The 144,179-nt window shown below is 38.3% G+C and overlaps 1 protein-coding gene across 1 annotated transcript; it reads left to right on the top strand.

Annotated features, from left to right (window-relative positions):
• The first annotated feature begins 21,260 nt into the window (after window positions 1-21,260).
• HAPSTR1 (HUWE1 associated protein modifying stress responses) lies at window positions 21,261-63,615 on the top strand. Its single transcript, XM_020979267.2, has 4 exons — window positions 21,261-21,608; window positions 22,596-22,676; window positions 33,328-33,603; window positions 61,166-63,615. The coding sequence occupies exons 1-4, from the start codon at window positions 21,386-21,388 to the stop codon at window positions 61,408-61,410; spliced, it is 825 nt and encodes a 274-aa protein (XP_020834926.1). The 5' UTR covers window positions 21,261-21,385; the 3' UTR covers window positions 61,411-63,615.
• Window positions 63,616-144,179: the final 80,564 nt, after the last annotated feature.

Below are 144,179 nucleotides of genomic sequence, written 5' to 3' on the forward strand. Positions count from 1 at the left end.
CTAAAGACTTGCACATGGTTGAAACACCACAATAATAACACAACAACAAACCTGGAAAGAGAGCTCTAGTATTGAGCTATGTAATGTCATTCCTGCTGCTACTATGGTCAACACTTTCATCAGCAACACCTACCTTCTAGAGTTGGTGTGGTCAAACGAGATAATATTTATAAAGTTCTCTGCAAACCTTAAAGTACTATATAAATGTTAGTTATTATTATTATTATTATTAATGATAATAACCTTGAATTTCTAGTTCAAAGCTATAGTTCCCTGTATGCTTGCTTACGTTCTTTAATATAGAGGTTGATTGGGTAGTACGTTCAAAATAATTTGTAATCCTCTATTACAATGTCATTTCGGTACCCAAGCAGTGAAGTTACATAAAATATAGGTAACCCAGTGAAAGGGCAGCTAGGGGTGCAGTGGATGGAACACTGGGCCTGGAGTCGAAGACCTGAGTTCAAATGTGGCCTCAGATATTTACTAGCTGTGGGACCCTGGGCACTTTGGAATTGATTGTGAGACATTGGAGACACTGACAAAGGACTGTCCAGCATGGCATGCTCGCGTTAAAGAAGGTGTTATGTTCAATGAGTGAAGCAGAATTGCAATAGCTGAAAAGAAATGTGAGATGTGCAAATTTAGAGACATTTCCACATCAAATGTTCACGTGGATTTTTGTGCCCAATCTGTGATACAGCCTTCTGAGCTCATATTAGTTTAATTTGCCACAGTCTGACATGCTGTATCTTGACTCCAACATAGTGATGTCATTTTGGTCCTCTTTGAGAACAAAGGACAATAACCAACCAACTGACTGACCAACCCTGGGTAAGTCAATTAACCCTCTTTGCCTTGGTTTCCTCATCTGTAAAATGTATCTTTGCCAAGAAAACCCCAAATGAGGTCACAAAGAGTCAGACAGGACTGAACGACAAAGCCCAGTGAAAACAGATCTCATTCAATCCAGTGTATTTTTGAAGAGATTTTCATTAAATACATTTCTTACTCTATGCTGTAGGTATTGTGAAAAGAAAAAAAAGTTATATAGAAGAAATTCCATAAAGTCCTCTCAAAGTAGAGATGGAAGCCCTAGGCTTCAGATGGGAATTCATGATCTAGTTTCCATTAATGACAAAGTACACTCAAAGAAAAGGAAGAGAAATTCATTTCCAAAATGGTTAGAAAAGTGTGACAGTGGAAAGAGCACTTGTTTTGATTGATTTTTTTTTTGCTAGGCAATGGGGTTAAGTGACTTGCCCAAGGTCACGCAGCTAGTAAGTGTTATGTGTCTGAGGCCAAATTTGAACTCAGGTCCTCCTGAATCCAGGGCCGGTGCTCTATCCACTGCACCACCTAGCTGCCCTGGAAAAAGCACTTGTTTTACAGTCAGAAGATGTGGGTTCAAATCCTGGCTTTGCTACTTACTACCTGTGTGAATTTGAACAAATCACTTAATCTGAACTCTCCAGCCTTCAGTTTTGTCCAAGTCCTTATGTCATAGACAAAGCTTCTAGGATGGAGGAAGCACTGATGATACTGAAGATAGTAGCAGGTAATAGGAAACCCATATTTTTCTTTCCATCCATAATTTGAACTCTTCAGCAGCAATTCAAACCCAGGTCTTCTGTCTCTAAATCCTGTTTCCTTTTCACTGTACCATACTGCCTTCTAAAATTGGAGATAGGAGGAAGAAAGAAACAAATATTAAGTCCTCTTTCATTTTCTTTATCCCATTCAAATTTTATCAAGAAAGTCTGTTAATCTGAATCAATTGAAAAAGTGTATCACAATCTTCCCCTGATTTAAAATCTTTTAAGTAAAAAGTTCTGCATGTTGTTCTAATATTTTGAAAAAAGTGCTATGGGCACATAGGGTCAGATTATTCTTCTCACTCTCTTCTCCAGTAGAGGGCTCTTTTGCTCTGAACCCAGGCCTGCAGTACAACTGAGTTCAATCCTACTAGATTCTGGGATCTTCTCTAATGAGAAGACAGATTTAGTCTTTGGATCATTAAATTCTCACTCTGATGCCTTAAGGACAAATTATTTCAAGCTTAGGTTTAGTCTCTTGTCTAAAGTTTCCTCAAAATGGGGTTTTAAAAAGGCACTAAATGTAAAACATGAATCAGGTATGGGATAGATATTTATTTCCTATACACAAAAGAAATGCTAAATATAGAACACACACACAGGAGAGTTAAGAACCCCATAGTCCAAGCTGGAAGCAGTCTCTTTTTTTTTTTTTAATAAGTGCACTGAGTCATTGGTTCTTCTGGCTCTGACACACCCAAAAGCTGAATCACCATCCCCTTGGAGTCCCCAGAAGCTTACAGGGGGAACTGGAAACTTCAGGTGCATGCTTTTGTGATTGGCCCTTATAAGCAAATTCAATCTTGGCTACATTAATATGGAATGTTCTAGGCACAGAAAATTCAATAAAAAGTGAAGGGTGCCAAGCAGGATAAGGGGGCTTGCCTGAAGCAGAGACTGATGTATAAAAAAGGACTAGGTATAGAAGACTAGAGAGGTTTTCTGGACCAACATGAGTAAGGCCAAGGTCTTCCACTGTGTCCAGGGCCATTTCCTGTCGTCCTGATCTGTATCTTGCCACTGGACCCAGGTAGCACTAGAGGAGAGAGTGAGGCTAGTGACTTTGCACAGCTCTACCTCGCTTAAATCCAATTCACTTTCAAGTCATGACGTCACCTTCCCAATGTCCTGGTCCTCTTTGAGAATGAAAGACAAAAAAGCAATGAACAATTCATCACCAAGAGGATGGAATTTGCTGAACTACACCATGGGAGTCAAATGCTTTAACTACTTTTTTACCTTATACCTTGTCCTGACCTTCAGTCAGAAACTATAGAGTTTAGTGAATTCTTTTGCATTCTAGTCCTATCTTCTTCCTTTCTTCTTTAATCCATCAACCTGAACACTGTCCCAGGGTTTCTGAACTTGTCCAGCCCCTTAACTGAATAAAAATATCTATTTGAGTTTGCTTGCCTTGGTTGCAAATATTCCTAGATATAGCTACCTTGCTTGTGCCCCGTCCCCATTTCCCACTCCCTTTCATGGCAACAAAGATTCAAATACTCAAATACTTAGTACTCAGGGTACAATTCCCCATGTAGCTGTCACCATAGTAATGTCAGGGCAATGGATGTATGAACTTTCTTTAAGTAAATTGGTTCATGTGGTAGCCTGCCTAGAAGTTGGAATGCCTGATAATTCAAAGTCTCTTTGAAATGCTGGATAATTCCTATACCCTTTTGATCATACTGACCACACTGATTAGTTGGACCTTGGGTAGGTCATTTAAAACACTTTGATCTGTATTTCTCTACCTGTCTAAAAGGGATAATAATATCTGCTTTGCATACCTCAGAAGTTGTGAGGAGTAATAGCAAAAACTCACATTTACATACCATTTTATGCACAACAGCTCTTTAAGGTAGGTTATGTAAACACCCTTATCCCCATTTTACAGATGAGGGAACTGAGATTCTGAGAGGTTGAGTCCAAGGTATAGACAGCAAACGACAGAATCTGGGATCACTCCTGGGTCTTCTGACTACAAGCCCATGGATCTTTCTACTACTATGTTACCTTTATCAAATGATATGGGGAAGTACTTTTGTAAACTCTGAAGCATTATGCTAATATAACTGTAATAATGCTGGCAAACATTTATGTAGTGCTTCAAGGTTTGCAAAGATCTTTGCACATTTTTTAAAATTTGATTTGATTTTAATTTGATCCTCACAGTAAACTTCTGAGATTGGTACTATTTTTATCCCCATTTTACAGATTAGGAAATTGAGACTGAGAGATGGTTATTTCAATTTAAGTTTTTAAAATGTTCAGTTTTAAATTATCATTATTATTATTAAGGGGCTAAGAACTGAATATCAACTCAAAAACTATTCCTACAGTTGTTTTTTTCTCCCAGAATTATTTCTACGGTTGCCTCTATTTTTATTTGTCCACTCATAGTTCTACAGGGTGTGGTTGAGTCAGGTTCATTATCTATAGTACTCTCTCTAAGCTACAAGAAAAAAGGTGGCTTTGGGCCAAAGTTTGAAAACATCTGTATTATGAAAACCCAACCCAAACACTGGTGCATTGGCTCTTCTTTAGGATGAACATTTTAATTAATGTTTGATTAGATTACCTGTGGAGGAAGATCTATTTCATAATGAAGGAAAATGGCCCCAATTTTCCTTTTTGAATAATGTCAAAAGTATAATGTATGCAATTAGACGAGGAAGAAAGAAGGGTTAGTGGTTAGAGCAACATACTAAGAATAGGATTCCTGATTTCTATTCTTAGCCTGGCCACTAATTTATCATGTGGCACAAGCATGTCACCTGCACTCAGTTTCCTGCTTCTCACTTTTTTCTCTGTCATATCTGAAGACAACGTTTTTATAGCGAGAAAATAGGACTTTTTTTTTAAACTTTGAATACCCTTGATTAGCAGGTAGCAGGTCTGGGATTCAGGAGACAATCATGTCAATCTCCAGCTGGACCGATCTCCTTTTCACTTAGGCTTTATGGATGTCATTTTAATGTTTGCTATTCTTTGCCTCACAGACTTTGGAAAAAGGTTGTTAATTTTTAAAAATCCTTTAATTTCCTTACATGTTTGGTGTTCTATTACACTAAGAAATGTTAAAGTTGTTCTGATGACTTACTTATTTGAAAAAAAAAAGCAAAACCTGATTGTTTCTGTGCTTTAGTCATCAATCACAAATAATTTCAATTTGACAATACAGATCGCTTCCTTGTTTGTCCCAAAACAAAATCCATTTAAGGTACTGAAGCTTATTTTGCTTTGTCAACTTAATGAGATTGAGTTTTGTTTGTTTGTTTGTTTGTTTTTTGCCACTGAATTTTTCCCTCAAACATCACTAATTTCTTCAATATACAACCATGGTGAAATCTGCAGTCTTTTGATCAACTCTAAATTCCTTGCTATTGGTCCAAAGCTACTTTGTTGCCTATGAAGCTATACTTGCTGGGTCATAATTAATGTCCATCTATAGTGTTTATATCTACACATATACTTCATTCTTCTTATGTGGATAGCAATTCTTCATTTAATCCTGAATAGCTCACAAAATCATGAATGACTAGTATGCTGTCCAAAGCTCAGTGGTATTTTTTCTGCACTCAGAGAGCACTGTTTTCCTTTCAAAGGAGATCAAATAAAGGTCCTATTGTGAATTTTCAATTCACCAAGTGAACAAAGACATGCGGGGAATTTGTCACATGGCAAACATTACTACCTACTAAAAACTATGGAATTGCTCACTGTATTCTTAGGGGTCAGTGAATACAAAGACAAGCCATTTTGGGCAAAGACTGATGGGAATGCTGTCCAACAATTCAGGACAGTTTCTTCTCATCATTACATCATTGTGGTCTGTAGGTAACTCTGGATTCTCAAAGGCTATGACAATGGAACACATCCTCTGGTAGGTCTTACCAATCTGGAAAGGCTTGGGGTACCAGGCCCAGTGATGGATTATGAACTGAAGACCAGCATAGCTAGGGGAAAGGGATTTCATCACTAGGAGATTAGCCTCCACGTGATACATTATTTTTTCCAAAGCAATTTTTGAAGCTACCTACTAATGTGGGGAAATATTATCTTTCTCAGTGGGGAAATCATGGATATTTTAATGCTTAGTCAACTTCAATAGGTCCTTCACAGGTACCTTCATGCAGAAAAAGAATTGAACTTGTCATCAGAAGACCTGGATTTAAGTCCTAGTTCTGTCACTTATTAGCCCTGTGATCTTGACTAAGTCACTTCTTTCTTAGCCTGTTTTCTTATCTGTAAAATGGGAAGAAATAAAACAAGCACTTATTAAATACCTACTTTGAGTCTTTACAAATTGTGCTAAGCGCTTTACAAATATCTTATTCAATCCTCACAACAACCCTAGGAAGCAGATGTTGTTATTATTTCCATTTTATAGTTGAGGAAATTGAAGAAAACAGTGTTTAAGTGACTTGTGCAGGGTCACACAGTCGGTCTGAGGCTGGATTTGAATTCAGGTCTTCCTGACTCTAGACCCAGTATGTTTTCCATTGTGCTACTTAGCTGACCCTATGATGTAGATGATAAAGATAGCAAAACCTACTTCATCCTGGGAAATGAGGCTCAAACTACATAATGCATGTATTTTGTAACTTGAAAACACAATATGAATCTGAACCATTATTGTCACTCTCTGCTAATAATATCTACCTATTACCTTTTCTTTCTTTAATGAAGTTGGAATTTTGTACTTGTACAAATAGTTCTCTGATGAAATAATTGAAAAACTTATTTTTCTTACATCTTCATGTACCTAGAGTAGCAGCTCCTCCCTTGGTCACTTACCTTCTTTTTCAGTCTCTTCCTACTCAGTCCAGACTGAATTTATTTCAGTCTTTCTAGTTGAGAGCTGCTTAATGAGTGGTTTTTTTTTTAAGGAACATAGTTCAAATTCCAGCACAGTGAACTTCAGGGGACTGTCCAAATGCTTTTGTTTGTTGTCCTGGAATTCTTCTCTTAAAAAGTGAGATGGAGGAGAGAGAGTGTATGGCAGAGCAGATCACTCAGGAGTTAGGAAGACCTGAGCTTACGTCCTTCTATTGAGGCAGACTGGCTGTATGACCTCTAAGATATTAAATTGTAAAACAGTTAGCCAACTGCATGGTTAGAAAAGGAGTTTCTTTACTGGGAGTTCCTTGCACTAATAAGATCACTAACTGAAGAAAAGGAGTTAGGAAATGCTTTTGTTATAATGGGATGAGGCCAGGAAACCATTGTGTGTTAAGGTGTGCCTCAATTTGAGGAAAATTATTATATGCAAATACATATTTGTAAAGCCAGGAAAATTAGTGGCGATTAGTTGTATTACAAATACTCTTCATTTTATAAAAACAATTTATGTTAGAATTCCTTTAAATAACAAGTTCTCTTATTGCATTCAAAATGTAATTTGGTTTTCAGAACTGCATCTTTTAAGGAGTTACTGACTACAGAGCAAAATTGCTTTTTTGTCCAATTTTCCAGCATCAAGTGGAGGTGGTAGATATTATTAGACAACTAATACATATTCAAGTTGGGTAATATGGGTGCTTTGTGGATCTATACAAGTCTTTTTGTGGGGTGACAACAGAGGATGTGTCATGTTTGTGCTAACTATGGAGTTAACATTACTCGCAAAGTGTCAATTTGAAGATTGTTTCTAAGCTGTTCACAGTTAGGGTGCCCAACCTTTTGGAAGGAATATACATATTTTTCAATTTACCAGAACTTTGGTTTGCGGGGGGAGGGGAAATCCAACCATAGCGCTACTGTCAGTGATGAAAGGGGTACTATTGACAAACAAGTCCCTAGCAGATCAAGAAAGGGGGCCATTATTACAGTCTGCTCACCTTCCAGCTCAGAATCTTGAGAAGGCTCAGAGAGATAGGATTGGCTGTGGAGAGAGACAGAGAGCTGTAGATACCTATTAGGGTAAAGCTTTGGAATATCCAGTTGGATCCTGTTCAAATGGTTGGGGACCCGTGGATCAAGGGATGTATTTCTCATTTGCATTCTAGAATGAAAAAGGAAAATCCTTAAATATTCTGTACTTATGTTAGCTGAAAAGTGCTTAATTATACGTCACTCTCCTTCATACTTTCTATGCCTGCCAAAGTGACCTACCAGTTGTTTTCCTATATTCTCATTGCATTTCCTGCCTTCTAGCTTTTGTACAGGCTGTTCCCCATGCCTGGACTGCTGTGCCCACTTCTTGAAATCCCTGTCTCCGTTCAAGGCTGAGCCTTCTCAACCCCCAGCTGTTAGCATCCCCCTATCATGGTGTATTTATTTTGTATATATCTTATATTTACTTGTATATGAATAGGAGCTGCCTCACTTATAAATGTGAGACAGACTAGTACAAAGCAGACTTTTAATAAACACTTATTGATTGATTGATTGATTTAGGGATAAAGATACTAACTGTTAGGAAGTAACACTATAGGCACCTACTTTTTAGGCTGAATTAATCCAGGATCTGTGCTACATCTATTTTAATAAAAGAAAACAAAGCCTATAATCTGTGTGTCCCAAACATTTGACCTTTGTCGTGTTGGCTACTTGGATCATAGGAGCATAGATCTAGTCCAGAGGTGGAGGTGGATTTTAGGAGCCATTAACTCCAATCCCCTCATTTTATATGTCAGGAAAACTGAGACACAAAGAATTTAAGTCATTGGCCTAGGGTCACACAGCTAGTATTTGTCTGATACAGGATTTGAATGCATATCTTATAGTCTTTAAATCCAGTTCTCTCTATGCTAGGCTTTATGGTATTTATATGAAGTTTCTCAAATGGTTGAAATGCATTTAATTACAGAATAATAGTTTATACTCATTAGTGAATCTTTTTTTTACTTAGAGCATAGAACTGGGAGTCAGTGTCTCAAGGTTTATCATTAACACTATCACTGTAGTGGGTATTACTGAGCCTTTTTGCAGTAGAAGTAAATAATTTAATGTCAGTGAAAGATTCCCAGTCATAGAATATTAGAACTTGAAGGGACTTTAGGGATCATCTAGTTGAAACTCCTTATTTTACAAATAAGAAATCTGAAAGCTTAGAAGTAAAGTAACTTGACCAAGGTTATGCAATGAGTAGATAGTAGGCAAAACAAATGTGTGTCCAAACTTAGCCAGTCTGAGCAAATTATGGACACTCACTAGATTAGTCAGGAGAGGAAATAAAGCATGGTGTAACTAAGTACAAGGAATGCTGCATAGTTTAGGCAATTTAATTTTCAAACAATCGTTGACATTACCTGGTCAACCCCATATATTTTGTATGATTGAATAGACTTGGGAAATATGAGTCCTCCACACTTCTTTCTGGTAATGTGTATTTGCTAAAAAGACAGGAAAAGATTGACAGACAGGTTTCTTGTGATAATAATCAGATTGTGGAGCACCTCAGTGATGGAGTCCCAAAAATGTAATAAGCTAGATTCTAATATTGTCATTTCAGTATGCTGGATATAGAAATAAAATGAGAATTCTGTCTGTTCAGGCAGGGATACTCACCTGCTTATTCTATTTTAATGTCCAGCATTTCCAAGTAGAAAAGGTCTGCCTTGTTTTTAATGCTGTGGCAAGGGAAGGCTCTTTTTACAACATGAAATTCTCAGAAGAATGGAAAAACCCTTCAAATCAGTTGAATTCTGAGACTTGGAGAACTTAGTATAATGTGTCTTAGCATTCATGGTGACATTATCTGTCGTCATGCAGAAGCATTGTAAAGAGGGCCACCCCAGTGAAAACACAAAATATATAAAGGATTTTCAGGAACCCTAAATAGTCCAGATAACTTTATTTCCCTCTCAGGTGAGCCCATCTTTCCCTAGAGACTTACAGATTACTCCACACTTACAGTGCTACTTTTAAGTTTGAGGTTCCCCTAAATGAGAGCCTCATTTAGTGGGTCAGCAAGCATTTATTAAATGTTTACTAGATTCCAGGCACTGCACTAAGCACTGGGAATATGAAGAGAGGCAAAAACATTGTTGCTGTCCTTAAGGAGTTTCAGTGGAAGAGAAAGCACGCAAATAACTATGTACATACAATGTACATATGTACATGCTGTATATAGTGTAGATGGAAGATCATCTCAGAGGAAAGGCAGTAGTGGTAGTAGTAGTAGTACTAGTAATTGGAAAAGGTATTAGTAGTAATTGGAAAAAGCTTTTCGCAAAAAAAAAAAATCACATTTGAACAGAGTTGAGAAGGAATCGAGGAGACCAGATAAGGGAGGACATTCTACATATGGGAGACAGTCAGTGAAAGACATGAAGATGGGAGAAGGAGTAGAGGTATGAGGAACAGCAAGAAAAAATTCAGAATTACTTCCTAGTGATATGTTAGTCTGCATGAATCTTGGGATCACTGTAAGGGACCTAAGAGGCCACTTAGTCTAACCCTTTCACTGTATAGATGAAGAAGCTGAGACCCAGAGAAGTATTGTGATTCACCCAAGGGTACACAGATAGTAAATGTAAGAGCCCAGATTTCAACCCATTTTCTCCAACTCCAGATCTTCTACCCTACAATCCAAATCAGAACTCTAGGAGTACAAAACCATAGATTCCACTGCTCAGGAAAGATTATAGACAGGCTTACTAAAGTGTATTTGCATATGATTCACCTTCCAGATTGCAGTCATGATTAAACAGCAAACTTATATCCTATATGTTGCTGGAAAGCAAGTAGCAACTTGTAGTCAAAGTTATAGTGTATATTTACTGAGGGTGTAGCAAGTGAGGGTATGAGGACAGCACTTCCTTAAACAGAAGGAAACCATCACTTTTATGGAAATAGCTGCTGAATGAACAGTGAATGAAGACAAAAACTGGGGAGATATTATCATTGTGATAACTCAGAAACTGTTTATCCTCAGACTCAAAGTGTAATTTTCCAACTTTTCTTCCTTTATTTATTATCATAGGGCCAGATAAGGCTTAGGACTATAAGACCATAGATCTAGGGGTAAAAGGGAACCTTTTAGCTCATTCCCCACCTCCCTCATTTTTCATATGAAGAATCTGAGGTTCAGAAAGTTGGTCACCTATCTGCTCAAAGTAACACAAGTACTAAGTATTCACAGGATCATAAATTTAGAACTGGAAAGGGCATCAAAAGCTAGTTTATCCAACTCATTTTTTCCCTTTCTTATTCCTTTTCTCTCTCCTTCTTCCCTCCCTCCATCCTTTATTCCTTCTTTTCTTCCTCTCTTTCCTGCAGCAGATTTTTTTTATTTAAATTTTTTTATTTTTTCCATATGCTTTTGAGTTGAAAATTTTTCTCCCTTTTCCTCCCCCCCACCCTCTCCAAGACGGGTCACAATCTGATATAGGCTTTACATTTACATACCCATTAAACATATTTTCACATTAGTGAAGTTGTAAGTGAAAATTAAAACCAATACGAGGAACCATCAGAAAGAGGAAACAAAACTCAACAGAAGGTAAAAATAAGTGATAGCGATTCGACTTCCATAGTTCTTTCTTTGAATGTGAACAGCCTTATCCATCCCGAGGCCTCTGGAAATGTCTTAGATCCTCATAAGGCTGAGAAAGGTTCAGTTTAACAATCTTAGTCATTGCATAACGTGGCTGTTATTGTGTACAAAGTCCTCTTGGTTCTGCTCACTTCACTCAGCATCAGACCATATAAGTCTTTCCAGGTTTTTCTGAAGTTAGCCTGTTCATCATTTCTTACAGCACAATAGTATTCCATTACATTCATATACCACAACTTGCTCAGCCATTCCCCAATTGATGGACATCCTCTCAATTTCCAATTCTTTGCCACCACAAAAAGAGTGCAGCAGATTTTTAAAAAAAATTATTTTTTTAATCAAGAAAAATCCATTTTCTCTCTCTTCTACTTCTTACCCTCTGTGGGAAAAATAATTCTTGTAACAAATACATACAGTCAAGCAAGACAAAATCTCACATTGGCCATGTCCAAAAAAATAGATCTCAATCTATCACCTCTCTGTCAAGAGGCAGGTAGCATGCTTCATCACCAATCTTATAGAATCATCCAATGCTTTCATTTTTATAGATAAGGAAACTGAGGAAGATTAAATGACTTGCTCAAGATTATACTACTAATAAGTGTCCAAGGCAGGATGGGAACTCAGGTTCTTGGACATTTAGAACTAGAAATGACCTCAAAGGATATCTCATAGGTTTCTTTTTGGAATCCCTTTAGTAGCCTGGAGAAGCTTCTGAATAACGTTTTTAAATGTATACAATAACATTCATAGGAGTACAAGTGAAATCAAATATATTGTAATAAAAATGCAATTTTCCCCCTTATCTAATAACGATTTCTCATACCATTAAAAATATAGAATATCTAATGGTGTTTCAAGTGTTTTGAGAATGTAGAAGTAAGTATAGATATGTATTATAGGTCAAGCTGAGGGAAATTACTCGGTGTTGATGTATCTGGAATGCCTAATAGTTATAATTACTTTGTTTTCTGTCTAAATAATGACAATTCCAATGAAATGCTTCATAAAGAAGAATACTCAATCTTCTGTATTCAGTTTAGAGCTGAATATTTTAATTTGTACATGGTCTTTGTTGAGTTAAAGTACTACTCCTTCAATAATGTTTCTCTTGATGTTATCATTGACTTATCTCTTTTCCTAAGCCCTATTTTCAGTCAGTTACAATGTGTCTTTAATTCCACCTCCACAGCATTCCTGCATCAGTCCCTTCTCTTCACTCACTCTATATCCTAGATCACACCTATATTTACACGAACTATTGCCATGACCTCCTAATTGTTCTTTCTGCTTCTAGTTTTTACACTCTCCAATCCATCCTCCAAATTGCTGCCAAATTGATATTCCTGAAATGCAGATCTGACCAGGTCATCCCCCTTTATTTAGAAATCTTTAGTGGTTCCCTATTGCTTCTAGGATAAAATACAAACTCTCAATCTGATATTAAAGGCCTTTCATCATCTGGTTCCCATTTACCTTTTTATTCTTATTTCATATTATTCCCTTTTGCGTGCTTTTTTACTACAGCCCAGCTAAATTGCTAATTCTCCCTGATACATGACATCCCACAAATGTACCTCTTCTGTGTATCTCTACACAGGTGTGCCCCCCATACTTGGAATGTCCTCCTCACCTCTGCATTGTAATATCTTTAGCTTTTTTTTTTTTGGCTAGGCAATGGGGTTAAGTGACTTGCCCAGGGTCACACAGCTAGTAAATGTTATGTGTCTGAGTTCAGATTTGAACTCAGGTCCTCCTGAATCCAGAACCGGTGCTCTAGCCCGTGCGCCACCCAGCTACCCCTTTAGCTTTCTTCAAAGCACAGCTGGGTGCCACCTTCTCCATGTTAGCATCAATTAGTACCCTCTTCCTTTCTTCTGCCCTTATTTAGTACTTTTATTGCGTAGTTTAATTACATTGTATTTACTTATTGCTGTACAAGTTGTATCCTTCCATAATGTAAGCTCCTTCAGGGTAGACATTATTTCCCTTTGACTTTGTATCCTCAGCACCTAGGACAGTGCTTTGTACATTTTTTTTTGGGGGGGGGATCCAGACTTGTGGACTGGCGATGGGATTGGGAGCTCCCAGTGTGAAAACTCCTTCCATTGATTTAGATCAACAATTAAACATGGAAAGCTTTCTGAGGAACTGACAAATGATTTGCCATGGTAACACAGTATGAATCAAATGCAAAACCTGAACCCTGGCTTTCCTGACATCAAGGACAGTCCCTTGTCTCCTGACTCTCTGTTACATAATAGATCATTTAACACAGATTTGTTAAAAAATTCAATTCAACTCAACCCAATGCAACAAATATGTGTTAATTGTATATTATTTTCAAGGCAATGTGTTGATGATAGAGTAATATGAAAACAGAAATTAAATAATCTTGCCATCATTGTGTTCACATTAAACTGGGTGATATGACATTCACATTGATATTTAAATATAACAAATCAACAAATATTTAGTAAGGAACTACTATGTGACAGATACTATACTAGGGACTAGGATAGATATTAGAAGCTCTGACTAGAAAGGATTAGAGTAGACTTCATGGAAGAGGTGGTACCTGAGTTGTTGGTTCTACTTGTTGGTAGAATTCTGAGAGTTAGAGATGAATGAGGAGTACATTCCAAGCATAGGGGATAGATAGCCTGTACAAAAGCAAAGCAATTGGAGATAGAATGTTGAGCTCCAAGAATAGTTAGTAGGTTAGTTCATTCAATTCAATTCAATTCAACCAGCATTGACTAAATACCTATGTTCACAAAATTAAAAATAGACTTTTCCTTAAGGAAACATAGTCTGTTGAGGAAGGGAAAATAACAGTAGTAGCATTCACACAGATAAGCATTTATATGATCTTTTGACAATGATTTATAATTTGATAAATTGAGGAGGGTAAGGGCACTAAGAATTGGAAAGGTGTTATAGAGCCGGATTGTGGGAAGCCTCAGGTACCAGGTAGAGGATTTTGTATTCTATCCGGACAGCAATAGGGAGCCACTGGTGATTTATGAGGAGGGGAAATGATAAAGTCACATCTATGACTTAGGAAGATTATTTTGGCAGCTGGGTATAGAATGGATTTCTTTTTTTAATTAATTCATTTTGATTTATCAACAATCATTTCCATAAGCTTTTGAGTTTTAAATTTCTTCCCCCTCCCTCCTTACTTCCTTCCTCAAAATGGCACACAATCTGATATAGGCCATACATATACATTCCTATTAAACATATTTTCACATTAGTGATGTTGTAAGTAAGAATTAGAACCAATAGGAGGAGCCACCAGAAAGAGGAAACAAAACACAACAGAAGAGAAAAAAAGCAAATAGTATGCTTCGATCTGCATTCAAACTCCAGAGTTCTTTCTTTGGAGGTGGATAGCATTTTCCATCATGAGGCATTTGAAGATGTCTTAGATCATTGTATTGCTGAGAAGAGTTAAGTCAACATTAGTACCTAACTGATTATGTTATTCCCTTCTTGAGCCAAATCTGATGAGAGTGAGGTTCAAACAATGCTCATGTATGCCCCCCCCCACTTCTTTCCCTCTGCTGTAATAGGTTTTCGTGTCTTTTCCTGTAATGTAATTTACCCTTGTCTGTCTCCTCCTTTCCTTTTCTCTCAGTACATCTTCTTAGTTAGATCATATTAATTCACTTACTTGGATCCATTTAACCCACTTGATTAGATTTTTTTTAATCATTACATCAAAGTCAACTTATACCCATCCCCTTTATGTATACCCCTTTAACATGGTGTAATAACAATACAGTTCTCAAGGGTTACAAGTGTCATCTTCCCTTGTAGGGACGTAAACAGTTTGCCCTTGTTAATAACATGTTGTTTCTTTCTGTCTCATTTACCTTTTTATGTCTCTCTTCAGTCTTGTATTTGAAGATCAAATTTTCTGTTGAGCTCTGGTCTTTTTATCAGGAAGGTTTGGAAGTCCCCTATTTCCTTGAATATCCATCTCCTCCCCTGAAAGATCATGCTCATTTTCACTGGGTAGTTGATCCTTGGTTGTAAACCAAGCTCCTTTGCCTTATGGAATATCATATTCCATAGAATGGATTTCTTTTTCTTTTTTCTTTTTTTCTTTTTGCCTTTTTTGGTGAGACAATCAGGGTTAAGTGACTTGCCCAGGGTCAAACAGCTAGTAAGTGTCAAGTGTCTGAGGTCGGATTTGAACTTAGGTCCTCCTGACTCCAAGGCCAGAGCTCTATCCACTGTGCCACCTTGCTGCCCCTTATAGAATGGATTTCTAGCAAGAGAGACTGCAACTAGGGAAATCGATTAGAAGACTATTACCACAGGAGCAGAGGCAGCTAGGCCCTGTGGAAAGAGCAATGGAGTTGAAGTCAGGAAGCTTGAGTTCAAATACTACCTGTGGCACTTATTAGCTTTCTAATCATGGGCAAGTTACTTAAACCTCTACATGACAGTTTCCTCATCTGTAAAATGGGAATAAGACTTGTACCAACCTACCTCATAGAGAAGCATTATAAAAGGCAGGGGCTGTCTTTTACATTTCCTTTTATCCCTAGCACTTAGCATAGTGTAAGTACTTAATAAATGTTTATGGAAACACTGATTAATAGTTGAAGTGAGACCTGACTAATCTGGTAAGAGGGTCAAAACTAGGGTGCTGGACATCTGGGTGGAGAGAATGGTATGATGAGAGATATTGTGACAGCAGAATCAATAAGACTTGGGGCAGAATTGGGTATGGGACCATACAGAATACATATGGGTCTTTAGAAGAAAGAAGTTGGAAGGAAGAGAATTTTTAAAAAGAAAGATTCATGAGTAAAACTTTAGTCATATTTATGGAGAAGAGAATAAACTTTATTGTTGTCATTGTCTTTGGTGCAGCAAACTTTATCCTCAGGTTGTTGAAAATGGCTTGTTGCCATTTGAGATTTCCTAAAGAGTTTTCTTTAGGTGAAGTAGGGAATGGGGACTTAAATTACGATTCGTTCTTGCAGTAGACTCAGTCTGATGGGAAGAATCAGTGTGGGAGGATGTGTGAACACTCAACACTGTAGCATAAGTAGACTTTGTAAGCCTTTAGGCCACTGTTCCCAGAATGTCCTACATATTCAGGGAAACAACTTAATGTGCTGACCTCCAATGCTCAAATGAGTTATCTTTTTAAAAAATTACTTTAAAATTCCTTATTCATTTATATATTGTTTGTTTGTTTGTTGAGAAATAGCATGGCATAATGGATAGAGAGCTGGCCTCAATGCTAGGAAGACCTGGGTTTAAGTCTCATCTCTGCTACATACTGGCTGTGTGACCCTGGACAAGTAATTTGACCTCTCAGTGTTTTACTTATTACTCTAAGACCATAAATTACTCCCCATACCAATAAAATCACAGGTCCAGCATCTACCCTTTTTCATTTGTTACATTACTATTACATCCCAACAACAACTACCCAAGTCCAGACCCTTCTTTATAAGGGTATCCGACAGTACTTTTTTTTGTTTGTTTGTCCTTCACTTTCAAAGGAGGACCATTAATACCACAGGGTGATGTCTTGACTTGCTGTGGATTGGATTTAAGAGAGGCAGAGTTGCACAAAGTTGTCAGCCTTACTCTCTCTTCCAGAGTTGTTGTCCAGTGGCAAGACAAAAGTCAGGATGACTGGTAATGGCCCAGGATACAGTGGATGATGACCTTGGTGTCTTTGATGTCTGACCAAACTCTAAGCACTTCACAATGCCTGCTTCAGCCACCTTCTTGGTTGTTGGAACAAATTGTTCACATCTACTCATTCCACTGGGAAAAGTCTTCACATGCTTGGAGTAGATAGCCCCCTAATTCAGTGATAGGTTTGGGGTCTGACAGCATATGTATAAATGCATCATTCCTCCATAGAAAAGAGGTTTGTTTTACCATTGGTCTTCTGAAATCAAGACTGGACATTGCATATATTTTTATTTCTTTCTTTCTATTATAGATATAGAGCTGGAAGGAGTCTCAGGGGCCATTTGGTCAAACCATCTCATTTTACTGAGGCCTAGGAGGCTAAATGATTTGCACAGGTAGGTAGATCACACTTCCATCAGAGGTAGGATTTGAATCCAGGTCCTTTGACACCACAGCCATTGCTGTGATCTCCCTAATATAACCTTTAGTTTTTAAAAGATATGATGTTTCTTTAACATACAGTTGAGCATGATGAACCCTTGAATGGAGATATTAAAAACAGTATATGATTGTTAGGCAAGGGGTTTGGAATAGGACCTGGTGGCCTTCAGCTAGACCTGAAAGGCAGATCTGTGAAGAATCAGAGAAAGTCAGAGCTGTGAGGAACCTCAGAATTCATCTAGTCTGAACCCCTCAGTTCCACAGAAGTGAAAATTAGTTTAGATTACACATTAGTTGAATGACTTATTGAGGTGGCTTAGGTGGCAAGTGGAAGGACTGTTTCCAGTTCAGGTCTTCTGACTCTGTTTAGTGATCTTTCCACTGTACCACACTACTTATTAGTTAAAAAAAGGAGAATACAGGGAAAATAGAGAGCAGGGGAAGGAGAATGCTAGGGGATACATCCTACTCTAACCCCATTTAAGCACACATAGCTTATTCAAACATCTTGAGACAGAGCTTTCCAGATGAATGACTTATGATTGTTTCTTAGTGAGTAGAGATCCCATTGGGTCTTACCTTAAGCCCCCATCGAAGCTCTCTAAAAATGTACATGAGAACTAACATTTATATAGTGCTTTTTAAGATTTACAGAGCATTTTACATATATTATCTCACTTGATCCTCACAACCATCTTGAGGGGGGTCTTAATCTTAGAGTTCTTAGACCAAACATTTGAAATTTCCATTGCAACAATTACCATTAGAAGGAAAAAGAAACCATGAAAAGACAATAAAATCTTCCTATTACAATCAAAGAATTGCATCTCCCTTGAAAATAATCCCTGTACTTCTCTGGGCAGGTGATGAGGGAAGGGAGGGAAGAACCTGTTTACCTGGTAAAGGGAAGACTTATAGGGGGTCATAATAGCTGTATTTAATTTTCAGAGGGGCTATCTTAAGGAAGAATTTGACTTACTCTACTCAATCTACTCCTAATTCCCATCAGTCATATTTTCCTATCTACTTTCTCCTTCTTGGCTGCTTATAAATATATTCAGGCTTCTCTTATCCTTAAAAAAAATCTTCTTGTGACCCCACTATCCCCTTGCTATTGACCAGTATTCTTTCATTCACTATTAAATTCTTAGAAAGAGCAGCCTTCCTTTGCTATCTCTACCTTATTACCCCTTAATCCTTTATATTCTGGCCATTGATGGTCTCTATTATCCTGAAGTTATTCTTTCAAAAACCAGTATCTTAATTGCTAAATCCTATGCCTTTTCCCCAGGTATCCTCATTTTGAAATTTTCTAAGGCATTTGTTGACCATCCCCTTCTCCTGGATACTCTCTTATACCTTGGATTCTGTGATGGTTCTTTTATTTCCTCCTATATGTCTGACTGCTTCATCTCTATTTCCTTCATTCTAATCCAACCTACTAAGTGTGGGTGTTTCCTAAGGCTCTACCTAAATCTGCCTTCCTTCTCTCTTTATATTTTCTCCACTGATTCAGTGATCATTTCTGTACCAAATCTGTGTAACCAGTCCTAACCTGCTTCCCTGCCTCCCTGCCTCCAGTTTCAGTTGCTTCCTGGATAGCTTCACCTGATAGCAGCTCAGATTCAACATACCAATTAACATTCCCCAGTAGCCTAAACTCTAAAGGCTTGGAATTATTGTTATTCTTTTCTACTCCCCTACTTCATATCCACATCCCATTGATCAGTCACTGAATTCTCCTATGCTACCTTCTCATCATCTCATAGCCTTCCCCTTCTCTCCATTCATGCTAACATGAATCTAGTTCAGGTCCTCAGTTCTTACTTAGATTATTGTAATAACTTGGTAATTGATCTCTTTGCTTCTAATCTCTTCTCCTATCTGTCCTTCACACAAGGGCCAAAATATTCTTCCCAATGCACAGGGCGGACCCTATTACTTCTCTGCTCAAAAATCTTTAGTGGTCAGGGCTCGGTACTGAGATCTTGGGGATTTTGCAGCACCCCAAAAGTCCTAGTCCTCTTCAGTTCTATATTGTCTCTATAACAGGGGTTCTTAATCTGGGGTCCATGGACCTGGGGAGGGGTGTTTGTAAATTTGGACAGTAAAAATTACATAATAATTTTCACTAGTTCTTTTTTAATTCTATGTATTTTATTTTATGCACTTAAAAACAATCTGAGAAGAGTTCCATAAGCTTCACCTGATTCTGCCGAAGGGATTCATGACACAGAAAAAGGTAAAAATCCCTTCTTTAGAATAAAATACAAACTCTTCAGTCTTGCATTTAAGGTCTTCACATCTGGCTTCATCCTACCTTTCCAGCCTTATTTTACATAACTCCCTGTCACACACTCCATATTCCAGCCAAGCTATTCTCGACATGTCATTTCCTACCTCCATAAGCATTCTCACAGGCCATCCACACGCCTGGAATGCATTCCCTCATCTCCATCTTTCAGGTGGAAACCCTTTTCTTCAGAACAGTTCAGGCATCACCTCTTTGGTGAATCGTTTTCCCCTCTCCACTCCCTCCCTTCCCCCCAAATGTTTTCTCCTTTCTCAAATATTTGGAGAACCTGTTGTGTGGATCATTCCTTTGTATACATTTCATCCCTAAAGCAAGGCTCTTCAATTTTTAGTAATATTCTATGCTTCTTGCAGGCACCGACCGTGACGTTCTTTATCTTCATGTTCCCAATACCTAGCCATTGAATGCCATGGACATTAAACAATAAATATTGAATTAAGTTTTGCTTGGCCCTAAAGGGCAGGAATAGGATCAATGAATGGAACTTAGTGGGAACCAGACCTTTGCACAACAAAAAGAACTTTTAAAAACAATTACAGCTGTCGGTCAATTCCCTGTAGCTGACAGGCAGCGTGGGGTGCGTGATTAAGCAGGGATGCCCACAGAAGGGGTTGTCTTGCACCTGGGTGGGTCATCACATTACATAACCATTGAATTCCTTTCCAACTCTTAAAGATTCTGTGCTTCCATTAGTAGACATATTTAGTGATTCACTATCAGATGGCCAGGTCACCCAAGGATATTCACGCATGCACGTTCGTTTTGCTGGGGTCTACTGGGCTGTTGAGGGTGTTGCTCTTGTGTTAGTGTTGGGTAGAGGGAATAAACAATGATTTACAAAAAGGAGACGTGATGCAACCTGGGACCCATGGGTAGAGATCGGTTCGCGCCCTGGGAGCCAGTGATACGGGATAAAACCGGTCCTCCTCTAAAGGAGGTCCCAACCGGGCGCGGCTCCTGCACCGAAACACGTGACTCCTTGGCTCAAGCCCCACAGCTAAGGGTAAGAGACCGCTGCCAGTCTGCTTCGGGCAAAAGACAAACACGCATGCGCACCCAACACTTATAGCTTTTTTTCTTTTTTTCTTTTTGCGGATGCAACCACTCTTAGCCCCTCCTTCTGCTTCTTCACCCTCTTCCCCCCACTCCCTCCTGCGCTCTTCACCCTTTATGACATTCCCTCTTCACCACCCTCCTCCCCTCGCCCAAACTCATTACGTCACGACGGACACTCTTTTGCACCAATCATCTCTAGGGATCAGGTGGGCCGGGGCGCGGAATGAGGCGGGACCAGCCAATGGGGGCCTCGGAGCGGGTGGGACCCGGAGAAGGGGAGGGGGAGAGGTGGGCGGCACCTTCTCCTGTCAGCATGTGGGCGGGGGGAGGAAGGAGACGAGGGGAAGCGAAGCGGCCGTCGCCGCCGCCGCCGCGTTCCTCAGTTCTCAGTGTGGGCTCCGTGGCGCAGACAGGGACTGTGAGCGAGGGGCGTGGGGGAGCCGGCGGAGAGCGGCGGCGGCGGCTCTGAGGCGGCCGCAGCGCTATGGGGGGGCGGTAGGAGCGGGCCCTGCGGGCCGTGTGGGGAGTGAGGCAGCGGCAGTTGTAGTGCTCATCTCCCCGGCAGCGGCCCGAGCGCGGCGGCGGTTGGCGGGCAGTGGCCCGGCCCTCCGGCGGGCCAGGCTGGGGCTGAGGGGGTGGGGTGTGTGGTGAGCTCGGGGCCTGGGGGGTGGGGAGGTGAAGGAGGCCCCGGGGTGGAGGGGAGAGAGAACAGCCGGCCGCTGGGCCCCGCCGCCAGCTCGCCAGACGACGAGGACGACGAGGAGGAGGAGGAGGAAGAAGAAGCGGAGAGGAAGGAGGAGGATGGAGGATAAGAAGGAAGAAGGCGAATCCGAGATCCAGGAGCATGGGCCCGAGCATTGGTTCACTAAGTGGGAGCGGCAGTGCCTGGCCGAGGCCGAGCAGGAGGAGCAGCTGCCCCCGGAGCTGCAGGAGGAGGCGGCCGCCGCACAGCCCGAGCACAAGCAGCAGAAGCTGTGGCACCTCTTCCAGAACTCGGCCACCGCCGTGGCCCAGCTCTACAAAGGTGAGGGGCCGCGGGGGAGGGGGCGCCCCCCGGGACCCTAAAGACCTCCCTCTCTGCCCCCCCAAAAGAAGCAGATGGGAGACACAAAATGGCGGAAGGTGGTGCCTCGGCTCGGGGACCGGCCCCGGGGCCCGGACGGTGGGGCGCAGTCGCCCCCGGCTCCCCCCTCTGACCCCGGCCTCCCCGGGAGTAGGGGGAGGGGGAGCTCCCGGCGGGGGTGGAGGGGTGGGGGAGGGAGGTCGGTCGTCGGGTCTCCGCCCCGTTTTAGGTGGGGGCCCGAGGGGTGGGGCTGGGGTGGGGAAGCCCTGCCTTCCGGGGACGGGACCGGCGGGTCTCCCGGACCGAGAACTCCCCCCCTCCTTTCCCCAAAATGGCGAAGCTCGGACCTGGGCTGGGGGGGGTGGGGGAGGTGGGGAGGGGCCCTGGCCGCAGGGGGAGGTGCGGCGCTCCGCACCGCGATCCTGTCGGGGGGGTCCCTCCTGGGCTCCCCGGGGGCCGCCCGCCCTAGGTTGTTTGCTCTTCTTGGTGTGGTGTGAAAGGCTGCGGGGCTGTCCGGGTGGGTGTGGGCTGGGGCGGAGTAGGACGGTGGGCGCCAGGTTATCCCTAGCCGGCCCGGAAGCTCGGGTCCTCCTCCGCTTTGCCTGGGCAGACATCGCCACCGAGGCAGCTGCCAAATCTAGGAAAAGGGGAGGAGGCGGCGACGGTATCAACAAAATGGCGAAGGAAGGGCCGGCTCTATTGTGCCTGGGGATCCCGGAGCCGGGGCCGAGGGAGGGGCCGCTGCCCAGGGTCGAGCTCGGGCGTTTACTCTGTTGCGGCTTTGCGGCCTGTAGCGCTGGCCTGAGGGCTTGGGATAAGGAGGTCAGAGACTGGCTTTCCCACGGTCTGTAAGGCTCTAAAACCCCTGAACAAAATGGCGAAACCTAACATGGCCGTTCAGAGTGACTGACTCCAAAATCCTGTTTTTCTGTCTGTATGTCTCTTTAGATCGAGTGTGTCAACAGCAAGGACTTTCCCTCTGGGTTCCCTTCCAAAATGCAGCCACTGCCGTTACCAACCTCTACAAAGGTAAAGATGACTTGTACCTCTCTCCAGGGTAAAGGATTGTAGTCAGTGACAGTGCAGTGGATTTCCAAAGTTGGTGTCAGGAACCTTTTTGCCTTTTCCATGTGCAAGAGATTGTTTACAACTTCAAGAGTAATTGATTACATGACTAACTCTGAAGGCCTTACATCTCAAAATAATTTCTTAGAGTTCTAATTAAGTGTTATGAGGTATTGCACTCTAGAAGAGAAATACAGGAAGGAAAACAGTTCATTTTTTTTTCTTGCCCAATGGTCGTAATGGGAACAACACTTGTAGCCGTCTTATCTGAAAACATCAGATGATTGATTGCTTAGTTATATGCAAGTTTAGGTATTGCCATTTGGTAGTTCAGTGCCTTAAAAACAACTCAAGTATGAGCATATGGATAGTTAGTAGCAGATGCTAATATTCTCTAAGAAGTTGAATTTACTTACTCAGTCTACTTCATACCTCATAGCAGAGTTTTGGTAAGCAGTCTGTCCTTACCAGTCATTATAAACATATTTTGATGTTGTTGATTTTGCATGATGAACTTTTCTTTGATGACATCGAAGCCTATCCATTTATTACTATTTCTGAGCTTTGCATTTTAACCACACTGATTTTGAAAATAAGGAAGATGTGCTTTGGTTGAAAAGGTTTGCAAGCCAAGTGATTAGACATTTATGGATTCCAAAGAATGGTTCAGAAATCTGCTACTTGATGATTTAAAAGACTAGCTTACAGCAGTAATGGGGTTTCTTTGCATACATAACAATGTCTAGGTAGGTTGCTGTGCAAAAACAAGAGATAGAAGTTACCAGTGTGTTTTCTACATTGATTTCTTGTTTCCATAGTTTAGGATTACATGAATGTGTAGGTAACAGTAATATTCTTTAGGTAAAAACTTGTTATTGTCCCTTTGAATTACATATGTAGTTTCCTTTTCTATCACTAATTCTACAGGGTTGATGTGGATATGAATGTTTTTTAGGGAGGAAGGGTTTATTTTATCTGCTAGTGGTTGAGACAGGTGACAAATTTAATGAATTTCCATTTCTTAAGTGCCATATTTAACCTAACTATTGCTCAAACTTTGGTTTCCATTTGGCTATGTGGTAATTTGAAATAATATATATAAAGTGGTTAAGAATGGCTTTTATCTTTGAAGAAATTGGTAATGAATACACAATGTCACTGATTTGGAAAAAGACAGGCCAAAGTTTGTGCATGGTGTGAATTATAAGATATTTTAGAAGTGTAGTTGTATTACATAACTACATCTTCTAAAGTGAGGTGTATTGGTATTAAAAAGAAAAATAGCACTTCATGTTAATGCAGCTGAAATTCTAGAACATAAATATTGATGCAGAAATTGAGGCAAATTGAAATAATCCCTAAATTTGAATGTTGTTGAAGAAAAATCTATTTGAGTGGTCTCCCTACCTATAAAACATGGAAAAATGGCAAAGGAAGAAGTTATTTTTTTGGTTCAAAAGCATCAGTACTTTTTATTACTGTCAGTTCTGAAGTAGTGGAGTGAGATTTTCCTTTATAGATTTTGCTTGTGAATATGGTTAACTTTTGTCTTTATCAGTGTAAACATATCAGTGTAGATGATATTTATGAAATTTGCCTGTAGTGACCATCAGTTGTAATCCTTTTTTTAAACAGTTACAGTGTATGGCATTTTTTGAAAAAAATCTTTTTGAACAACTTTTAATAAAAGCAGTGATTTCCCCCACTTTTTAGAAATCTTATTCTTGAAATAGAAAAGATCATAGGATCATAGATTTAGGAATGGAAGCGATCCTCAAGGGCTAGTGCAACTTTCTCATTTTGCACTTGAGAAGACTTGAGGCCCAGAGGTTGTGACTTGGCTTATTGTCATTGTCATACTGGTGGTAAGTGGTAGAATCTGGATTTGAACTCAAGGCCTCTGACTTTAGATGCAGCATTCTTTCCACTGTACCACTTATCCCTAAAGTCATTATTTAAAATAGTAAAGAACTTAGGTTGTAGGTAAGGTGTTGCTTTCTGGTTTAGTATTTAGTATCAGTGGATTAAGAGCTGGAAAGAACCTTAGAGGTCATTTAATCAATGAGGAACCAAACCTACAGAGACAAAGTGATTTATCTGAGGTCACAAAGCACAGTTAGGATTTGAACCTAGGTGTTTGATTCTTAACCTGATGCTTTTTCCACCACACTATGCTTGTAGCATTATTAAATAGACAAATAGTCATATAAACAAATTATTTTAAATATTGAAGTATGTTTAGTCATTTTTCAGTTGTGTTGACTCATTGTGATCCCATTTGGGGTTTTCTTGACAAAGATACTGAAGTGTTTTGCCTTTTCCTTCTCCAGTTCTTTTTAACAGATAAGGAAACTGAGGCAAACAGGGTGACTTGCCCAGGGTCACACAGCTAGTAAGTGTCTCAGATCAGATCTGGACTCGTGAAGATGAGTCTTTTGACTCCGGGCCTGGTACTTTATATTCACCTGTGTTACCTAACTGTCCTGTATTGAAGTATAGATACCAAATAAAAGAAGTAACATACAATCTTTTAATGTAGTGGTTTTTAAACTTTCTGGTCTCAGGATCTCTTTATAATTCTCTTAAAGCTTTTGTGTATATGGATTATATCCATCTAAATACCATATTAGAAATTAAAACATCCTAATGTTATGAAAATAGTTTTGACTTTGAGGACTCCCTGAAAGGGTTTTTGGGAACTCCCAGGACTCCCGGACAACACTTAGAAAAACCACTGCTTTAATATTAAGAACTGTTAACCTGTATGATTACATTCAGTAAACTAAAAAGGTACATTTGGGGTACTTTGGGCACTCTCAGTGACTGTTGACTATTTTCTAAAATGAACTCAAGAACAGTCAAGATGGAGGTGAACGTGAGTGCCCCATTAAGGGGCCCAGTAAGCCTGTTGGTTGCAAATTCAACCAGCTGATTTGATAACAGTGATTGTGTAAGCAAAGGATTGGGAGCTCCTGCTCCAAGAACGTTCCATCTGCGTTTACCAATATCTCCTTTTAAAGGTGCAGGAAAATCCTGACTGCTGGCTTCTCCTAACTAAATTTAGTATCTATGAATAGTTATTGATATTTAAGTTCTCATTTTGTAACATTTAGAAAATAAGTTGTCAGGTTTTTGTGTGTTTGTGAATATAAGATCTAGGACATTGCTGGTCTTCAGTACCTAGAAGAAACTTAGAAATTAGTGTAGTTTGGTTCTGTCTCGTACAAGATAGGGTTTTTGTTGTTGTTGTGGTTGTTAGATATTAATGTGTCTGAATCTTGGTAATAGTTCCTTGTTGTCCCCTAATCTTCTTTGGTGACACATCTTTATCTTTCAAGTGTTGGTGTCATTTGGAATGTATTGCCTTTTTCTATCTTAAATCCTTTCCTACCTTTTGAGCCCACTTTATCAGTTGAGATAATGATTTTTGTCTCTGGCCAGGGTTCTCCCATCCATTACTACTCGGGTCACTCCCCAGCCTAAATTGCTGGAGAGCTTACCTGGTCATAAGTAGTCACCTAAGTGCTCTACTGAGTCTCCCCTCAACCTCGTTTCATAAAATTTTGGGGAAAATCAAAAGTAGGTAAAACAAAGTGCGGGGGAGGAGGGAGCTCTTTCAGTCCTTGGCCATGCTGTGGTTTTGGAGGTAGTTTGTTAGAGAGTTAACTCTGGTTTTGAAAGTGATTTTCGGAATGGGGTTATATGGCAAAGATAAATGACTTAAGTTGCTGGTCCTGATCCGGAGCAACGTTCTCCTTAAGTTTTATCCAATGTTGTTTTGATTCTTTTTATTTTTGAGGGGTTGTGTTTCCTAGTTTTCTGTTTCTAAAACTGGGTCTGATATTTTAGTGAATCTTGGCTACAGTTTAGTATTTTGAGAGAATTACCTCCTAGTGATAGTGTTGGATATACTGCTAGGTTTATGGGATCCTAGAATTTAGAGATGGCCAGAGACAGCATGGTATAGTGGAAACAACACTAGCTTCAGAGTCAGGAGAGTTGGGTTCAAGTCCAGCCTCTGACACAATTACTACCTTGGGCCTCAGTTTCCTTAATTGTAAAATAAGGGAGTTTGGACTAGGGTCTTTGAGGTCCCTTTTAGCCTCTGTATTTGTGATCCTAAGTGCCCAGGACCACATATTTTACATGTTTAGTAGAGCTAGGATTCAAACTCCAGTTCCTTTCACTTTCTGCTTCATCAAACTTCTTTTCCATTGTGCCCACAACTGTCTTTTTAGCATTTATCTAGCTCAAACTATTTGTGAATAGTGTTAGTGTAACACTGTAGTTATTATAGTCAAGTTAGTGCTTGCATCTTGGTTCAAGAGATTTTCTGTTTGACTAGGGTTTTAGGTGAAGAGTATTAATATTTTTATGCTCCATTTATAAACATTAGTTCTGTGTATGACCTCCTTATTCCACCCTCAAATAAACTGCTTTTTTCTGTCCTGCATCCTCTGTCCTCTTCATTTCTTTTTTCAAACCTTTTTTTTTTTCAAAGCTCTAAACCTTCCATTTGTAGAGAGATTAGAAGCATTTTTAGGGCTAGTGATTGGGAACCATTCTTGAGTACTGATTTTTTTTTCCTTCAAGTTATGTGTTTTTCGAGTTACTGTCTGTTTGGTGGCCTTCATATGGAGAAGCCAATTGAAGGACATTAAGATTCTGAAAGTCAGAGGGGAGAGTGCGCTGGACATTAAGACGTCAGGTCCTAATAATAATAATGGACATTGGATCTGGGAAACATTTTGAAGTCTAGATAGTTATTAAAATCTACCATCCCTCTTAAAAATAGCTTTCTAGAGCTAGATTAAGAAACCATTACCATTCATGTGATATTGCTAGTTAACTTATTTAACTTTAAAAAAGCTTTTAACACAGTATCATGAAAGTCTTAAGTAGACTTGTGTCTTCCTTAGATAATCTGTGCATAAATTTAGGGAAAAAGCCTCATCCATTCATTAATAATTTTGTGGAGTCAGTTTTTAATTGACTGAGCATGAGTTGTTATTGAGGCATTAGTGAAAGAAGTCAGTAGACCTAGATTCCAGTAATTGGCCTCTACTACTGACTGTTACGCCGTATAAAAGTCACTTGACTTTTGATTCTCATCTTGCGGTGTGTGTAAAATGAAAATTATATTTGACAAGGTATTTGTGTGGCTCCAAAAAGCTCTTTGTAACCAAACCATACATATTAAATGTAAGCTACTGTCGAAATAATTGAGAAACATTTTTTGCCCTCAATCAGATTTTCAAATGTTTGCTATTGTAACTTCACTTTTCATTGGAGCATTTAGCTGTTTACTTTGAATTTCTTCCATATTAATCAGAATCTAGATTTTTAACTCTTGTCATCTAAATTACTTTTGAAGTGATACCATTTGTTATGTTGTGGATTTTTTGGTATAATAGAATGTTAGAATTTTTAGGATCCTTAGTTTTGTTAGTATACTCTAGAAGTGCTAATTCAGCACTTGGATATTTCTAGAACTTCCAAGCAAGGTGGCAGATGTACTTTAATCTTTAATAGGCAGAAAAATCATACATGATATATATCTATAGCTATATCTGTAACGTACGCACATGTATATATGTATAAAATGTAATATACACACATGATATATAAATTCATGAATACAAATTTGAATATATGAAGAATATAAATTCATTTTGGAGGTGCTGGTGGTGGTGGTTTGGACTTCTAATTTAGTCTGTGCAGGAGCTTCCCTGTTCTGATGTATGTATCTGTATCTCTTTGTAATATGGCTTAGATTTGCCTAATGACACTGAAAGGGTTGACTTCTCCATGGTCACACAGCTATCTGTATAGGAGACTGGGCTTGAATCTAGAGTTTCCTGATTTCCTCAGCCTTCAATGCACTATTCCTAAGCATTTTGGGGTTTAAAAATAGATGTCTAATTATGTGATTTAACATGCTAGGTAGGATTTGAAAGCATTCATCATATTCTGTAGACATAGGTGATTGTTACCTTGAAGGAATTTAGTAAAGCCAGTTTTCCTTAGTTTTTATTTCTTTATGGTTATTTCATACTCGGAACAGCATAGATAGGAAACACTTGTAAAATCTTAAATTTCTGATTGAGATGAATCTGGAAAAGTTTTTTGTCCTTTGTGGACAGCTAGATTGCTAATTACAAGATTTTAATACTTAATGTTTTGCTGTGATTAATTTTATTTTGGCCTTGGGCTTTGGTTCTTTGCAGTCTTGGAAGATTGTCCTCTGATCAAACTAAAAAATTCTGAGAAGCTACAACTTTTAGCTTTAAATAGTATGTTGTTCTCAGATTTCAATGGAACATAAACACTGTTGTATTGAAATGTGGACTATAGCTGATCAGAAATTACTTTTATGAATCCATTTACTTTTTTTTTTTAAGGCAATTGGGGTTAAGTGTGACTTGCCCAGGGTCACACAGCTAGTAAGTGTCAAGTGTTTGGTCTGAGGTTGAATTTGAATTCAGGTCTTCCTGATTTCAGGCCAGTGCACTATCTACTGCGCCACCTAGCTGCCCCTCATTTACTTTTAATAAGAAAGATCTGATTATATGAAGATAAATGGTGCTGTTGGTGTTGTGCCAAACTTTCATCTTTATGACAGTTGGGTTTTAGCTTCAGGAAAGTAGCTTTGCATACCAGCAGTGGTATGGTAAGTGTTTAACAATCGGCTCTTTGGGGGAGAGATATACCTGTATTTAATCTGCATTGTTAACATTTTATTAATGACTCAAGTCTAGATAGTCAACAAAACAATGAATTAAGCCCTGATTTGTAGCATTTGTTCAATTCTGAGGTTTAAGTGCTCTGTATGAAAATGTAACAATAGTAGCCTCTTCTGGCAGGCTCCAGCACACTCTTAGATACTAATACTCCCCTGAAGCTCTGTGGTTATACTTAATTATTGGTGGGAGCCTATAGAATTGTCATAGATTTAGAGATTAAGAGTTACAATATGTTTATGGCATTCAACAATAGAGTAGGATTTAGCTGTTGAGGTTGATCCTTTAATCCCAGAGTTCAGTGGCTCTTTTTGAACCCTGAATTATCATCAAAACATCTGACCAAAAAAGTTTATTGAACTTGGAACTTAGAGACCAGGTTCAAATTCTGACATTTTAGGGAATGTCCTCCAAAGTCAGTTACATAACTACTCTGAGTCTTAGTTTCCTCTTCTGCAAAATGCTGGTAATAATTCTTAAACTATATATCTCACAGGGTTATTGTGAGAGAAGTTCTTGGTAAATCTTACTGTACAATATGAATGTGAGTTACTACTATTAATATTTTTCTTGTAGGTAGTTGAAATCTTGTACTAAGGAGACAGTGCATTTTAGTCCATCTAAAGTCACAAATAAGCATTACTATGCCATCTAAATGGATAGCATGAGAAAGAATATATTATTTTAAAACAGCATTAAAGTTAAGAATTTTAAAAGTTTTATTTCCCTCCTATGCATTAGACTTATTTGCTGCTTAGGGAAATGAGTGGAATTGGAGAATCTTTGAGACTAGACTGTCCTTGCACTATTGTGCATTGATTTAATGGTATACAGCTCAGTAGTTTAGTTATCCTAGAAATATAAAAGCATACACCTGAATATCTTAGACATAGCTGACTTTGTATGTTTTTGTATACTGTATTTCTGAAATTTTAATGTTCACAAAATATCGAGCCCTTTGTTTTCTAAAGTCTCTTTGCTTAGCTTCATGTTACAGGTGAGGATAGCAAGGGTTTAGAACAGATTTCTGAGCTCAAGTGACTGTCCTACATAATACGTGTTCTAGCAAGAGTTCAAAATTAATACATACCTACAACTAGTGGAACATTTTTAAAACCATGCTTTAAATCTGCAAATTGGACTATGATCTTTATTTTTTGAAAATTTTACTTTTTATGTATTACAATCAAAATAAAATTCCTTTGCCTAGAATTGGCAGTGTTATGTCTTTTTAACCACTGTCTTGGCTCTTCTCAGTTTTGGTTTACATGAAATTTTGCTTTTCTTTTTTGCTGTCTGTGTTCTGTAGGTGTATATTTTCTTGCCTGCTTCATCTCATACTTTGGACTGTCCAAGCCTGTCATATTTTTGTTCTTCATATCTTTGTTGCTAAAATTTGTGTTTCTCTGTCCTAACTTTTATTCCTGGAATGTTATAATCTGGCTAGAATCTTATCTCCATTCAGTTCCTTTTAAACTATATGCCTCCTAAACTATCTTTTGCCCTTACTCATTGAAGAATGCTTAGTGGGAGAGAGTGAAAAGTGAAGGGGGAGGGGGAGGAGAGAAAGAGTAGACTACTTTAGTTATGAACTTTGTAAGTTTTTTTTTTCAGTATAGGCTTGAGCATCTTGACTGCTCTCTGTCATTGGCTTTCCCTTTTCTCCTGTAGTATGCTAGAAACCAAACAAGAGATATGGGGTACAGTGAGGCACCTTAGGTTTGTATCATGATTTCACTTTCTTGTTTTTCATGGCTACTACCTCTTCCTCTAATCATAGGGCTGAAAGTAATTCCTTGTGTCAGCTATGGGAAAGTGTATACCTTGTGGCTTTTTTTGCTAATTGCTATAATTTAAGTCTTTTTTCTCTTATTCTTAGTGGAAGCATAATTGAGCATTATATTCATTTTATGATGTATCTTTAGTTGAAATTAACGTGTTTAAATTATTTTTTTTCTTTTTGGAAGGGGGACTTGTTTTAATGAGCTTGCAAGTGTACAGATAAAATCCTCCTTTTTAAAGTAAAATTTTGTTATGAGTTAACTCAATGAATAAAAACAAAGATTAAAATAATACAAGTGGAACTATTTACATTTGAAACTATATATACTATTTATCTCTCCTGATCTAGCTATGAACTTAGAAAATTTTTGCATGATATTCATGTTTGTTTTTCTAATTCTTTTTATGTTTTCATTACTTAGATTGATGCCCTTTGTGTTTTATATCACTTATTTCCATATACATACATATATATACATGTGTGTAAGTGTGTATATGTGAGATATATAGGCATCTCCTTTCTCTGCTCCCCCCCCAAAAAATGTGAACCCTACTTATAAAAAAAACTAACCCACATAATGACTTTGTCCTCATAGTGTATGGAGTAATTTTGCATTTTGTCCAATAAGGATCTGACATATTATAATGGGAGGAATTTTTTTATTGTTGTTATTGAGTGACATATGTCCCGGTTTCATTTTCCACATGCTGCCAAATTTCCATTTTTATTCGTTTGGGATCTGCTCTGATAATGGAATCATTTTCTACTATTTTTGAGACTACAGTTAGTCATTATCTTCTCCTTCCAAAGATATGCCTAGGTTAAAAAGACATTTGGGATTTGAAACTGTAGTGGAAGAATACGATCAATTAAGGAATTTTTTTTCTTTTTGTGAGAGAATTCTTTTCTTTACAAAAAGACCAGGAATAAGGGTTATGCTTTATTTGCAAATGATTAGAAACGTATCACCAATTTACTACTAAGACTTGGAAACAAACTACTATACCAAAGGGCTGTTAGATTAACAAGGATTATTTTGCTGAACCAGAGTAAAGTACAAAAGTGGACAACTGTGAAAAGTGAGGAGGTAGTGTGGCAAATTTTAGGACAAGGTTCTAGGTTAATGAGTCTATAAGCAGTAGAAGTGGTTTACTAGAGACTGGGCTGCTGACATAACTGCAGAGTACCTAGGATCCAAGACAGATGTAAAGTATTAGTTTCATCCTAAGTTTAATATTTTATAATCATCAAAAAAGATAATTTTTTCCTTTTTAAAAATGTACCTTAACAAGGCTTGCTGTGTTGAGTATGCTTTTTATTAGATCTGTTAAATTGCTCTATGGGAATGTCTCTCTGAAATTGCATTGTAAATTAACATGTGTTTATCAGAAGTTTTTAAAAAAAACTGAAGTGGGCACAGCTTTACTTTCTGAATCATTTCCAACAATTTCATTGGATTGGGAGGTTGGGTGGGAATTAAGTTTTTAAAACACAAGTATTATGGTTGAACCTGGTTTAAAAATTAAGAGAAAAAACTGAGATAAATTTCATAATAAGACGTTATCAGTGAAGAAACAGAACTGACTGGTTCAAGAAAAGACTTAATTTAAAATTTTTCTATAAAATTTTCTTTATATTTTATATTCTATTGCTTAAGGAGATATGATGCAGTATTTTAGTCAGTTTGGTAAAAGATAAAATGTGATCGAATTGTTTGTTAGGCAGTCTTTAAAAAAGAGGTGAGATATAAATCTAATTGCTTTTAGCATGAAACTCTAAAATTTAGAATTAGGTAAAGTGTCATCTATGATAGTTCCAAGTCAGTTTAACAATAGCTTTTTTTTTTTTGGTAAGACAATCAGAGTTCTGAGGCCAGATTTGAACTTAGGTCCTCCTGACTCCAAGGCCGGAGCTTTATCATTGCCCCACCTAGCTGCCCCTTAAAAATAACTTTTTAAAAGTTTAAATAACATTCATGCTTTATGTTGAAATCAGTCTGAGTTTCTTAGATCTGAGCCGTTTGTAAAACCTCTACTTTGGAACCTTATAAAAACATAATAACTGATAAATATATATATATTTTTTTTAACAGAAAGCGTGGATGCCCATCAACGAAGTTTTGATCTAGGAATTCAAATTGGCTACCAGCGTCGCAATAAGGATGTGTTAGCATGGGTTAAAAAACGCAGAAGAACTATTCGTAGAGAAGACTTGATCAGCTTCCTCTGTGGAAAAGTTCCTCCTCCACGAAACTCTAGAGCTCCCCCAAGACTAACTGTAGTATCCCCTAACCGAGCTACTTCAACAGAAACTAGCTCATCTGTAGAGACTGATTTGCAACCCTTCCGTGAAGCCATAGCTCTGCATGGTAAAGCTTTTTAAAAACATTTCTCTGCTAAAAATGATTATGACTTGTTTGGACTTCTTTTCATGCTCAGAGTTGAATTTTAGGCTGTTTGTCTTTTTTTTTTTAAATTACAGCTTAAGTGTATTGACATTTGTAGGTGTCATAGGAATATATAAATAGGATGTTAATCCAGAACTTAGGTAAACAGATTCTTAGATTGCCAATTAGATGTCCCAAATGCTGTTTTGTTCTAAATATTTTGTGCCAATTGTCTATTAGCCGGCAATGAAAATAGTATGCCTGAATTTGCAGTATTCTTAAAATTGATTGAATTTTCTTATCTCATGTGCTGCTTAATCTTTATTGCTAAAGATGTTTCTTAATTTTTTTTTAAGATGTAACATTTATAATTATCATGGCCTACCTAATTGCAGCTAAGTATAAGGATTCAGTGAAGCTCTAGCATGTAGATAATATTTTTCTTTTGGAAGTCCCTGTAAAAAGCATACTCATTTCTCTAATGGTTCTGTAGTGATGATGAGCTTGTGGCCAACCAGAGGTGGGAATAATGAATGAATTATTACTTTATTTACTCTGCCCTTAGTGCCTGTTAGTTGATACATCTGGAACATCTGGGGTCCTACAAGCTTACACATTTTCCTTTTCCCAGGGCTGGAATTAATATGAACCAAAGACAGTTTGGTATAACAGAATCAGGTTCAGGAATGCAGTTCGTTGAAAAGCATTTTCTTTTTTTTATAATTTATTTTAAATACTTGTAATAATATTTGTCAAGGCCTTTTGAGGTTTACATAGTACTTTCCCCACCTTAAACTCCAGTAGTGGAAGTATTATTATTCCTCATATGCAGATGAGGAAAAAGGTTCAGAAAAGTTAGGTGTCTTAGCAGTGTCACAATCCACACAAATAGTAAATAGCAGAGCTAAGATTTAAAGCTAAGTCTTCTGGTAGCACATGTTTGGTGTTCTATGTATGATCTTATAGATGGGGATAACCCTCTCTTTTAAGCTAGGTCACAGTCCATATTTAGTTGCCTGCATACTATTCTTGTCCATATCCTCCTACAAATCCTCAGTTGAGCAAAAATGTAGCTATTGTGGTGGGTCTTATTGCATGTTTTGGGTATCAGCCCAGAATTTGTGCTATTTATCTGTTGTCATTGGCACCCAGTATAAGACCAGCCCATTTCCTTTTTTTAAAAAAAGTTTTAATATTTTCTGTTTTCTTAACATCACCATGGGTCTGTCACATTTCCTTTTTCTGATCAATGTATTTTCTAGGGAATTTCACTTATGCCATCCTCACCCTATTTAAGTCTAGCCTGTTACCTCCATTGTTCTTCAAGTCATCTGTAATTTTGATTTTTTGGAGATTGTAGTCTTCCATCATTTCATAAGTATCACCAGGAGGATAATACTGTTGAAAGATGGGCTTATGCATCAGTCAGGAAGCATACTTGCTATGTGTCAGGCACTGTGCTAAAAGCAAAAACAGCCCTTGCCCTCAGTGTGAGCTAGCATTTTCCTGGAGGAAGAAAGTGTGTAAAATATATACAGAGTAGATAGAAGGTAATGAAGGTAAGGATGGGGAAGGGACTAGCAGCTGGGGAGGGAGGCACAGTGTATAGTGGAAAGGGAAAAATTTAGTCCAGATAATGGGCTTTGAACTGAATCTTGAAGGGAACCTAACAGATCGGGGTGAGGGAGCAGAGGATTGTTGACATGAGGGTGCAGCCAAGTTAAAGGCTGAGGGATAGAATGTCGTGTGAAGAACAGCATCGTAGAAGTGAGTAAAGCGAAAAGGCACCAGTCTAGATTGAAATAGTTAAACACTGCTTATTTTGCAATCCAGTCTATTTGCTTATTTTATTTAAATCTGGAACCATCTCTTTGTCCATTTAAAGTGATTAAGATTAGTCACTTTACATATACTGATGGACTAACTTAATGTACTGCTCATCCATCTGCATATTATAGTCTGGAAAAGGCATTTTTCATGCATTTTATTGCTCTTGCATGAATTGTTAGGCTGCTTTTTTAGGTGACAAGATTTCTCAGTGAGGATGCCTTTTAAGATTTGGGAGCTTTATACTTTCATCATGATGTCTTCTGAAAACAAAACCGTCCAGAGGAACTCACCTTCAAGAGGGGATTACTTTTCCATTTTCACTCTGGGCCGGTCTTTATCATTCAGAGGTGAAAACATCCTTGACAAGTGTGTTTAAACCTTGTCTTAAATACTGGCCTGATAACTGATAATCAGAACTTTATTAAGCAGAGTTGTTTCTGAGGTTGCAGAATGTATAAGTTGACTAAAAACTGGAGAGATAGGTATACTTCTCTTTCAACTTATTTCTTAAATAAGAAAAGGCAGTAATTTTGCTTGTGATACAGATGTAAGGCAGGCCTGACATTAGAAAACATCAGGACTAAAACATCAAACAAGTGACCGAGCATATAGAAAGGTGCAGTGTAGATAGGTTATCTACTCTTGTCATAGATATTATTTCTTGCACTTCAGTATTTTAAAAATGTGTCCTAACACCAAAACTTAAGTACAAAGAATTCTTACACATATTGTAGCTCAATAACTTGACAAATAGCTTGAAGTTTTAAGATAAATTGTAAAAACCCATGCCTTTTCAAGTATTATGTTCAAAATGTTATAAGAGTCTCAATTGTTCTGCAGTGTACTGGATAAGATCCTTTGCTTTGAAGACCTTTAATAAGAAGGAACTTATTCTGAGGAGTTTTTGGCATCTCCTGCCTAAGTCATGTCATTCTTCTTTATCAGAAATTGCTTAAACTAACCTAGAAACTTTAAAGTTTCAGTCATTGGCTTTTGTGGTTTATGGCATTCCTATTTCCTGGATAGTTGTAAGCATCCTGATTTTCCTTCTAGGATATTGTTAAATGTGTGATTAAAATAATAGATTTGAAACTTATTTTAGTCTAGCAGTTGAATGTCTATTTACTATGTGCAAAGCCCTCATTCCTTAGGTCTCTTAAGCTTTTTTTTTTCAGTGTAATCATAATACATTTACGTTCTCTTCAACTAGATTTCTTTCAGATCAGTGTTAAAATTATATAAACAGGTGCTGCTGTTTACTCATTATTTCAATTTCAGTGTCTGTTGTCTTAGATTGCTGTAGGATAATAGATCTATAGCTGAAAGGGACCTAAGAGGCCATCTAGTTCAACCTCTTCATTTTACAGATGAGGAAACTGATTTTGTGTCTTATTTATAAAGGTGATAGTTTTGATGAGAATTTTTAAATGTTTCTTGTCACATTTATGTTTGGGATTTGGACATTTTATTATAAGTGTCTGATTCATGCCAGTCATTGTTGTCAGTAATGGGACAAAAAAATGAAAGAATTTACCAGAGGACTTGAAATTTACCTTCCTCACCTCCTTTGAAATTGATTTGTTAAGCTCTGTAGAACAGCAGTTGACCTGAGCAATAGTCATTAAGCATTTATTAATTGCCTGCTTTGTGTCTGGAGTTTACATTCTAATGGATGGGAGGGGAGGGGTGTGTGTGTATGCATATGCACCGAATAAATATATTTTGGGAAGGAAGGGCAGTAGTAGCTGGCTGGATCAGCAAAGGCTTCTTTCAGAAGATGATATTTGGGCTAAAAAATTAAATTGGGTATTCCAAAAAGTTGAACTAAATCTCAGCATGGACTATAGCTAGTGCAAAGGAGAGCTAAATTACCTTTAATAGGATTTTACTGTTTTTTCTTCCCCTTGTTACAGGTGTAACAGTTTTGTCAGCTTCCTTATGGACAAAATGAAATCCCTTGAATAGAACCCATTTACATATTATTATGAATTTGTTAACTATAAAAGGTATTGTTGTTAGGGAAGACTTCAGGGTAATTGGGAAGTAATAATTACAGAATAACTTTTAGTGTTATTTATATATATGTTTATAGTAACTCAAACTAATAGCTGAGTGTTATCACTTGGATTTTGTTTGTTCCCCTTTAATGAGCCAGTTAATTTGTGAGTAGTGTATTGTATAAAAATGGTTTGGTTAAAATGATTTAAAATTTGTAGAGTCAATCCCATAAGTAGGCTAAACATTCTGCTTTAAATCCTGTTTGTGCTTCATTTGCCTAAGCCAAACTTTTTTCCAGTGTCTGACCTTTATTTCACTTTAGCTAATGTCTAAATTGATATGCATTCTAAAATTAGGTGGCTTGAAGGTAATGAGTTTGTAAATATTTCCAAGAGCTAAAGGATATAATGTTGATTTGTGCATTGGGATGGTTTCTGCAAACTAAAATCAGTCTGTAATCAAAATGTTTTAAGATTTATTTTGTTTTTTGGTTTTTTTTCCCTTTGTGTCTTGATAAGAATTAATCAAGCTTAATTTAAGCTCTTATGTTTTGAGGGACTGTACTGTAAAGTACTGTAAGGAACTGTCTTTACTCTCACCTTTTTCCCATTTTGAGAAGAAATAATAAAAAGTTTTCCTCTCATCTCTTTTCCCTACCCTATTGAATTAACAAGCATACTGCCAGCTGAAATTTCTTCAAGGTATAATGCTTTCAGAAGTGGGGTGGTGCTGTTATGAACCCTGAGTGGGTAATCTAGACTGAAGAGGGTAGATGGGAAGGGGGATTACCTGTCATCTGCCTCACCCAAACCAGTTATGGGTTCATCTCCAACACAACTTCAGCACTTCTTTAACAGTTATCATTCAACATTCTTACCCTCTTGTTACTGTCGTTCTCTGAAACCACCTAGGAAGGATGTGAGCGTGAGCAGGATGTCTGAGCAGTCAGGCAAAATTTTCCACTCCCCTTCAGGCCCTACAGCATATCTGGCAGATTGCCTTTTAGCTTGTCAATGAGTAAAATTCCTGCTTTTCTTTCTGCCTCCTTGCCTCTTGTTTCTTTTGGGTTTGATAGAGTAAATCATACCAGGTGAGCAAACATGGATGAGTGGTCATTTGCATTGTAGAGTTTGTTACATTTATTTCCCTGCCCAAATTCTCTATCCCTCTCTTCTAAATTATCTGTGAGATCACCACCATTTTTTTCTGTTGACTCAGGCTCACAATCTTGCTCTCATTCTTGACTCCTAATTCTCATTCCACATATCTGATCAATTACAGAATCTTGATATTTCTATCTCTTCATTTCTTGAATCTATCATCTTCTGTCCACTCATAAATAATGAGGGCCTCATTCAATCCCTTATCAATGATAGCCTAGATCTTCTAATTGGTTTCCTTGCATCAAATTTTTTCCCACTTAAATCCATTTTCCACACAACAGCCAAATTAATATTCCTAAAGAACAAGTCTTAGAATATCAGTCTCTACTCCAGTAACCCCTTTTAGCTCTAGTATCAAATATTAATTTGATCGTTATTTCACACTTTTAAAGTTTCTGTGGTGTGTTTAATAATGTTTGTAGTCATTAATACAGTAGTACATGTATACAATTTATAAATAAATATGTATCTTGGGTGCATGCTTAAAAAATGTACTGTTGGGGGACATGGTCAAAAAAAGTTTGGAGACCACTGGAATAGACAAAATAAAGAGCCAGTTTCCCACTCTTTCTCTACCCTAGAACTGCAGCTTTATCTCCTTTCTTTGGATTGTACTTCTAGTCTCAGTCAACAATACTACCAATTGAACTGGAGCTGTAGTAGCAGTCTTAATTCATGTAAGAAGGTGATGCAGTGAATAGAACAGGTCTGCACAGCCTGTGGCCCTCCAAAGGATTTCAGGCTTGGGTGGCCTACGAAAAATGTGGAGGAAAACATCTTTACATTTTTTTCAGGCTGCCTGAAATCCTTTGGCCTCTGGTGGGCCCCAGGTTGTACAGGCCTGGGATGATAGACCATTGAACTTGGAGTCAGGAAGTCCTGAGTTAATATCCTGCCTTACAGGAGTTATGTGGCCCTGGGCAAGTCATTTAACTTCTGCCTCAATTTCCTTATCTGTGAGGTGGGAATAATAGTAGCACCTACCTCTTAGATTTTTGTGGGGATCAAATGAGATTTGTAAATTGCTTTTGCGAATCTTAAAGCACAATGTAAATGCTCGCTGTCATCGTCATCGTCGTCATCATCATCATCATCATCATCATCATCATCATCATCATCAACCAAAGAGACACAGGATATTAGATGTAAGCATTGTCTTTCAATTGCTTATTTGCAAATCGTTTTCCCTCTTAAAATTAAACATCCTTTTCCTTGAAGCAAGGATGAATTGCTGGAGGAATAAAGGGAATAGGAGATCTAAATTCCAGTTCTCTGAATCTGCAGGTCTGGGTGAGTCATTTTCCTTTAGTAATTGGGGGTACACGTGTGAGGTGCGGGGGAGAAGAGTGTATTATAGTTTCAGGTTAAATAAACTGCTGTAGGTATTATTGGATCAGGAGCTAGATGTTTACGTGGTCATCATCACTGTTTCTTTTCCCCTCAACAAAGCAAGATTGTTTTGAGAGAGGGAAAAGAAGAGAATAATTGTGTAGTTATTTTTTCTAAAGTTTTTCTTTTCACACACAGGACTAATAATTCTGCAGTTTGATAGGGGCACTGCCAGTATAAAAGATAGTTTCACCAGAGCTTTTATATGAAAGTCTTTTCTGGACTAGGAAAATACGCAAGATTTTTTTATGGTAGAATAAAGCATAGCTGCTTATGATTATCCATTCTTGGATTATGTACGTTCATTATCCACATGTGTAGAGAGATCAGTCTACCACTTGGTTTGTCATTGGTAAACCCAAACACAGGCATATCCCTCTTCTCCTGGGTCAGGATTTCCAGCTGTCTTGAAGAGAATGGGAGTTGTGGTCCCTTTTGGTTATGACTTTCCTTTGTGATAAATATCCTTTCTCTGAGCACTAGGGTCATACGCTGATTACATTGTTTGTAAACTTGTACTTTGCAAAATGCCTTGCAACATAGTAGGTACTCAGTAATAAATATATCTCAAATTATTCAGATCAATGTTTCTTGTCACTGGTGTAGAAAATAGTGTAGATATTAGGCATCCAGTAAGCTTCCCTTCCATGTTATTTGTTTTTAGGTATAGTTTTGTAGTTTACTATAAAGTTTATCACCAGCCATTAGCTTTTGTAAAACATTAATGCATAATTATAGTAACAACTGAGAATCAGAAGGCTAGAAAAAAATTATTTGAGGTTGGATACCTCTTCCCCAGCCATCTTGGCTCGGTACAATGTATATGAATGCTTAAGAAATGTTTGAAGGTTATCTGCTTTCCAGAGAGGCAGAATGAGTTAAGGTAGAAGAGCCCACTTAGGCCTAAGGAAGACCTAGGTTCACCATCTGACTCATACTAACTGTTTAACCCTCTATATGTGTATTTATGGTGGCCAAGGTAATTCTTTGAAACCATTAATTTTAGAATAGTTGTTAATCTGCATCAATAGAAGGAGTTTCATCTCTGGGATTTCCTTGCACAAACAAAATCACAGCTCTAGACCAAAAAGTCTCTTTGTCTTTCTACTTTGCCTCCGCTCCCCCCAAGGTTTTCTACTGCACTAGTAGAGTTTAAAACTTTATTGATGCTTATTTTTAAAATTATTTTCATAATAGTCATCTTCAGAAATCTGTAAGAAGATTTCCATCTAAAATGGCCAAAGTGAGGAAAAATTCTTAGGCTTAAAAGGGTAAAATCTTCAGTTGGCAAAGGCTCCCAAAACTTAGTTCTATGTAACCTGTTCTGTGAGAATTCTTTAGTTTGAGATTTTACTATGATCAGGTATTAACATTCTTAGGTGGTACCAGAATTGGGTAGATTTAGTGTTTTTAGTGAAAAAGAGCTAATGTATCTGAAGTTTTTACTTAATGATTGGAACTCTTAGGTTTTTACCTCATGAAATATTTTCATAGAATAAATTTAGACTCCTCCCTATCATGTTGCCTCATTTAGCAAATAGTGGAATATAAGGTAATAAAACTGCCCTCTCAATTTAACAGTTAAACTGAGGCTTAGAGAGAAGAGATTTGACCAGAATACTGTTACTTCAGTGAGTCACATGAATCTGGTTCTGCCTCTTTTAAAATAAAATTTTTTTCTAAAACTTACATAGAGTGTGCATAATTAATGACTAGTTAATTGATTTTTTATATAAATGTGTGGGGTTTTTTTGCTTTTAAATGAATTTGTATTTTATTACATGTATGCATAAGTAATTTTTATTCAATTTGTTTGCTTTTTTATGTATTTATATTGGACTTTTGGGGATCCCTTAAATGTAATTTTGTAAATAGTCAAGACAGTGTCTGTGTTTCCCACATATACTATGTGTCCTGTGTACACTTTTAATTTTTTTTGGAAGCAGTAGGGGTTAGGTGACTTGCCCGGGGTCACACAGCTGGTAAGTGTTTGAGGCAGGATTTGAACTTGGGTCCTTCTGCCTCTAGGGCCAGTGTGCCATCCACTGTGCCATTTAGCTGCCCCAACACCTTCTCTTGAGAGAAGATGGAGGAACATAGTCTTGGGTAAAAGCTGTTAAGCTGTAAATCAAAAAATTGCCTACCAGGTTTGTAGTCCTTAAATCTTAAGTAGTTTTCTGGCAGTAGGAATGAGGGAAACTCCTGGTAATTCCGACCCATTCTAGAAACCAAAAATTATATTGTATTTATTCTTAAACTTGAGTCAGTCCTGAAGGACCTGTGAAATTCTAGTCTGTGGGGATGTCTGTGGTACGTAGAACTTAGTTACTTGCCCATAGTAATTTAGCTTTTATGAATTAACTAAAGCATATGCATTTTTGTAGTGTGTGTGTGTGTGTGTGTGTGTGTGTGTGTGTGTGTGTATATTTATAAAATTTCTAATGAACTCATTAAAATTGTGAAGACTGAATGATAAGTTCAGTGTAACTGAAAAATCTTCAAATGAATTTAGATTAAAAGGATTTTTCTTACAGTGTTCATTTTAAGTGAAAATATAGTTCTTATCAATGTTTGGAATTGCTCTATTTAACAGTACTTAAATATGGAATAGTTAATTACTTTGGATTAGAGCTGTTCTCTTATAACAGAAGCAGGTATATAGTTTTTAGGGATTTTTAAAATGTAAAAACATTGTTGAAGACCCCCTAATTTCTTTATTTCAGAATAGAATAATTCTACAGTTATTTTGTGGAATGCAAATTACAACGCAATATTTTTTGCCTCTTAGTAGGGTTAATTGGGAGTCAGATGATCAGTTAACCATAGTGAGCTTAGAAGTAGAAACCCAGACCACCTGGAATCTTGAGTTGTATGCAAAAAACTGTTTGCAGCTTTGAGATGGCACTGTCCACTCTGCATTGTTAGATTTTACATGTGGAAATCAAGCTGAACTACTACAGGGACAACTCAGTATGTTTTGTTACTAATGAACTTTTCAGTTGTCTCATTTGATTTTTTTCCCCTACTGAACCTATAAACTACATTTAAAATCAAACTTGAATTTTGCGAACTTGCATATCTGAATTCTGTGTTTTCATTTTCAGCAAGTGTTAATTTTGTTCCTGCTGTCCTGAGGTACTGTAGGAGATGCTTGGAGCTTACGATCAAGTGTGGTGTGGGAGATAAGACAGACATGTACTGCTCCAATATAAAGCGCTGTGTGATGAGAACATATAAATGGTACAAATAAACTACTGCTATAGGAATTCAGAGAGAGAGAGATTGCTTCTGTGTAGGGTAATCAGTTAATATTATAGAAAGAATGGCATTTGTACTTAGCAAATATCTTCCATGAAATTTTAGGGAAACCTTTTTTATTTCTTAGGGTTATTCTTTTTTAGTTAAGGTAATCTGAGAGCATTGAACTTTTTATTTTTCTGAATCTTTTAAAGCATTATGGAATTATGATTCCTTCATTAAAGTCTTCACTTCATTGCCTTATTGTGGAGGGGAGGTGACCTTGTCAAAGATTGTCAGTGGTGTGCAAGCTCTCCAGTAAGTTTCAATACTGTCCATTAAATTTTGGTGAGTTTGCTGTCTTTGACATTTGGGATTACTCATGCAAATGGAAACCATGAATCTCTTGAAGTAGCGAAGAAGCTGACATTCTGCAGTCTGGTTAGTAGTTGAAGATATATGCATGGTCAAGTCGTGTATTTCTGTTTTGATTTTATTTTTAATTAAATTTTTTTTCAGTTACCATGCATTTATTTTCTTTCTTCCAACTCTTAACCTCCTTGTAACAAATACGTGTAGACAAGCAAAATTTTTATATTGGCCATGTCAAAAAATGTAAGTCTTGTGGTGCATATTAAGTCCATCACCTGTCCTGTCAGGAGGTGCGGCAGTACTCTTCATCATTAGTCCTCTAGAATCATGGTTGATCCATTGCATTGATTGGAGTTCTTAAGACTTCTAAAATTATTTTCTTTTACAGTGTAAGTGTTAATTGTTCCATTTCTATTTACTTTGCATCAGTTCATATCCCTTCACAGGTTTCCGTAAAACTGTTCTTATAGCACAGTAGTATTCTGTCACATTTATGTGCCATAATTCATTGAGCCATTCCTCAATTAATTGGGCACACTTTTTGTTTCCAGTTCTTTGCCCCACTATAAAAGAACTGCTGTAAGTATTTCTGTACCTATAGGTCCTTCTCATTTTTCTTTAATATTGTTGGAGCTTAGGCACAATAGTGGTATTATTGAGTCAATGGTACATACAATTTAGTAGCTTTTTGGGACATAGTTCCAAATTGCTTTTCAGAATGACTGTGACTGATTCATAGATCCACCAGTGCATCAAATATACTTCTTTTTCCCCGTGTCTCCTCTGAAATTTAACCTTTTTTTGGGTCCACTTTGCTAATCTGATAAGTGAGAGGTAAGGCCTAAGAATTCCTTTAATTTGCTCTTCTTTGCTTATTAGTGATTTGTTCAAATGCAAAATCACTTGAAAGGGATATAATTTTATAACTGAAAAAGCAGTTTTGGAGGTAGGTTTGTATATTATATGCAGTACATTCCTTAGTAAGTAACACTAAGATCAGGTCGTGTCAGCTAATACCTTAACTGTAAATTTAGAGGAGAGCAGGGTTAATCAAAATCTGGATAGGAGCAAAAATTTGTACATAGGATAGAAAGAGCACAACAGGTTTTCAGGAAGAGGAAAAGGAACAGGAAAGGTGGAGAACTTAAGTATGAACTTTAATAATTTTACCTAGGGCTGCCCCTAATTATATACTTGGTCAACTCATTTATAACTTTTCTAGGTTGCTAGACTCTATTCGTAGAGGAGTCCTATCAGAGAGAGTTAATTTCTGTTCTCAAAGTATGATCTGTGATAGATTTAAGAGCAGTTTTAGGAGAGAATTTTTCAGAGGGACATTTGGATTTGCTGTTGAACTTTTAGTTCTTTAAAAGGAAAAACAAAGGTTCTCAGAATAATAGATTAAAGAACTTAAAAGAATTATAAGGAGTACATATTAAGGTTTCAGCTGCACTCTGAGCACCATCTGACTTGCAGTTGAAACCTTTCCATATGTATTATTTCTTCTCCCTTTTGAATGTGAGTTCCTTGAGAGCGGGAACTGTTTTTTTTTATTTGTATCCCAAGCATTTATTACAGTGTTTTGTACATAGTAAATGCTTAAATGCTTCATTCATTTTTGCAGGGTTATACCAAATGAGAGTATATATAATTGGAGAAAAATTACTTCTAACCAAGTATTTTAGTATTCCACTTTTACCAGCTGATCCTTGTATTGAGATAGAAGACTTTTCCATCCTGTGCCATTTTTGTCCTTTTTCATAATTCCTTCATAGAAGATGCATCTGATAAGTGAGAGATCTTTCTCTGAATACTGTTGCTGTTTACTTTTTTTCCATCATTTTTTTCTACACATGTGCTCAATGAGAATATGTATATGTGGTCAGAAGTCATTAGTTATGTATGGGAGTCTATGCCTATGCAAACTTTCCATTGCTCTTTGGGTTACTTATACTTTTGTTTCTTGCAAGATCATAATGATCCATGACTTAAGTCAAGTGGTATCACTATATAGTATCATAATTGAAAGTGCTACAATTTTTCTGTTTTTTTTTCCTCTTCAATTCTGGGTCTGCTTGCAACACCAGTCTGTCAGAGTTAATGCTGGCTTTGCAGTTGGGCCTTGGATTTGAGTCCTGACTACTTGAAGAACTCAGCTTTTCCTCTCTGTACCTCAGTATCTGTTTATGAAATGAAGGTATAGAGACTATAATAGCTTGTCCCTTCTATCTCTAGATCCTGTAATTCTAAGAGTTGCCTATCCAGGTACTTGTATAGTATAGGCAATATGAAGGTTTTTATCCACTTTATTTTTTCATAGTGGGTGGTTAGACTACTCTTGTTTTTCCATGGGTTCCACTGGGAAGGCTTTGTAGTGTTTACTAAATACCTCCTAACAATAGGACTTATTGGACAAGTGTGAAGGGTACTTTACAAGGCTAAGGTGAACACCTTATGTGACTATTAATCAAAGGTTCTTAGATGTAGAGCTGGAAGTGACCTGAGAGTCCAGTTATTCCAATCTTCTCATTTCTTCCTGTTTTATATCTTGCTTGAAGAACAGTCTTGAAAGCTATGTTGTATTGTCTTAACTTTAATGATTTTCAAAAAAAATCAACCAGTAATAATGGTGAGATTTTATATTTTCACACTTCTTGGTTTTATGACCTTAAAGATGTCTGCTGTAGAAAGCCATTTATGAAAGCATTCCTATCCTCGTTTCGTGTTTTAACCAAGCATGACCTTTTTGCATTTGCATGTGATTTTCATAGTTTTATTTTTGAAGAAAGACATGTTTCAGTGTTTACTATTTTCCTGGTCCTTTTTTTGAGGCGGGAGAATGGTGTTATTTGCACTATGATCTCTTCTGTAATTATGGAAATTCCCCCTTTTGACATGTCTTATTTTGAGCTGAGTCTGCCTTAGAAAATGTGTTGCCTGTAATCTGGATTTTTTCTCATTACATTCAGATCTAACAAGATACAAAGTTATATTTTGGAATAAAGTTTTGCTTATTTCATCTTTTTAGTGACATTTCCCCAGAGATCACATTGACTACTGAGGTGGTAGACTGCAATTATGGTGTTTCCACCCTCAATGCTAATGAAAATAGGTCAAGATAAAAATGACAGCAGATTTGTTTATTTCTCAGCTGTTGACATTTTATCTGCAAATGCTATAGGGATGATCTCTGACTAAGCTCTTTATAGTCTGATTTTCTTAAATGCTTTCTGCTCTTTTGTGAGAAATACTCTTCTCATAGTCTTCAGTACCATCATTATTGTACTCTGAACCAGTTAAAAAGGTCTTAATCTTTTTTGCCTGTGTTATAGACCCTTTTGGTAGTTTGGTGAAGCCTATGGCCCCTCAGAGTGATTTTTTTTTTTGAGTGAACAAAATAAAATACAAAGGATTACAAAGGAAACCAATTATATTGAAGTGCAGTTCTCAAAATTAAAAAAAAAATCATGGACCACAGATCAGGAACCTTTTGACAACCATGTCTCTTTTCTTGGCATGGAGTTTGTCTTGGTTAAAGCTGTTTCTGACCTCTTCTTGTGGCAACCACTTTGAATCTATTAAGTTATTTTCAAAATGATGATAGTTAATGTCTTATTTTGTCCGTTTCCAGTTTTTCAAAATTAACTAATTTTAACACTGCTTTAGAGCTGCTGTAATTGTACCCAGCATTTTTCCTCTTTATCTGTTTATACAACTTAATAATTACTTTAGCTCTTGTTATAAGTGGTTGGACTCAGTGCATATAGAAACTGATTCTCAAATGATTAATTTGTTCATCTTGACAATAATTTTTGTTATGTCCATTGCTTTTGGGTTCTCTTTGAAGAAAGCATTCATAATGAACAGGTGTGAGGCTTCTGAATAGGCCTTAGACTTCTTTCTTGCTGTTGAATCTTATTTTCCAATAATTTTCACTGTCTTCCTGGCAGCTTTGGAATTGAAGTCCCCAAGTGTCAAAATACATTGAGTTAGTCTGAAGGATCTTGTTAAATTTTACCACAAATTTTCTCTGCCTCTTCATTCCTTCCAATGGAATTTAGTGCATAAGCTATGATTATTTTCATAGACAATTTTTTCTTTATTTATAAATACTTGAACTGTTTTTGTTACTTTTGGACACATTCCCAAGTCTTGAAAATTCCTATCTATATTTACTTTTCTGAAGAGAATCAGTAAGTTTTTTCTTCAGGTTTCATTTATAATGAAAATTACAGTTTCTCTAGTTGTATGACAGTTCATTGATCCTGCCACAAAGATTATGAGTCTTAGTGTGCTCTCCAAACTCTGTCCCCTTCACTGTGAAAGTGGGAACGGGGATTGTACCTGGATGAAGGATATTTTGCATTTAACTTGGTCGCGGGGGAGGGGTTTGGAGTTTACAGGAGGAAGTGGTTGTCATGAGTCTTAAACTTCAGCCCTTGGTGACCTACCTTATGATTATGATCTTCTCTGTCCTTAATTGGGTGGTCTTTTAATAGTAGACGTGTTTTTTTAGACTATGCTTAAATCCTTTCCAGCTTGTTTTAACCTGCCATAGCATGCCGCTGTGCTGGCATAAATCTTAGATCTCAGTTCACCTCTGTGCCATAATGTGGAGTAGCATTTTTATACAAACTTGTCTTTTCTCAGACTCTTGTGCTGCTCTTGCTTTTAGCTGGCTATCAACTAATCCCACTATGCTTTTAGCTAAAGTACTAATAAGACTTAAGATATTACTCTGGTGGTATTTACATTTTATACTTTTAGAAAAGCTCCATATTCACAGAGAACCTGATAGACTTCCTTTATGGCATTCAGCTGCCTACATATAAGACGGTTGAATTATATATGGAGGAATTAACCAAGTTTAAATAATACTTGATAGTTTACAAAGTGCTTTCCTCTCAACCCCATGCAATACCCACTATATACATTGTCATCCTTGTTAGTAAGTGAGGAAACTGAGGCTTAGTGGTTAAATGACTTATTCTTTAATCTCTTGACTCCAAGTGGAGTACTTCTGCTATACCATGCTTCTTCTGTTGTTTTTAAATCAAATTCAAGCCTGTCTTATTTAGCATATATACTTCTTAGCAAAGGGAACACATTACAGATACTATCTCCATGGCACCTAATATTTTCTGCAGTCTTTTTTTTTTAACAGACAGATTCAAACTTTATTTAAAACTATATTTAAGTTTAAAGTTACTAAACAAATCACATGAATAGTCTGCATAGTCTTGATAGAAGTTAAAGAAGTGATATTTTTTCCTGGTTCATGTCTATTCATGTTTTTTTATCCTAGTAACTTGGAAGCCCTCTGGCTAGATCTGTCAAAACCTAAGTTTCAGGGAAGAGAAAGACCACTGGTCACCTCAGTTTCAGCACTTCATTAACTTATGACTCAGAAAGGATCTTGGCCTCCAAATATACCAGCTGTATCTTTAAATCTTTCAAGAAGATCCTTGCATTCTTTTGTTTTAGGTGCTTGAACTTCAGCTTGATATTGGAAACGAACCAAGTGTTCCTTGGAAGGGGTTGGAGCATATTAATGGAGAACACACTTTTCCAATAGTCTCTTTAGAACTTTGAAGAGCTCTCTAATAGTTTGTATATTTTTCTAGTTGGTGTTCAGAGATTTTTATAGAAGTCAATAAACCAAGTAATAATGTCACTAGAAGGCCCTAATGATAACATACATTAATGTCCTGGGACCTAAAAGGGACGATTTTCTAGGAAGTTTACAGAGTTTGACCATATAGTTCAATTAAGGACATACAGGAGGCCCATTGGCCAAATCCAGCCTGCCACTTGTAGTTGTTTTCGTATGGCCAGGGAGCTAAGAAGGGTTTTTATATTTTTAAATACAATAAAACCTTAAAAATGTCTTTAAAAAGTCACTCTTGGCTTGTGGTGTGATTGACTGTAGTTTGCTGACCTCTGATCTATAGTATTTTCTACAGTTGGTCAGCCTTCATCTGAAGACCTAGCTAGAGGGAAAACAGTACCTTCGGATGCAGTTCATTCTGCTTTTGAATAGCTCTACTTATTAGGAAGTGTTTCCTTATGCCAAGATCTAAATCTGCCTCTTTGGAACTTTAACCCACTTTTTTTTGCCCTAGCCCCTCTATTAGCACATTAGTACAGTAAGTTTATTTTGGGAAACAGAAATGAAGCCTAGTTTAGCTGGGATGGACAAAGTGGATGGGCAGAAAGCTGGAATGGATTGAGTGTAGAGAAGGGAAGAATTAAATTGGGGATGACGACTGAACAGAAGAGGCAGAATAGCACATTTTGAGTAGTAGAGATTGAGCATAGGAGGAAGTATGAGCTTTTTTCACTACCAGAGCCGAGTGATTTATTTGAGACTTGGAGACTTCTGTTTTAAGTCTAACCCTCTTGGAGTTTCTTATGAGTAAGTTGGATAAAAGTTGTGACACAGTGTCTATACTGTTGAGAAAATATTAACATGTGCTAGGTTCAGTGAAGACTGAACTAAATTTGTTGGTTAACACAGCTAGTAAAAACACCATACCTTTTTTCTACATGGTTTAGGAATTTGTTATTTACTTGAAAGGTGACATTTCTGTTATAGGATATAGTTTTGAATGGTATGTTTGAATATATGGGATCTTTAGGGTGGAGGAATGGAAAGCAAAGTTTGCAGAGTTTGTGGACCAAGAATATTTGAAACCCACAGGGAGATATTATTCTTTTGGTTAAATCCTGCTATGATTTCAGTAACCTCAGAAAACTGAAATATATTTGACCTTTCTCAGCCTGATTCTGGTTAAGAAACTAAATGCTGGTTTGGCTTCATTTTTGCAAAGAAGTAGTAAATTTCTTGATAAGTTATTTCCCTTATCACCAGCAGCTATGGATACAGTTTGATAAATTACATCATTTGCTTTCTGAAAAGACAACTATTTGTAATAAACAGACTTCAGCAAATAGTTGATTCAAACGTGTAGAATGTGGGAGTAACAGACTTAATTTTATTTTAAAAGATTACTGGTTATTGGTTTCCATGTATTAAAATTTAGTGGTTAACAGATTTTTAACATAGACATAACAAACTGCAGGAGAATTATTTAATGTCTCGTAACTTTGAAATAGGTCTTAGATTCTAAATAAGGATGTGATTTGTGATCTTAGTAGGCATTTCTGGTATATTGTTTACCTTTTAAGGAGTATTCCGTCTATTCTCAGGTAGAAGTGTGATTTAATGGAAATGTAGAAACAGCTATCATTACAAATTTAGCTTTCCCTGCCTTTAAGCTCTTTGATTTGTAATAAAAGTGCAATTGTAAATGCTTCATATCTAAAATTCACTTGTCAGAACAGCATAATGGTTCTCAATACAGTATTCAGAATTTCAGCTACATAACTGGTTTCTTGTTTGGGGAACCAAACAAGCAACAAGGACCTTCAGTAGAGTTCTTATTGTGGACTTAAGTTTTTCTTTTTTTAAAGGTATTTTTTTTTTATCTAAAACTTTGTTTTGAGCTCTGATTGCTGTAGCTTAGTGCTATACTAATTTATTCTTTGCAAAAATAATTTTTAGATGATAAAGATGTGGAGGAATGCTGAATTTGAAATAGAAGTACTTGATTTCAAATCTGATTTCTGACATTTTACTACATACCCATCTTTGAACTTGTCACTTACTGTTAGATCTCAGTCTCTATCTCTTCCACAAAGGGAGTGGTCTGGAGTTGATAACCTGTAAAACCTCTTCCACTGTAAAACAATGATCTTCTGATCCTACTTGGCAACCTTTTATTATAGCTTAGAGTTTTGGGTGACTTCTTGGTAGAATAATAAACTACACCATTTAAGTAGTATACATTTGACATTTTCCCAGTTACGTGGTTGGGTAAACTACGTGGTTGGATAAACTACTATAAAAAATTCTTGCTTTACTTCCTTTGTAAAATGGGGGGCTGCTTGACACATTAGTAAATTGATTTTAAAAATTCTTGCGTCAGGATAAATTGAGTAGGAGAATGCAGAATTTCTGGTAGCTTTAATATCAAGTTAGGATTCATGTTAAAATGGTAAGATGGGTGCCAGCTTCTTGTCTACTCCTATGGAAAGTTGATCTTTTTGATATCCTATGACAGTGCTGGACCCAAAGAAAGTGTGGTGGTGTCCTGATTTTGAAAGACTGATTCCAGGCAGCTGTGATGCTTGCCTAGCTGTTTTCTATGGCATTTGTGTCCATAGAGTAACGTTGACGGAAGACAATTGTTTACCTAAACTACTTAAGTAGATGCATCCATTTATTTGATCGTGTATCGAAAGTTGCGTAGAAGTATAGTTGGGGGGCAAAGGTTGGAATAAGAGTACGTGTGGGAGTAAGGAGAAATGTTGGGTCCAGTGTGAGGTCAGGAAATTTAAAGCAGGCTGGAGAGCAACATAGCTAACAGAAGGAAAAATACCTTAAAAGGGGGAGTCCTTGGAACTCAAGGCTTTTTTTTTTAACAGCTCAGTAAAACTTGAGCAGTTACTATTAGATATTTAAGTATCTATTTAGTATTTATGTTGTTTTTTCCCTCTCACTCCTTTGTTCCTCTTGTGTTTCCTTCGCCCCTGTCATTTAAAAAAAGTAGAAAAATAACAAATTCACATGGTTAAATGTATTGTCAAGTCTGTAAGCTAATAAAATTTTTTTCTAAAGTTTGTTTTACTACTGTTGCTAAGGAAAATTCATGTGTAACTAACTGGAATCGATCTATGGATACGTTATATCTCTGTATTTTTTTCAAAGTCCTGTGTACTTTTATTCCATTCTTTTCTTTCCTTCTCTATTGAAGAAAACTGTGGTTGCCTGCATGCTATTAAAATAATTGGTCCAATTATAAATAATCTTGGAACACTAGTGTTAATGAACTTTGAAATTTAAATTATAAGAAATTAATGTACCAAGACAACTTTAATTGCTTAAAATTGTATTACTTAAAAATTTTTTTTTATAAAGGCTTTTATGAAGGCTTGTATTTTTAAAATTGTCTTTTAAAAAACCAACCTTTAGGGTACAATCACTATTAAAGCCATCAAGGTGCATTAAAAGATGAAAAATTTAAATTTTCCTTTTCTCACTAAGTTTAAGTTATTTGAGTTCCTGTCTTAGGAAATAATAATTGTTTATATTTAAAGGGATAAAGTCTTTCAGTCTTTTTTTTCTGTTATTGTAAAGGTAAAAATGGGGTTAAAGTTGCTTATAAGTAGTCATGCACTTAGAACTGTAATGTACTGTTTAGTCCTTAAGAACCAATTTACACTCACAAACTGTCAGATTTGGAAGGGAGTTCAGAGGTCATCTAGTCCAGCCTGTACAACATAACAACAGTAAGTAGTCATATGGCTTCTGCTTGAAAACCTTCAGTGATAGGGGACACACTCCCTCTCTCCCTTCCTAGCCATTTTCACTTTTGAATAAGCTTTAATTCTTAAGCTTTTTCTTCAATCAAGCTTGAGTCTGACTTCCTTTGTTCCTAGCCCTGCCCTTTAAGACTAAATAGACAAATGAAATCCCTCTTCTACCCTACAATTCTTCAGATACTTATGGACTATTATCATGGTTCCAATGAAGTGTGTCTTCTTCAGGCTAAAACCACCTCTTTCAGTGAGTCCTCATAGTATAATCCCTTCACCTACTTTCTCTGGATACCGTCAAACTTTTTGCCTTTGCCAAAATGTAGCTAGAATGTGGTATTGAGGAGAAAAGCAAAGTGTCTAAGCATCTATTCTTTTCTCCTCTCTATTCTCCCAAATTGAGGCTGATAACATTTTTTGAGGTCTCATAGTCATTAGGAGAGTCAGTGTGCTGGAGTGGATATATAAAGAGAGCAAGCCTTGGAGGCAGGCAAGTCACTTCTCAGTGGTTCATGCAACTCTCCTAAGACAAGAGTTCTTAACCTTTTTATGTTATTGACTCTTTGGGTAGTCTGCAGCCTTTGGAACCCTTCTTAGAATAATATTTTTAAATGAATAAAAACAACCCCATAGGATTACAGTGGAAACAGTTTGAAATAAAGTAATCAGATATTAAAAATTTGTATGCTGTTTAAATTAATAATTAAATATAATATATAATATAAATATAAATAATTAAAAATATAAGCAAGCTAAAGTTAAATTTTGTATATTCAAGATACCAGTATGAAAAAGCTGTTTTTGCTTAGCTTAAATAAGCACATTAAACTGGGAATCTTTGACAAGGCGATGTGCATGTCAGGTTGGAAGCCCAATTGACATAATGTAGCTAATGTAATGTGACAATATCTGGTTTCTGGTGGTTTCAGAAGTCACAGATGCTGCTAATATTGTGGTTTGTTGCTTACACTTATAATGGAAGGAAATGCTAAATTTCAGTGGTAGTTTGTTGGAAATAAAATTGTATTTTTTTCCCCCATCCAAATTCGTGAAAGTTCTTGGACCCTTTGAAATCTACATGAACCCCAGCTTAATAACACTTTCTTTGACTGTAAGTTGAGAAGGTGCTGACCTGCGTTTGTAGAGTTTTTTTCTGAGAGTTCTCAGTACAAGTGAAATTAGAGATCCTGCCCCTATCAGTGGTCATTATGATCATAACTCTTCTAGCCCATGTGCCAAGAAACAACAATAATAATTCACTTGTAACACTCAACACTATGAGAAAAGAAAGGATTTAGTATTGAAATTATAAAAAAAAACCTTAAGAATTTTGGTCTACTTGCATAATTTGAAGTTTCTTGCTATGATGTATGTGTATCTTTGGTATCTGTATTTCACTAACAAAATATAGAATTAAAAATCAACATTTACTGGGGTGGGTTGGGGTGAGGCACAATAGAGTGGAGAGGAGACCAAGAACAGACTGGAGTGGAGAAGAATTTTTTAAAATACTGAGTTCTTTTGGCACATGTAAGATACTTTTTTTGTGGAAATTTTGTTTATGTAATTTCAGAAATTAAATACCTTGTTGAGGATGATTTTATGTCTGTTGGAATAGTATAAATATCAAAAGCAAGAAATTGTCATTGAAAATATTTGGTAGCTGTGCATTACAAGGATATTTTATGCATTGCCAAATACAATATAGTATATATGTTAATCACTTTACTGTTGTTCAAATTGTGGGATTTTAAAATTGTTGTTTTCTAGGGGTGGGATCTCTGAGACCTAGCAGAACAGTAGAGCAGCAAAAGTGACTGGCATGAATCCTGGCTTTGTGAAGCTCTATATGTTCTCATTATGGCTTGTATTTCTTCCCAGTGAGGGCTAATTTGTATAGTTCAATGCTTCTTAGGTGTTACAAGATTGCTGCAGAATTCCTGGCTGCCTCATTGAAATCAGTTGTCAGATTTGGCAAACAGAATAAAATTGGTAGTGGGATTCATTAGTTACTTCATTGACGTTGCCAAGTAATCAACCTTACATTTTAAGCTCTCCCTCAATATTCGCTTAAATTTTAGAGACAGAAAATGCATATTCTTAAGTTTAAATGTAATCTGATTCTGAAAAGGATCCCTTCTAGTACAGATATTTACGTGATTCTTTGAAGTACCAGAAGCATGAGTTTATTCTTGAAAATAAGTTCTGTTGATAGTAAATAAAATTTCTCTTAATTTATCTTTGACTGTTTAATCCTAGAGTATGTTAAATGGACCTACAAATTTGATTTTGTTTTCTTGTTAAATTAGTCTCCTAAGAATCAAAATTAGTTTTCAAAGCTATAATTGATAGCTTTATTTCTCATTTCTTCTCATCCCCTCCTGTCCCCCACTGCAGCTCCATAGTGAACATTGGCACTTCAAAACTGTCAACCTATATTGTATAAGCTGTTGTTCTGCCTAGTTTCTTTTAAATCTGTAATAGATTAATTTTTACTTCTGAATTATATTTGATTATTTCTCTCTTTGGTATGATTTCCCAAAACATCTTCTGTAGAATCTGACTCAGTGGTTTTAAAAATAAAATGTGGGCCATTAAAACCTTTTCATTTTTCTAGTTGACATACAAGAAAATTTATGTTCTCTTTATGGTAGAAGGAGGCAGGTAAACTTCACTGGAAAACAGGACATGAAGTTTCGTTACTTTGGTAGAATAAATGATGCCTGTTGAGGGTTGTATATGTAAATGTCACCAAATGATATATCTTTAATAACATGAGTTTTCTGTATAACAAAATAATGCATCCAACTTTCATATAATATAGTTGGGAAAAATCTTGATATTCAAATATCAAGTAGCTAATAATAATGTACCAAGTTAAGTAGGTCTTGAAAGGTTCATAGGCTCTATTAAAAGTTTAATTTTAATTGATGTTTATATTTTAAGAAATACTGTCATTCTAAATAACAGGAAATACATTATCTGCTAGTGTGATCATGATAGGAAGAGCTTAATGTTGCTGTAAGTATTCCATTGTAATATTCAAACTGCTGTTAGAACCAGGTATTGACACTAATAGATTTGAATGGTTTCCTCCGTAAGTCAAATAAAGGAACTGAAGTGATCAAAAATCAGATGAAATTTTGGAATATTGCATATATACCACTGGAGTATTACATAATATTTCCCAAACTGCACATGTGAATAGTTATTACATGGGAAACTTAAAATGCTAATTTTTTTTTAGCTTTATTAAATATAACATTATGTAGGCATCAAAAGTTTTGCTTGGCTGAAATTTTTTTCAGTATGATAGTATGCTTGATTTCTTATGTGTCACAAACTGCTTCTCTGTCCTCTCATTTGATTTGTCTTTGAGGGTATTCTGTGTATGCAAACCTACCTCCTTGGCAGTATGGGTTTCATCAGTATATTTTAAACATAAAAATGTGCTGTGGCCAAATTTGCATAGGAAGGAAGTTTTATAACATTATATAGAGCTAATTAAGGGCAGTTGGTGTTGTGTCTAGGTACAAATACTGCCCAAATTGCTCTCCTTTAGTTGTAAAGGGGGGTGGGAGGTGAGAGGAAGTTGGGACCTGGGCATGAGGTCTTTATTTTGTGATTAATAAGTCCAAAGTAACTGAATTCCCATACAGTGTGTATTCCAATATGTGATGTTCATGTTTATTTCTGAATATAGTTTACAAAATAACTTTGTGGCCCTGAACAAATCACTTAAACTGTCTGCGTCAGCTTTCTTCATTTAAAAATGAGTATGATAGTACCTACATTCTAGGGTTGTGAAGATGAAATATTTGTAACCAAATGGGATAAGATTTGTCAAGTCTTTTACAAACCTCGGAGTGCTATGAAAAATGCCTATTATTATACCATTATTATTTACTTGAAATTGAGTAACTTGTTTTGTGCAAAAAGTTAGGAAAGTTATTTCAGTTTGTTAATAAGCATATAAGTGCTCTTTTTTAGCTAGATTCTGGGGGTCAGGGGGTAGATATAAGATGTGAGACATGATTCTTTCCCTTGAGGAATGTAACATAGTTGGGGACAGCGGAGATCCTCAAACCAGTTAAGAAACAGTAATTAAATTCTGAACCATATGGTCCTTGACAGTTGGATAGGATTGCAGAGAAAGGGGAGGAGTTAAATCTGGGATAGAAGTTACCTGGAATTTCATCTGGGTCTTCAGGAGAAAAGCTGGTAGGATTTTAGGTGCAAGATAGGGAAGAAGAGTTATTTCAGGAAGGGAAATAGCTTAAAACATAAAACAAGGAGGTGGGGAATGAGGATGGTATATGTGTTGTGGGATGGGAGACAGTGGGAGGTTAGGTGTTTGTTGGACAGAAGTGGAATTAGATAAGGTTAGACATAGTGGGACCAGAGTATATGAAAGGCCTTGAAAGACCAAGCAAAATTTAGACATGGAGTAGGTAGTAGTAATAGTTTGTTATGACTGTTAGTTAGCAGTGCATCTTTATTCTTAAAATTTCCATCACCTTGGATTTCTTTCATTTTGTTTTCCTGGTTTTTTTTCTTTTTTTTTTAAGTTCAAAAGTCCTATCTATTTTGCACAGTTAAAATTATTCACATTAAATTGCTGAAGTTTAACAAAAACCTTCTCCACCTTCAGGAGGTAAGTAGTCACTTTCTGAAGACTTTCTTCAGGGCTGGCCACTTCTTCTCATGACCTTTCTTTTATAGGAACAACAAGAGATGAATAATGTTGATAGCATGCTGAAGTGTAAAAAATACTTGGGTTCAAGTGTGATGCTTACTAGTTGTGTGACCATGGGCAAGCCACTTATTAACCACTAAAAGCCTCAATTTCCGCATCTGAAAAATGAAGGGATGGGACTAGATGCTGTCTTGGGACCCTTCCAACTCTGCATTTGTGGACTTATGAGGAGTTTGTGTACTCTTTTCTCCCTGTTTATTCTATATACCCTTGCTCCATCAGCCTTCATTTAACAGCTTCACATTTTACTGATCGTGGCACCATGCTTTTATTCTGTCTTGAGCCTTGTTGCCATCTATTGATCTGTCCCACACTCTTGACTGATCTTCATCCCTGGTTTGTGCTTTTTATTTCCTTTTAAAAATGCTAGTTGAGGCCTTTTTCATTTGCTTTGATTTCTTTCCTATCCTGGCCATACTTTGCCACTCCCATGAACTTTGTGGTCCCACAGCTTAGACATATCACCTGAAGCTATTATGCACCAAGATCCTTGACTCTGAAGTGCCCTTCCAAATTTTCTGTCCTTCCTTTCTCATAGGAACTTACTTCTTCTCAACCTTTTACATTAAACTCTTGATCCTTCCTTCCCTGTTTTTCATGTTAGTCTCTACTGTTTTAGTTTTACTTCTCTCTTCAGTCTTGATCTTGTAGGTATTCATTTCAGCAATTCTCTGTCCTCTACTTTTCAGGACCCCCTGCCTCCCATATTCCTGAATTGCTAATGCTTATATCTTTCATTGATGCACATTTATTCTTTCCACAGCTTAGTAAAAAGAAAAAGCACTGGAATTCAATGAGAAGACTGAGTCCTGGTCCTGCTACTTTATAATTGTAACATTGGACACTTAACCTATCAGTTTTTTAATTTATAAAGGGGTTAGTTCTTTAAGGTCTCTTAACTGTATCAATTCCTACTGTCCCTACCGCTGTCCAGCTCCCTCATATTCCTTACTTCATATCTCAAAACCTATCTTCAAGTGTTCCTTTTCTATTCTAGAAGAATTGGGTAGCTGTCCTTGCCAAGGCTAACTAACCCCTTTTGTGCTCTATGTCCTCTTCTTCCTTCTGAGATCTTTTTTATCCATCATTCCCTCCTCTTTTTTAATGGTTCCCTCTCTACCAGAATCATTAAAAAATAAGTTTTGTCGTTACCTTCTTGTATTTACATCACTCACTTCTGGATTTGCCTTTTTTTTTTATCTTCCCTCTCTCCTATGCACCCTCCCATCTAACACTAAAAACAGACAAAACTAAGCCACCTAGCATTAAAAAAGACAGTTCATAAAACTTTTTGTACCCTGGGGGCAGCTAGGTGGCGCAGTAGATAGAACTCTGGCCTTGGAGTCAGGAGGACCTTAGTTCAAATGCTGCCTTAGACACTTGACACTTATTAGCTGTGTGACCCTGGACAAGTCAGTTAACCCTGACTACTTCACCAAAAAGCAAAAAATCAAACCAAAACAAAAAACTTTTTGTACCCTGTACCAATTCTTTCACCTGTAACTGTGCTTACTTAACTGTTGTAATTTATGTTCTTTTGTCTTGGGGATTTCATTCATTTCTGTGGCTTTAATTATCATCCCAGCCATGAATTCCCAAATCTACATAATAGCTAAAACCAAACAGTATACTGAGCTCCAGTCCTATATTTCTTACTGCCTTACCTCTACCAGGGTATTATATTGATACCCTTCAACTTAGCATGTTTTAAAACTGAACTCATTTCCCTCAGACTGCAAGTCTCCTTTTCCTCACAAAACTTCCCTGGTTGCATGACCATTCTGCATAATCACTCAGATGTAGAACCTTTGTGTTAGGGGCTGAAATTTTCCACTCACCCCATGCAAGTATTTGCCAGGTCCTGTAGAATCAACAAGATGCCCCACGGTATCTTTTGTATTTTTCTGTATTCACTCTCCTTATCCCAGTTTAGGCTTTTCTTTTGCCTTTAGTCTTTTCTTTATACAGTGTATCCTTCATGGCTGCCAGAAAAATATTTCTGTTATACAGATCTGACCATATCATTAGCCTGCTCAGAAGCCTTCCATTTGCTTATCTTAGAAAAGATAATATAAACACACTGTTTCTTTAGCTGACTATTCAAAGTACTCTGTAACCTGATTCCAGTATACTTTTTCAATTTTGTTCTGTATTATTTCTCTTAACACATATTCTGGTCAACCTAGAACAGTATGTGATCTCGAGCTCATTTTGTCCATTCCTACCTCAGTGATTATTTCCTATTTCCTCTAGCCACTCTCATTAAATCTTGTCCATCAAAGTTATTTTTATTCAGTGTCCAGCTCAAGTGCCACTTTTTCCATGAAACCTTCCTTGACCTTTCTGTTTATTCTTCCTCAAAACTGAAAATGATCTTTTCTCATTACTTTAATACTTTGTTTAGGTTATTGTCTTAGTTCCATTCTTCATCCCTAATTAGATTGTAAAATTCTCAATGGCTGTGTTGTTTTTTTCATTTTTTGTATCTTTTGCACCTATAGTAGTATCTTTGTACATAGTAGGTGCTTAATGAATATGCTGCATTTGAATGTGGCGTTTTCAATGAAATTTTTATGAATACAAAAATGTAAAACTATTTCTGAGCTTGTTGGTCTTTGAAATGTTGATTACCTAGGGTTGTATTATGACAAATTTAATTGACCATGAAAAGGGGGACCATAATTTCAGGTTAAAACGTAATTTAATATTTAAATCCACTGACTATGATGTTGTAATTTTCTGTAACAATTTTTCCTTGAATATAGACATGCATGTGATGCAGGTTTCCAAGTTTGGCCCAAGCATATTTTGAAGGCTTAAAGTTACGTTGGTTGCTCAGGAGTGAGGTCTGACTTCATGTAGAGAGCCCAGTAGACATAGTTCCCCAAACATGGCATTAGATGCCATAATCACATCTTTTTACCTTTTACATCGGAAAGTATAGTGGCAGGACTTTAGTCCTATTAACTGAATTTTCTAGAACTTTAAACCAAAATCCAGAAAGGCTTTTTAATCAAAGTCAGGGTGTGATTGTGGGGAAAAACCCAGTGAAGCCAGATTAGTTGGATGATGTTTTTTGTCTTAGGAGTCCCCACAGTTGTTGGGTTGGGCCTTAGAGGTGTGTTAAATCTAAAAATAGTCTGGGGAAGTGAAGATTTGGAATCAGCTAGCCCAGACCTGGTTAAAATGAGAATACATATCAAAAGAATTATGTGTTATGGCGTAATAGTAATACTACATATTCATGCCCTAAAATGAGTTTTTTTATAGGCCGGTACTGTCAACTCTTTCTCCATGGTTGACCCTTTTACAAAATGCAGGCAGCAATAATTGCTTTATAGTGTGATAGAATGCAAAATTTAAGTGCTATGTTTTATAACATTACTGTACAATTTTTAAAACTTTTTTTTTCTCTTCTTAGGTCTTAGTGGCGCAATGGCTAGTATAAGCGTTCGTTCAAGTACTCCAGGCTCTCCTACTCATGTAAGCAGTGGATCGAATGCTAGTCGAAGGAGAAATGGACTCCATGATGTGGATTTGAACACTTTCATATCAGAAGAAATGGCACTCCACTTGGACAATGGTGGAACTAGAAAGCGTACCTCAGCCCAATGTGGCGATGTCATTACAGACTCACCAACTCATAAACGCAACAGAATGATCTAAACTGCAAAATTTTCAAACCCACCATGCTGCTTGAAAGCCACTTGATCCTCAACATACTATTGAAAAGGAAACATGAGGCCATCTTCCCTTGTTCACTGTTTTAAGACAAGTGAATTCAATAATGATTGCCATAAAGGAAGTTTTAGGTATTACAGTAGATGCCTCTTGTAACTATGGCTTTCTTAAACTATAATCCTAGCAGAGGACATCAGATATTGTGTAGTAGTTAGCAAGATCATCATAGGCAAACATGTATCCGTTCCAAGGCTAAAAGTGACCTTACTTGTATTCTTAAAGGGAAAGGAAATATCAGATGTTTATTTGGTTATAGAATGCTTTTTTGTCCTTTATTTCCTGCTGTGTTGAGTATTTTGCTTCAACAGTATTTGCCAGTTGACTGAAATTGTCTAAAACATGACTTGGCATCTTTGTCAAATCTGCAGGCTTCCATTTTCGCAGCACTGTACCATGCACCTAGTTTCTATATAGTAACAGTGTGCAAGTTATAAATATTGGACTGTGCCCTTTTTAGTTTTAAAAGCAGTTGATAATTCTGGTGATTGTGTGATAATGTAAAGAGGTGCTATGATGGTCATGCAATTAATACTTAATATTGAATCAATACAAGGATCTTTATTGGATTCACTTTGTGTGTTTTAGTGCTCTAAAAGTAGCAATATTAAACTTTTCCCCAATTAACCTCATAGACTTTAAAATTTTCAGTTTTGAAATGATATAATGTACTTATTTACATGCCGGTACTGTCCTTGTGGTAAGTGTAAGCACTGCAGACTACATTCTGAGTGACCTAAATTTAGAGAGGTCGTAAAATTTGAGAATAGGCCTCCTTTTGGGTTCAGTATTAGTGAAGGGGTAGGTATCGTATGCAACTATATATCCAGTTTTGCATTTCTCACGAATGCCCATGTTTGTGGCAGGTGTTAACTTTGGGCTGGGTGGAGGGTAAAGGTATGTATTTTGCCTGCTAATGAACAAGATATGATCACTGTTTAAATAAAAAGGGGGGTGGGAGGGGAAACCAATTGGAATATCATTCTTAAAAAGATGGAATCTCATGCAGGTTCTATAATTGTTAGGTAGACCTAAACAAAAGTTCTTTCAAATAGACTCCTGGACAAATGTAAGACCTCTTATAGCTAAAATGTTGTGAAGCATGTTTTCTCTTCATCTTCTAATACCTTGAACAAATGTAGTGTTCATTAGATGAAGAACTTAATGTAAGCCTGCCAGTCACTGTAACTTACTAAATGGCATTCTTACATCACTTAGGACAAAGATAAGAGTGTTTCTTTGCCCATTATCAGTTATTTCCGTTTTTATGTCAAGACCATTCATTGCAAATCAGTGTAGGGATTTTCCAATAATTAATTATAGCACTTAGAGTTTGCAGTTTATTGAACCACTTTATAGTCTTGTGAAGACTTAAATAAAATTAGGCGCTAAAGGTGACCATAATACTCATTGGCCTGGTAGGATGTGAATGGAATTTTGAAAGTTTGGAATGAATTGAAATTCTGGACTCGTTTTTTGACCTTATTTTTCATACTTGAACTTGAAATGAAAATCCATTCTAAGACAAAAATTTAGGTATGATTTTAAAAAATCATCCATTTTTGCAGAGAACACACACACATACACCCACATACCCCTTCACCCCCTCTCTACAGGTACATACACGTTCTCTCTCACACAGCCTCTTGTAAGGAATACAGCCGTAGGTGGAATTATAGTGCTCTGTCATATTTAACCTGAAACGGAAAATGCCTATGTATTATGAACACTTTTCCCAGCCTTCCACTTAATAAGAATTCACCAAGAAATGCATCTAAGATCATCTTTGTTTTTCTATTGCTTGTAAATTGAATGCTGAAATTGAGGTGTGTTGATGTGATGCTAAGAGTGGATGGCACTCCTTTGCCTAAGGGAGCTTGAGGTAGTGGAACACATTGATTTAATCCATCCCTAATGTAATTTTGTTCTAGCTCCTCTTTTCCAAGTTGAAATAACAATTTTTTTTTGTTTTAAGTTGGTGCTCTGAACCTTAGTCCTAGTACCCTTTACACTAAATTGTCAAATTTTGATAAACTTGTGCCATTTTCTTTGGTAAGAGAAAGCAGGTCTTAATGTCTGCCAGATCACAATTTATAAGCCTGACAGGCTCCATTAAACTTTTTTAAACTTTAATATTGGCTACTTTTTTTCAATTTCATTTAATCTTAATGCTACTTGTCACATAAAGTACTTCCTTTCCCTTTTCCTACTCCCATGCCCCAGTCCTTATGTTTGCCACCCCTTTACAAAATTAACCTTGAAGATGCATGTGTTTCCCATGAGCAGAATGAGGAATGATTTCTTAAGAGGAAAAATAGGTCCAGCACTTAGGATTTTGAAGCCTTTCTTGTGCCAGTTAGAAAATGAATCATGGAAGATTGCCTTTGTGTGTGATATTTTGTGGTTTTTTTTGTTTGTTTTGTTTTGTTTTTGGAAAAATAGCTCTTAGAAGACATTTTTGGTCTTTTAAGAACAGTGTACATTGAACTTAAAACATAGTACAGTTTGGGAAACCAGAACTTCTTCTTAACCTTGCTTGATCCTTTGATCCTTTAACCTCCACAGCTAATCGGTTCTGTTTCCATGTAGGCAGACTTAACTTGGCATGAGTGGGTTCGATACATCTTATGCTGCAGTGACCTGAGCTTGGCTAAAGTATTAAAAACTTAAAAATCATAATGTCTAAAACATAAAACAATATTAATGGAAAACTCATTTGGCTGAATCTAAAGTCCTGCAGTTAAATTCTTAAATGTGGTTTACCCAACTGGAGTAGTATACACCTTAAATCATAATCCTAATAAATATAAAAAAAAAACCCACTGGGGCTTGTCTGTAGTTTTGTTTCGGGCCATCATACCTGGATCACTGATTAATATAAGTAAATGAAGTTAATTTCTAAAGGAAACCTGTTAAGTTTTGCCGGGCTAATAGAATTCATTGATTGAAGTTCTTGCTGATTTTTATGCCTAGATTTGTAGATTCAAGGTGTGTAATTTTGAATATCTAAAGGCCAAAGAGCTATGGAATTTTTGAGGTGCTATTTTCTTGGGAGAAGAAAAAGAGATAGGTAAGATTTAATTTGAGGATTTAATGAACTTCATAATGTGTTAAAAGTGAACATGCCATGAAGTGACTTAGATTTTTTTTGGGAAAAAATACTTTAGAAAATGAGAGGAAAGAAGAAGTGGTTGGAGGTTTGATACTTAACAGAGTTGAGGGGTCACTGTAAAAGGAGAAATAGGCAAAGCCTGTCCTGAGGATTAAAAATTATTGAACATCACTATGTATTGAAAGTGAAAATGCCATTTGGTATCTAAACAGCAGCATTAAGTTTGGGAAATTGTATTAACAGGTAGTTGACGTTTGGTATTTAATACAATCTTTTTAAAATAGTTAGATTTGAGATTAACAGGTTATCACTTTTCGTTGGCTTTTTTGTGGGGATAGTAATAATTTGCCCAAGGTCACATAGCTCCTTATTGGCAGATAGCACTAGAGTTGAGATTTTCTGATTTCCTGGTCTTTTTTCCTTTGCTAATGCTGTTTCAGGATGGGTTCCTTACCTAACCAGTTACATCCGGCACTTGCAACTTGTTCTCATTTCTGTTGCTACTCCTCCCAGATCCAATGGCAGTTTCTTATAGTCTATGGAAATTCCCCTAACTTTTTGGCAGTGGTAGGGATGATGAATTATTTTGCTAGATTTAAAGGAAATAGATTTCCTTTCAATAACAAGCTCCCCTAGTGCAGAGATGTTAAATGAATGCAGTCTGAACCAGATTAAAATGTAATTGAGATATGTTTAATGAAATAAAGATAAAATACAACATAATGTTAATTTGTGGTTTTCTAAGCCATATTATATGCCACTTGCAGGAAACTTTCCATATGAGTTTGACACCATTGCCCTAGTGTGTTTTTTTTTTTAAATTTTCACAATTTGAGGGACATATATAGTACTAGGTAATATACAATTGGATCCCAGTTGTGATATCAAATCAATTTATGCGCACTTGATAACATGTAACTTTGCATGCTTCACATTTTTGAGGGTATAGTATGACAGGGTCTTGGACAAAATCTTGGGTGTAGAAAGGCAGAGTTTGGCTTTGTCTTCTACTTTTGGTGCTTCCCTCTCTCCTGTACCCACTCCCCAAGAACATTCTGCTTAGATTTGTCCTTACCTTATGTTCTGCTTCTCTTCCTCTACCACCCCTTCATAAAATTAACTCTTTTTCATCCTATTAAAACTTAGTATGAAAATTTCTACTCATACATTTTATTTGGGTTTTAGACAAGATTAATTCATAGCAAGGTATCATTTACCACTTGGCTGTGAAGGGGGTATTTGCCTTAAAAGATAAATTTGTTAAAGCAAGAAGGGAGGTTATCTTGTACAATTTCCTCCTTTTCAGAAGTAACTCCATTGGCTAAAGCTAACAGTAATTCGATGACACAGCCAAGACTCCAAAGCCAAGACACTAGAACTAATGTTTCCTTTGTATTGGTCTGGTCTAATGCTTTCTATATCATACTGCTTTTGTTAATCCAAGTTGTTGGTCTGTGAGGGAAACCAGTGTTTTAATGCCCCTTGCTGACTTAGGACATAATACAGAGGAAAGAACACTGGCTTTGGAGTCAGAGGACCTGGGTTTGCAATCTGCCTGATGCTTAATACTTACCAGCTTTTGTACAAGTTTACCCAACATCCCTGGGCCTCAGTTTCTTCATTTGTAAAATGACATGGGTGGATTAGCCTATGAAATTCCCTTCTAGCAGTAAATCTGTGTTTCTATGATATTCCACATATCTTTGTCACTGTGCTTTCTGGAACAGGATGAACAGGTAAATTGGAGGTGGGTTGGAGTGGTGATGGTGGGGCGTTATCCAAAGAAAAACTTTCTCTGGTCTGGTAGGGGTCAGCCTTAGAACCCCTTCTGTGTCCCTTTCTTTAATACTTTTAGTGTTTCCTTATATGCTAAATGTATGCCTGCTAATTGGAAAACATCTGTAATTGGAGGCATTGTTTAAAGTTGCACTTTTTTAGGACTCTATCCTTTGTGAGAGTTTGTTGTAATAAATTAGTAAATGCACAGTACTGTAACTTAATAAATGTGGTTAATTTGGAAAATGAACTAGAACCTGAACTATTGGTTTCTCACAACTTAACTGATTTACAGCACTTTTAGTGGTAGTTTTAAGCATGATAAAGCTTATTCCATAACGTTTTTGAAACCTGAAGTGAGACTTTGAATTTTGAAAGTGTTAATATATTTATAAGGGATTATCAGTTCATGTGTTTTTTTCACCTGTTAGAAAAGTTCTTTACTAATGAACACTGACCAATTGCATGTAACTTGTTTTGTGATAAATTATTGACATTTATATTGACTCTAAGAAATTTTATCTTCTGAATTCTCCATCTGCATGGGATGAATTGTTAGTACAGATGCTACAATGACAGCCTGTTTTATTAGACTGGAAAAGTACCAACTTCTGGTGGGAGAGCATTACTGCTTAGTAATAATTTTTATTTTGGGTAAGGTGGTATTAGAATCATAGATGCAAAAACTCAGGTGACCCCCATCATCTAGTCCCATTTATTTATTTTTTTCTTGTCTTTTTTAAATTTATTTTTATTTTTATTTTTTTTAAGTTGGGCAGTGGGGTTAAGTGACTTGCCCAGGGTCACACAGCTAGTAAGTGTTATGTGTCTGAGGCCGGATTTGAACTCAGATCCTCCTGAATCCGGGCTGGTACTCTATCCACTGCTCCACCTAGCTGCCCCCCATTTTTTTTTTATAGATGAGAAAACTGAGGCCTTGAACATTTATTGATAAAGCTAGAGACTTCCCAGAGGCAGATAACCAGGGAAAGAGAAGGGCTTTAAGAAGGAAATCTTTTCAGGGTTGGGATGGGTCATTTGGTGTAAGATGAAAGGACTTGGAATATTCTGCTTCTCTTTTTGTATGTACTTAAAGTCACTTCGCTAATTTAGGCTAGGGCTCCTCCTCAACCTGTAAGGTAGAATTCTTTGAAGTCCCTGAGAGAGTTTGGAGAATTGTTTTGTGAGTGAAGTGTTGGAGAGAATCATAGATTATTGTGTGATTCCTTGGTGGATGTGGGGAAGGGGCTATTGGTCCAGTCCCTGTATAGAGATAGGTAAGTATCATGCATACAATGCTGGATTTTGAATCAGGAATACCTCTGTTCAAATCCTGCCTCATGTTTACTACTTGGGAGACCTTTGGACAAATCACTCTTAGCCTCAATATCCTTATCTGTAAAATGAAGGTACTATACCCGCCTCACAGAGTTGTGAGGATCAGATAGGTTAAGCTCTTTACAAATCTTAAACATCGTGGAAGGTTGGGCGGAAAATTGAAGCAAACTGGAGAGTGATGTGTGGACACAACCACCAAACATTTTGGAAGCTCTCAGGTAAAACCTGATCTAGAAGATATCACTTAACTACTTGATTGGGAACTTCTAGTTCAAGAACATAAAAATGTGTTCTGTACAATTGTCGCTTGTAAAATTATGCTTAATATAATGAGAGATATGGAGATGTGAGAGAAAAAAAGTTAACTTTATTCAAGTTTCTCAGAAACCTTGACATTTTCTCAACATGGTCACTTTCCCTTTTCTGGGTCTTTCCATGACTTTTCTTCATATTAGACTTGTATTTTCCTATCACCTAATTGTAGTACTATGTCTAGCCCTTTGCCAGGCCCATCTTAAGGTTAATTTTCAATCTTGCTTCCACTGTACTGGTTTGCTCTTCTAAGGGTTCACGGGAACAGCTGGAAGGAACCTTAGAGGAAAGGCAAAGTTGTGTGGAGTTAGAGGACCCTAGAACTCGGGTGCTGCAAAGTACTACTGTTGACTTTGAATATGATTCTTAGTGTCTTCATTTATTAAATAAGGGGATAGGACTAAGATCCCTTCCAGCTTTAAATCCTGTGATCCTACATGAATTTATCTAATCATTGAGATGGATCCTCCCAGCTTCTGGTATATATGGTTGCATCACTGGTATAGGTACCTGTAAATGAAGGGCCAGTAACACCAATAATGCACTGCACAGCATTGAACTGGCACCAGCCATTTACTAGGCATTGCTAGACATTGGTAGAAAAGCTGCTTGGAGTTGTTCCTCCCCAGAGGTAGGCCAGTAATATGGGCTTTCCAAATGAGCATCTTAATGGCTTTTTAGTCTTACTTTATTCTGTTTCTGATTCTTGAGATGCTAGAGATACCTGGCCATTTAGCCCTTCACTATTAGGATACTATTAGGCTGCTCTGTTTTGAGGTCATATTAAAATAATTTTAGGAAGTTTCAACATGGTTGAATGTGTTCCCTTTATGAGAGGAGTGTTGTAAGACTTTGCATTGCTTCTCCCTGACCTCTCTGCACCTCCCTTGGAGATTAAGAAGTCTAGCTGACTAATGATGAGCTATCAACTTTTAGAGTCATTGGAAGTGACGAGGCAGCTTGTGAATTTACTTTTTTAACCCATGGTTGATATCTCAGCTGGGACTGTTGTGTAGGCTGAGAATTACCCTCTCCGCCTTCTCCTCTCTACTCCCCCCCCCCAATTTTTTCTGCCAGTGGGACTTGCCTTCCTGCGTGTGAGGAGATTGATCATTTATAAAGATGATCATTGAGGCAAGGAAGTAGAAGGTAAAGGGGATAGACGCTGATATGACCATAATGCTCTTAACATTGAGGGCAACATTAATTTGTTCCAGTTTCTCCTAATTTTGAGTTACCAGTAACCAGCATTTTTTCAATGATTTCAGTTTTTAAAACAGGCCTTGTATTCCTCTCCCAATCCTTTGTATTGTGAGTCTTTAGTTCTTTGAAGATGAATTGTAGTGTAGTAGAAAGGCTAATGGAGTCAGAAGATTGAGGTTCAAATCCTGGCTCTATTTGCCACCTATGTGGCCTTAAGTTACATCTTGCCTGTGTTTCTCCACCTTTTATGTAAGAGCGGCTAGACGAAAAGATGTCTGAAGTTGTTTGGGGACACCACTGCCAGGGGCAGTAGCACATCAAATGATATGTTATAATGTCCATTGTTTGAAGTCCAAATAGACTCATAGAATATGTACCTGGAAGAACTTGTCCAAACTCCCTTAAAGCAGCTGAGCAAACTGAAGACCAGAAAGATTAAATTATTTACCTTGAAATGCACAAGTAGTGACTTAACTAAGTAAAATCCTATCAGTATTCTGCTCTAAAACTCTTTATTGGAGTCATTGCCAGGATGGGACTCAGGCCTACTGCTTACTCTAATTCTGTCATTAGAGATTTATTACTTTGAGCTAAGACATTAACTTCTATTAAAATGTTCTGGGTGTGTTAGGATCATAGGAACATAGATTTAGAGGTCATGGGACCATAGATCTGGCACTGGAAGCTACCAAGAGGTTAATCTAATCCAGCCTCCTGATTTTGTAGAAGAGGCCAAGAAGTGACTTGCTCATGGTCACATTCTGCTAAGTGAAAGAACTGTGATTTGAACTAAGGACGTCTTAGTCCAATGCTTTTTTCCCCCTCTATTAACTCATATTAACTCATTCCACTTAAGATGAAGACACTGATAACCCAGAGAAGTGAATGACCTGCCTATAAGTTACATGGGTAGTGAGTAATGCAGTAGAGATTTAATTCCAGCATTCTTTCTCCTGCATCATGCTGTGTTAAGACAGTAAAGTATTTTCAGTCAGTTTCAGATTCTTTCCGCCATGATAATGACCCAGGAGCCAAGTCCACTATCTAGGTAATCTCCCTGGGGAGCCAGGGGCTATTTGTCAAAAAGGCTTTATTGACTAACATCTCTGCTAATATGTTTGACTAAAGTATGGTTTTTGCCCTCAAGAGGTTTACAATCCTAGTTAGGGAGAGAAAGCAGAAATGCAGGGGAAGAGAATATGATATGAGGCCATATGTAATAAGAGACAAATTAAAGGTACAGAAAAACATGATAGCCCTTTCAATCCCAGTTCTGAGGAGAAAAGAGATTATTGGAAAGGGTAACGAGGGAAGAACTTGGTTGGGTCTGGTGGTTTGAGCTGGGTCTTGAAAGGTAGTGTTTTGAGAAAAGTTATAAAGATAGCCCACATTTACATAGTGCTTTGTGGGTTTACTAAGTGATTTTCCTAATAACTAACTTTATGTAGTGCCTACTATGTGCCCAGGCCCTGTGCTAAGCACTTTACAAATATCTTGTTTAATCCTCACAACAAAATTGAGGCAAATAGAGATACATTGAATTGCTTAGGGTTGCGTAGTATCTGAGGCAAAGACTCCCTACCTCCAAGGCCCACTTGGGAGCAACCTGGCATGGTATTCCATTTTACAGATATATTAGGAAATGGTCTCAAGGAGGTATGTAACTACTAAGGGTATATTAATAAAAATAATAATTTAAAAAGCACACTGTATTTGAAGTACCATGGCCCCAGATCCCTTGGAACTACAACTGTTAGAATGAAGCAGCAGGTGAAAAAGTGGTGATGAAAATGAGCAAACGTTCACTGGACATGGGAGACACCAGGAGCTAAGTACAGTAGATAGTTCAAATCTGCCCTCTGATGCTGATTATATGAACCTTGGTGAGTCACTTGACCTCTGTTTGCCTCAGTTTCCTCATTTATAAAATGGGGATGATGATAATAGTACGTACTTTCCAGAGTTGTTGGGTTCAAATGGGGTAATATTTGTAAGGTGCTTAGCACAGTGCTTGGCACATAGGTGTTTTTTTCTTTTCTTTCCATCTGTTATTTATAATTCTTGCCATATGACTAACTTGGTGATGTTTCCTAAGGCAGGGATTCTGATGCATCATTTTAGACCTGGGAATGGGGAGCGGTTTATTTCTATAACTGCTCACCTTGGTCACCGTCAGCCTGCTTTTTCTTTTTTAAATAAGGAGGAATGAGTTCAGGGTTAAGTCATGTTTATGATGGAGGGGTTGTAATGACACATATGTAGTGCTTTATGGTTGCAAAACTTATAAATGTCTCATTTTTTTTTCCCAACACCCCTGTAAGGTAGATACTACAAGAATGATTATCCCCATTTTACAAATAAGGAAATAGGTTTAAGTGACTTTACCCAGGAAGTGGTGGAACCCAGATCTTCTAATTCCAAACCTCTTCTTCATGACAGTTTTGGAAAGAGTGAGAATTGGCAGTAAGAAGGAATGTGATCTGGAACATTGCCTGGAGAAGTATTCACTATCTCCCTCCCTTGACACCTCTTCTTTGAAAGCTTCTGTGCTCTCTGTGTACCTGAGCTTGGAATCACCTCTTCTCGCCTGAAAAGAGTGTGCTTTGGGGTTGTTGGAGGAATCCTGAGACTGGCTGATTTGAGCTTGTTATCTCCAGGAAGTAGTTGGGGAGGGAGGGAAGGAAGAGAACAAGTATTTAATAAATGCCTACTGTGCGTCAGGCACCGTGCTAAGCATTTTACAGATGTCTCACGTTAACCTGTATCATGTGTGAACTACAGAGAGCTTGAGTTGGTGGGATTTTACTGTTGGGAAAAGTGAGGCATAGTAAGGACAAATTGACTCCTGCTACCACAGAATAGGATACCTGCTTGGTAAAGTTATTTAAGGTTAAAAAAGAAGCAATGACCTTCACATAGGACAATGTATTTTCAGTTACTTTTTTAGTAATTTCCTGTACTTGGCCACATTCTGGCCTGGTTGTGTGATGACTGGGTGGTCTTTGTGGTGGTAGCTAGGTGGCATTGTCCACTGACAGAATGCTGGGCTTGGAGTCTAGAAGACCTGAGTTCAAATTTGAACTCAGATACTACTTGTTTGACTCTGGGCAAGTCACTTAAGTACTGTTTATTTCAGTTTACTCATCTATAAAATGGGGATAATAGCGCTCTCAGTGTTGTTGTGAGGATCTAATGAGATAATAATTGTAAAGTGCTTAGCACAGTGCCTGGCACATAGTACTGTTGTCCTTCTGTCATTTCGGTCATGTCCAACTCTTCGTGACCCCAATTTAGGGTTTTCTTGGCAAAGATACTAGAGTAGTTTGCCATTTCCTTCTCCAGCTCATTTTACAGATGACAAAACTAGGACAGAGTTAAGGGACTTGCCGAGATTTACAATGTGTGAGGCCAAATTTGAGCTCAGGAAGATGAATCTTCCTGATTTAAAGCCTGGCACTCTACTATGCCACTTAGCTGCCCATAGTAAGCACTATATAAATGTTAGCTATTATATATTTTAAAATATTAATTATTGTGACTAATAATAGCTACATTTATGAAATGGTTGACTGGGGAGTTGGATTGTAGAACAAGTTTCTTCTTGGATCAAGCTTGTGACCTGTCATCTTATTAGCATTCATTCATTCATCAGGAATAATTGAAGTGCTTGCCATGTTAGTCCTTTAGAGGATACAAAAGGAAAGGTATTATGAAGGGTTTCTTGGTGGTGTTTTTAGTGTTGTGTGTAGTGGGGGGAGAAGGTGGGGGAGGGGTGGAGTTAAAGACTGAGAGTCCTTGATGCCAGACTCCTATATCTAGGAGCTGGGGAGCCACTCATTGTGACTCATTTCCTGTTTAGTATTCTGATGGGAAACCATGTGGTATTTGGAACATGAGGAAACCCAGATGGTGGCCAGGAGCCAGTTTCCTGAGCACACCCATCAGGACCTTAAAGATACAGCCTGCAGGGCAGTGATTCTCTTTGGTGTCCTGAAAGCACTGGGTCCTGGGGACAGATTGAAGGGAGGCTTTGGTATAACTTTCTTCTGTGTATGATGCAAGATGGGAAGGGGTAGAAGCTTTAGATTTTAACTCAAGTAATCTCTCCATTCTCCCCTTTTAAGATACTAGAACAGGGATGGGGGACTTGTAGCCTTGAGACCACATGTGGCCCTCCAGGTCTTCAAGTGCAGCCCTTCTGTGAAGTTTGGATTCAGTCAAAGGGCTGCACTTGAGGACCTGGGGGGGTCATATGTGGCCTCGAGGCCATAGGTTCCCTACCCTTGTACTAGAATGATAAGTTGCTCCCTTTTCTTCTAAATGCTTTTTTTGAAAAATTGTTTCAGTTAACAAGTATATTTTCTCTCCCTCTTCCCAGTTGGAGGAAAAGGAAAACAAATATGTATAGTCACATATAACTAATAAACATGTGAGCTCTTTTCTTAATAACCCCCCCCCCAAAAAAAAAGAAGCTCAGAGAACTTGTTTTGTTTCCAGGGCCTATTTGGTCAGTAGAATGTCCCTGGGACACCAAAGGATATACTCCTTGTGCTCACCATGCTGAGATACTAAAAGTTTTTGGAAGAACACAGTAGTTCTAGTAACCTATGGGTCTTGGTCTAGAGCTGTCTTATGGCCAAAGGTCTTCCTCCACAGCTGTTTGAGGCTAGAACCTAGGTCCTAGGGCCTGAAGGCAGCTTCTAGCTTTTTGGGGCGTCAGCCCAGGTCTTCATCTAGATCATAGGTTCCCATAATGGGAGATACCGCCCCCTGGGGGGCACTGGAATGCTTCAGGGGGGCGGTAATCTTGAGTGCATTTGGGGAGTGTTGAATAAAAATAAAGGGGTGGTGGAAGCGTAAGGAAAGAAAAAGATAACATTTTGAAAAACCATAAATGCTTCATTTGTTGTGTAACAGTTAAAGTTGTAGTGATTACATTTTCCAAATAAACACAAAATGCAAGTTATAATCCATCCATGGTCAAATCCACCAACAGGTTTTAACAAGCAAGTGTTGGCAGGTGAGCGAGTTGTGCGTTGTTGGGAAGTCCAGCATACATTGGCAGGAATATGAGCAGGTAATGACTTGTTCACAATATGATACTAGATGATTACATGATGTAATATTGCATCATCAAAATTTCAATACAGGAAAAAACCCCACAAATTTACAATAAATTGTTAAATTTGAGATATATCATTTAAAAAATTTATGTTTTTGAAATGATGCAAATTTCAAAAACTGTTAAAGGGTTAAAGTAGTTTTCCACGGGGTGCTGAATAATTTTTTTTGAAAGGAATGGTAGGCCAAATAAGTTTGGGGACCTGTGGTCTAGATAATGAGGAGGTTGGACCAGATGTTCCTTACCCTAACATTCTCTGGTTCGTTAGACCCCTGAAAAGACATGTTGCCAAGGGACTCTGGTGCCTGCCTGTGTCATCTTTCTACCTCAACTGAATTTGTTTCATGGATAGTGATTACTATTTACTGTTCTAGTAACTAGACTCTAGTTGTCAGTGGCTATCTTGATCTCATCTCATGGCCCAACTTCTTTCTTCCTGATTGCCTACCTTGTAGGACTGCTTAGATCCCATCTTGTGGATGCCAAGCTGTACACAACCTCTTGCTTCCTGCTTCTAGGGATCTCAAGACAGAAATCTCAGACTCTACTGAGATTTTCCTACCTACCTATCCAGCCCTTAGCCTAAATAGTGCCTGGCACAGTTGATTAAAAAAAATACTCTTTTACTAACTTTTCCCAAACTAGCCATTCTCCAGCTCTATAGGAGTGGGATGACCCTGTAGCAAGAGGGATTTGAGTAAATTAGAACTCAGTTTAGTTCAGCAAACATGAAATAACTTCCAGGTGTAAGGCTCCTTTAGATGCCAAAGATAAAAAAAAGATGAGCATTGATATAATTCCTGTTCTCAAGGAGCTTAGTATCTAATAGGGAATAAGGTAGAAATAAATTTCATTAAGTGTATGGAGGAGGTTGAAGAAGAAAAAAATTATGTTCTGGTAGACTGAGAGAGATTTCTTTTGGATCCCTTTCACCCACTAAAAGTAGCAAAAAAACAAGTTCAATGAGGGGCTGGGGAGAGGGCCATGGCTTAGGAGCAGAACTTCTTAAAGGCAGGATTTGGGGTCTAATGATCTTTGGCAGGTTTTTCCTTTCTAAACAGATTATTGCTGTGGTTACAGACTCCATTTTAGTATGCCCCACCTCCCTGCCCTGTGATATAGGAGCTCCCTTTGGTCAAACCAGTTTTAATCTCCTGATTAAACACCAGGAGAGCAGTTAATGGACTGTGTAAGATTGTAAAGGTAGGACTTGAGATAGTGGGAGGCAGTGTGGTGCTATGTGTGTTGGCTTTGGAGCCCAAGGAACTGAGTTCAAATCCCAGTTCTGCTCTATGTGCAGTCTTTGGCAAGTTACTTTACTTTTTTGGGTTTTGGCTTCTCATCTATAAGAGGAGGGGATTGAATTAGATGATTCCTAAGGTCCTCTGTGGTTCTCAGTATGTGATTCCCTTTGTGTAATGCTAACCAGAGTTTCTTCCATGCTTGGATTTATCATTTTCATCTCTTCTTTGATTGTATCAGTCAAAATCCTAACTTTTTCAGGAATGGTCCTGTTTGCCCCTGAAGGAATAGGTGCTAAAGAGATTATTAGTCTGTGCTGGTAAGGTTTCCACTGGGAGGGTGATAATCAATTAACTAGAGACATTAAAATTAATGATTTTAACATGTTTAAGGAGAGACTACTTGTCTGAGGCACTTTGCCACAAAGTAACTTAAGTCCTAGTCTCTGCTCTTAGGGATCTAGGGAATGTGTCAGCAAATCAAGTTCTTCAGGAATGGGGGAATCTTTCTGAAGACCTTGGAAAGTTACCATGTCTGTGGTAGCCTACTTATAAGACTAAACAACTTTAAGGATGATCTGGGTGGGAGCAAAAGCCATCACCATTGATGATGCCCTACTCTCTTTTTTTTCCTTCTCTCTCTCCATCACTTTAGGCTATCCCAGTATCCATCAAATTGGCATAATGGTGAGAAGAAATGCCACCACTGGAGGTGCTCTACCATCTTGCCTTCTCCCTTCACCCACGCTGTTTGTTCACAGAGCTTGTATGATGTGGGAGCTAACACCTCCCTGCATTCCTTCTGATGAGACAGAGAACTATCATTGGGCTTTAACGTCTGCTCTGCTATTGCCTTCTAGGATCCTCTTTGCCTTATTATCTGCCTTGCCTCATATGCCCTCCTCCACCCTTCCCACTGTCATCTTAACTACCTGTGTAACCTAAAAACCTATGAGCCATATCATCTACTCCACATTTAAAACCCTTATGACTTCTAGTGCTTTCCTTCTGCCCTGCAGCTGAATTTTCTTTTATGTGTTGTGTATCCAATAAGAATCTGAGTTCTGTATAAGCAGAGACTGTCTTAATTTTTTCTATTTGCACTCTCAGTGCATCTCACTCTTTTTTTTCCCCATTCATTCATTCGAGAATTAATTAAGGGCAGGGTGGGTGTCAAGAAGCTAAGTGACTTGCCCAAGATCACATAGCTAGTATGCAGCATAGGCTGGACACTGAACTTGGATATTTCTGATTCTAAGGCTGACCCTCTATCCCGTCTGCTTCTCTGCAGTATTGTCATCCCAATGAAAGGGATGATTAAGGTTCTCAAGAGGATTACTAAGTGTACATAAATGACTGTAATACAAGTTAGAAGGTAGTGAATATATAGGAGAAGTCAAAATGGAAAGGAAGATAGGGAGTAGAAAATTATTATTTCTTTGGCAAATGAGAAAGATGAGAATCGGGAGAGATCATGGTCACAGAGCAAGTAAGTGCAAGAGCCAGAATAGGAGCCTAATTCTTCTGATTCCAAATCTAGGCTGTTTCCAGCACTCCATATAGCCTTTATACTTTCTAGTTCCTTGTGGGATATTTTCCTGTGAAGAGATAGAGCCTGTTAGTTTCTAATTGGCCAGTCTATGGAAATTTGCTGTATGCTGGTAGATGGAGATATTCTCTGGTGTTGGCACTACTTCCACCCCTGGGTGAGATTCTGTAGAGATGGATGCTCAGAAGTTTGTTTTTTCCTCTTCACATTGAACAGTCAGTGGGGTGATAGGTGTTTCTGCTTCTTTAGTCTTTCCTCACCCAATTGCCCACCTTACTTTCAGAGAGTGTTTTCTTTTCCTTCTCCATTTTATAAGGAGGTAAGGTAGGGCAGAACAGGGCAAAGGGCTATACATAGGAACCTCACTGGTAGCTAGAATCTCTCTGGGTCTCACTTTCCTAATCTGAAAAATGAGGCGGGGGCGTGGTTTGCTCTTGATCAGGGGTTCTTAACCTGGAGTCCATGAACTTATTTTAAAAAAGTTTAAAACTATTTCAATATGATTAGTTTCCATAATATTACAATATTATGTATTTTATTTTATGCATTTGAAAACATTATTCTGAGAAGGGGTTTTATCCGGGTTTCAGCAGACTGCCAAAGGTTATCTATGACACATAAAAGGTTAAGAACTCTTGGTCTGTTTGACGTTCTCTGAGGTCCTTGCCAGCTCTAGGAGTCCTTTGCATAAGGAAAGAATTACTATGTCCTACTGCCATCTAGGGGTGATAGTAAAAAAGGGCCTGGCCTCCTGCTCAACCCCAGAGCCAGTGATAGAAGCCTGGAATGCCCCTGGGTTGTTTCTGTTTGTGACGGAGGAAAATGAATCCTAGCTGCACTTATCTGTGAGCTTATCATTCTTCTGCCCCCCACCCCCTCCCATGCCCAGCTAGCTACCCCTAGGAACCCGAGGAATAGACTTTAATTAGGGCTCCCAAGCCAAAATGTCCAGAAAGGGGTCTCCTTATTTTTTGTCAAAGATAAAATGAGAGGATTTCCATCTGAGCCAGTGGTGGTGTGGGTGGGTGGGCTGAGGAGGAATGCTTATTATCAAAATGAGAAGAGGGATTCATAGTTCAAAATAAAGAGATTTAAAAACCAATCCTATAAGTCTTTGGAATACCTGCACAAAGACTTTACACCCACTTATCTCCATGCATAGCCTCAAGTCTTCCCAGCCTAGAACTGTTGTCATTGGCTTGGACCCTTGATTAAACAGTCTGGGAGTGGGAGGGGCATGGCATGTGCCCAGGTCTCCATAGATAATTGAGAATTGACTCAGAACAATGTCTCTTGAGGAAGTACTGTGTGTAATAGTGATCTTAGAACATAGACTTCACAGAAGAAAACTGAACTAGTAGTCATTGAGACCTGAATTCTAATCTTATGGAGCCACTTGTTAGCTGTGTGGTCTTAGGGTCAACTTTTCTGAGTTTTAGTTTCCATTACTGTAAAATGGAAATAATAATTCCAGACCTACTTACTGTGAAGACCTGCCTATCTTACAGGTCATTCTAAGGATCAAATAAAGTATGTGTAAAAGAGCTTTGCAGGGCATGAAGCACTTTGCAAATCTGATCCAATGCAACTTTGATTAATTAGAATTCAACTAACCAGAATCTTTAATTAGCCAGAATTTTCATTCTGGTATTCATTTTTAAAAGAGGCAACTGTCAAGAAAATAAAATGATATCAGGAATTTAGGAGATAGGGTTAGGGAATGGACCTGGGATATAATTGGTAAAGGGAACTTCCAGGTGAGAGAACTCGATCTAACAATGCAGATCACACCTCAGAAATTTATAGTGCTAGACAAATAGAGGACTGAAATAAAGTGATTTGCTGAGGAACAGTCGTGTGTTGGAGACAAGACTTGAATCCAGGTTTCAGGGTTTTGAGGACAGCTCTTTATCCATTATGATTTGCTACCTGTCATCATGGGCAATAGTAATTCAATAAAATAACATCTGGGGATTTCCTATGGTTAGTCCACCTCTAGCTCGGCCTCTACAACTGCTTACAGTCCTAGACAATGAAAACTTAAGTTCAAGACAACAGTTGAGTCTCAGTCATCAGTGGTTTGCAGATGGTCATCAGCCCCTGTGTATCAAAGCCAGAAATGGGACTCAGGTGAATCAAACATTTATTAAGAACATTCTATGTGCCAGGCAATATGCTAAATGCTGAGAATACAAAAAAAGGCAAAAGACAGTCCCTGCCTTCAAAGAGCTCACAATTTAGTGGGAGAGACAACCAGCAAACAAATTTGTACAAATAAGCTAAGTACAGGGAAAACAGGAAATAATTAAAAGGAGAGAACGGCACCAGAATTAAGAGGGGTTGAGAAAAGCTTCTTGTAGAAGATGAGATTTTAGTTAGGACTTGCATGAAGTGAGGGAAGCCAAGAGGCAGAGATGAAGGAGAGCATCTCGGCGTGGTGAACAGCCAGAGAAAAAATCTGGAGCTGAGAGATATAGACAGTCTCATTCATGGGACAGAAAGGAGAACAGTAACACAGGACCAAAGAGTATGTGGCAAAGAATAAAGTATAAAAGACTGGATAAGTAGGGCTGGGGGGCCAAATTATGAAGGGCTTTGACTCAGACTTCAGGAAGTTTTCCAAAAAGTCTTGAAATGAAAAGGAGTTTCTAGTTAAGCCTAAGCTACAAACTAGAAAATTAAATTATCTAGAACCTCAATCCCCCAGGCATCCTAGCTATTTATGATTTTACAGAATTCTCACCCTTTAGAAACCAAATAAAACAGGCATTCCTGAGAGAAATTTTAGGCTATTAGTAAAAACAGACACTATCCAAAAATCTAATCTTCCTCCCCAATCAGATGGAGCATGTGTGTGGGGCATGATGGATGACAGACTGTACTTTGAAGAGAAATCACTCTATCCTGTTCTCCCTTCCCAGTTAAATCACCATCATCTTTGCCATCATTAAGGCATGTTCTGTGCCAGCTCAGGGATCATATTGGAATGGAAAGTCCCCAGTATTCCAATAGGAGAGGGAATTTCTACCTAGGATCACAGACTCTCAGGACCTCAGAGGTCATCTAGCCCAAATTGTATCTGATCAAAAATCCCTTCTATAATATATGTAACAGATAGCTGCTGCTTGAAGACCTCCAGTGATGAGGACCTTACTATGTCCCAAGGCAACCCTTTTGAGTTTGTTCTACTTAAGAAGTCTTTCCTTACATTGAACTTAAATCAGCCTCTCAGCCAATTTTACCCATTGCTCTTAGGTCAACTCTATTGGGATAAAGTAGAATAAATCTAGGCTTTCATATCATAGCCTTTCACATATTAGAAGATTACTGTCATGTTCCCTAAAGTCTTCCTTTCTCTTGGCTAAACAACCCTTTTCTTTTCAGCCAATCCTTGTATGGTGGCATGGCCTTTCACTGCCCTGGCAACCTATGTCTGCACATGCTTCAGTTTGTAAATATCCTTCCTAAAATGTGGTGCCCAGAACTGAACTACTCTAGAACTACTACTCCGGACATGAAGGATTGTTGTACTTCCCAGTCTCAGCTCTCTCTCTCTGTCTCTCTCAGTAGTCATAGTCCACATATTTCTCTAGGACTAAGTTTAACCATCTGCTTGGGAGTGCTCCCCTCTGTTTACAGCAGATGGTATTCCTGGCTTCCCACCTTGTGGAATAACAAAGGGCTACACGTACCAGTAGTCAGATGGATTCTAATCTGTTCACATGGACAGTGTGAATACACCCTCAAGAGTTTCCACAAGATGATATGATGGTATACTTACAGAATCCTAGAGAATCAAGTGAAAAACTATTTGAAATAATAAACAACTTTAGCAAAGTTGCAGGATATAAAATAAATCCACATAAGTCATTGGCATTTCTATATATTACTAACAAAGCCCAACAACAAGAGATACAAAGAGAAATTCCATTTAAAGTTACTGTAGACATTGTGAAATATTTGGGAGTCTATCTGCCAAGACAAACCCAGGAACTATATGAACACAATTATAAAACACTTTTCACCCAGATAAAGTCACATGTAAATAATCGGAAAAACATCAGTTGCTCATGCGTAGGCCGAGTTAATATAATAAAAATGACAATTGTGCCTAAATCAATTTACTTATTCAGTGCCTTACCAATCAAACTACCAAAAATATTTGATAGAGCTGGAAAAATAATAACCAAGTTCATCTGGAAGAACAAAAGGTCCAGAATATCAAGGGAATTAATGAAAAGAAATGCAAAGGAAGGTGGCCTAGCTGTACCAGATCTTAAATTGTATTATAAAGCAGCAATCATCAAAACTACTTGGTACTGGCTAAGAAATAGAGTGGTGGATCAGTGGAATAGGTTAGGAACACAAGACAGAGTGGTCAGTGACTATAGTAATCTGTTGTTTGATGAACTCAAAGACCCCAGCTTCTGGGATAAGAACTCACCATTTGACAAGAATTTCTGGGAAAACTGGAAAATAATATGGCAGAAACTAGGCATAGACCAACATCTTACACCATATACCAAGATAAAGTCAAAATGGGTACATGATATTAGATATTAGATATAATAAGCAAACTGGGAAAGCAAAGAATAGATTATCTGTCAAATTTATGGAGAACAGAAGAATTTATGACCAAATAAGAAATAGAGAACATTATGAAAGGTAAAATGGATAATTTTGATTACATTAAATTGAAAAGTTTTTGCATAAAAAAAGCCAATGTGATCAAGATTAGAAGGGAAGCAGAAAGCTGGAAAATAATTTTTAGAATCAGTGTCTCTGATAAAGGCCTCATTTCTAAAATATGTGGAGAACTAAGCTAAATTTATAAGAATACAAATCATTCTCCAATTGATAAATGGTCAAAGGATGTAAACAGGCAGTTTTCAGATGAAGAAATTAAAGCTATCTATAGCCATATGAAAAAAATGCTCTAAATCACTATTGATTAGAGAAATGCAAATCAAAACAACTCTGAGGTAGCTTATCACACCTATCATATTGGCTAACATGACAAAACAGGAAAAAGACAAATACTGGAGAAGATGTGGGAAAATTGGAACACTAATGCATTGTTGGTGGAGTTGTGAACTGATCCAATCATTCTGGAAAGCAATTTGGAACCATACCCAAAGGACTATAAAACTGTGCATACCCTTTGACTAAGCAATACCACTTCTAGGTCTGTATGCCAAAGGGAGCATAAAAATGGGAAAAGGACCCACATGTACAAAAATGTATAGCAGCTCTTTTTGTGGTGGCCAAGAATTGGAAATGGAGGGGATGCCCATCAACTGGGGAATGGCTGAACAAGTTGTGGCATATGAATGTAACAGAATACTATCATTCCATAGGAAATGAGCAGGCAGACTTCAGAAAAACCTGGAAAGACTTACATGAACTGGTGCTGAGTGAAGTGAGCAGAACCAGGAGAACATTGTGCACAGTAACAGCCACATTGTGCGATGACTAACTTTGATAGACTTACCTCTTCTTAGCGATGTGAGGATCTAAGACAACTCCAAAACACTCATGATGGAAAATCCTATCCACTTCCCGAAGAAGAACCGTCGAGTCTGAATGTAGATTGAAGCATACTATTTGCTCTATTTCTTTTTTTCTTCTTGTTGTTGTTCTTTTTCAGGGTTTCTCCCATTGGTTCTAATTCTTTCCTACGACATGATTAATGTGAAAATGTTGTTTGATATGAATGTATATGTAGAGCCTATATCAGATTACATGCCATCTTGGGGAGGGAGAAGGGGAAGGAGGGAGTAGGAGAAAATTTAAAACAAAAGCTTATGGAAATGAATGTTGAAAACTAAAAATAAATTAATTAAAAAGAAAGAGTAACTATAGATTGTAGGGAACAAAACTGAATCTAGTCTCTGTATCGGGAAGAGTAACAATGACCCTCAGTTGGGAGGAGGGGCACATAGCCAGCATCCTTACTATCTCGTCTTTTTCTTTGGAGGTACTATGTCCTGGGGCCTTGGCATTTTTTGATTCTACCATATAGCAGGGACATTCTTATTCCATTCGTTTCTAAAGAGGAGCCAAAGGAAAGCTACACAGAGGAGAGGCTATAATCATGCTATATGGGGGTGGGAGGAATATGTAACTACTGTGGGGCAACTGGCGCTGTGTCCTAGGGTGCGAATGTTGGATGGGGTGTGTTCTTCCTTACCATTGTCATATTCTGCTGGCCTGCAACACTTTTCTCCCACCCCACCTCCTTGGAAGAGTTCTGTTGCCATCATGACTCTCTGTCAGTGCTCACTCCTCAGCTACTGTGTCTGTATAACTGTTCTTGAAGGGGCCATATGACTGAATCATGCTGATAGACCATGTTTAGTGTCTGGGATCAATGGTAATGATGGCAGGTGCTTGCTGCTTCAGCAACAACCTTGGGGGCTTTTGTCCCTCTCTTTTCTTCTCAAAGGGATTTTCCCCAGGTCCTAGAATTCTTTGTTATATTCCTGGTTGAAGATTCTTTCTAAATTGATAGGTGGTGAGGTGAGGTATGTGTGCTGAGTAGACATGGTAAGGATACCTTCTGTTCCACTCCTTAGTGATGGGAACAACTTCTTCTGGTATACCTCCGACTAAATTCTATTAAAATGTGATGTCCCTTCCCACCTCCGATTTTTATTCTTCTTGTTCTATCATGTCTCTGTGGTTATGAATTTCTCTTACCCAGTTGTACCTTTTGGGGATATGCTACCCAGTTGCTTCCTTTAATCCTCAATCTTTATTCTCCTGTCCTGAACTTAGACCAGCATGAATAGTAAGGATTCACATTTCTAAAGGGCTTTAGGGTTTACAGAACACTTTTCTCAGGACAACTCTGTGTAGTTTGAACAATTATCATTTTCACTTTTATAGATGAGAAACTTGAGGCTCTGAAAGGTTAAATGACTAACCCAGGGGTTGCAAGGCTAGTTAATATCTGAGAAAAAATTTGAACCCAAGTCTCTAGACTCCAGGTGCATCAGTCTCCCTACTATCTTGCATTACCTTTCAAAGGAACCCAAAGTCTTCTCCTCACTCCCACCCTCAACTTCTAGGACTTTTCAGCTTAATACCTCTAGATGCTATGCTCATTTTGGGTACATGGGGATGCCTAGTATGGTCTACATTCTAAAAAATGTTGCTAAGGGAACTTATAACATTGTCTTTCAGATGAGGCAAGCTGCTTAGGTTGGAGTTAGGGACCGGTCATGGACTAAATTTCCTAATAATAGCAAGGGTTTCATCCTGGCATAAGGGTAGAGTTCTTGGAGTTACTCCATCAGAGACTATTTCAAGGAGGTATTTCTTTTCTTCAGGGATTCTTTGGGAAAGAGCAGAGAGTTTATTGAAAACAGCATTTTCCAAGCATGAGTCGTATCCTAGGAACTCCCTAGCAGGGCTGAGAATTAGCTAGTTACCTTTGGGCAGGCAGGCATCCAAGATGAGTATCATGAATCAAAGATTGGGCTAGGCGTGATTGGTTGGGTGAGAAGAAAGTCAGTTAGCCAATCAGAATGGAGGGCTGGGCTATAGATGGGGATTGCTCTGGCGAGGAGAAGGAGAGGCTGAGAAATAACCTGTATCAAATTGCTTGCCTTCTCAATGAGGGCGGGTGGGGAGAGAGGAAGGGAGAGAATTTGGAACTCAAAGTTATAAGAATGGATGTTAAAAATTGTTTTTGCATGCAACTGGGAAATAAGATAAATAGGCAATGGGGTATAGAAATCTATCTTCCCCTACAGAAAAGTAGAAGGGGAAGGGGATAAGAGAAGGGGGTGGGGGTGATAGAAGGGAGGGCAGATTAGGGGAAGGGATATTCAGAATGCATTCTGTCTTGGGGTGGGGGCAGGGACGAGATGGGGAGAAAATTGGGAACTCAAAATCTTGTGGAAGTAAATATTGAAAAATAAATAAAGTAATTCATTAAAAAAAATCTGTTTCCTTTCTTGTAAACCAAATTTATTTGAATGAAATTTAGGGGTGTAGTTAGCTGATCCTCAGCTCAATTAGACAGCAATGCAATCATGGAAGCAAAAAAATGGACCCCAAAGCACTTTTAGCTCATGGCATGCTCCTCCATCTCGTTTCAAACCCACTTCTGATTCTAAACTATGAAAATATTAACAACTAGGACACAAGTCCTAGAGGACAGAGCTAGGACTGTTTCATTGTGTTTGTGCAGCAAGGAACTCTTCATTGAGACACATCAGCCAAGATAGGGAGCAGGGTATGAAAGTGGGGCAATGAAAGTAGTGCAAATTAGACAGGAAAGCTACGGATGATACATTGTGTTTGGAACTAAAAAGTGGAGAGTCTAGTCAGTCAAGCAGCTGGGCATTATTCTCAGTGGAGATACTTATGATGGAGATACTGTCAAAAGTGCCTTGGAGGAAGAAGCTGCATTACTACCTCCCCTTTCTCCAGGTCTTCATGGCTTCTTCTGCCATTGTAACACTTCCTTTGCAGGCCTCCTCCCAACCCACAGCTTGACTTTGTTTTGTTTCATCAGTCAATCTATCTATCTATCTATCTATCTATCTATCTATCTATCTATCTATCTATCTATCTGTCTGTCTGTCTGTCTGTCTGTCTGTCTGTCTGTCTATCTACCATCTCTTTGTGTGTGGATCCCTTTGTGGCCAAATCACCTTTGCTCTCTGCTCTACCCCCAAGGACTTACCTCACCTTAGTTTCCTCTCTTCCCAAAGTGGAAAGAACTATAAATCCTAGAAAACTTTGTCTCTCCCTTTCCTCCTTCCTCCTACTTTCCCTCCTCTCCCCTACCTCCCTTGCCCTGGGTGGTTACACAGGTTTTCCCAAGTTTCTCTGAAATAATCCCTTTTGTAATTTCTTATAGATAATATCCCATTACACTTATATACCATAATTTGTTCAACCATTCACAAATTGTTGGGCAACCTCTTTATTTCCAGTTCTTTGCTACAGTAAAAGAGCTGCTATTAATATTTTTGTAGATATGAATTTTTTTCTTTCTTCTGGTATAGGCCTAGTAGTGCTATCTCTGGGTCAAAGGGTTTATACAGTTTAATGACTTTTGGGGCATAGTTACAAATAGCTTTCCAGAATGGCTGGACTGATTCATAGCTCCAACAAAAGTGCACCAGTGTGCATATTAAAAGGTTCATTTTAAAGGGATCCCCTCCTTCCATAATCTTATACCTAGGCAGATAGAAATGTTTTTTCATAGTCCAAGACCCAACAACTGCTAAGTTTGGCTTTTGACCCCATGAGCCGTATCGGGATAATAATATATAAAGGTACAAAGCCTTACCTGTAGGTTCCTGCAAACTCTGAGGACTTGTGTCCTAGTTGTTAGTATTTTCATAGGTTAGACTCAGAAGTGGGTCTGAAATGAGATGGAGGAGTATGTCATGAGCTAAAAGTGCTCTGGGGCCCATTTTTTTGCCTCCATGATTGTATTTCTGTCTAATTGAGCTGAGGATCAGCTAACTACACCCCTAAATTTCATTCAAATAAATTTGGCTTACAAAAATGGATATAGATTCCCTTTTTAAAATTAATTACTTTATTTTAGTTTTCAATATTCACTTCCACAAGATTTTGAGTTCCAAATTTTCTCCCCATCTAGTCCCTCCCCCACCCCAAGACAGAATGCATTCTGAATACCCCCTCCCCTAATCTGCCCTCCCTTCTATTACCCCAACCCCTTTCTCTTATCCCCTTCCCCTTCTACTTTCCTGTAGGGTAAGATAGATTTCTATACCCCATTGCCTATTTATCTTATTTCCCAGTTGCATGCAAAAACAATTTTTAACATTCATTCTTATAACTTTGAGTTCCAAATTCTCTCCCTTCCTCTCTCCCCACCCACCCTCATTGAAAAGGCAAGCAATTTGATATAGGTTATTCATGTTTAGTCATGCAAAACACTTCCGTAATAGTCATATTGAGAAAGACTAATTATATTTCCCTCCATCCTATCTCGCCTCCTCACCTCCATTTATTCTACTTTCTCCTTTGACCCTGTTCCTCCTCAAAATGTTTGCTTCTGATTATCCCTCTCCAATCTGACATCCCTTCTATCATTCTCCTTCTTTTATCCCCTTCCCCCCTATTTTACTGTAGGGTAGGATAGATTTCCATATCCAATTGAGTGTGTGTGTTATGCCTTCCTGAAGCCAAATCCAATGAGAGTAAGATTCACCTATTCCTTTCACCTTCCCACACTTCCCCTCCACTGTAAAAGTTTTTAGTTGTCTATTTTATGTGAGATAACTTACCCCATTCTACCTGTCCCTTTCTCCTTCTCCCAGTATAATCCTCTCTCACCACTTAATTTTATTTTTTAGATATCATCTCTTCATCTTCAACTTACCCTGTGACCTCTGTCTATGTATATATGTGTGTGTATATGTGTGTGTGTGTGTGTGTGTGTGTGTATACACATATTTATTTATTTTTATCCCCCCTTCAACTACTCTAAAACTGAGAAAGGTCTCATGAATTATAAATATCATGAGTTACAAATATCATCTTTTCATAGGAATATAAACAGTTCAAGTTTAATAAGTCCCTTATGATTTCTCTATTTTGTTTACCTTTTCATGCTTTTCTTGAGTCTTGTATTTGAGGGTCAAATTTTCTATTCAGCTCTGGTTTTTCACCAAGAATGCTTGAAAGTCCTCTATTTCATTGAATATCCATTTCCACCTGAAGGATTATACTCAGTTTTGCCAGGTAGATGATTCTTGGTTGTAATCCTACCACCTTTGACCTCCAGAATATCATATTCCAAGCCCTCTAATCCCTTTATATAGAAGTGGCTAAATCTTGTGTTATACTGATTGTGTTTCCACAATACTTGAATTGTTGCCTTCTGGATGTTTGCAATATTTTCACCTTGACCTGGGAACTCTGGAATTTGGCTATAATATTCCTAGGTGTTTTCCTTTGGGGATCTCTTTCAGGAGGGGCTTTTTGGATTCTTTCAATTTCTATTTTACCCTCTGATTCTAGAATACAAACGCAGTTTTCCTTGATAATTTCTTGAAAGATGATGTCTAGGTTTTTTTTTGATCATGGCTTTCAAGTAGTCCAATAATTTTTAAATTCTCTCTCCTGGATCTATTTTCCAGGTCAGAAGTTTTTCCAATGAGATTTTCACATTGTATTCTATTTTTTCATTCTTTTGGTTTTGTTTTATAATTTCTTGATTTCTCAGAGTCATTAGCTTCCATTTGCTCCACTCTTATTTTTAAGGAATTATTTTCTTCAGTGAGCTTTTGGACCTCCTTTTCAATTTGGTCAGTTCTGCTTTTTAAGGCATTCTCCTCTTTGGCTTTTTGGACCTCTTTTGCCATTTGGATTAGGCTATTTTTTAAGGTGTTATTTTCCTCAATATTTTTTTTTGGGTCTCCTGTAGCAAGCCATTGACTCATTTTTTAATGATTTCCCTGCATCACTCTCATTTCTCTTCCCAGTCTTTCCTCTACTTTTCTTACTTGCTTTTCAAAATCCTTTTTGAGTTCCTCCATGGCCTGAGACAATTCATATTTTTCTTGGAGGCTTTGGATGTAGGACCTTGGACTTTGTTGTTTTCTTCTGGTTGTATGTTTTGATCTTTGCCACCAAAGTAAGATTCTATACTCTGAGGTTTTTTCTGCTGCTTGCTCATGTTCCCAGCCAATTACTTGACTTTTTAACTCTTTGTTAAGGTAGGGCTCTTTATCCAGTGTGGAGGGTGTACTGTCCCAAGCCTCAGGGGTTTTGTGCAGCTGTTTTCAGAGATACTTCTAGGGACCTGTAAATTTTCAGTTCTTCCAAGGGGAAGATTGGGACCCAGATCTAAGTATGGGCAAAGCAAGAGAATCCTGCCTCAGTGCCAGCAAAGAGATCCTTGTAATCCCCTTCTGATCAGCTGCTTGATCCCCTCATTGTCTGTGAGTCAAGAGGTCTGGAAGCTGCTGCCACAACCACCCTGGGGCTGTGCCAGGGCTAGTGCTGGGCCATGCTCATTTCTCACCCAGGTTTAACAGACCTTTCCTACAGACCTTCTAAGTTGCCTTGGCATTTGTGGATTGAGAAGTCTGGAATCTGCCACAGCCACCCATAGTTCAGTCCCCTGAGGCCTGCCCCAGGTTCTCTGGGCCCTGTCTTTGCTGGTGTGGCCTATGCTGAACTGTGCTCCTCTCCCAGCCTGGTGCAACAGACCTTTTTCATCAACCATCCAGGTTGTCTTGGGCTGGAAATTTGTTTCACTTTGTCTTTTTGTGGGTTCTGCTGCTCTAGAATTTGTTTAGAATTATTTTTTACAGGTATTTGGAGGGGTTTGGGAGAGAGCTCAAGCAAGTCACTGCTTTTACTCTGCCATCTTGGTTCCACCTGAGAATGGATTGTTTTTAATTTTTAAAGCTGTGGTCACTGACTTGTATTATCACAAAAAAGCACCCATCTAGAAAGCATTTGCTGCTGAGTGGTGGGGAAAACTAGCTTTTGGGGCTACCAAACTCTATAAGATTTTTTTTGGAAGGGAACAAGCATTTTTTAAGAACTTAGTATGTATTAGGCACTGTGTTAAATGTTTTACAAATATCTGCAGATAACTCCCATCTTTTCATCCTGCATTGTCAGAAAACCCAAATGGAGGAGTAGATAGATGGGAAAGATACTTTTGTTCCCATATAGTTTTATTCTAACAATGAGTAGGGTTTCCTGACTTCCCACTCAATCTTCCCTATCTGCTCATGGAGAAATTTTTGGAATTACCATAGATGGGTCCCTGGCTATATACTTCCCCATGATACATTATCACTTTACTGAATTCCTCTGGTTAATTTGGGCATTGGAAATTGGGATGATTGGGCTTTTCCTTAGGGCTCACTGGCTGGCCTCCTGCAACTTTTCCACTCTAATCATAATAGAAGCCACCTTATCTAGCCTTGTGCCTCCAGGTAGAAGTCTCAGATGGAGAAAGCATCATATTTTGGGATAGGGAATCCATAAATTCATTCCTTATGAAAGGACAAATGTATGTTTCCCACATGTCTCTTTCTTCATCCTTCTCTCTAAGAAGTGATAATTGAGCACATTTCCTTTTCTTTTTAAAGTGGGCATTTCTAATATTTAATTAATAAGGCTAATGAGAGGACCCAATGAAGCCCAAATATGAACCTCCATTGTTGGAATCATGGCCATTTTATATGGGCTGCCAGCCTCCCTGAGGCTAGGTCAGTCTTGCTTCAATCCAACCTTGAAACTTGAGTTGCAAGGATTGAACAGGTGGCTGAAAAGAGGTTAAGCAATGGAGATCCTATCTTAAACAGTTGAGTCTCTAAGTGACCCAGTCAAGAGGTAGTGGTGGTAGTGGTGATGAGGCTGAAGTATTTTTGCTTAGAGGCATAGTAGGGAAGAATGTTCCCCAATTTCCAATGGGGACTTGGGGTTGGATGGAAAGGGGAAGGAAATTTAGGAAGAGGAGGAGAAGAAGAAGGGAACAAGTATTTATTATGTGTCTATAGTGTGCCAGATGCTGTGCTAATCACTTTTGGGGAAGGTGGGTTTAAAAGGTACTGATCATTGGGTAAATTAAATGGTAAGGAAAGGAAGTCAGAAGGAGCAGGGGGAAGAAAGATCGTGGTGTATTAGTAACTGCTGCTTTTTACATATTCTGTCCTCTCATCATACACTCCCTTATCCATATTCCTGTCAAGGTTAATGAATGTGATAAAGATGGCAATGGAGGAGAGCCTGAGGTTTTTAGTGAGGTATAGGGGCTGGCTTTTAACCTTTCATCTTTATTCTCTCCTTCTCTTGACCACTCTGCAGGAGAGGAGCGTATGGCTCTGAGATTCTAAGAGTAATAGCTAGGGCTGACTGTGTAATTACAAGGTGTAAGACCTGAGGGGGAGAAGGAGCATTTCTGTGTAGTCTGTGAACCGTAAGACCTTTGTGTTTATTCTGGAACCTGTGGTGGAAGGTGAACACACAAACAATGGATGCATATAGGGGTGAGCCCCTTGAGGCAATCGTTAGGGGCGTAACTGGAAGAATTGAGAGTGAATTCTACAAAAGCAGGGGAGGGCAAGGTTTCCTGGCCAGTCACCATGAGCATTCCACTCTTGGGCAGCAGAGGGCAGTGATGCCTCAGCTATCACTCCATCTGTCTTAGCTGTATGTGCTCTGTGCTGTTTATGAGAGAGAGAATAGGATGTCTCTAATCAATCTCTAGCAGTTTATAAATAATAATATTCCTTGCCATTTGTATGAAGAACTCATGTAGAAGCTGATAGAAGGTCAACAGGTCTCTCTGGCTGGTCCAGGTGACTAGGAGCCCTCTTCAGGGTCACCCAGGCACTCTCCCACGTATTGAGGGTAGCTGTTTCTCTGGCTCTGCACAAGGGGCTAAGATTGCCTTTGTACCAGACAAGTTGATGACAGGGCTCAATGAGAACTAGAGGCTTCTATAATTTTGAGATTTTGGTGTAGAGGATAGGACTATCCTAGCATCATTAAAGAGAATTTTTTAACCTCATGGATGACAAATCTGGAGGCCTTTGTTGGACTGGAGCCATCAGCCTACTTAAGTTGGGTAGGGGTTGGATTTGTGCTTGGGTGATAATTAAGTTCTGCTTCAAGCAGAGGTGAAGTTGTATTTTCTGCATAGGACACTCCCTCTGGAGCCCCTAATAATTCTCTTTAACACCTTCTTCCACCCCCAGCCCACCAAGAACTGCTAGTCTAATCTGTTTGATAAAGCTTTAGAACTTTATAAATAATGCTTTTTTTTATCATTTGTGTAGCGCTTTATACAAAACCAAAAGCAAACCCAGATGTGATTTGTTGGCATAGGGAGAGCCTGACAAGGAACACTTTTTATCATAAAGTCAGTATCTTCTTTGCAACTTAGAGTTTTAGAGAATTGCTTGGGTCACTAAGAAACTATATAACTTGCCTGAGAAAGTATGTATCACAGACAGGATTTGAGCCCAGATTTTCCTGACTTTGAGGCCAGCTCTCTAGCCACTATGGTATGCTCACTCTACTTATGAAAACATTTCCATTTCCATTTTTATATTATATCTTCAGAATTCTGTGAAGTAGGTAGAATAGGAAGTATTAATCCCATTTTATAGGTGGAAAAACTGAGATTCAGAAAGATTTAGTGACTTGCCTAAGCCCTTATAGTAACTTAATGGCTAATCCATGACTTACTAGCCTAGTGGTTTCCCCTTATAATAAAGTGGACTATTTCTGAGGTCTGCTGCTTACTCTTGATTCTCTGGTTGAGTAGGCTGGTATAACAATGGAGTAAGAAATGTTTCACTAGAGAAAGCAGATCAAGGAAGAGGAATAGAGTGTCAAATAATCCCAAGCATTTGATAATAACAACCTTCACATTAATACATATAATGTTTTACAGGATGTAAGGTGCTTTCATATATTTTATCTCATTTAATATTCACAACAACTTCATGAATTCATCAGGGTACATAATACCAGCTACATTTTAGAGATGAAGAAAGAGGCTTAGAGAGGTGAATGAATTGTCCAGGTCTTTAAAGTAATATTTTTTGGAACTAGGACTTTAATATACATCTTTTAACACCAAGTCTAGTATTCTTTCTTCTATAACTTACTATCTTAGATTTTAAAAATACTTGCATTTTTAGCCTTTTTGTTAGATATTTAGTGTGTCTGCAAATCAAGCTAAAATCTTTGTGTATTCTTGCTGTCTAGTGGGTTTTCCTTGGAGACTGACTAAATCAGTTTAAAGGTCTTAGGATGGGAGTCAAGTAAACTAAACAGTGTGGTTGAATTGGAGATGGCTTTCAGTGGAAAATGAAACAAGTTTTCTTTAATCTTCATTGACCTTATCCCTTGAAGAGGATAGTACATCCAAGACAAATTTTCTCCCTTAGATGGGTTGAAGTCCTGGCCTAAAACAGACATGAAATCCCAATTCCAAAGGCAGAGACAGGTTGGAGAACAATAATCTACCATAGAGAAGGGAGATAAAGCAATAAGGAGTAAGTTTGCCCTGTCCTGCCATTTTCTTACTTCTCCTTCTATAGTGATGCCATGAGGTGGCAAGAGGAGAATGAACTTTGTTCATCTAGAGAGGTTAGAACAACCTTCAGTGAATCAGAAATGTTGATCTGGAAACTGATATTAAAAATGTGATCATTGATCTTTGCCAGGAAGGAAATTAGGGCAGGAGTTAAGAGGCTTTGAAGGTAAGGAGCAGAGAAGGGGCTTCCTCTTTTCTGGATAGACTTAGTGCTGCTTACAGGATGCCTTTATCAACCAAGGAAATGCATGTGAGTCTCAGTCACTTTATGAAAGCAACCTAAACTTCTATTAAACTTCCCAGTAGCATTTAGTCTATAATTACCAGCGGGGGAGGTTCAATTATTCTCTTTAAATTTCTAACTCCATTTTTGTCCTTACCTTCAACCCTCCAATACTTTAATGGTTTAACAATGCAGCTGAGCTATGAGAGCTTGGTGCTATCCCTTTCATAGTGCTGACAGTTCATCTCTTTCAGACTGCCCTTTGCCCTGTCCAGGGTGCTGATAAATGTTACTCCCTTTCATTTCCTTCCCCCCCGCCCCCACATGCCACTTTGAATAGGTAGGATTTGTTTTCATTTGAGGTATAATCCCCCCATGCAAATAGGATATTTGATAGATTGCTTTGCTTATTTTTGAACTAGAATTTACCCAAAGTAATTATTGTATATTTGAATCCAGTGTATTAAATATATATATATCTTTCTTCTAAAAATTAAATTTTTATTAATGTCTCTTTTACAGCACATAATTTCCTCATATATTACTACCTAATCATTCTTCTCTTGCAACAAAGATTAAAACATTAAAGAGAAAAAATGCAATTCAATAAACTAACCAAAATTGTGACAGTATCAGACAGCAGACACAGTAGTCCATATCTGTACCCTCCCCACCTCTGCAGTGAAAGGAGGGACAATACATCCTCATTTTCAGGGGGAAAATATGTATATGTCATATTTATTGGGTATAATTTGCGAAGGGTAATTATTATCCATGTCAAAAGGTCCATGGTTTGGAAGGCTATTTCTGCTGGAAAATGTGAGAAGCAGCCCTATTAATAGTTCTGATAGATAACTCTAGTACTCCTGGAAGAAAATTAGAAGTCTTGATAACTGGTTTGGTGAAAATGTGGGCTGAAAGACTGTGCACAATCTTGTTAATATTGTCTCCTTCATAGCCCTATACTTCTAATGAGTTGTTCTTGCCATTGACGGGGACTCCTCTGGGAACTGAGAAGGCTGTGGATTATCAATTGATCTACAAATAGTAGAGATATGACTTGCTTTTGGTATACACACACACACACACACACAAGGGGGGAGAGAGAGAGAGAAAGAGAGAGAGAGAGAGAGAGAGAGAGAGAGAGAGAGAGAGAGAGAGAGAGAGAGAGAGAGAGAGAGAATGTCTGTTTTGAAAGCAAAGAGGTCTTGAGAGGAAACTGATAGTTACAGGTAAATTTTAATGAAGAAATTTGAAAACTTTGGGAAGACATGTTTGTTTCTGTTTGCACCTCTGACTACAGTAAGTACTGGGTAGGATTTCTGGCACTGGACCCTGTGACTAGTAGAGGATAAGAATAGCAATTGCTAGCTGTCCTTTCCCTATCTGGAAAACAAGTCTGAAAATTCCTTTTGATTTAATCAGTTTCAGTTTGCCCTTCTAGTGGCTGCCTTCTTGAGAAAATGACAATAAAATAGCAATTTGGTTAAACAAAGAAGCAAATCTAATAAACTCTCCCAGCTGCTTAATGCCCAGGGGCTGGAACCTACCAACTGAGAGTGGAAACTTTTCAGAACTGGGTATTGGATAAGAAGACCCTGGGATTTTGATAATAGACCCTAGTATGGCACGACATATAGTCGGTGTCTTTGCCTCCTCTTCTTTACCTCAGGGACAAAGCTCTCAGCAGGCAAGAGGTGACAGTATTTCTGAACTCTGATACTTGTGTTTTAATTGTCCAAGGAGGAAAGAATATGTGAAGGTACTTTTAAAATTCTTTCTACCAAAGGAAAACTTGTAACTTGTCAAAGGAACCTCAGGAACACAATGATGGAGTCAAAATCATAGTCACTTCCTCTCTGCTTCCTATAGGCTTCACATCCCATCTAGATTCCTACGTGGGCCATCTTATCGTTACCCTGCTGTTACCCCCCATTTCAACCCACATAGAATAGCATCTTTTGAACTGACTTCCAAAATCCATGCCCCGAGTTTCTGAGGGCAATTAATCTATTCACTTTTGCAATGCCTGCCTGGAGTTGAGCTAATTTTGATTAATGCATGGGTATAAATGCACTTAGTCCATTATATCTAGCCAGCCACAGAGAAGAATATGCTTCACATCCCATCTATTCATCCATCCACCCACCCATCCATCCATCCATCCATCCATCCATCCATCCATCCATCCCATCCCATCCATCTGGGCCAATTGGAATTTTTGATAGAATGAAATCAATGCTACCATTGTTTTTGGAAAGCATGTATTAATAAAGCTGCCCTTTGGATCAACTCACCATCCCTTTAACTGCCCAGATCAAATCTCCCTTCCTTGACCAGCACTCTCCTACATATGCTATTTTCTTTTAGCAGAAAGTCAACTTCATTAGGGCAGGGACTGTCTCATGTTTGTATTTATGCATGCTTTTCATCAATTAGTTAATTAATAAGATGATTTGTGCTGTTTGAGCAAAAGGACTATTGACTTGAGTTATTAACTCAGTGTCAATAGCATAAAAACAACAGTTGCACTTTTTTCAGTCCTCATCCTCTTTGACTTCTTTGAAGGATTTGAAACTGTTGATCACACTTTCCTCCTGGGGACTGTTTCCTCCAGTGGTTTCCATAATACTTTTCTCTAATGGTTCTTATTGTCCCTTTCTGATGATTCCTTCTCATTCTCCTTTGCTATTTCAGTTCCTATTTCTTACCAATGGGTGTCCCAATACTCTGTCTATAGCCTTCTTCTCTTCTTTCTTTATATTCTCTTTCTCTTGGTGATCTCATAAGATCTCCTGGGTTCAATTTAGCATCTCTATGCAAATGACTCCTAAATCTATATATCTAGCTTAATTTTTCTCATGAAATTCATTCTTATGCTGTTTACTGCCCACATCTCCAACCAGATATATCACAGACATTTGAAAGCTGAGCATATTCAAAACAGAATTCATTTTCTCTCAAATTTATACCTATGACAATTTCCTCCTATTTTTATCAGAGCACTCACAACTTTCCAGCTGTCCAGATTTGATCATTCAGAGTCTTCCTTGGCTCTTCCTTCTCCTTCACCTCTATAGTGAAGCATTTTCAATTGATTGCTTATCCATCTTATAATGCAAGACATTTCAATATATTAAGTGCTGAAAAAACTCTAAGCCAATACTCATCTGTTAACTGAACCTATATAATGTCCTTTAAAGTTTGGAATTTGACTTAAGGAAATTATGTTGAAAATGATGGTGATAATAATAGCTAGCATTTATATAGTGTGTTAAGATTTGCAAAGCTCTTTATAAATATTATTCCACTTCTATCCATATATTCAGACCATGGACCAACTTAATGACACCTTTGCTTTCTTCCTGTCCCCCTCCCTTTTTTTCTATTTGCTAATTGTGTAAAACTTAACCATGAGACCCCCTTGCCACAAACCCTTAAGGAGAAATGACTATAAGCAATGGCCATTTATACATGATTGGACCCCTTGACGCTGGGAATGTATAGTTAGGAATGACTGAAACCCATCTCAAAGCTGTGTGATGAGCCTGATTCTCCCCTCCTTTCCTTGTCTCTCTCCCCCCCAACCCCCTACCACTCCATTTATTAACAACTCAGCCAAATGTGGTGCTTGAAAATCCCAAAGTCTACATGTCTCTCTTCTGGGCCCTCTTCTCTTTTTCATCTCTATTATCTCACTATGCTGTAGTCACATAATCCAGTTAAACTGGCCCAATTGCTGTTCCTCAAACATAATACTGTCTCTCGACTCTGTGCTTTTGCATTGACTATGCCTCATTCTTGGAATGATCACCCTCTCATCTGTGCCTGCTGGCTTCCCTGCCTTCCTTCAAGACTCAGCTCAAATCTCACCTTGTCCAGGAGAGCTCTTCTGGTCTCCTCCTCACCTTCTCCCTAGCCCAACCCAGCCCAACTCAGCCCAGCCCAGTGCCTTCCATTTGATATTATCATCTATTTCTGGAGGAGAGAGTGGGGCTGATGACTTTGCACAGCTCTGCCTCACTTAAATCCAATTCATGTGGAAGTCAAGATATCACCCTCCTGATGTCATTGGTCGTCTTCGAAAACCAAGGATGAACAGCAAACAAACAAAAACACAACAAAATCTTCTATGTTCATTGGATCCATCTTGTGTGTTGTCTCCTGATTGGGCTGTGAGTTCCTTGAGAACAGGGACTATGCTTTTGCTTTTCTTTGTATCCTCATTCCTTTATTATAGTATCTGGTATACAGTAAGCACTTAATAAGTGTTTGTTGGCTGACTGAATAGAAGCCTGAGTCCTGACTAGATCAAGTCAGATGATTCTCTATCCCATTTTCCATAGAGGATATTACAATTCTATTTTTTCAAACCTCTTGCACTTCTCTTTTCCCCTCTCTCTTGCACTCTCCCAACTGAGGACCTTGCCTAATATTTAACTGAGGAAACAGAGGTCATTCATCTCTGGCTTTACTTTTCTTCCCTTCTCTTCATCTCAAAACCCTCAACATTATCTCTCACTCCCTTTTCTTTTACCTCAGTCTCTGATTCTGAGGTAGCCCTTCTCCTTGACAAGACCAAAAACTCCTTTCTATGTGCTCTTGATTTCATACCCTCTCGTCTTCTCCAATATATTGCCACCTCCATCATTCCCTCCTCTCATCTTCAATCTCCCTCTAGGTATGACTCTTTCCCTGCTTCCTATAGACATGTTCATGTCTTCCCCATCTTAAAACAAACAAATTCTTTACTTATGCCTACCATCCCTGTTAACTATCACCTATATCTTTTTTTTAGCTCAACTCCTAGTGACTATACTTTTTGCTCCAACTTCTCCTTTCACTCACTTCTCAACCCTTTGCTCTCTGGCTTCTGATTTCATTGCTCAACTGCAACTGATCTCTCACTTTCTTTTCTCTTCTCTTTCTCTTTCTCTTTCTCTTTCTCTTTCTCTTTCTCTTTCTCTTTCTCTTTCTCTTTCTCTTTCTCTTTCTCTTTCTCTTTCTCTTTCGCTTTCGCTTTCTCTTTCTCTTTCTCTCCCCCTCTCTCTTTCTGCCCCAATGATCTCTTACTTGCCAAATATGGTGGCCTTTTCTCAGGCCTCATCCTTCTTGGGTTCTCTGGAACTTTTGGCGCTATTGGTCAGCTTTTCTCGTGGATATATTCTCTTCTTGGTTTGTGTGTGTGTGTGTGTGTGTGTGTGTGTGTGACACTGATCTCCTGGTTCTTTTCTGACCAGTCTGACTGCTTTTTATCAGTTTCCTTTGCTGGTTTATCTTCCATATCATGCCTCCTAAGTGTGGGTGTGCCTCACTCATCTCTGTCCTGGATTCTCTTTTATTCTCTGTCTCTATACTGTCTTACATGGTGATTTCATCAGCTTTCATGGGTTTAATGATCATCTCTAAGCAGATGACTCCCAGATTGAAAGATCCAGTCTTAATCTGTCTTCTAAGGTCTAGTCCAACATCACCTACTGCTTGTTAGCCATTTTAAACCCAACATGCCCCAAACAGAACTCATTATTATTTTCCCCAAACCTGTGCATCTTCAGAACTTGCTTATTTATTTGTTTGTTTATATTTTAGAAATAGTCATCCTCCTTCTAGTCTCCCAGGTTTGAAACCTTAATGTTAACTTTGACTATACTGTCCCTCACCTAACGTATCTAATTAGTTGCCAAATCTTGCCGTTTCTACCACCATAATCCCTTTTATCCATTCCCTTCACAACCCACCATCTTACTCTGAATCCTCATTACCTTTCATCTGTACTATTGCAAAAGTCTCCTAAATGGCCTTTCTACCTGTTTCCTTACTTCAATCCATCCTCATAATAATTAACTGCTAATGGATTTTTTAAGTGTAGACTTGCCCTGCCACTTACCTACTCAATAAATTCCAGTGATTCCCTATTGTTTATAGGATAAAATATAAACTCTTCCATTTGGCTTTCCCTTACAAATAATGAAACTGAATCTCACATACATTAAGAGATCTATCTAAGATCACAGAGCTAGTAAGTGGCAGACTTGAGATCAAATATTAGTACTAGAAGGGACCACAGATACCTAATTTAACCTCTTCATTTTACATATGAGGAAGTAAAGGCCAAGTTTTGAAGCCAGGTCCTCCAATTTCAAATTCAATGTTGGTTCTACTATATAATACTAAAAGACTTGAAACAGTTAACCCTGTTATCCCACTTGTTTAAAAATTGGGAGGGGAGATAGGATTAATGTAGATTCTGAAAACTATAGACCAGCAAATTTGACATCTACCCCTAGAAAAATGATGTTACCTTATGTACCAGCATGGTACAAAGGATGATTGTGAGATATATAGTCAAGAAGATCCGGACGTGAGTCTCGTCTCTGATACACTAGCTATGTAAAATAAGGACAATAACACTATAGCATATCTTTAATAGGGCTATTGTAAGTCTTAAATGAGATAATGTATCATAAGTGCTATAAAATGTCAGCTGTTATTATATACTAGGCGATGCAACACATTAACAGAGTTTAAAAAAGTTGATTTATATAAAGTAACCTATTCTCACCCTTTGTTGCCTGGGGAAACCTCTTTCAAGAGAACTTTTTGCACAGTTGTCAATGTTTCTTCTCCTCCAACTTCAATCATTGTAGTTTATTTTGCATGTATCCTATAGCTACTTAACCACGAATGTTATATTCTCCCCAGTAGACTGCAACTTCCTTAAAGGAAAGATTGTCTCACTTTTTAAATTTGCGTTCCCAGTGCCTATCACAGTGTCTGGCACATAGGATCATACACAGATTTAGAGCTGGAAGGGACCTTAAAAGCCATGTAGTCCAACCTTCTAATTTTACAGATAAGGAAAATGAGACCTATTGAGGTTAAATGGCTTTTCCAAGGTCACACAGACAGTTAGTGTTAGGGGTGGAATTTGAATTTATAACCTCTGACTTCAGAGCTATTTCTCTTTCTGCTTTTTCCCTGATTCCTCAGGGAAAGCAGGACATGTGGAAATGAGACCCTAGGGCAAAGACGTTTTTGTTTTGAGAGAGAAAAAAGTAAGGCACCATGGAAGGGGACCCAAGGAATGCGGAAGGCAGGAAATAAAAGGAGACTAAGAGATAAATAGTCAAAGGATATGAGTAGACAGTTTTCAAATGAAGAAATGCAAGATACTAACAAATACACAAAAATATTCCAAATCACCAATAAGAAATTAAAATAAGAAATCAAAACATCACTGAGAGTCAATCTCACATCCTTTAGATTAGCAATGACAAAACGTGAAAATAAGAATTGTTTGGAGGGGTTGTGGGAGGACAGGCACATACTAATGCATTGTTGGTGGAGCTATATATTAGTACAACCATTTTGGAAAGCAATTTGGAATGATATTCAAAAAGACACTAAACAGCATTTCCTTCAACCCAGCAATATTACTACTAGGCATAAACTCCAAAGAAGTTAAAATCAGACTAAAAAGACCTACATGTACAGCAGCACTTTTTGCTTTAGTGAAAAATTGAGCACAAAGAAGGTGTTCATCAGTTAGAAAACGGATGAATTGATTGTGAGGTCAGAGCCAGGGAGGAGATTACCTGGGATGTAGATTGCTCAGGGGAGGAAGTGTAGCAGCTTATTTTTTGGGTGGTGGGGGTAGGAAATAGCTTTGTTTAATTTTTTTTCTTTTAAAGATGTTACATAGTACAACTATTTCATTTATGACATAGAACTAGTTTGCAATTAACTTTTAATTTTCTGTTTTGTGGATTATCTGGAGAGATCTGCCCCTTACCCTTCTTGTGGGGCAAATCCCTTCTCTTCTGATTCCCAGTTGATTCCAGAGCTAACTCCCCTTAGCCACTTTTGGAATACTGTCCCTTTCATGATACTGGGCCCACTTTCCTTGTTGTAGCTTACTATTAAGCTATTTACTCTTATTAACTAAGTGCCATGCTTATTTTTTTCCCTAGCTGCTAAAGAACAACAAATACTCTTAGTGCCTTCTGAATTTCAGAGCCCTGGGACAAAGTCTAAACTACCTCATCCTAGTTAAGGCTCTAAGACAAGAAACAAAACCATCTTAGTAAAAACTGGCAGGCAGCTATGTGGCTCAGTGGATAGAGCACTGGGCCTGGAGTCAGGAAGAACTGAATTCACATAAACTGTGTGACCCTGGTCAAGTCACTTAACTTCTGCCTTAATCCACTGGAGAAGGAAATGGCAAAACACTCTAATATCTTGCCAAGAAAATCCCATGAACAGTATTGACATGCTTTGGTCCATGGTGTCAAGAAGAGTTGGACACAGCTGAACAACAACAAGAGGCAGAGAGTGTGGGAATAACAGAGTTGTCTAGGACTCCAGAATTGGGAAATGCATTTATGTAATACACAGAGAAGCACTTGCCCTTGTGCTTCTAGGTTTGAAGAAGCCCTTTTTGACTGTGTTATTCTAGTAGCCCAACTGTTTTGACTACTTTCAACCTGGTAGGTTCATATTCATGTGCCTTGTCTCCCCTAACTTAACCTGGTGGTCTTCTACATCTTTTGTATCTCTTATGGTTACTAGCATGGTGATTGTCACCATGCTTTTCATACATTCTTGTTGGCAGGGGTGTTTTGGAGCCATCTCATACAACCTAATACCAGCTGAGCAGTGCTGATTGTTAAAATTCAGTGTGAACATTTATGTCTTGGAAATCAGCAAATACTGAAAATCAGGGCTTTAAAAATTTTTTTTGATTGTCTAGACTTAAGAAAATGATGGAGAAAATGTCAATAATTCAGATTAAACTTAATAAATATGTTCTACTTACTTTTTTTTTGGTAGTTGAGCTGAATGTTAAACATTTTCCAACATATCCCTGCTTACTAGGATTGGTTTTTGTTTCTCTTTCCCTCCTTCCTTTCTTCTCTTTTTTGGGCAAAGCCCAGGCTGTTGAGGAGCATATCAGTATACTGGAGAACAGTGCAAAGAGTGTGGAATTTGGAATAAAAAAACTTGGGTTAGAATCCTTGATTCTGACACTTATTACTATTACATATGTGACATTGAGAAAGTTACTTAACCTCTCTTGGCCATGTTTCTTTATCTGTGAAATGAGCAGCTTGCCACTAAAGTCCTTTCTGGCTCTAAATCTATGGTCCTATAAATTCTAGCCTTCTATTATGCTTTCCTATCAAGCTGCTAAATAATATCGGGGTAGGTTATGAAGAGAAGGTCTTAAAATAATTTTCCTCTTGAATTGAATTCAGACAAAATGTAAAGTGCCCTGATAACATAAGGTGTTACCCCTTTCATTGGCAGCAATGCTTGTGACTCCAACCCTCCTTGCCTCCAACCTGAGGCCGCTGGGTGGCAGAGTGGATAGAGGGTTGAGCCTTGAATCATGAAGTTGTTGTTCAGTTGTTTTTCAGTTGTGTCTGACTCTTTATGATCTTATAAGCAAAGATACTGGAGTGGTTTGCCATTTCCTTTTCCAGCTCATTTTACAGATGAGTTTCTTCTGGCAAACAGGGTTAAGTGACCTGCTCAGGGTCCCACAACTAGTAAATGTCTTAGGCCAGATTTGAACTCAGGAAGAAGAGTCTTCCTGAGTCCAGGCCTGGCACTCTATCCACTGCACCAACTAGCTGCCCTGAATATTAGGATTAGAATTAAGAAGACCTGAGTTCAAAACTGATTTAAGACAATAGCTATTTGATTCTGAGAAATCACTGAGCAAGTCACTTAACTTCCGTCTGCTTCAATTTCCTCAACTTTAAAATACCCCCACCTCCCAGGATTGTTGTGAGGATCAAATGATATAATATTTGTAAAGCATAGTGCCTGCCACATAGTAGATGCAGCTCTTATTGTTTTTCAACCTGTTCTCTCAATCATTAGTAGTTCATTCAATCAATAAACATTTATTAGGAACTTTGCATGTTCCAAGCACTATGCTATGCACTGGGGATACAAAGAAAGGCAGAAAACAGCTCCTGATCTCAAGAAATTAACTTTAAACAGGGGAGATGACATGCAAATATTTAGACACACACAGGAGATATACTGAGCATATGAAGGAAATCTGAAAGCTTCCTTTGGTTCTGTCTTGCTGTTGGTAGTACCTTTCAAGTTCTTTCTCCTTTATAAGAACAAATTGATTCAAGTGCTTGCCACTGACTAAGAGAATAGAGGGGCTCACCTCAACCTTTGGGCATCTCATGCCAATACATCAATAGAGTGAGCAGTCTGTCCCATTACAAGAAAGTTGGCTGATTTTCAAGATGGCCATCATCAGCTCATTTCAGTCTCTGAACACATAGGATATTATTCCCTGTGTTAAGTTACATATGTTATGGGTACACAAAGTTCTGCATGTTCTCAGTAGATAGATGGTCAGGAGTGATTGGCATGCACAATCTGTCTCCTGCAATGTTGACACAGGCTCAAGGGTAGCATTTACAAAGTGCTTTCAGCATTCCCATCCTTTCTTTGCTTGCACAGCTGGTGTTTACAAAAAGACTGGAGGCTTGGATTCACAGTCAGCCTGTAAACCTTCCACCATACAAAGACAACGTTTGGATCACTTGGGACTCTACTCTCCCACATGCCCCCTAGGACTTCATGCTATAATACTGATAAAAGGACATAAATAATATCCTAAGGAATATGCAAGAGAGGATGAACAGCTTTTCCTAGCTTTCTACTAGGGAAAGAAAGAGAGGGACTCCCTTTGACTGGTTTACTATCTTTTTCAAGTACACCCAATTCCTGCTCAGCAGTCATCCAAAAAAATCTATTCAACATCTAGTGATAAGTCAACAGGAAATCGTGATGAAAGAGTTGCATATGCTTCTAAATTGATGGAGTTCACATAGGGGGTTGTATTAGGCAAAACTCGCTTTCATACTCATTAGGACTATGCTCTTCATTGGTCAACTATCCTCCATTACAGATAAATGGATGAAAAGCATTTGTTATCTGCTTACTGTGTGCCAAGTACTGTACTAAGCACAGGGGGATAGAAATACAAAAGGGTGATAGTCCCTGTCCTCGAGGAGCTTACAGTCTATAAGGGAGTGGTGGTCAGAGAAAGGAGTTATGACCTAGGAAATCACAAAGATGGTTAGCGAAACAATAGGGCATTATAATACAATGCCCTTTCCAGAGGCAATGGTAGTGTTGTTTTGATTATAATTCTCAGAGCAAAAATTGGAAGGGGGTGGGGAACAAAGTAAGGGGATAAGAGAGTAGAAAATGGCTGATATGAAGATGAAGACTTATGGTTCCAGGGGGTGTGAAGCTTAGTGGCATAGCTTCTTCCAGGCAGGTTCTCCCAGGTTGGTCTGATCTGAAGGGTGGAGAAGTGGCAGTGGCAGTAGATTCTATAATTCAGATTATTCTCAGATTCATTCCTACATGTGTGGGATAAAATGGACTTCAAGGATGGGGATTATGGGTTGTCTATTTGATTCACAATTTTAGATTCTGTGCTAAACCTCAACTCTTCAAAAACTTATGCTTTTGTTGATGAATGGTCTCTCCCAAACTGATGAAAATTCTGACCTCATTTCATCTTGGTAGACAGTTTTCATGACTTTCTATTCCCTCTGTCCCCCTCTTTTCCCTCCCTCCTCCCCATTACCTGTTGGCCAACTTTATGGTGATGAACCTCTTCACTTTGCTAGGCTATACTTCAGCCATCACATCACCAAGCCAATATTTGAAGCTTTTCTAGCTTTGTAGGGCCTACCAAAGCCTTACTTACACTACCAGACCCTTTAAGAATCCAAGATTACTTCCATGCCACAATGGACCTTTTTCTGTTTGGGTCAAGGTTTTTATACTTCTTGTGAGATCTTAGAATTTGAGGCAGTTCTTAGTGAGGAAGAGAGTTTTGTTTGCAGAAGAAATATACTTTATAAATGTCCTTTATTTTATTTATGAGAAATGAGTTTTTCTGGGGTTGATTTAAACCCAGTATACCTTGGGACCTTCTTTTTTTTAATGCACACACAGGGTTTTCATAATGATGTTGAATTTAGTTCATTTGTCATTTTGAGCAGTGCTCCTAGATCGTATTCACTGCCAGCATTTGAGATGGTTACAGATAATATATTCTTTTATAAGAACACTTTTTTATTATTCAAATCTTTTTTCTAAATTTTATTTTATTTTATTGAATTTGCAACTCAAGTCACAAAGGACTGTGCTATTATGGTAGTTTCTCCCTCCTCCCCTCTCTAACATACATACAAACACACAGAGTTCTTGGCTTTATTGGGTAAATTTTTCAGTCTTGTCCTGCTCTTCATGACTCTATTGGAGGTTTTCTTGACAAATTTCCTAGCCATTTCCTTCTATAGTTCATTTTATAAATAAGGAAACTGAGGCAAACAGGGTTAAGTGACTTGATCAGGGAGAGATAGGTAGTAAGTGTCTGAGGACAGATGTGAACTCAGGTCTTTCTGATTCCAGGCCCAGGACTCTATCCACTGTGCCACCTAGCTGCCCTACGTGTTAGGTAAGAGATACCACTAAATGGTGTCCCTGAATCTCTGATCTCTTTGTGTGTCTCTTCTGACTCTCTGTCCCTCTCCTCATTTTATGACTATGAGTATGAGAAAGGAAGCAAGTGGCATAAAGGATCAAATTGCTCCCGTCTTTTAAAAAATTTCCTCACGTTTAAGATGAGGGCTTAGACTAGATGATCTCTAAGATTCCTTCTAGTTCTAAAACAAATGCTCTTATTTGATTTGAAGGAGCAGCCCTCTTGGTTGTAAAGAAAATAATCCTCACCACAAAAGGCAGTTTGCATGCAATGCTGACTAGAGTCATCTCAGCACAGAGTCAGGCAGTATTAAAGAGAAAGTGTGAAATCTACCTTGTTGAAATTGAGGGCAGGAGTCTCTGTGCAGCAATCTATGTTTCATGCTAGGTGTTTAATAAATGCCTGGGAAAGAGGATGAAATATAGAACAGGTCATAGAAGGAACTAGGAAAGGAGTAAAGTGTAATTCCTAGTCAGGAATTTCTAGCTGTTGATTTAGCATGTGGCATGAGTGATGTAGATTAGATCAGGGGTTTAAAAATGGTTTGTCATGGACCCTTTTGGCAGTCTTCTAAAGGAACCTTTCTCAGAATAATGTTTTTAAATGCATAAATTAAAACACGTAGAATTACAAATAAAACCAATTACATTGAAATTCTGTTATTAATGAATAACAAATTCCATGGATCATAGGTTAAGAAGCCCTAGATTAGATCAACCTCTCCAAGAGAAGGATACTTCCTAGGTGGGACTAAGCCAAAAACTCAGGCTTGTATCAGGATACTGTGCGTGGCAACAGGAGCCTGCACAAGCAACCCAAGTTTGAGGCACTTTAGGGGTCAATGTCTATTCAAAACCTTAGTTCCTAAGCCCTTACTGAGATATTGACCTTGACACTGTCTACCAGGGAACACAGTAATTTGAAGTAAAAAAAAACAACAACAACATTTAATCACACAGTGTAGCATATTAAGTAAAAAGATTTCCCCCAGGTATATAGACAGTATTCCTCAGGTTGCCATGCTACCAATGTGGCAAGGGACACAGGCAAGGAACTCTCATGACCAGAGAATATGCGTGAAAGGATACATGTGTAAGGATGACATATAGCCACAGAAAATGTATGACCAGACAGATATACACAGAACATGTATGGCTAAAGGACACAGATAATTAGAGCAACTTATACCTCCAAACTGCAGAACCACTATCTTTTGGTGATATCACTGTGCTATTTCCTCACAGATCCTTCTATTGGACTTCCCTCTGCTAAACTGATCTCTGTTGGAGTAGTGGAGATAGACATCTTCCTGTTGCCATCTATAGGTCTTCATCCGTGATGTGACTTCCTTGTTGAGTTACTATTGCACTCTACTGCCACAAGCTGGTTTTCAGCAGAGATTCAGCTTCTTAATAGGGGGAAGAGTCTGAAAATTCCTTTAGACTGTAGTCCCAGACACTCTCTTCAGCTCTTTTGGGATATAGATTCCAGCCACCCATGTCCACTTAGAAAGTGATAGAGGCCTGTAAGTGTTGGTCTGTCTTTTTGACCTTCTTTTGACCTATTGATATGGTCCCCAAATTTCTTTTTAATTCTCATCATAGCCCTGGGTTAGGAAACTTTATCTTTTCAAATTATCCTGGGGATCCCATTTGGGAAATCTTCAAAGAGTTACTGAGCTGAGCTGTGTTGAAGGTGTTCTTTACAACCCCCATCATACCTTGTTTCCACATAAATATATTTGAGATCAATACTGAAAAAGGCCACTTGGGGCTTGTTGAGCAGGGAATCTTTGCCTTGCTTTCCATTCACAACCAAAATGACTACACTCTCTACATATTCAAGGGCCATGGCAACAACACTCATTGTCAACCCGGGAAAATGGCTCTGAGTCAGCAGGTGGGAAAGTCAAATTCATTAAAAAATTGACCACATGTGAGGAATAGGATGACAGACTGGTATAATGTTAGAAGTAGAAGAGATCATCTCATCCCTCTCTCTCATTCAATAGATATAAATCCAATAAAACCTGATAATTCTTTGTCTAGGTGGCACTGTAGAAAGAATGCTGGGCTGGAAGTCAATGAATAAACATTTATTTAAGTGCCTACTATGTGCCAGGCACTGTGCTGAGTGCTGGGGATATAAAAAGAGGCAAAAAATAATCCCTGCCCTCAAGGATCTTACAGCTTAATGGGGAAGAAAACATGTAAACAAAGATATGCAAAACAAGCTATTTTAGACACTTATTAGCTATATGACCCTAGAGGCAAGTCACTTAACTTCTGTCTACTTCAGTTTCCTCACCTGTAAAATGGAATAATAATACCATCTACCTTCCAGAGTTGCTGTGAGCACAAAATGAGATAATATTTGTAAAACACTTTGCAAATATTAAAGCATTACACACATATGGTAGCTATTATTATTACCACTGTCATCATCACTAGTATTGACTCTGGACTTGCTTGTTCTGCCTAGTCAACCTCATCTATAAGTAAGAAGCTCTGAAGAGTGGGCAGGAGGCATAAAAAGGGCCAGGAAAGGCCTTTGGGTTTAGGTAAGTATTAATGGCGATTGAAAAAAGCCAGAGGGCCATCTCAGTGCCTTGCATTCTTGAGATCCAGGCCAAGAAAGGTGGGTAGGTTGGAGATTCAGGCCCCCCAGGAAGAAGATTCCTCTGCCTCCTATGGTCTTAATTATCATGACGAGCCTATCCAATTAAAATTGAGATTGGTCTATGGCTATTGGTAGTGGAATTAGAAAACTGCTAAGGAGGGTAAGAATTTTTGGTTTTGACTCCTGTGTGGACCAGTGATCTTTACATAGAGAAAACTGTCACTCTAGGTTTAACAGACTGGATATTCCCTCACAGAGGAATAAACTGGCCAGATGTGGTGTTGTACATCTGTAATCTTGCTACTGAGGAAACTGAAACTGGTAGATCACTGGAACTTAAGAGTTCTGAGTTGCAGTAGGGCTGAAACCAATTGGACATCCACAACATTGTGATAAGTCCTTAGGAGTAGAGGGCCATGAAGGTGCTCAAGTCAGGGATGAGAACTGTCCCAGGTAGAAATAGAGCAGGTCAAAACTTCTGTGCCAATCAGTAATGGTATTGAGCCCATCAGTGGCTACTACACTTCCAGTCTGAGTGAGTTAGGAAGACCCAGTCACAAAAGTCAAAACAAAATAAAAAAACCCCAAAGGCACAAACCATTAATCACTAAGGCAACCCAGAGGGAGTGTGGAGCAACCCATACAGTGGAAACTCACTCCTTCATCTGTAAACACATCTTAAAGAACACACCATGGTTGTCTTCCTTCTATTCTTTCTTCTCTTCCCTTTCCCACTTCTATGTCTTTTCATCAAGCTATCACCTCTATTCAGATGAATCCCAGATCTACATATCTAGACCTCATCTCTCTCCTGGGTTCCAGTCCTATATCACCAAATATCACCAATTCTCTGCTGAAAAATTTCCCCTGTGTGTCCTATAGGTATCTCAAACTCAACATGTCTAAAATAATCCATTATCTTTCCCTCTAGACCCACTTTTTCCTTTATTCTCTTTATTTCTGTGAAAGATATCATCATCCTTGCAATCACATAGATTCTCAACTGGGTATCATCCTTAATTTTGCTCTCACTCATGCTCCCTCTCACGCTCATTTGAATCTACCCCCACAAAAATCTCTTGCATTTGTTAGTTCCCTTCCTCTACTCACACAGTCATAGCCTTAGTTCAAGTTCTCATCCCTTCTCACCTGGACTATTGAAATTTTTTTTTGTTAATAGTATTTTATTTTTTTCCAATTACCCATAAAGATAGTTTAAAATATTCATTTTTAAATAGTATTTTAAATTCCAAATTTTTTTTCCCTCCCAGCCTTCCCTCCCTCCACCCCAAGACAGCAAGCAATCTGATATAGGTTATCCATGTGCAATCATGTTAAATGTATTTCCACATTAGTCATGTTGTGAAAGAAAAATCAGAACAAAAGGGAAAAACCATGAGGAAGAAAAAAAACAAAAAAAGTGAAAATAATAAGCTTCGATTTGCATTCAGACTCCATAGTTCTTTCTCTGGATGTGGGCAGCACTTTCCATCATGAGACCTTTGGACATGTCTTAGATCCTTGCATTGCTGAGGAGAGCTAAGTCTAATAAAGTTAGTCATTTCACAATGTGGCTGTTACTGTTACAACATTCTCCTGGTTCTGCTCACTTCCCTCAGCATCAGTTCATGTAAATCTTTCCAGGTTTTTCTGAAGTCTGCCTGCTCATCATTTCTTGTAGCACAGGAGTATTCCATTACATTCATATACCATAACTTGTTCAGCTATTCCCCAATTGATGGACATTCCCTCAATTTCCAATTCTTTGCCACCACAAAAAGAGCTGCTATAGATATTTTTGTACATGTAGGTCTTTTTCCTATTTTTGTGATCTCTTTGGGATACAGACCTAGAAGTGGTATTGCTGGATTACACTTTTGGCATAGTTCCAAATTACTCTTCAGAATAGTTGGATCAGTTCACAACTCCACCAACAATGCATTAATGTCCCAATTTTCCTGCATCTTTTCCTTTTATCATTTTCCTTTTCTGTCATATAAGTCAATCCAATAGGTGTGAGGTGGTACCTCAGAGTTATTTTAATTTTTGTTTCTCCAATCAATAGTGATTTAGAGCATTTTTTTCATATGGCTATAGATAGCTTTAATTTCTTCATCTGAAAATTGCTTGTTCATATCCTTTGACCATTTATCAATTTGGGAATGACTTGTTCTTACAAATTTGACTGGGTTCTCTATATATTTGAGGCATGAGGCCTTTATCAGAAACACTGGCTATAAAAATTGTTCCCCAGCTTTCTGCTTTCCTTCTAATCTTGGTTGCATTAGTTTTGTCTGTGTAAGACCTTTTTAATTTAATGTAATCAAAATTATCCATTTTGCATTTCATGATGTTCTCTATCTCTTGTTTAGTCATAAATTCTTCCCTTATCCATAGATCTGACAGATAAACTATTCCTTGCACTCCTAATTTGCTTATTGAATTACCCTTTATGTCTAAATCATGCAACCATTTTGACCTTATCTTAGTGTCCGGTGTGAAATGTTGATCTATGCCTAATTTTTGCCATACTATTTTCCTATTTGTTGAAATGTTTCCTAGTTGTTTTCCCTTCATCCAGTCACTTCACTCTCCAATCTGTCTTCTAGTTAGCCATCCAACTGATATTACTAAAGTACAGGTCTGACCACATCATCCCCTTGCTCAAGGCATTTCACTTGTTCCTAATTGTCTCTGGAGTACAAACTTCTCTGTATGGGTTTTAAAGCCCTTCAGAATGGTTCCAATTTAACTTTACTTCACTCACTTTACTGTCCAGCCAAAGTGGATCATTACCTTTGCAGAAGTTGTTGTCCCCCAGGTCTGGAGTGTACTCCTTTATTCTCCCTCTTGAAATCCCTAGTGTCTTCCAAGACTGACCATAACTTTCACTTAATGTAAGAGGCTTGTCTTGAGCTCCAAATTGTTAGCGCTCCCCCCATATCTCCAGTTACTTTGTATTTATTTATTTATTTATTTGTGTATGTTGTTTTCTCCCAGGAGAAAGTAAGCTCTTTGAAGGCGGGGACTATTTCAGTTTTTTTCCTCTATATATTCAGGACCTGGGATAGTTCATTGAATACCAGAAGCACTTAAATGCTTGTTGAATTGAAGTTACAAATACTCAAATTTAGGCTTAAGGAAAAACTTCCTAATGATGAGAGTTATCCAAATGTAGAATGGGCCACCAAAGAGGGCAGAAGGTTCCTCCTCATTGGTCATCTTTTTTTTTTTCAGCCCAAAACTCAGTTTATTGGAGATTTGCCATATTAGCCAGACTCTTAAGGAATCTAAGGATCTGTGGGCTATTGGCTAGATTGTGAAAATCAGAGCAGTGGCTAGATTATAAGAATCCCAGCATCTTGATGGAGGTGAGATGGACCTTATATACAGAAAGACTATGGGAGGGATCTAGGAGTGGCCAAGTAGTCTATGAGGTAATAGAACTCCAGGGGTGGCCAAGGGAGAATGGAGCCTAGATAGGATTAAGGGTGGGAAGTGGCCTGGGGACATAGGGAGGTCTAGGCTAGTTAAGAGTAACAGATTAGGCATAGCCACAAAGAAAAGGCAATTATAGCCTCAGGGGAATGCCAGAGATTTGGCCATTTGGGAAAGTCCAGGGTTTTTCCTTTTTGGGGTCTAGATCCCATCCTCATCAATCCCCCCCTCAAACAAATGGGACCCAAATTCTTTTGGAGTAAGGGGCAAAGATCTCGGCTTCTGAAACTGCTTCCTGATGGCAAGGGGCATAGAGCTGTCCTTGCCTTGAGGGGGTCCCAAAGAAGAGGTTAACTAGAACTGAGCACAGGCTGCATCCAGGGAACGATGGGGGACATTGGCTGGTACTTGCTGTTTGCTACCAACTGTAGGTGAATGGCCTATAGTCTTCCAGTCCCAGCTGGTGAGGAGGTTGGTATAGGCAGTTTTTCCCTGTGCAGGGAACTATATGATGAGGTCTAGAGGTTAGGGGTCCAGGAATCCCCAAATCATAACATGTGGGTCCTGCCCAAGTCTTCTTTTAGCCAAAGATAAAGTTTATTAGAACATCCATCATATTGGGCAGACTTTTAAGGAGTCTGAGCATTAGTGAACTATTGGCTAGATTATAAGAATCTAAACCGTGGCTACATTTTAAGAAACTAAGCAGTGGCTAGATTATAAAAATCCCAGTAGTGGCTAGATGTTAGGAGTCCCAGCCGTGGCAAGATTTTAAGAATCTAAGCCATTGGTCATCTTTTAGCAAGAGAAGAATGGTCACTTATAAAGTATGCGGTAGAGGAGGCTTTCATTCAGGTAAAGGTGGACCAAACGACCTCCAAGTTCCCTTCTAACTCTGGGAATCTGTGATTGTGCTATTTACCAGGCATATGTCCATGGAAAAGTCATTTAGTCTCTCTAAGCCTCAGGTTTCTCATCTGTTAAAAGGGGTTAATAATACCTGCCCTTTATTATTTACAGGGTTGTTGTGAGATCAAATGATATAATGCATGGGGAAAGCTCTTTGAAACTATGACCTTACACAAATGTCAGAGATTAATAAATTAAGATAAGATGGACAGTCTATAGTAATAGTAACACTAACACATGTATCATTTAAAGATTTTCAAAGTACTTTACATGAATTATCTCATTTGTACCTCACAATATCCCAGTAAGGTTGGTGTTATAGTTATTATTATCTCAGTTTTACAGATGAGGAAACTGTGACTAGGAAATGTTAAATTACCTGCCTAAAACCATATAGCTGCTAGTAAGTTCCAGAGGAGAGATTTGGACTGATCTGGGCTCTGGGTCTAGTATATAATTCACTATGTTACATTGCAACCCTCTATAGCAATATTTAACTTCGATATTGATTTAAATTGATAATACAATTTATGTAGTTTTTAAAGTTTTTTCAAATAGAAAGTTTTATTGATATTGTTTGCTTTTATGTTACCTCATTTATCAATAAATCCTTTCCCTCTTCCTCCTGGAAGGCCATCCACCATAACAAAGGAGTTAGATGAAACTAACCAACATATCTACTAAGAATGACATAAAATACAGTGTCCCATGTAGTCTCCTACCCCTGCAAAGAAGGGAGGGAGGAAGGGCCATTCTCATATGTCTTTTCTTGGTGCTAAGCTTTATTGGTATAATTTCACAGCATTCAATTTTAGGGCTTTTATTTTTGTTGTTTCCACTTAACATTTTTGTAGTCAATTATATATGTTGGTTTTCTGGTTCTGCTTAATACACTTTTTATAACAGTTCATATATGTCTTTCTAGGTTTCTCTGTATTCTTTATGTTCATCATTTCTTACAATGTAGCAATATTCCATTACATTTATGTACCACAGTTATTTTAGCCATTCCCCCATTGGTGGACAGCTACTTTATTTCCAGTTCTTTGCTACTATAGAAATTGCTCCTATAAATAGTTTGGTGTATATGGAACCTTTATATCTTTGGCTTCCTCAAGATATATATCTAGCAGTTGGATCTCTAGGTCAAAAGGTATAACAGGGGTGGAAAATATGCGGCCTTGAGGCCACATGTGGCCCTCTAGGTCTTCAAGTATGGCCCTTTGACTGAATCCAAACTTCACAGAACAAATCCCCTTAATAAAAGGATTTGTTTTGTAAAATTTGGACTCAGTCAGAAGGCCACACCCAAGGACCTAGAAGGCACATGTAGCCTCGAGGCTACAGATTTCCCACTCCTGGTATAGAATATATAGAACTTTCAGTTACTTTCTTAGCATAGTTCCAAATTACTTTCCAGGATGGCTGGGCCAATTCATAGGTTCACTAACAATGCAATCAGTGTGCCTGACTTTCCACAATCTAACATTGACTATTCTCAGCTTGCTGAGTTGTTTTGATTTGCATGTCTCTTATGATTAGTGGCTTGGAACAGTTTTTATGTATTTGTAATTCTTCTTTTGAGAAATGTATGTTCATATCCTTTGATTGCTTACCCATTGTGGAATAGATTTTGGTCTTATATGTTCGTGTTAGTTCCCTATGTAGCTTAGCTATCATTCCCTTAAAAGAGATAGTTATGTAAAGATTTTTTTTATTTGACGAATTTCCTTCTTATCCTTGTTGGGTTGATGTGTGTGTGTATGTGTGTGTGTGTGTGTGTGTGTGTGTGTGTGTGTGTGTATGCAAAAGCTTTTTAATTTTGTATAATCAAAATTATCTTTAAAAAAAATTTGTGATTACCTCTATTCCTTGTTTAGTTAGTTTTTCCCTTAGCCATAGATGTGAAGAGTATCTAATCTTATTTTAACTTTTTTATGGTATAACTTTTAATATTCAAGTTACATATTCATTTTTGAGCTTTTTGTGTTAGATGATGTAAGATATTGAATTAAATCTAATTTCTGTGAAGCCACTTTCAGTTTTCCCAGCAATTCTTGTCAAATGGGGAGTAATTCCCAAAGTAATTATTGTTCTTGGGTTTATTGAATACTGGGTTATTGATTTCAGTGTCTGCTTCTTCCTTTATCTAATCTGTTCTACTGATCTACTTCTCTATTTTTTAGCTACTGTCAAATGGCTTCAGTGATTACAGCTATATAGTATAATCTCAGGTCTGGAATTATTATTCCCCCTTCACACTTTACAGTTTTCAAAATGCTTTTCTCACAGAAGCTCTGTGAGGTAGGTAGTGCAAATATTATTGACCTTGCAGTATGGATGAGGATTCGACAGCCCAGAGAGCTGATGTTACTCAGCCAAAGTTACAGAGCTAATTAATGCTAGAGCCAAGTGTTTTATATGGGCAGCTAGGGGCACAGAGGATAAGCACTGGGCTTAGAATCAGGAAGACTCATCTTCCTGAGTTCAAATCTGGCATCAGACATTTACTAGTCACTTAACCATATTTACCTCAGTTCTTCATCTGTAAAATGGGCTAAAGAAGGAAGCAGCAAACCACCACTCCATTATCTCTGCCAAGAAAACCTCAGATGAGGTCATGAAGAATTGGACATGACTGAAATGATTCAGCAACAGCATCAAAAACTCTTATATTCAAGTCCAGTGTTCTTTCCTCTGAACCACAATGCTGTTAGTAAGATTTTATTTATTCTGGATATCTCTTGTTTAGAACGTTTTTCAGGCTATGAAAATTCTTTAAACCAATTTAAAGTTATAAGACATTTACTCCAGAGCAATTTGTAGTAACAATGGGGTCTACCCAAATGAGATCTATTAATATGAAGTCCATTTGTGCAATATTCAAGAAAGAGTAGAACAAAATACGTCCTGGAACTGTTGGTAGGGTTTCCCTGTGGCTCCCAAATCAGGTTGTTCTCATACTGAAAAAACAAACAAACAAAAAACCAAACAATCATAAGATTGTTCCTTATGGATGTTGTTAAGTGCATAATACTACCCTCTCCACCCTGCCACAATCTAGGATTTCCTAGAGCACCAAATTCTCTAATCTGACTACCTTTTCTAGAGGAATTGTGTGTGGGTCTTTGCCTGAACCCTGGCCAAAGTAAGATCATTCCGTCTTGCTGATGGCAATTCTCTCTCTCTCTCTCTCTCTCTCTCTCTCTCTCTCTCTCTCTGTTTGTCCACATATGTGTGTATGTTTCCTTTCTTTCTCTGCACAATGGATATTATGATTTGTGCTGAAAGCAGACCAGTAAGGACTGAGGATATGTTCCAAAGTGGTCCTCATATGTCAGTAGTTCATGGTTCAAGGATTATAGTACTATCTTACGGTCTTTGTTACAGGGAATATCAGTTATTGTGTTGACTCTGATGTCCCCTTCTAAGAGTCTAGAAATCTGTAGTTTCTAGCTCATCAGCTTCTTGATATTTTTATTGTAATCTGCTTACTGTTTCTTCCTTCCCATTTTTTGCTACCCTGTCCCCAAAACTTACTTTGGGAGATATTAATAGAAAGTTCTCACAAAATCCCTTTTTATTAAAATCTTCCAAGTAAATTCTACCAAAACATTATCCACACAACAAAAGTCAATGAGACCTTTTGGGAAGGACTGGGAGCAGCAATGTAGTAGAAGTCTTGAGACATGTCCATGGCCTCAGTGTCATGACTATTGCTTGAAAATCTAGCAGAAAATTTAGAATATATCAGAATATATCCACTGTTCCTCTCTCTCATCTCACTCTGATATGTGTCCAGAACAGCCTTGGAACTTTCTTAGGGTAAGAGTGTTGAATAATCTGAAACAAATTTGTTACAGCAGAATATAAGTAGAGAGGTAGAGGGAACATTTATATCATTTCAATACTGCCTAGAAGGGTGAGTATTATTGGCATGGCTGGGCTAGGTGCTGCATAGGTTGAGATTATTAGTTGTGCTTGGTGCCTACCCTCAGCAAGCTTATAGTCTCAGGCTGGCACAGGTTTGATTGGGGTGATTTTTTTGTCTTGTGATTCCTTGCCCCATCTCCTTCCATACCATTTAGGCCATACCCCACTTTTTCTCTTTAAGATTCCAGAGACTTCTTTGAGTTGGGTTTTTTTTTTAACTTTAAACTGTTGAGTGGCCACTATAAGAATTCAGGAGGGTTGTTTGCCTGATATGAGGCACAACTTATTAGCTCCAGAGGGACCCCATTGATTCTGTCAGGTAGGGGTTAGAAAATCTGCTTTGAACTGTTCCTTATGAAGATAAACACTTTTCACTTTCCGTTGTCTATCTCCTTTTGTGGTAGCTCAAGAGTTAGGGTTTTGGAGGGAGGGCCTCCATATCTGCGAGTTGAAAGATAGTTATTATCTGAGAAATATAGCACCAGGGAATGGAGACTGACAGCCCAGTTTCTGTCCAATTACCTGGGGTTATGACTGTAATAAATCCTATTCACCAGGGCCCAGATCCTTACAATAGTCTCAGATAGAGGAAGAAAGTAATTCTGTCCCTGGCTCAATCCATCAGTCCTGACCCCATGGGAACTTATCTTGGACATCAAAAGTTGGGGAAAATCCACTGTTTCCTTTTGTTGCCTTTGTTGGATGGGGTCTCTTCAGAGAAAGATAAGGAGGCCCATGCCCAGCTTTCCCATAAGGACAACACATTACCAATTTGCTATGTGGCTGGCCACCCTCCTTATACATTGGTCTTCTCAAAAGCTACCTCAGGTTCAAGGTACTCTGTGGATTAACATCCATTTAAATCACAGCTCATGAGCCTCCAATAAGGTGTTTAATTTTACTAGTCCAATGAAGGACACAATATGTTCAAAACAAAAGCATTTAATAAAGTAACCTAGTAAGAAATGTAGCAATAGAATATCTCCACCACTCAACCTAAATCCCTTAGGAACAAGCTTAAGAATCACTTGGGAAGAGAAGACCATGTAAATCATGAAATTCAAGCTGAAAGAGATTATCTATTCTGGCTTAGTCATTTGATGGATGAGTAAATGCTTTGTATTTCTTTTGGCCATTTATTTGTTTTTAAATGTTTTATTGATGTCTTTTTTTATACCGCAGATGTTTCCTGATATTTATCATTCTCTTCCCACCACAAAATGTTAAGCAAAATTGATCACAGATATAACATTGTTAGTGGGAGAGTGGATACACATAGGTAACATGCTTCACTGAAACATGCACATGAAGAGGCCCACATGTAGGGAAAACAGGGAAGCCATGGAGCACATGTGTAGGGGCAGCTCATGCCTCTGACACTACAGGGCCCAAACCTGGGTGTGTCATTCATTATCTTTCTGTTGCTATTTCCTGGGTGTTGGGTTGCACCTCTACTGTTCACTGGGTTGTTTTTTGGTTGCTGTCACCTACTGAGCAGCAGTTGGAGTCTTCAGTTGAGTTGCTACCTCTTTTCCTTTAGAGGAATGGGCGCTAATATTTCTCTTTTAGCCTACAGCCTGTAGCCTAAACTTCAGCTTTGTTGAAAGAAAGGCAGTTACACTCTTAATCAGACTGGAAAAGAGGTCTTTCTTTTGAAAGGGGAAGTTCTCAGAATCTTAGCCTTCATAAGGCAAGTTCTTCTGGAACATGGCCATGTCAGCTAATTAGAACCTAGAGGCATTTACCTTGTTTTGGAACTTGTTTTTGGGTTTGAATTTCAGTCTGCTATTCCAGACAACTATCTGATGCTTCTTCTCTTGCACTGAAGGGAAGGTGTTTGTCAATCATCAGATCCAAGGGAACCCAAGGAAACTTTTCCCAAGTGGAAAGCATGCAGGGATAGGAGCTACAAAGTTTCACAGTCATTTAATATGGAATATTTCTTTTAGCCTGCAGCTAGTCACCCCAAAGCCCTGAGATAAGACAGATCAAAGCCCCCAAAGTGGGTGGGATATACCTCCATTGCTACTGCTTGTAGCAACAGAATAACAACAAACTCACTCTTTCCATAGGGAATTAGGAGGATTATATAGGTTCTTGGCAGGTAGAGATCACTTGCAGAGGTGGGCCAGTTGATGCTCTAGCATTTTCAAGTTCTTTCCATGGGGTGTGTGTGTGTGTGTGTGTGTGTGTGTGTGTGTGTGTGTGTGTATAGCATGTAAATGAATACTGTCCATTTGGAGAATTGTAGGTTTCTGGAGAAGTGGGGCTCTTCAGAGAGGGAAGGAGATTTGTCTTATATATATAGGCCTTATATATACATTATATATGTATATATATATATATGTATGTGTGTATATATATATGTATGTATACATATGTACAATATATGCCTTGTATATATTGTATATATTTGTCTTATATATAGTAGTATATATATTGGGCCATGGGTTACAACTGCTCATTCATTCATTCATTATACCCCATTCCCACCCCCTTACATCATCTCATCATGGTAGAAGAATATTTAAAAATCCTTCATATTAGGCCTGGATTCAAGTCCTTTGTGGTTTTTACTTTTTTAAGGCTAAATTAGAGCTGTCCTTGTGTGAGAACTGAAGACTCTTTCCCCTTTCCTTTTGTGGAGATCTGAACACAAAACAAATTCTGATATTTTCCAGGGGAAACAATAAGTGGGAACATGAACCAGAGAGACACTTTGGGAGAAGCCCTCATGCATCACAGTGGGGTATGTGTGTGTTTGTGTGTGTGTATATATGTGTGTGCATTACATGAACTTTATCAAAAAAATAGGGAGAGAGATTATTCTGACACTGTAAGAAAGTTAGGCATCAACTGACAGTAGGACTGAAAATTATATTTGAAAATAATTTCTTCACTTGGGAGTTGATAAAGAGTAATACTAAAGTTGTCACATTTTGTCAAAGACCTTTCCATACCAGAATTTTAAATGAATTTCATTTTTCACCCCCTCTGGTTAGTATGTATATATTTATTCAAAAATTAGGGAAAAGAACTGAGGTTTTATTTAATTGAAAATCGGCCCATTAAGTCCAATACAAATATTAGAGAGTCAGACTGAACAGCTACCTTGAAAAAATGTCCAATTTTACCATGCATGACACAAGAGAGCCATGAATTATACGTTTTTCACCTTGAAACCATCAGGAAAATGAAATTGCTAAGGTTATAAACCACAATGTAAATTATGTCAGAGATATGCTAGCAGTTTTTGCTTCCATATTCTAGCCTCTTGTTCTTGTACAGGGTAGACCACAAGCCCTGCCCAGGGATAGATCTACCTTGGACGTCTTGACATATGTTCCATTGGATTAGCTTAGTTGTATTCCTATTTGTACAGTGCCTGTATCACTATTCTCTAGTGTTTCCCAGCTCAAGTGGGCTTCCTTACTGCTCAATACTCTCAGATGACAGTCAGGCATTTTTACCCCTCAATTTGAGGGAAGAGGTCTGGACTTATGATTTTCTAGGTTGGTGGTGAAGGGATAGGTGATGAAGGAATGTCATGGGTACCTGCTTCCCTGTGACATTTTGTGATCCTACCCTCTCTAGACAGTGGCTAATGCTCTAGAGTCAAGACTTTCCACCTGTCCCCACTAAACCTTTTTTGCCCTGGATCCCAGTCCCCTATATGTCTATGCTATTGGGTAATCTGATAAACTAATTCTCATTAATACATTATCTGAATCCAGTAACATGCACATTCATTCATTAATCAGATATTTGTTATTATTTTCTGAATTAGTGAATAACAGAATGAGTGAATGAATGAATGAATGAGCAGTTGTAACCCATGGCCCAAGCCTTCCAAAGCATTGTATTATCATGTACAAGGTCCAGTCTGGTGGGAGTGGGGGATGTGACCCTTAAAAAGTCCAGTTTTTCTCTTTGGCAAACTTGGGGTTTACTCTGGGCTGATATCCAAATATAGCTTGTGTTCAGGTTTCCACAGATGTAGGTAAAAGGGGTTCCACCTCTTATGCAATCATTCAGAGTATCAGTCATGGGATAGCCATTATTTTACCCTACCAAAAAAAAATGAAGAAATTAAAATCATTCATAGGAGCCCATAAGCAGATGTAAGAAAATACTTAAGGCACTCATAGAGGATTTAGGAGTTCATAAACAGTTACGGAAAATACATGTAATGGGGGTGGGAGGAAGATCGGCCAATTGGGACCCAATCCTATGTGGCTTATTGAGCCTACTTCTGGAAGTGCGTGATGGAGCATGGCAGGTGAAATTGTTCCCTGAGCGTAGGGGATGGGGATTGATCCCTGAGGAATGACCTGATTCAGTGATCCAGACCAGCAGCTGCGACACTGCATTCTGTAAGCAAGGGAGTAGTAACTCATCTGACAGCTATGCCACATTCAGAAGTGAGCTTAATGGGGGTGAATGTCTAGTAGTCATCACTAAGTTTGAGTCTGCACTTTCCAAGGATTGAGGGGAGAGTATGCCCTGGTTGGGGTTGGGGAATGTTTTTTTCACTTTGGTTCTTGCTATATATTTTTCATAAACATCCCTTTGTAAAATCTAATTGATGTTAATTGGTTAATTGATACTGAAGAGAATTCAACTGCAAGAATAATAATGATGCTAATGATGCTGATGATGTAGGGAATGGTACCTGATTGGCTGATAATGGGGAAATACTGGATAAGCTCTTACATGTAGCACATATAGGCTCTAGATTTGCCTTCTCAACCCCTACTGTCACTGGCAGATCAAGTTCCCAGAGTGTGGCTACTACTTCCTCCACACAAGGACTCAGGAGTGCATGGAGGGGTTGTGGGGTGTTTTTTCCTGACATGTGGGTTCATGAGCCCTCATTGAGTGTTCTCCCTCAATAAAACTCACTCATTAAATACCCAATATGCATATTCAGTTCTGGCTCAACAGTCAAGTAAAAGGCTTTTTCATTACCACATAGGAAGTCAGCAGTCAAAAATGGCTGTGTATGTTCTGAAACTGCTCCTCCATTATTCACTTTTAGAAACTGGCTCACCAAGCTTCCATGTGGATTGATACCAAGAAGATAACACAGCACATGCTCCAAGGACTGGGACCTCATTGGCCAGGTTCCCCTTCCCCCCAGGTCCCCACCACTGCACTTATAAAATTTTCAGATGACCCAGAAACTCCTAGTAGTTAGCAATCACATATTTGGGCTATTTAACAAGCAAGACCTTTTCCAGTCAGATTTGCACTATGTGAATTACTCACTGTGGAGCCTCCTGAAAGAGATCTGCAATCACTCAGAGGAATATGAAGAAGTTCGAAAAAGAACAGAAGTAAGGATGTTATAAAGGAATAGTGTGATAGGAAGAGAATGTAGGCTAGTCATGTGGTGAGAGGGAAGGATGACAGATTGATGGCAAAGTGCTAGACAATGATCTTGGGAAAACCTCTAGGCATTGAAAATCAATCAAGAATTGTCTATTCTCCTCTTAACAAGATGTGATTCTGTGTATAGTACTCAATAGAGCAAAAGATAGGATCCAATTGGTCAGTTAACAACTGCCTTTGCTATCAGTACCCCTTACATGCTTATTTAGGGTCTTTTGGCGACAGGCCTCACACTATAAAAGGAACTGATGGTGGCACCATGGCGGGGAGGCTGAGGAGATAGTGAGAAGGCAAATGCAATCTTATGGTGTCTCTTAGCATCTTATTCTCACCTTGGGAGGAATGGACTTGTTATTTTTCTGTAGCTTTGGTCTGTAATATTGGAGGTTGGTCTCACCCAGTAGGTTGGCAAGTTTAATCATTCTCAGTTTAGGACTTCTGGGCAACTGACTGTTACTCTGGGCTGGAGGGAAGATTCTGTGGTGAATGCTGTGAAACTTGGCTATTCCCATCTCTGAATGTTCTTTATTTAGGGAAAGTTTCTTTGAGAAACTGATCTGATTATATGATAATCTTTCTGAGATGACATCTGGAGATGCCCATGTTCCTCTCTCACAGTGTGCAGATGTCAGGAATGTGATATTTGCCTGTCAAAATAATGTTGTAGGTGAAATAAAAATTAACCTAATTAGTAAGAGAGGTTGGCCTTATTTGTCATTAGTTCCTCTATGGTTTTGATGGTATTTAAATGCCCAGTCTTATGTCTCTGATCAGCATTTCCCCATCAAATACCAGGGCTCAGAGGAGAGGATGTTTCCAGCCTACAGACAGATAATAGTGTACAAATCATTAATATGAAGGATTTTTAAATATTCTTCTACCATGATGAAATGATGTAAGGTGGTGGGAATGGGGTACAATGATATAGAATGCCACAGGGCCTTTGTTCTGTTTAGCCCAGGGACCAGTTAAGGCTGATTTAGGCTTTTATCCATTGTTTTTGCATAGTAGAAAATGGTTCCAGCTTATTCAGAACCATTCTGGTTAGTTCAGTGTGGCTTTGACCTACTCAGAGTGGTTTTGATTGATTGAAAGCTGCCTCACTTAGGTCAAAAGTGCTCAAAATTGTTCTGACCAATTCAATCTGATTAGACAGAGGAAGAAAAAGAGGGATAGTTGCTATGGTAGTAGGGTTGACACAGGAGAAAACTATTTATCACTACTCTGCCTGACTCTAGAATTCCCATGATTACTTTCTGCCTCCTGAAATAATTTTCTCAGCCATGTTGTACAATATGTATGGTAGAAATAATTCCCTATCTAGTCATGTCTTGGTTGAATACTGTTATCCTGTCAGCCAGTCAATTAGTCAATAAACATTTATTAAGTACCTAGCATGTACCAGGCAGGCATTGTGCTAAGTGCTGGGGATATGAAGAATGGCAAAAGAAAGTCCCCATTCTCAAAAACCTCACAATGTATGAGGGAGACAACATGCAAAAATATTCTATCAAGTCCTATATAGGATAAATTAGAAATAATCAATACAGAGAAGACACTAGAGTCAAAGGGGATTGGGAAAGGCTTCATGTAGGTGGGATTTTAGTGGGAACTTGAAGGAAGCCAGGGAATAAAGAAGGTGGAGATGAGGGAGGAGAGTATTCCCAACATGGGGGACAGCCAGTGAAAATGCCCAGAGTCAGGAGATGGAGTGCCTAATTCAAAGAATAGCATGGAGGCCAGTGTCACTGATTGAAAGAGTAAATAGGCATGGAAGGTGTAAGACATTAGAGATGGAAAAGGTGGTGGTGGTGGCAGGTTATGAAGGGCTTTGAATACCAAACAAGGGATTTTATATTTGATCCTGGAGGTGATAGGGAGCCACTGGAGTTTATTGAGTAGAACAGTGACATGGTCAGGCCTGCATTTTAGGAAATTACTTTGTCAGCAGTGTGTAGGATGACCTGGAGTGGGGAGAGATTTGAGGCAAGGAGACTTATTAGGAGGCTGTTGTAATACTAGGTGAGAGGTGATGAGGACCTGAACTAAGATTGTAGCTGTGTGAGTGGACAGAAGGGATCAGATGTGACAGATGAGGAAATAGAAAAGGCCAAGTTTGTACAATTTTCAAATTGACCAGATTGACCAAATTGATATGTGGTGTGAGAGAGAGTGAGGAGTTGAGGATAAAGCCCACATTATGAACTGGAAGACTGGACAGATGGTAGTACCTTCAATAGAAATAGGGAAGTTTGAAAGAAGGGAGTTTTTTTGGGAAGAGATTTTAGTTTTAGATATATTTAATTTGAGATGTCTCCAGGACATTTGGTTTGAAATATCCAATAGATAATTGATATCATTCTGAAGTTCAGTTTTTGCTGTCTCTCTGTCTCTGTCTCTTTGTTTCTCTCTATTTTTTTCCTCTCCCCCCCTCTGATTTCTGAGTCATGCACACAGAGATGAGAATTAAAACCATAGGGGTTGATAAAATTATCAAGAGAGAGTATAGAGGGAAGAAGACATTCTAGGACAGAACCTTGGGGTACACCCCTGAGTCTCAGGCACCAGTTGTCATGGAGGGAGGCCCAGTCCCTGAGCACTAATTAGAGGAGTTTTCTGGGTCCTTTCAATAAGGTGCCAGGGCCATGAATACCTTCATGGAAGGTGCCCTTCAGACAAAGTCTGTGCCCTGTGATTTCCTTTAACTGATTAGAGAATTTATCAAATTTTAATCATCTCTGTTTTTCCCATACTGTTTCTTCATCAATTATGTGAAGGAGGTCAAGGGACTGTAGAATCATGAGATTATAGGTTTAACTGGACTCTAAAAGTGCTTCCAGCTTGGATAGACCAGGTTTTTTTTTTTTTGGCATTTGGGGGTGACTTGCCCAGGGTCACACAGCTAGTAAGCACCAAATATTTGGTCTGAGGTCAGATTTGAACTCAGGTCCTTGTGACTTCAGGGCCGGTGCTCTATCCACTGTGCCACCTAGCTGCCCCATAACCAGTTCTTTAGGAAAAAAAAATGTACTCATGCTGCACTTTTAAGTTTGATATGCATTATTGATATGTTTTCCATCATTTTATTAAGTCTAGAAGATCAACAAAGTAATAAACTAAGCCTTAACATGGAATGTTTTAAAATGTCTGAAGTTTAAAGACACACATAGAAAATCATATTTAACAATCAGCTGTCTTTTGGCTGGTTCAAAGTAACTCCAGCACACCTCTAGGTTCAAACTCCACACACTACATGCATAAAGATGGAGCTAAAAAAGGCTCTGCATTGGGGTAGAATGACAGGTATTTTCAGAGACCTATACTCTTAATAAGATGCTCCAATTTGGAACTATGCCCCCAAAGTAACTAATTATGTATACCCTTTGACCCAGCAATACTTCTGTGCCCCAAAGACATAAAAGAAAAAGGACCCATTTGTACAAAACCAATTATAACAGCTCTTTTTGTAGAGGCAATGAATTGGAAACTAAGGGGATGCCCATCAATTGGGGAATGGCTGAACTAATTATGGCATGTGAATGGGATGGATACTATTGTGCTGTAAGAAATGATGAAGGGGATGGTTTCAGAAAAAAATTGAGAAGACATATGAAGTGATGCAAAGGGAAGTAAGCAGAATCAGGAGAACAAGTTACACCGCAACAGCAATATTTTAAAGAGAATTAGCTGTGAAATACTTAGTAACTCTAATCAACACAACAATCCACTCAACCACAATTCCAAAGACTCGTGATGAAAAATGCTATTCACCCCAGACAGAGAACTGATGGACTCAAAGTGCAGACTGAAGTCTATACAGAGTTTTCTTTTTGTTTTCTTTTCTTATTTTCTTTTTTATTTTTTTGAGCATGGCTAATGTAGAAATTTATTTTGCATGATTTCATATTTGTAATGGGTTTTTAATTTCTTGCTTTCCCAGTGGGTGGGGGAAAGAGAGAGAATCAGGAACTAAAAATAAAATAAAATAGAATTTATTTCATATTGAAAACAAGATAAGATACTCCATTGTTGTGAGAGTTGGGATGTATTTGTGTGTGTGTGTGTGTGTGTGTGTGTGTGTGTGTGTGTGTGTGTGTGTAAGAGAGAGAGAAAGAGAGACAGAGAGGTCTAGAGGAGACAGGCTTGATGAAAAGGTTACTGTGTAATGTGCTTTTTGCTTGAGGATGGAAACTTTGGGTATCTGCTGTCTTACTGGCTTCTATGACTACTAGAATGGATGGGGAAGGGTTTATTACCTAATTTTAAGTTTTCTGGATTTAGGTAGTGAGTATGTTGGCAAAAAACTTTATGTTTACTATCATAGCCAAACAACCTCTGGGCCTTTATTTCTAGTACCCTGGTATCTAATTAATCCGACAGGGCTTTGATATATTAATTACATTAATTTGTTGTTTCAGCCATTTTTCAGTTGTGTCCAACTCTTCGTGACCCTTTTTGGGTTTTTCTTGACAAAGATACTGGTTTGCCATTTCCTTCTCTAGCTCATTTTACAAATGAGGAAACTAAGCCAAACAGGGTTAAGTGACTTGCCCAGAGCCACACAGTAGTAAGTGTCTGAGGCCAGATTTGAACTCAAAAAGTTGAGTCTTCCTGACTCCAAGCCAGTACTTTATCCACGGCACCACTTAGTTGCCCCGCAGTTGTATATGTGTTATCTAAAGGTGTGAATCTCTAATGGTGAAATTTCAGAGATCAGTGACTGACTTATAGGGAGGGATTTGGGGTAGGATATCTTTTTGACACCTCTCCAATCATGCAAAACACTTTGTAGCTCACAAATAATTATATACGCATGAACTATTTCACCTACTTGATCAAAGAATAAAGCTAGCTTCGTTACATCTATAAAATGTATGTTCATTTTCTGATTGGTTGACAGTGCTGAGTTTTTGGAATATTCTGAAAGGTCATAGGTTTGAGCTCAATATTACTGGTTCTGCAGAAATACCTAATTTATTAATTAATGGTAGATGGTGAGCTCTCCTTATATTTTCATTAGCCTAATAGCCTTCCCAGCACGACTCAAATTTAACTGTAGACATCATTACAACTTTTTATGAAATGATTTGAAGGGCTATTAGGTGCAGCTCATGAAACACTTTCTCGATTAGCCAGCTCATCTGCATGAATGACTTGGCAGCTGAGCCAGAGACATCCCAGGAAATGCTTGGCTTTTGATTTCATTAAACAGTTCTTAATCACCTAGAGGCTGATGCCCTTTCTGGCTTTGATAGGATTTGCTTTAATAGCTTATGTTTGTATGGCACTTTATGATTATGAGATAGCTCGGTGGCCTTGTGGATGGAGAACTGGACTGGGAATCAGAAAGACTTGATTTCAGATCCTGCCTCAGACATTTACTAGTTGTGTGTTCCCTGGGCAAGTCATTTAACTTCTGTTAGCCTCAATTTCCTTATCTGTAAAATGAGAATAAGCATAGCACCCACTTTCCAGGGCTTTGAGAATCAAAAGAGATCTGAAGTGCTTTGCAAACCTATATATCAATAATAAGTTGCTGTATAAATGCTAGCTATTGTTGTTGTTGTTTGTCTTTGCTTTTGAAGAGGACCAATGACATCGTGGGGTGATGTCTTGATTCATAAGTGAATTGGGTTTAAGTGATGTAGAGTTGCACAAAGTCATCAGCCTCATTCTCTCTTCAGAGTCATCAAAGTCCAGTGGCAAGACAAAAGTCAGGATGACTAGTGGCCTAGGATGCAGTGGATGACCTTGGTGTCTTGGATGTCAGACCAAGCTCTAAGCAGAGTGCCTGCTTCAGCTGCCTTCATGATTGTTGGAACAAATTGTTCTTGTCCATCCATTTCACTGGGCAAAGTCTTCACGTCCTTAGGGTAGATAGCCACTAACTCCCTGATGGGTTTGAGGCCAGTTTGGTTACCTCAACCTGGTTTAGCCCATCTGCTGAGATGGTTTCTGGGATATGACTACCGTGCATGCTATAGCTTCTTAGAGCCACAGGTGAGAGCTGGGTAACAGGTGGACACCAAAAGTGGATAAGCAGCCCTGAAAGGGCTCAGCAAGCTCTCACACCAGAGATGCCAGTGCTCCCTGAACACCCCACACACCATGCTAGCTACTATAATTATACCAAAGTATTTCCCTCATAATAGCCTTGTGAGCCTTGGTTAGCTGTGTGACCTAGAGTGAATCACTTCACCTTTATGAGACTGTGTTCCATGCCTTTCATCAATTAGAACCCCTACTCTGGAGATAGGAAAAAATAAGGGATTTCCAAGAATAGCCATATATCCCGTCATCTCTTCTTTTTAAAAAATCAGACTGACATATGCCCTTCTTCAGTCCTGTTGCCCCTCTCCTATTTTCCATCTTTTCATTCAAAGATCACTGAAAGCACCAACCTTCTTCTAATACCCCAAGATGTAGTTTGTGTTTGGTCAGAGGCATCTAGGTGTCTCTTACTCATTATTTATCTTTTGGTTTCAGTCCTCCGTTAGCCATTTTTGTTCTACCCTTCCCAGCTCAAAGACCACTCTTCTTGGAAGAGAAAACAAGCAAAGTGAAAATTGAGCAGTTTATGCCTTTCTCAGTCATCCATGAACGCAACCTCATCTCTGCTTAGCCATGGCCCTATCTTTCTTTGAGCCTCCTCCTGCCCCCAATGTAGCTACCTCCCCCTCCTACTTTTTGTTGTCCTTATCTAGTCTCAGTCAATTATGGACTTTATCACTCCCGATATTATTCTCTTTTTCCCCTCTGATATTATTCTTATGAGACTTTGCAAAACTGTTACATTCCAATTCATCTTCTACACAACTGCTGAAGTGATTTTTGTAAAGCACTGACCCCACATCCCTCTACTTAATAAATTCCAGAGACATTCTATTACCTTTAGATTAACTATAAGTACCTCCATTGATCATTTGATGCTCTTCACAACCTGATGTCTAACTATCTTTCCAGTTTTCTTACATATTTCTCTCCTCCACCTCTACTTTACAACCCAGCCATACTGCTGGCCTTTCACTCTTATTCACAAGTGGTGTTCTGTCTCCTATCTCTGTGGCCTGCACTGTCTATTCCCCAAGCCTGCAATGCTCTCCCTCCTAGCCTCAGCCTCTCAGAAATGCAATCTTCCTCAAGCACTACCTTTTGCAAGAGGCCTTTCTGGGTTCCCCATCTGCCAGTGCCTTTTCCTTCTTGTATTTTCTTTGTATATATCTGGAATATACCTGTCTATTTGTATGTTTTCTGTCCCTTTGGAATGCAAGATTCTTGAAGGCAGGGACTGCTTTTTAAAAATTTTTTTCTTTGTATTCCCAGTGCTTAGCACAGTGCCAAGCAACTAGGTGGCACAGTAGATAGAGGACTGGATTTGGAATCAGGAAGATCCATGTTTATGAGTTCAAAACTGGTCTCAGGCACTTACTAGCTGTATGATCCTGGGCAAGAAATTTAACCTTTTTGCCTCAGTTTCCTCATCTATAAAATGAGCTGAAAAAGGAAATGGCAAGCCACTCAAGAATCTTTGCCAAGAAAACCCCATGTGGGGTCATTGAAGAGTTGGATATCACTGAAATGATTGAACAACAGTAAAGTAAATAACGAGTGCTTAATAAATACTTGTTAATTGATTGATCCTCAGTTACCTACCTGCCTTTGTTTCCATTTTCTTCACATCTAAAAAATCTTAGTTGGCCAATGAACTCCCTGTGTAGCCATACTTGTCTTTTTAGGCAGGCCCCCCACTTCTCCTGCATTATAATTATTGCTTCTTACATACATGCATACTTTGTATATATCTTAAATTTATCCATCTATTTGCATGTCGTCTTCCTCAATTGAATGTGAGCTCCCTGAGAGCAAGGTCTATCTTGATTCTCCAGTTGTATCCCGAGCACTTAGCATAATGCTTGGCTTATAACAAACATTTGATAAATGGTTTGTTAGTTTATTCATTCATTTTCAAAACTTCATCCTTGGCAATTTCTCTTCCCTCTTGGACTAACTTCCCTTGTAAAATATCAGGCCATTGGATCCTACCTATGCTTTCTTCGTAACCTTTAAAATCTGTCTTCTTATTGGTTACACACCAGACTATGTGTAACTTTCTTTTCTTGTCACAAAGCCTTTGATGGAGTGGTCATTTCCCCAAAAGGCGTTCCTGTCATTTTCTACTTCAGTAACTAAATCATCCTTGTTGATCAGAATTGGGTCCAGAATAGCCATTCCCCTCATCATTTCCTCCACCTTTTGGAGGCTGAAGCTATCATTAATGCCAGTGATTGATTTATCAGCTGCTTGGCTTTTGCTATGGAAGAGAGAGAACTCTAGCAGATGTCTGGATAATTGAAGTCCCACAGCAGTATGAGATAATGCTTCTGTGCCAGATTTGTGATCTATGTACTAAACTCCTTTAAAATTCCTCTCTGTGTAGGTCTATAAGTATAATCCTACTAAAATATTGCTTCTTTTTCTCCCTCATCAGATCCTCATCCTGAATGCTGCCCATTTATTTTCCCCCAGTCCATATTCCTATATTCTTTCACACATATTACCTTTTTTTGTATCCTCAATGCATAGCACACAGTAGGTGCTTAATATATATTTATTGACTGACATATGTATCTTAATATAAAACACTGTTCCATAGTTCCTTTTATCCATTCTCTTCCTTTTTAATAAGGTGTGTACTTCCTGATCCATACTCTGGTCTCAGTGATGTCTAAGGGATCAAATTTGTCTCTTCTATTTTGTAGTAATAATAGCTATGCACAGTGGTTTATAAATATGATCTTATTTTAACCTTCCAACAGCTCTGAGAGATAAGTGCTATTATTATTCCCATTTTATAGATGAGGAAACTGAGGCAGATAGAGGTTATATGACTTGCCCAGGCCAGGGTCACAAGGCTAGTAAGCATCTGAGGCTGGAATTGAACTCAGGTCTTCCTGACTCCAGGTCCAGTACTCTGTCTGGCTGCCCCATTCACCCATACTTTATACATTTATATATAGATATCTGAAGCCTTGGGTTTTACTGGTAGTTTTCTTCTTGAATATCTTGAATATGACTGGTACTCTGCTGTTTTTCTTCTGTGTTGTATTTACTACTTTTCTTGGTCCAACCCCCTCATTTTTTCAGGTAAAGAATATGAGGCCTTGGGAGATTAAATGACTTACCTAAGGTCACACTGCTAGTAAGTGGCAGAGACAGAATTCTAATCTAGGTCTTCTGATTCCTCATCAAGGCAGTTTTCAAAGGAGTATTTGGCAATACTTTGCAATACTATTATATGTGTGTAACGCCTGATTGTGCGAGAGTGCCTTCATTTTCTGCCACCACTAAACACCAGGAAGAAGTGGAAATGTAAGGGCTTTTTTACCATAAAGAAGCAGCATAAAGTCATTAATGTTGTTTTTCAGCTGGAATGTGCTTTATGAGAATTACACTAGAAGAAGCCCGAAGGAGGACTTGTGGAAAACATGCCTGAGCAAAGCATGGGCAGTGAAATTGTTGCATCATGACATTGATCCAGGGCTCTGGGGACAGCAGAGGAGATATCATGGAAATTTTCCATTGACCACTGGACTCCAAGTTCTCCTGATGATTGGCTGCTATCTCCACTGCTGTATTTACAGGGGGAAATTCCCATCTGTCATATGGTGATTCAATTTTCTTTTCCTTCTTTGTGACTTTGATGATTTAATGGAGGAGGCATGCCTGGTAACTCTATTTTGGAAAAGGATTTGAGATACAGATTGTTTTGGTGAAAGTGAGGTTGAAATCTCAGATCTTTTTGAGAAAAGCTTCACTTCTTGAGGAGTTAAGATTGGAGACCTGTCTACTATCAATGAATTGTTAGCTGCTTGGTAGATTTAATGTTTTACTTTTTTTTTTAAATTCCATGCAGTAAATGTATTCTACTCGGTCACATAAAGTTACAAAGGGGATAATGTTTTAATAGGATGTGAGTGGAGTCGTTTTGATGAAGTTTTGAAAAAAGTTTTCATAATCTTTTTATTTTCAAGCCTAGACCAAACAAGATGAGATAACTTGGGCCAAAGCACTGGAAGGCTGGGAGCTATACGGACTCCAAACAATCTGTTCTTGCCAGCACAGAGGGATTACTAGAGAACTAGTGCTGGCAGCTGTGGGGACATAGAGAGCATGCAGGCAGTCCAAGTCTGCACGTTTTCAAGGGAGACTGAATGGGGCTGGGGATGCAGAGCAGCCCCAAACTCAGAATGGCACCTGGTGGGTCATGTAGAGTTTGTACCTCTGAGCCTCTCTTTGAAGCCACGTCTCCTAGCCTGGGTCTACTGTTGCTGTGAGACCTAAACCACCCTTGTATGGGACAAAAATGTTTCGTATAAGGACCCCATCCACCTGCTTTTTTATCTCTAGTGCCTATGTATGGCAGATGTTTTATCGGAAAATGTCAAAGCTTACTTTCTTTAAAACTGCTCTGCAATTTGTACGTTTCACATATGGAGACTTTAGTCAGAGTTAGTAAAGATTTTTTTTACTGTTACTATAAATGACTGGCTGAATGCTCATATTGGCTAAATGCTCATATGATGGGAGTGGGGGAATTCTGGCCCTTGACAATTTCATCTGGCCTGTGGTTTCACCAGGTGGCATGACCATGCTGAGTCATTTCATCTTGTTTGTTGGGTCCCAACTTTCTTATGTGCAAAATAGAGATGATCATACTTGTTCTACCTAATTTGCAGAGTTGTTGGGAGGAAAATGCTTTTTAAACCTTAAAGGACCTTAGCAATATGTCCTGTTGTTGTTATTATGTCGGTCTTTTCATCGTAGTTTGATGGAGTCAAGCTAGAAAAGTCCTGCGACAGGACACTTTCCTGTTATTGTTATTTTGTGTTTGTTCTGTGGACTAATGAGCATGTGGAGATAATAACTATTATTATTATTACTGCCAATATTATTATTATTAGGAAGACTCAGGATTCAGACATGGAAGAGTCAATTCATCATCAATAAAAGAAGAGTGTCGAATTGATGTGTTTTTCCAGAAAGCTGTGAGCATGTAGCCTGGGAGTAATCATAGGCTTCAGATTTCATTATTGTTTATAGCTTTGGTGATAACTTTTGCAATTACTTTCCGTGATCATCATAACCATCTTATCTTGCTCCCTGTTCCTCACAGGCATGAAGTTCCTTTTGCGCTTAAAGCAACAACAATAAAGGCAATTCATGAAAATGAGGCTTTCCTTCATCCAGCCAATGTTACGCCTGGCTGCTCTGAGGTTGGAGAAATGCTTAAGGTGTGAGTCCCTGGATACTGTGCTTTATATCCCTTCATCTCTCCACCCTCCTCACCTATAACTAGACCCTAGGGCAGGACTTCTTAACCCAGGGTCTGTGAATTTGTTTGCTTATTTGTTTTTAACAATTCAATAACTGTATTTCAGTATTATAATTGTTTTTCTTCACAATCCAATATAATTTATTTTATGCACTAAAAACGTTATTCTGTGATGGGATCCATAAGCTTCACTAGATTGCCAAAGGGACGCATGATGCAAAAAAATGTTGAGAACCCCTGTCCTAGGGCCTTGAGCACAAAGGCCATCCATCTACTCTGTATGTATGTTCTATGTACCTTTTTATTTATATGTCTCCTCATCTTTAGAATGTATGATCCTTGAGTGCAGGGACTGTTTCTGCCTTTCTTTGCATCCCCAGTGCTTAGCACAGTGTCTAGCACATTGAAAGCACTTTATAAATGCTTAATCACTGACTCTTTCCTTTTCTATCATCTTACTCATATTCAGTTGACTATGTCTTATCTAGCTCCTTTGTGATTTGGGGTTCATGTTAGAAAACCTATGGCTTATGCCTCAGCTTGACCAGGAATAAAAGATTTCATCATATGGTTTTTGATGAAAACCATTTCTTTTGAAGTCATCCAAGATAATTTCTTCTCTTTAAATAAATAGTTTTCCCTAATCAGGCAGCTTGGGGACAGCCATCTTGATCCAAGAGGTGTTTACAGCTTAGTAGCAGACTTCAAATGAATGAAATAATTTACCTTTTCTCTCCTCTACCCAATCTTCTTGTGTCTCCCTTTATCTTATTTGGAACCTTCAGATATAGCAGGTTATAATATTCAAATGCATTTCCCTTGGTTTCCTTCATCCCATTGCCATGAATTAAGTCTCCAAGGCTGGTCTAGCTCTTTATTTCCCCATTTGGAGTGAGGAGAAGGGAAGTGGAAGGAAAAAGAAGAAGAGATTATTGTAGGGTGAGAGAGGACCTTATAGCTTGGTTTGGTTAGACCAAAGCCACTTAATTAGTCCTCATGATAAAAAAAATTCTTGTTGGCTGCTATTTGGCTGTGGGAGAAACAGCATATTATCTGAGAAGATCTCCTCTGGTGTGTGGAAAGCAAGACACTCCTTTGAACTGTACTCTTGGCCTCCTTGCTTAGAGAAATCTTTTCTGGCTCCATTGGCTACTCAAGCATATTGCATTAAAAAAACTGAAGCTCTATGGGGGGATCCAAGGCGTCAAAGAAGCCAAAGTGTTATAATTATTCTTGTTCTCTTAAAAGCTCTTTATGACAGTTGGCCAGATCTAGTCTCATATCCTGTTGTTGAAGCAGAAATCTGAGAAGTTTCCAGAAGTCTTGGCCTTTTGTACTATTGTAAAAATGGGACCACCCTTCCCCACATCAGTCCTATAATAATTTATTGTAATTATGAACAACAATTTTGTAGACCCTAAAATGGTATACAAGTGTCAGCTTTTATGCTTTAGTACTTTCAGGGATCTGTGATCTTCTTCATGTGTGTCCCCTATCCATTAATATTAGTTTAATTGAATAGAGTGTTTTGTCTTATTAGCTGGGATTTTTTGGGTGATCTGGCTCTGACTTTGAGTGTCTGGGTGGCAGAAGCGGGTTATAGATGAAACAGTGTTTTAAGAGCTGTTACTGGTTCTTATCCTTTTTCTTCATCAGAAAGAAGCTATGATGAGATCATGTTTTGGAGAGGGCTTTTTTGGGGGATGGGGGTTGGGAAAGGCAGCAATAGAGATGGTGCTCTGTTATTGTTCTTGTCTATCTATAAAGAGAGAGGTTAAAGTTGAAATTTAGGTCCTCCAACTTTGAAAAGGATCCTCTCCCCTACTGCCACAGAAATCCCTCTGCTTCTTTATCCTGTCCTCCACTCTCCTTTCCTCTTTCTTTCTTCCTCTCTCCCTTTGTCCTCATCCCTGCTAATCTCCTTTTCTTCTCCTCTCCCTATTTCTCTCTCTCCCTGACTCCTTGTACCTCTGTATTTCCCATATCTCTTCCCCTCTTCTTTTTCTCCCTGTTTCTCCTCTCTCTTTCCTCTTTTCCTCTCCATCTCTATGAATTCTTTATATGATGATTCCAGCATAATAGAAAAAGGCAAAAAGAATTAGGACAAGTCTCTGATTCCACCTCATTCTAATTTACAAATGCAAATGAACTTGTCATTAACTTATAATTTTCATAAGTGCATATAAAATTCTGTAAGCCTTAAAATAAGCTTTGCCTCCATGCTGGTAACACTAGGGAAGAGTTTCCTAATCCCATTGACTTTTCTAACTCCATTCCCCGCCCCACTCCCCAACATTTTTGTGTTCTGTTGTTGTAATGTATTTTTTGTTTGTTTTAAGAAATATTTTATTTGATTGTCATTTCTTTTTTTATTTTTAATTTATGGAATAAAACAAGCATTTCTATGATGTATTAAATAACACCTGTTTTTCTGCAGCTTGATATGAGTTCACATGGCCTTTATTTATGAGGACTATACCTCTCATTGGGATCATGGCCCCAGTTTTGCCCTTTAAAAAACTTGTCCCCAATACCTCAAGTGAAGCTTGATGAACAAATGGTGGCCACCTAGTTTATGACATTGACAGACTGACTTTGCCTTAGATCTACAACAGGTGTTTTGGGTGGGCTTGGAGCCATAAGTTATAGATATGCCATGTAAGCAGCCTCCTACTTAGTTTAATTTTGGGAATGCTTCAAAGGGTCTTTTGTTTCTAAAATCTCTCACCTGCAGAGGAGCTGGCTGGTTTCTAAAAAATTGCCTTAATTTGAGATGAAGTAATTTTACTACCTAAAATGCAAACATCTTTGAAAAAAGGTCACAATTTACTTATATGCACAATGGGATGTTAATGAGGTTCTGCTAACAGAATAATTCCTGATAATAAGTTTGGATGGAGGTCTGAGAGAGCAGGGGGATACTGGGCATAAAAGGGGACCTTGAAGTGAGGGTGCCATGGAGGCAGGAGAAGAACCCAGGAGGGGAAGGCTGACAGTATGACCTGAGGCAACTCACTTAACCCTGTTTGCCTCAGTCTCCTCATCTGTAAAATGAGCTGGAGAAGGAAATGCCAAACCAGTCCAGTATCTTTGCCCAGAAAACCTCAGGTGGGGTCATGAAGGGTTGGACATGACTGAACAACAACAATAATAACAAAATTAACTCCTCTGCCTGTGATACTTGAAGCAAAGAGGAAACTAAGATTACTTTCACATCTCTTAGGATCAATGATTTAGAGCTGGAATTGACCTTAGAAGTGCTTGAGGTGAAACCCATTATTTTACAGATGAGGGAACTGAGGCACAGATAGATAAAGTGACTTCCCCAGGGTCACACAGCTAGTGAGTGTGTAAGATTTGAATTCAGGCTTTCTTGATTCCAAGTCTAGTGCCCCATACACTATGCAAAGCTGCTTCTCTATAAAATCTATGCCAATTGATTTGCCATGATATCAACATAGTTTCAGATTTCTACACCAATTAGTTAGACATAAGGAAAGTTTGGTGTACAGCAAGCATTCCATGTGTGAATGGGGTCTCTCCATGGACCATTGTTTTATGTTGCTAATGTAGCCTAAAGATCTCCCCACACCCAAGACGTCCCGAGACTATATAGCTTTCTGTCTTTCCAGTGTTTGAGACCCAATAGGATCCTTTGCCCTGACTCTCTTTTTTCCTTATCCCTGCGATCTCAGGCCCCAACCTCTAGGTGTCTTGCTATGCCTTATGCTTGCTGTGGAGTAAATTAGCACACATCATTATAAAGGATCTACTGCTGTGTGCATTGCTTATCTTTTTGACTCTTTTTTGAAAATCCCTTCAATGTCAAGATTCTTGAAATGGATTGGTCAGCTATAGAAATTTCACTTCTTATATGATCACTCTAGTGTGAGATTCTGTATTTTGTCCCAATTTGCACAGATGGTAAATATCAGAACTAGGGTTTCAATGTAGGTCTTTTGACTCTAATTCCAGTTCTCCTGCATGGCTCCTCCAAACCCTTAGTCTACACAGGTGAAGGTCCTACCTCCATCTTCAGGGACTGTATACTCAGGATTTAGCCTAATCAACCTGGAAGAATTAGACTTTTTTCTAAACTGGTGAAACTGTGTCAGAGATAGGACTCTAGCTGGAGGAAGCCCAAGATTTTGGGGCCCACATTGCTCTTTAGTGAGATGAGCTTGCCTCATAGCCAGGCCATTTTAATTAGTCATTAACTAAGTCCCCTGTGATGAAACAAAAAATGCACTTCCCTTGTCTTCCCCACTCCTTTCTACCTGTCCATTCTTCAAGGTTAGGTTCAAGCCCACCCAAAAGGCTGGCTCCTCAGTCTATAGGGAAGTAGCTGGAGCTGCTGGGAAAGTCTAGCTTATCATGACACATAGGTTGGGTTGTATCAAGGCTAAAAAGTTCAACGTAATGAGTGGTCATGGGTCTTGGCTCTCTATTAGAATTAACTAAAGTTAATTTTCCAGGCCTATAATGGATCAGACACATGAATTGCTGGAAGTTTAGTTTTCCTAGACAAAGGGAAGCTGAAGGATTGAAAAATCCATGGAGTACAGAGGAAGCTCCAGAATATGGAAGTGTGAATATAGCCCCAGATCAGCACATTTCCCTGAGACACTTTTGTTGTCTAGTTGATTAGTCAAGTCTGACTCTTGGTGACCCTATTTGGAATTTTCTTCACAATGATACTGTAGTGGTTTGCCATTTCTTTCTCCAGCTCATTTTACATATGAGGAAACTGAGGCAAACAGGATTAAATGAATTGCTCAGGGTCACACAGCTAGTATCAAAGGCTGGGTTTGAATTCAGGTCCTCTTGACTCCAGGGCTGGCACTGTCCCCTTTATCCACTGTGCCACCTACTATAGGTCCTATTAAATCCTAAGTCTTCATACAGAACAGCAGAGAGCCTGTCCTTCTCTATCAGAGGGGATAGAAGCAATGCCTAAAAAAAAAACCTGCCTGGAGTATATTAATGAAAAATGATCTATCATTGAAATTAATTTAAAAGATTTAAGCATTCACAGGGACTAACAAGTCTGTACCTGTTCATCTGACACCTTTTAATAGCTTCTTTTAAAAAAAAATTCTCCTTCTTCCCTGAAGGTGCCTGCTTTGTGAATTGAGCAGTTAAATAAATGTAAGGTAGGAGAGAGACATGACTTGTTAATTAAAAACTCTGTTTGCTATTTCAAAGTTATGAAGAGAAGAGCTTGACAGAGCAATGGGAGATTGGAGGAGTTAGCTGAGAGTAGACAGTGATTGGACTTTTTATGTGCTATGTAAAATTCCCAGAGGGAATAGAATAAGAACATGTATTCATTAGCTTTCTCTTTTTTTAAATTAAAATTTATTTTTTCAATCAACCACAATCCATCTTCTCTTCTTCTCTCTTCTCCCTCGCCTCCAACTGAGAAAAAAGGAAAAACAAAACTCCTGCTACAAGCATATATGGTTAATCAAGACAAATTTCCCCATTGGCCACGTCCAAAAAATAATGATAATCCACTCTGAGTCTATTATCTTTCTATCAGGAAGTGAGTAGCTTGTTTTATCACGAGTCCTCTGAAATCGTGGTTTATCATTGTGTTGGTCAGAGTTCCTAAGTCTTCCAAAATTATTTGTCTTCATAACGTTGTTATTGTTTACATTGTTCTCTTGGTTCTGCTCATTTCACTCTGTATCAGTTCATGCAAAAGTTTCTCAAGACTGTCACCTTCATTATTTCTTATAGCACAATAATAGTCTGTCATATTCATATACTCTAACTTGTTCAGTCATTCCCCATTAGTGGTCACTCCCTGCCCAGTTCCTGATTCTTAGCCACTGCAAAAAGAGATGCTACAAATATTTTTGTATAGATGAGCTTTTCCCTCTTTATTTCATCTTATTGGGGTAGAGCCCTACAAGTGGTATCACTTGGTCAAAGAGTATGCACAGTTTAATTCCTTTTTCAGCATAGTTCTTGATTGCTTTTCTGAGTAGCTGGACCAGTTCACAGCTCTACCAACAATATACCTGTTTTCCAGCCATCCTTCCAGCATTTGTCACTTTCCTTTTTCATCAATTTTGCTAATTCACTAGGTTTCTAAGCTAGTTTCTTCTACCCTCCTCACATGCCACTCTATTCATTTTATGTAATGGTGGCAGTGGAAAACCATAACTCTTGAAGTGTATAGAATCAAACTTCTTTTTAAATCTCTTCTCCAAAGAAGGCTTCAATCCAATCCAATCCAATTTATTTCAATCCAATAAACATTTATTAAGCTTCTAGTGTGTGTAAGACAATGAGATGGGTATGCAAAGACAAAAATGAAACAGTCTTTGCCCTCAAGGAGCTTACATTCTAGTGGGTAGAGAACATACACAGAAATAAATATCATTCAATCAATCAACAAATATTTAGTAAGCACCTATTATGTGCAGGCACCAGCAATACAAGTACAAAGAATGAAACAATCCCTACTCTCAATGAGCTTTGAGAGAGAGAGAGAGAGAGAGAGAGAGAGAGAGAGAGAGAGAGAGAGAGAGAGAGAGAGAAAGAGAATCCTTTGTTCTTATCCAAGGGGAAATTCCCCCAGATCTCTAGTGTGGTAAACTGAGAATAAGGATAGTGTGGTAAGCTGGCTTCTCTACATGTCAGCTTCTTTCAGAAGTTTTTCTCTCCCTCCAGGGACCTCTGAGTGTGTCATTTCTTGAACCTGGAAGCCAGAAGAACCCAGTTCTCTCCTCTCCTGAGCTGGTGCCAACCCTGTCCCTCTTGCAGGAACATTCTCCACCAATGGGGAGAGTCTTATGCAAATGATTTAAGACCTAGATTCCACCGGTATAGTGGGAAACTCAAACATTTATAATTTAGAAGACCTAGGTTCTAATCCTGGCTCTGCTTGTGTGACAGATGAACAAAATCATTTTACTTCCCTAAGCCTTATTTTCCTAATTTACCAAACAGAAATAATCACATTTATTCTCTCCACCAAGGACCTCAGATTCTTCATCTGTAAAATGAAGGAGTTGGATCTGAAAGGCTCTAAGGTCCCTTCCCCCACTAAATCTGTGATCTTCTGATTCTATAAAGAGGGTTGTTGGAAGGCTCAAATCAAACAATCCAGAGAAAGTTGAAGTTAAATAGAAAATTGGTTGAGGCAGAGGCAAAGTGAGAGCTAAAACTTCCTAATTCTTAGTATTGTGCCCTTTAGACTACAACATGTTTATTTGTGACTAATGTCAGGATTATCCAGTGAGAAGAACAGGAACCTTTTATTTGGGTGACAAGAACAGGGAAATACATTCAGAATGTGTCTATTTAAATGTTGGCTAAGGAGTAAAAAACTGAAGTGAATTTAAGCATCCCTTCAAAATACTTGGAGCTTCAATTAGGTTAGGGGGAACTGGGGCTGTGTCCTAGGGACTCCAAATTTAATCAGTGTCAATAGCACTTGTATTTCTTCAGTACATAGAGGAGAAAACAAACTTAGCACCAATTCAGTTAGCAAGACTAGTTAAAACAGGAAGCTTACAGGTGGCCATGCTTCCTTGCCTTCAGCCCTACCCTGTCATGACATCTGTATACTAGGGTGATTTCTTCCCCATGCCTACCCTTACCCTCCCTTAGTAACAGCTTCCCCAGTAGGGACTGGTATCCTTGTGTCTCTGTGTCTCCTCTACAGGTCATGAAACCATATGTCCAGAGATCTGAGGTCTCTCTCTCCCTAGATCACACATCCCTCTTGCTCAGTGTTTATCCTGGGGTGCATTTTGGTTCCTTTTGCTCCTATACCAGACTTGATAGTTGCAAATAACTGAAAATAACAACTTCAGAAACATGAGCACAATCTCTGTCATTTGCAGAGATTAAAAAGAGTGCCTTAGCTTAAGAAACCATAGTGAGGGTATATAGTAATGCATGCATCACAGGTATAGAATACTTTTTTTAACTTTGTAATTGTAAAGCATTTTTAGAAGTTTTTAAAAAATGAATATAAATCTACTTTTTCTCTCCCCTAATCTCAAACCCATTAGAAAAAAAGAAGAAAACTAAAATTCTGTGTAATAAATATGTAGAGTCAAGCAAAATAAATTCCCCCATTTGTCATGTTCAAAAATATATGTCTCATTCTTCACCCTGAATCCATCACCTCTCTGTCAGGAGGTGGATAGCATGCTTCATTGGTCCTCTGGAATCATGGATGGTCTTTGTATTGATCATAGCTCTTACAGCTTCCAAAGTTGCTTGTCTTTACTGTGTTAATGGTATGTAAATAGTTTCTCTGGTCTAGCATACCTCACTCTGCATATCTTCATACAAGGCTCTCTATGTCTCTTTGAAATCACCTCTTGCCTCATTTCTACTAGCACGAAAGTATTCCATCATATTTGTGTAGCATAATTTGTTCAGCCATTACTCAATTAATTAACATTCCTCTTGTTTCTGTTTTTTTTTTTTGCCACTGCAAAAAGAGCTGCTGTAAATATTTTTGTACAAACAGGACGTTTTCTTCTTTCTTTGATCTCTTTTAGGTATAGGCCTAGAAGTGTCATAGTTGGATCAAAGGGTCACTGTGTAGTAGGTTTTTGTGTACATTTCCAAATTCCTTCCTGGAATGGTCATACCAATTCATAGGTCCACCAGCAATGCATCAGTGTGCCAGATTTCCCACAGCCACTTCAATTTGTCATTTTCCTTTTTGGAGATCATCTTTGCCAATTTGATGGGTTTTGAGTGGAAATTCATAGTACCTTTAATTTGTATTTCTTTACTTATTAGTGATTTGCAGGATTTTAAAATATAGCTATATGTTATATGGATATATTGAATATTTGTGAAAAGTGAAAATTCATCTTAGTTACTGATTTTGCCTTGTGTTGTGTCAATACATAATATATGGCCCCTTGCTTTCTGGTATCTGACCTTTTCCAGATTTCAGGACCTGGGTTCTAGCCTATGGACATTCATTCTAGCCTCCTTTAGTATTTTCTCAAAGGTTACAGGAAAGGCTATAAAACAATCAAGACTGTCTGTGAAATGGGTGCATGTGTAATTAGCATAGCACTACATAGACTGGTATGGTCCTTTCAAGGATTTATTAATCAATTAATTAATCAATCATCAAGCATTTAATATCTTAAATGTGCCTTCTATGCTAGGTACTGAGGATATGAATGTAATAAATGAGACAATCAGTACTTATAGAACTTACATTTTCAAATTAGAATTCCATAAATAATACTCTGAAGCAGTGATAATTATCCCCATAGAATCTTCAAATTGGAAGGGACCTTGGAGGTCATCCAGTCCAATCCATAGCTAACTGGAACAAATTTAGGCCCTTTCCCACATAACAACCTTTCAACTGCTTGAAGATGGCCATCATGTTCTCTCTAATTCCCCTCTTTGTCAAGCTAACCATCCTAAGTAACTTTATCTATTCTTTATCTATTTATTCTTTATTTTTAATCTATACTTTATCTATATCTATTTATCTATACTTCATTTATTCTTTAGGTTCTCATATGACACAATCTCCAGGCCTTTCACTGCCTAGCTGCCCTCCTCTGGATGTGCACAAGTTTTTCAAGGTCCTTTTGACAACATGGCATCCAGAACTGTACACAATATTGCAGTGGTATAGTCTGACTAGTGCAGAATGCAACAAGGTTTCCAAATTTACTAACGTATGCAAACCCTCCGATCAAGCGACACCACTACAGACCCTAGACCCCAAAGACATCAAAGAAAGTGGAAAAGGACTCTGTGGACAAAAATATTTTGAACAGTTCTTTTTAATAGCATTCTTTTCCCTAAACTGGAAACTCAGAGGGTGTCCCTCAACAGGGGAATGACTAGACAAACTATGGTATGTGAAAGCAATGAAATATTTTCACGCCGTAAGAAATTATGCAATAGATAGTTTCAGAGGAAAATGGGAAGACCTCTATGAAGAGCTGCAGACGATAGTGAGCAGAACTAGGAGGACAATTTATATGGTGATGACAACATTATAGAGAAAAACAATTTTGCAACACTTTACAATTGATCTATTCAGTGATAAAACCCGAGAGCTAATGGACCTAAAATGCAGAAGGAGACATAATTTTTGGACATGGCCAATATGGGAATTTGTTTTGTTGGACTATGGAGATTTGTTATGGGATTTTTCTTTACAAAAAAGTTGTTCAGTTGAAGGGAGTGGGCAGTGTGAGGGAGAGATAATAAATACTTGTCAGAATGTATTTTAAGGGGTAGCTAGGTGGTGCAATGAATAGAGCACTGGCCCTGGAGTCAGGAGGACCTGAGTTCAAATGCGACCTCAGACACTTGACACTTACTAGGTGTATGACCCTGGGCAAGTCACTTAATCCATGTTGCCTCATTGGAAAAAAAAAAGAATCTATTTAAAAAATAAATTAAAAGAATACTGTGGGATCATAGGATCATAGATTTAGAACTAGAAGGGACCTCTGTTGTGTGATTTAGACCAGCCCTCTCATTTCATTAAGAAACAAATTAGAGATGTTAGGTTACTTGTGCAAAATCACACAAGTAGCAATGGAGAAAGCTGTTTGAATCCCAGTACTCTTTCCACGATGCCA

The sequence above is a fragment of the Phascolarctos cinereus genome, unplaced genomic scaffold (assembly GCF_003287225.1).
Source record: "Phascolarctos cinereus isolate Bilbo 61053 unplaced genomic scaffold, phaCin_HiC Scaffold_4;HRSCAF=312, whole genome shotgun sequence".
In the NCBI taxonomy this organism is placed as follows: domain Eukaryota; kingdom Metazoa; phylum Chordata; class Mammalia; order Diprotodontia; family Phascolarctidae; genus Phascolarctos; species Phascolarctos cinereus.

Excerpts from the sequence above, each read along its gene's own strand:
- HAPSTR1 (XM_020979267.2), top strand. The coding sequence starts at position 21,386 with ATGGAGGATAAGAAGGAAGAAGGCGAATCCGAGATCCAGGAGCATGGG. Across the intron at positions 21,609-22,595 it reads CGTGGCCCAGCTCTACAAAG|ATCGAGTGTGTCAACAGCAA; the intron begins GTGAGGGGCCGC and ends ATGTCTCTTTAG. Across the intron at positions 22,677-33,327 it reads CGTTACCAACCTCTACAAAG|AAAGCGTGGATGCCCATCAA; the intron begins GTAAAGATGACT and ends TTTTTTTAACAG.